The 122,802-nt window shown below is 41.7% G+C and overlaps 3 protein-coding genes across 9 annotated transcripts in view; 1 reads left to right on the top strand and 2 right to left on the bottom strand.

The window, feature by feature from the left end:
* TRDMT1 (tRNA aspartic acid methyltransferase 1) overlaps positions 1 to 38,127 on the bottom strand; it is a 45,598-nt gene extending 7,471 nt beyond the window's left edge. The window contains exons 1-8 of one of the 4 annotated variants that reach the window (XM_035316228.1): positions 24,870 to 25,154; positions 16,533 to 16,642; positions 14,050 to 14,126; positions 12,413 to 12,484; positions 8,632 to 8,697; positions 5,355 to 5,424; positions 4,354 to 4,437; positions 3,468 to 3,850 (exon numbers count right to left, since the gene is read on the bottom strand). In XM_035316228.1, coding sequence (XP_035172119.1) covers positions 3,468 to 3,850; positions 4,354 to 4,437; positions 5,355 to 5,424; positions 8,632 to 8,697; positions 12,413 to 12,484; positions 14,050 to 14,126; positions 16,533 to 16,642; positions 24,870 to 24,933 — 926 coding nt within the window. In that variant the 5' untranslated portion in view covers positions 24,934 to 25,154. Of the gene's footprint in view, positions 1 to 3,467; positions 3,851 to 4,353; positions 4,438 to 5,354; positions 5,425 to 8,631; positions 8,698 to 12,412; positions 12,485 to 14,049; positions 14,127 to 16,532; positions 16,643 to 19,452; positions 19,541 to 24,869; positions 25,156 to 37,744 lie in introns of those variants that run through there. The other 3 variants (XM_035316231.1, XM_035316229.1, XM_035316230.1) reach the window with 3 other exon arrangements.
* On the top strand, positions 16,008 to 47,141 carry VIM (vimentin). 3 transcript variants are annotated; one of them, XM_035316226.1, is made up of 11 exons: positions 16,008 to 16,013; positions 33,521 to 33,524; positions 39,134 to 39,689; positions 39,780 to 39,840; positions 43,763 to 43,858; positions 43,999 to 44,160; positions 44,600 to 44,725; positions 45,445 to 45,665; positions 45,752 to 45,795; positions 46,197 to 46,282; positions 46,776 to 47,141. In XM_035316226.1, exons 3-11 carry the CDS (start codon positions 39,145 to 39,147, stop codon positions 46,815 to 46,817), a joined length of 1,383 nt encoding a protein of 460 aa, XP_035172117.1. In that variant the 5' UTR covers positions 16,008 to 16,013; positions 33,521 to 33,524; positions 39,134 to 39,144; the 3' UTR covers positions 46,818 to 47,141. The 3 variants fall into 3 exon arrangements, with proteins under 3 accessions (XP_035172117.1, XP_035172115.1, XP_035172118.1); XM_035316224.1 differs by lacking the exon at positions 33,521 to 33,524 and adding an exon at positions 26,147 to 26,150; XM_035316227.1 differs by lacking the exons at positions 16,008 to 16,013; positions 33,521 to 33,524 and having other exon boundaries at positions 39,045 to 39,689.
* Positions 47,142 to 68,615: 21,474 nt separating this feature from the next.
* ST8SIA6 (ST8 alpha-N-acetyl-neuraminide alpha-2,8-sialyltransferase 6) lies at positions 68,616 to 109,457 on the bottom strand. Of its 2 annotated transcripts, XM_035318377.1 has the most exons (10): positions 109,204 to 109,457; positions 108,916 to 109,011; positions 98,678 to 98,776; positions 93,023 to 93,109; positions 81,464 to 81,608; positions 79,507 to 79,619; positions 78,137 to 78,229; positions 74,625 to 75,097; positions 71,973 to 72,016; positions 68,616 to 70,111 (listed from the first exon to the last, which is right to left on the bottom strand). In XM_035318377.1, the coding sequence occupies exons 1-8, from the start codon at positions 109,428 to 109,430 to the stop codon at positions 74,629 to 74,631; spliced, it is 1,329 nt and encodes a 442-aa protein (XP_035174268.1). In that variant the 5' UTR covers positions 109,431 to 109,457; the 3' UTR covers positions 68,616 to 70,111; positions 71,973 to 72,016; positions 74,625 to 74,628. The 2 variants fall into 2 exon arrangements, with proteins under 2 accessions (XP_035174268.1, XP_035174267.1); XM_035318376.1 differs by lacking the exon at positions 71,973 to 72,016 and having other exon boundaries at positions 109,204 to 109,453.
* Between the last annotated feature and the right edge of the window lie 13,345 nt (positions 109,458 to 122,802).

Raw genomic sequence — 122,802 nt, 5'->3', positions numbered from 1 at the left:
AAAAAAAAAAAAAAAAAAAAAAAAAAAAAAGAAAAGAAAAAAAATCCAACTAACTAGTAAGTAAATTTACATGATAAAACCATAATACAGCTGTTTTGGATGCTTTGTGGTTGATTGCATAACAACATGTTTACTCTGTGCTCTCTTCCAGGCTATCACTTACATATAATTCTGGGCTTTCGTAAACATGCTCCGATGGTCTAACTATGATAACATATGAATGTTCTGGACAAAAAACAGAGACTGAGTTTAGTCGATCACTGGCTTTTGCAAATTGGAAGAACTTCAGAAGATCCCATGCATCAGACGGAAGTGGTCTTCTGCATCAAGAATTAACGGACACTATCCTTTAGTTTTCTCTGTGTAACTGTAAAGACCATGGTCTTCACAGATGAAACAAATTTGTTTCAAGCCGAACTCCACAACAAATAAAGCAATATATGGCCTTCAGCAAAGACACAATGACCCAGGAAGGCTCAAATCTTTAGAATTTCTTCTTTGGCTGGAAAAGCTTACAAGTAGCTCTGCCAATATCAGTGAGACCAACACAGATTTTTAAAATTAAGTACACAGAAAACATATTTCAGATCAGGACAAAACGACGTGAACACTAATACAGATTAAAAACACGTGAAATTGAACCACGTTGTAAATATATAACATTTAACTGGATAGCAGCACTCTGAAAATTCCCTAATGCCATGTTTAACAAGGTAACACATGAAGTAATGAGGAATCCTCATCTTCTTATACGGCATCTGATCTTATTTCAGATGAGCATATCTGAGCCATAATAAATAGATGAGGATAAATTTCAAAGTGGTAATTAGAGTTTTATTGGGGAAAAACAATTTTAACAGGATTAATGTTATATAAAATATTCCAGTCAAAGTTACTGTCACTGCAGTAACAAATGCACAAAAAAATAATCCAGTTGGTGTAGCAAGATAACGTAACGTATTTAAGAATGAAGATCACCATACTCTTTTTTTATAAATGAATGGTACGGGGGGGTGGTTTTGTTCTGAGGTGGTGCCTTTAAAAAAAAAAAAAAAAATGTGGCCAGATGGCCAATGTCAGCTGGATTGTTATTAATTGTTATTGCAGCTGCTGACTACAGAAAAATTCGTATTCCTACCTTAGACTCAGAACATAATTAAAGATGGGAAGTTTTGCCACAGTAAAAAAAATGATGCATTGATTTTTGGATGTTTCATTACCACTTAAAATGATTGAAGCAGACGACTTAAGAAATTGAAGTCTTAATTTTCACCTGACTCAAGACTGTTTGCCCATCCCCCAGCTTTATTTCTGTAAGCTTTTAAAAAAGCTTCATTTTACACACTTAATATATTATTTCTAGCTGACTGTGCCCTATATTTTGACTAATAAAAAGGTGAATTCCACAATGCTGGAGAGAGTTTCTGTAACTAATATTACTCTATTTTAGAAGGTATCTCTTGTCAGTAGAGCAAGAACTTACAAGTAGGTCCAGGGTAATCATAACCAAAGAAATAGTTTTCATCTACTCTGTCCTTCAGAATGGCCAATTTCCTCTCTCAGAACTTCAGTCACTACAAACACGCTCCCTAGAGAAACCACGGCATTCGTACTCTCTCAAGGAACTCGGCAATTGTTTTCAAATTAGCTAGGAGTCTAAGGTCAGAAGGTTCTGTTCTATCTCTCACACATCAGTTACACTTTGCCCCATACTCCACCAAAGCCTTTTGATCCTCAGAAGACAAAGTGGTATGACATAGGGAGAATGGCAAAAACACTTATCAGTGTTTGAGGTCCCTGAAATAGCAGTGACTGAAGGAGGCATATCTGAATTATCCTCAGCACATGAACCTTGCTGGTGAAAACTAAAGACTGATCATAACTGGGGGATTTCTTTTTTTCCCAGCCTCAAATTTGGTGATCAGTATGACTGGTAAGAAAGACACCAGACAGGTACCACAGAAAAGCAATTCTCTGAACTGCACAGCACTGTTCTGCTCCATTCAGGGTCCCTTCTAAATCTGATGCTTCAGAGAATTCCTGGATTGCCTACAGCAGCAACTTACTCTTGGCCTCAGAAAGTGACCCGGATGAAGCCTGAAATGTAATTACAATCTTCTTCTTAGTGCTGAGCTGTAAATGATATGACCGCATGGAGACCCATACTGGAGATTTTCCTTCTCCAATTCTTTGTTCCAAAAAGAACAAAGACAGACAGTAAATCAGATTCTTACATTCTGAGCCAAGAACTACCACAACTATCCGGCATGACTCCTTCCAAATTAGCAGAAGAGCAATAGTCACATTCAATGTCAGATTTTCTGCCACTATATATAGACTTCATATTAACTATTCAGAAGCCTCCTTTGGTGTGACATTGATAAACATGACCACAAACTGCCATAACGTATTCTAGTGAAGCCACAAATGACCAATTTATTTTTTATGATATTTAGCACGAATATAAGAGAGACATAAAAGATCATTCTGGACGTAGGTTTTTGATTGAATACTCCAGTCAGACTACTGGCTGAAACAGATCCCACAAGGTGCTGACTCCCCCACAACTCAACCACAGAAGGCAGAAAGTGCATCTAGCAATGAGGGATGGAAGAAGGAATGTCGCACATTTTTTAAAAAAAGCTGCGAAGGGAGAATTTCACTTCAAAAAGTTGAAATCACAAAATCTGTAGGAATTACGTCAATCTGACATTCTAATTTCTATTACTAATAAAAAGTCACTGTTACAATTAGCTTTAATTCATTAACCAAAAGTCATTTTGTTGAAACATCTTGAGAATTCAAAGACACACTTCCAGGCTCTAACTGTCCCTTTCCAATAAAAATGCACTCACTGGAAAACCTCCTGACAGGTTGCCTGTGGGATTTCAGAACATTCAACAACCTCTGATAGTCAAACTTAAAATTCCAAAGCACAAATCAGAAAACCGCTAGACAGAAAAGCACTGATGTTCTGTTCCATCAAATATGATTTGTAATGCAGTAAGCTAACTGGTTACATGACATATGGCCAATCCACAGCTATTCTGACTACACAGCTGAAAAATCCAAGAAATCAATAAAATGTACAGTGGAGGCAGTTTTAATGAAGAATGGATCTGTCATGCATGACACTTTGTAACTTCAGTGAGCAATATAAAGAAATTCATTAATGAATCAGTACTGCACCAGTCTACTGGAACCATATTTCCGCAGGGGTAATTAAGCTTCTGTGAAGGTCAACAACAAATGGCAGTGTCTGTTGTGAATGCCTTTTTGAGTGGGCACATGGTGTTCTGCCAGACAGATTCTCATGCTGGCATTCCACTGGATCAGGAAGCATTCTATGTAAGGAGATTTTTACTTTTTTTCCAGGGTTTTTGATGAAATAACTCCTTTCTTTTAAAGTACACAAGCAAAAACACATTTTCATGACATGACTCAGTATTATCTTCTCTGCAACTTACCCTTTTGTAAAGCAGGTGGATCTCCGGCAAGTGGGTTTAACAATGTCTAACAAGAAAGCATAGCGCACCAAGAATTTGGGTGCTAAGAAATACCGACTCATTTCTTCATTTTCCTCTTCCAGGAAATCTGTTAGCATTTGAATAGAGGAATCATTGTCCTGTTTATGTTTCCTTTCAATTTCTTCTGCTGTTTCAAGTTTAAAAAGAAAGGCCCCTTCCGGTAAACTCTTCTTGCTGCTGCAACGAGGACCAACATTTGGATCCAGACTCTTCTCTCCAGAAGGCAAAGAACTAGAATCACACTCTTTATCAACTACTTTGTCCTTGCATAACTCTTCTTGAACCTGAATCTTGTCTTCTAGATCTGGGAATCTGGTCAATATCTAAGAAATAAATTGTGAGAAAGATTAAGGAACTGCATTTGATAAACAACTTGACAGCAGAAACTACGGTAAGAATTCCTTCAGAGATGCTCAGATGCAAGTAACCACTTGGCGTTATTTTTATTAAGATTTAAAAAAATATATGTTAGCATCAAGACTGGCTGACCTAACAGCATCGATGACAGGAACGACTGCAGTAATTGCCCTTACAAAAGACATTTCCTAGGATATGAAAAAAGTAGCAGAACACTTTTTTTTTTTTTTTTTCCTAGCCCACCATCAGCCACTGCCCCTCAACTGCTTAAAGCCATCTAAGCCACTGGCATACATCTTAGTCCTTAGAAGACACAGCATCCAGGCTGAAAAAGAAGAGACAGAAATTAACTTTTCTGTTGATATCCCTTCTCTTTCTATCCCTTCATCCCCACATACCACTAAACTGAAAATTTAAACCTCAATCTTCACTAAGCAAGGCAAATTTAAATAACAGAAATTACACTCACCTGACCAGGAGCATGAAAGAAAAATGGCTCTTGGTGAAGCTTTGCAATTAGAAAATACCGCAGCCTAGAATTGGGAATGCCAAGCTGTAAGCAAAATGTAGCAACATGTTATAAAAGTTATGTACTAGCATTTACAGTAATATAACTATGCCACACTGATACATTTTGTCACTTTGGAGATAGCAGCTTTAGCTGATACTACCAAAACACTTATGATGAACCATGAATGTAATTTCCACGCTTAAGTACTCTCAGGGAAACAAGCAGGCAATTATTTTTTTTTCTTATGATTTTGAGATATTTTTTTTCCCTGTAAATGAATAGGAATATAAACATTTTTTTTTTTTTTTGTGAGGTGAGAAGAAAAATGACTTGCACCATTTATTGGCATAGGTACTGCCTATATATTTTTTATACATATATAAAAAAGCAAATATATTTATCCTTGCTTTTTTGAATAAGCAATTAAAAGACATCTAACAACAAAACAAATGTACTGCTACTGGTTTTCAAGCTACTCTCTACCATCTTCTGTCAAATATATACAGTACTTTATTGATTCCATTTAGTCTTGCACTATCTGAAATCTCTCTCAACTCTTTTTCAGTTGCCAGGGAAACATGCAAACAGAGGCCCTCCCCCCACAAATGACTCAGTCACATTTTCTGTGCTGGGAAAATCACATGCATCAGCACTTCTGAAGAAATGAGGCTCCTGCAGGGAAAACTACCTTCTTAGTCATGGTTTAAATTCATAGCTACTTAAAAAAAAACCACCAACTGTTAGCAAAGAAATACAGGACTAGGATCTCAACAATAATAGCAGTATGATCATGCCAGTGTATGGATGAGAAATCAGAAGTCACATGAGTTGGCTCTCATTCAGAAGAGTATCCTCAGTTCTGGGCATGACTGTCCTTTCTAATAAAATAGATAATTTCCAAATGTCATTGGACTCAGTATAGTTTGAACAGTTATTCTTAGAATAAAATTACTACTCACACAGGTTGGAGACAAGAGAAATTCCTGATACTTAAATCCACATGTTTCTAGTGTTCGCAAAAGTTCATTTCTAAAGCGAGAAGAATTGAAAAGCAATTATGCCCTTCGCAGGCTCTTATACACCCTTTAAGACCTTTTTTATCCTACATAAAAACACATTACATGCAATACCTTAGGTACCAAGACTTTCATCACATTCAGTGAAAAAATCAGACAAAGTATTACAGATTTGAATCACAGAATCACCTAGGTTGGAAGAGACCTTCAAGATCACCCAGTCCAACCTCTGACCTAACACAAGTCCTCCACTAAACCATATCCCTAAGCTCTACATCTAAACGTCTTTTCAAGACCTCCAGGGATGGTGACTCAGCGACTTCCCTGGGCAGTCCATTCCAATGCCTAACAACCCTTTCAGTAAAGAATTCTACCTAATATCCAACCTAAACCTCCCCTGGCACAACTTTAGCCCATTCCCCCCCAAAAGAAGCACTCACACAACCCCTGAGAATTGGCAAGAGCTGTTTATTGCTGGGACATCTTGCAGGTAAGCCTGCAGGATGTCCGTGGTGTTTGGTGGCTCCAAGCTAATGCTTGCGATGGAGCCTGAGCAACAAGTAGGGGGCTTGCCGGGCACTCCTGCAATGCTGTTGGTGTGCTCTAATGGCAGAGAGCAAAGATATGCCGCAGTAGTCCTGGGTCTCTTCTGGCCAAGGTGGATCCACTTCCATCTTTTCCTCCACATCTGTTGGATCCAGCTCCATAGGATCCACGGTGTTTGGCAGAAGGATAAGCCAGTCCTTGCCCGGGACTGCCCAAACGGGATGCTTTCCATCCAGAATGTTTTCTGGCCAGGGTGCCATACCAGGTCGTCCAGTCCCATGCCTTGGTCCCATGTCACTGTCGGTTTGATTTTCATGCACAGATCCGACAGTGCCGTCTGGTTTACGGCCATTACTGGGTCCCACACTGTGGTCTGGACTATGGGCACCCCTCTGCTCCCTGCGGCTGTCTGCCCGATGTTCCCACCTTCACCCCACGCTACCATTGCTCCTATGGTAAGACCCAGGCCCCCTGTCACTGGGTGTTTGAGGGACCAGCCCGTTCCCCACATCACTGCAGTGCCAATGATACCACCTGTATCTGTCTGTGGGCTGGGCACCAGAGGTCCCTTGGGCACTGGTGTCTCTTTTGCCACCATCACTATCCTTCCACCCACGACACCTCTCCTTCTGCTTAGATGCATTCCTTCTTGGTGCTTCATTGGACTGCATCGCTGTCCTCGCACACCAAGGGGGCTTGCTGCTCGCCTTGCTCTTCTAGTCTCCTTCCTGCCACACTAGCTGGCTGTCAGAGGGCCGAGATGCTCAACAAGTGGTGGGCCAGCTGCAGGGGTCCTGTTTTATACGGCCCGCAGCAAAGGCGGGGCAGTGGTGGCCACTGTGACCTCAGCAAGCCTCTGTGATGGAGTGGTCCATGTGTGGCCAAAGGCAGCTGTGATGGGAGCGACCTGAAAGATGCCCTCACGTGGACAAGGAGGAGGGATGGGGGGGCTGAGGGCCTCTTTTCTGAGGCTGGCTCCCCCAGGGCCATTTGGCTTGCCAGAGAGAAAGGCTGCCCCTCGGCCTCAGGGACTGCCCTGCACCTCCCATCCTGTGCCCTGGGTTTATTTTTAACACTGGTTTTTAGGTATTTTTTCCACTGAAGTGAGAGTACCAGGCAACTACTAGAATACTAAAGAGACTTAAGGGAGAGCAAAACAGTCTCACGTTGGAAAGGAACTACTGGCAGTATTAGTGCTCTCCATTAGTTTTTTTTTTTTTTTTTTTTTTTTTTTTCTCTTTTAAACCAGTTCAGGTTATTTCCATTAATGTGTGCATCATTACAATTCAGCATGTTTAAATCAGTGTTGCTGAGGGTTCAAAATTTCATCAATGCTTTGTAAGAGAAGACTTCAAAGTAACCTATTGCTCCAGTGACCATATTTTCTTTATGGAATGAAGCAATTTCAAGACATGAAATAACGTACAATATTATAAAACAACCCACTTTGCCTTTCAATTTTTATGCAGTGTTTCTCCTCAAAATAATTTCAGACTGGTATAAATGGATGTCAGCAGTGTTACAGTTAAAACATTACACTGCTACAAAAAGTAATGAAAATGGAGACTGTGGCAGAATGGTATCCCTGCCAGTCTGAGGAGACAACTTGACACCAGTCACCGGCCTTCAGAATTTTAACTGTAACTCTTGGAGACATATCAGTCTTGCTTTAAACTAAACAAATCATTTCTTTAAAGTCCAATCTATTTCTGAACTTCAGGTGACATCATTTAAAGTTCAGTGTTACTGTAACCGAAAATAGCTACTATACATTCACAGGTATCTCACACCTACTTCGGTGCAAATACCCCTTCAAAAAATAACCTGTTTCAAGAACTACATCTACATCTCTAGATGAGTGTGCCATCAAGCAAAGCAATTAGAGGGCAAGACATTTTCTTTTTTTGTGAATTATTAAACAGGAGATTAAACCCACTACAAATAGCTCACTGTTTCTGTCACGCATATGGCATCTCCTTGTCTCCTGCTTTGTCCACAAGCAAGCATGGTCCTGCTGTCATGAAGTAACCTTATCACCAACTTTCTTCTTCCTCATTTCAGACAAAAGTTATACACGGCCTTCACCCTTGCTTTCTGAACCGTTTGATGGCAACTGTGAACCAGTGACAATCTACTACCAACAAAGGTACCAAAGAAAGCTACTACATTCTGTTGTGACCTCAACACAAGATACAACAATCTCCTGTCATGGATAAAAACCCAAAACCTCTGAGTGCTACCCATATTGTTATTTTTCTTTGCAAATTAGTATCAACGTTTTCTGAAGGATGCAGGATCATCAAAGAAAAATGAAACAATGAATCATAGAATAACTTAGGTTGAAAGGGACCTTAAATATCACCTAGTCCCCACCCCCCCCACACCTATGGGCAGGGATGCCACACACTAGATCAGGTTGCCTAGGACCCCATCCAACATAGAGTGAACTTGTTCAAGTTCTAACATACTTTATTTGCTTAGAGAAATAAATAGTTATTTAGCAATTTCTTTCACATCCTAAGACTTTAATTCCTAGATTAAAACTATTTTTAACCTATAGCTGCTAACTGCTCCTTCTCACTTTTCACTTAAATTCTAGGAAATAAAAATCCTTCCTTCTCCTTCTAAAGACAACCTTTATTAAAAACTAAACTACATATATATTCGACTTTACCTTGCAGAAGAGGATTCAAATCCTTTAACATTTTCTAAAAGTAGGTATTTTGGAAGCTTCTGGAGCCTACAAGAAAAAAGACCAACAGTTCAGAGATACAAGAAGTAAACTACATTATATTTATCTATTTATCTACAGATTTGGTCAGCTACAAGAAAGATCAAAACATTCCCATGCCATGTTAATTATGAAAGCTTAAATTCAAAAAAAAAAAAAAAAAAAAAAAGTACCTCGACTTTCAAGGTTGCCTAGATCAAATAATGCCCATTTGAATCAGAAATGTAGACTGTTGGTAATGTAAAATCAACAACAAAATAAACAAACAACTGCTTTTGTTCAGATGCAATGCTGTACCCAGCTGTACCCCATGCATGCACTTGTGAAAATGTTTACCAATGTTAATTTCCTAAATCATATTATTATTATTCAAAGATTAAGTTTGTAACAGAATAGACAATTGTCAGGAGGAAAAATACCGCCACATAGCTATGGAACAGAAAACTTTATTTATTTAAAGTACTTAAACCTGAAATCAATGTTAAAATATCACACCAACTTTGGTGATAACACATCAAAGTCAGCATGCATTTAACTGCTTTAAGAAATGCTAAATATTTAGAGTTCAAACTACGTATATTCTCAATCTTCTACACTTAACTTGTTCATTTTGATATGGGGGGAAGGGGAAGGAGCTGCCTGACGTTTAGCAAGATCAGTGCAGATGTCTGGAAATAGGCTCATTCCAAAAACAGCATATGAAATCTCTGGAGAAAGGAACATAAAACTGTGCCAGGGACCATTCTAGCAATTTAAAACCATAGAAGATTCAGATTCAAGTGTCTGGGAACATCTCCTGCCACTGATTAATACTCTAGTAATGCTAGTGCAGATACAGTATGGCTGCTGCTCTGAGACCCTGTGTGTGCATGCAGGAACAGAACACTTATGCCAGCAGGCAGCCACTCCATGCTTATTTAACAAGTGATTTTGGACTTGCACTGATGTAAATCACAACAGAATTTGTTTTTGCTAGTTCTTAACTAACATCAGTTACAGAAATTCAAGGAAGAATTAAAGTGTTTCACAAGAAATTTGAAAATGAACATCAAATATGAAAATACTAAAAATAGTATTGAACTGAAAAAGAAGCAGCAGCCAACCCACCCCTAAAAGAATGGAGAATATCTGTTGGTACGTTTACCCATGCTCAACATCGCCATCACCTACTCTGAAACTTATTTTTGAAGTAATAAATCCAGAGCAGTGCTTGAAAAGCAAGAGCTCATACAGGATCAACGTGTCACAAGGCAAATAATCACTATACAAAGAGTATGTGTTAAGTACTTGGCACATTTTAACATTAGTAACGTGTCAGTAAAATCAGCAAACTTTGAAGTCTTAGCATTAGATTTTCCTGGGTTATGACTTGAACATAATAAACAGACAGTATCTGGACCACTTGGGCCAAATTCATGTTCACTGGCTGGGGCTTAAAGGATTCCCAGGTCTTTCCAAATCTTGGACTTGTCCTTTCCATGTCTTTAACATTTGCCTTTCCAGGCTATCTATTAGCCTCATTTTAGCTACATTTCATTCTAAAAGGAGGAACATAAGGTAGGAACAGCCAAGTGATGAGAAATTATTCTATAATTTTCACAATTTCAATGCATGCTGTGCCAATTTAGAATGCAAAGTGGTAATTCCTATATTAAGAACTTCCCTTTTTTGGGCTGAAATACTCCCTACTCAATGTCTGGCAAATATGTCATTTCCAAAACATACACAAACACTATCTCATTAAAACATAAATCTACTGGAACCAAGAAACTCTGCAGAAGCCACCATCTTGAACATATTACAGACAGCTCACAGTAACTATTGCCTCAAGAAGCAACCTGCCCAGGGGAGATAAGGGACGTCTCATGGGATGTCGAGATAAAGTGTCACAGCCAAGCCCAGCTCCTTTGCATCGTCATGACGAAAAACATATGTCCTGTAGTGACTAAAGCTTTGCTTTTGAGAAGGAAAAGCCTTTGCCCTTTATCCAGCTAAACCCACAGCAACCAGGAAAAAACATTTCCATGTTAATGCACAACAGTGCCCCCAGAGCAGCCCTCCTCTTAATGGTGTCTCAGTTTACGGGAAAGGAATATTGAGATCAGGACTCTCTTATGGATAAGGAATTATTCTGACAAATGATTAACTTAGTCCACTATCTGCAGTTTTTAATTCATCATTTTGAAAAGTCAGTCATGAGGACTGAGCTGTGTTTCTTATTCGGAAAAAAAAAATCAACAAAAAAAACACATTTTCCACAATTTTTTAAACCCACGTACTCCCCCCCCCCCCCCTTTTTTTTTTTTTGTCTGTGCTAGAAATGGGAGAGTAATAATAACCTAGCTTTTTACCTATTATTTGTCTGACTTACTGGGATACAGAATCAAGTCAAATGGTTGTGGTGTGTTCTCTGTCAGTTTTCTTTGGCAACCCCAGTCAAGCCTCTCAGCCCTTCTGTGTCTACGTTCTCTATCTGCTGGTGACAAGGGCAAAGAGGTGGCCCCACTAACATTGCCAGCTGCAAAGCTCTTCTCCCAGTGCTAACAGCAGGTTGAAAGAAAGGAATACAGGGCAGGGGAAGAGGAAGAGACAGACAGACAGACCTCTCTCCCTCCTCCTCCACTTCTGAAAGTAAGAGTAACCCACAAAGGAATGAACATAGAGAGAACAGTTGTCCTGTTCTCCAGCAGAAGCAGGACTACCAGGAACAGTAAGTGGACTGGTGGACTGTAATTGATGCAAATTTTCAAGCCGATGCCCAATGGGCATCACAGTCCAAAAGCAGAGATTTATGCAAAATAAATCTCCCTGAGCAACTTCTTGCTTCATACCCCCATGAAGGTTTCTTACAATGCTATGCATCTCTTTGCAAAAAGAACTACAAGCATCACTCAGAGCTGATTTTAACACTCTTGGTAATAACAGTTTCGGTCAGCAATAAACACTTTTCTTGGATTTACTGTTTCGAAACGTACAGCCATAATTATTTGCATTATTCACGCATTTTTATTAGGAACCAGTCTGACCAGACAAAAATGGCACAGATGCACACAAAAAAGAAGGGCACTGTTCAGACAGTTCAGTGCTATTTGAAATTTTTAGGATTACAACTCAAAAGAAGTGATTTACGGCAAACCAAACAAATACACAATCTGCCCCAAGATATCTCGAGGCAGCACCAAGAAGACAAAATAGACATCTTAAGAAAGAATGGAAGGGAAAGGAAGATGTATTGTATTGTGCACCCAAAAACATTTTTAAACAAACTCTTTCAAATGCTACCTATTCATAAGGTGACTAAATGTTGAATCAAAGCTTTTTAATGTGGTATTTCAAACAAATTTCGTGTTTCCATGATGTATATGAGCAAACCATTCTATTACCTGTTCCTGTTTTTAAACAAAGTCAGTGCAAGTTTGATGCTGAACTGAAAATAAACAGTACCCAACTTCTTTCATTTATGATACAGCCACAGTTTAAACAGATACACAACCAAAAAGAAAACCAGACAATGAAGGCCTCTGCAATAACTATGAGATGATAATGACATTAATACAAAACAATAATTTTATAAGTTACATATGATCACGTGAAAACAAATGAGCACTACAATGAAATAGTTGTAGTACCCCTGCAAAACATTATGGATTACTTGTCTGGCTACAATACAAAAAACCTAGTTGGTAACAAAGGCTGAAGAGTCAAGGTGGAAGTTAACTTGTACCTTGGGAGAATATCAAGAATGTAGAGAAAGCTCTTTGTCCGCGGATCAGATACATCACCTTGCAGGCCAATTCTACAAAAGAATAAAGACACACCCATGGATTACTTGCAGAAGACCATCATCTGACTTACGTTTTTCTACAGAAGGCTTAGAGTTTTGGCTTTGAGCTCTGAAAAGAGATTCTGCAAAATCATCAGGTCCAGACATGAGGACCTGCTCACAGAGGCAATGTCCTATGAAATGCTCTAAGGAATGAAAGTCTGACCTGGAATCCATGAGCTCAAGAGATTAAAATCAAAGCATTCAGCATTGAAACTGACTCCTCAGTCTGCAAAACATTTAGCTTTGTGGTCTTAGCTAGCAAAAACCTTCTGAAAAAAAAAAAAAAAAAAGGCAAAACTAAACAAAACAAAACCAAAAAACATACACACACCCTGAAGCTCTTGGGAATAGCCAGCTATTTTATATTGAATATATCAAATTATTCATACAAATGAAGGCCTCAGTGCTCACTATTTTGCAGGATCAATCCCCATGTGAATAACTTTGTAGCCAATTTTGTAACACCAAACTGGACAGCTCAAGCAGGTTACAATAATGATAATAATATAATAATACTTCCAGGCCAGGGTTCCCCTAACTTATGCTTGTATTAGCTCTTAAAAAGACTTAAACCTTGGTAGAAGAGCTTTAGCAAGTCTCTAAGATAGTCAGTCATACACAGACTACTCTTTTTATTACATTTTAAAAGAAAAATATTATAAAATTGAAGGAATTATCCCACCACGCATCACGTGTTGGCACAAATACATTTGCATAGGTCAGCACTGCTTTAGAAAGAATTCTTTTTAATCTTAGGGTACTCGTTTGAGTTAAACTTTCTTACACAAGTAATTTCATCACCATCAACAGAGTTTTTCATGAAGTTACTACTTTGCATAAGTATAGTTAAGATCTTTCCTCCAACAATCACTGCTGTCAACCTGTAAGAATTTGAAACCAAACAGATAAACAACCTCCCAGTAGGTTCAGTTCTTAAATGCTGAGATATTTCTCAGTCATACACAAATCTTTTCAAAGCCTTTATGATATGTTTTCAAAATGTTGTGCGTGTATGTAACTTACATGTATATTCAGACACTGATACTTCTAATGTTGGCTAAAATAGAAATATTCCTCAGAATAAACTGTTTGTGTGCATGTGCAACTTTCAAAGTACAAATAAGAACAGATTCCACTCTTAGTCACAGGCAGAAGTGAGAAATTCCAATTCTCCTTCTGGAGTTACCCCAGTAAAATATTAGACTGATGATTAAGGGAAAGCACCCCAAAACACAGAATCCTTTAATTTCACTGTTACACAAACCATATTGTGTGCAAAATAGGTGCTTTAAAAAGCTTAATTAATTTTAACTGAATTAAAATATACATTAAAAGAAGTGTGATCAATAATTAAAATTCAAATTGCTGCATTTCTTTCACTTCAGTAAACCTCATGGTGAATAGAGCCACAAAACAGCTGCTTAGGAAGATTAAGCTACACAGATGAACCAAATATCGTAACACTCGAAAACATTTCTCCTTTAACAGTACAAATTATAAAAACCGCACTTTTCTCCAAAATGCGCTGTATCTACCTTGTAAATGGCTGACAAGGAGGGCTCATCAAAATCATATCAAAAGACAATCTGTCAAATTCTTTCAATGTTATGCCCTGAATAAGAAAAAAAAAAAAAAAAGGAAAGAAAAGAAAAAAAAAGATTGAGTATTGTAAAATGTATGGAACTCCAAAGTCATTCTTTTTTACCTTAGCAAACCATAAAAAGAAAATATGTATTAACTTCTTTGAAAATGAACCAAAACCACTAATAATGTCAGGATTTATATATCACCTTGATTTTTTTTTTTTATCTAATAATTCTTTCGGAAGAGATGTAGCAGTTCACGGTTCTTTCAGTTGGTCACATCAAAATACTGACAAGTTATTTCTCCTCGTCCCTCCTCCAAATAAAGTATCATCGTTGGGACATTACATCTTTGTACGTGAAAAAAAGCGTTGACGTATCCAAAACAGATACAATAAATAGGAGAATTTCTTAGAAGATGAAATACCTACTTGATGTAAACACAGATGAGCCTAGAAGTAACATGGTAGACCCTAGGTTACCATAAGAAATGATGCAATGGCACTCTTTGCCTGAGTGCTTTCAGACAGATGTTTGCCAGCACGGACTCAAGAACCAAGCAGTTATCCTCAGAATTGTAGACTATTTCTACCTTATGTACAGCAAATCAGTTCAGAGATTAAGCACTTACACACCCAAGAAGTACTTTACAAAAAAAATATGTAAATAGGTCATAATGAAAGTTGTGGATTATTTTTCTTTTTCTTATAAGAGAACACCCTAGAAGAACACTGACTTGAACTAATTATTTTTCAGCATAAAGGAAGATGATACTGTTTTTATTGTATTGCAGTCTTGGTGTGAAGCTGTTGGTGAATTGCCTTTACAGAGCAGAACTGTGAAAAATTTACCATGGGCTTTGGCTGTGCATGAGGAAACAGGACTTCTCACAACAGTGAGAGGTTACATATACTGAGTATACTCAGTATACGGATGTTATAATCAATTTTTTACAAAAATGCAATACATACGTAGTAAATGCAGGGGATTTATCTGAATTTACAGTAAGGCTTGCTTTCTGCTGGAAAGAAAAAAAATATATACACATACATATTTATGTATTTTAAAGGAAAAAATACATATTTCATACAACAATTCAACATTGTCTGCTTAGTGGTAGTATCTGAGATATGATAAACATTAAGATCATAATCCATGATTTCTAATTTACCATGCACACAATCAATAATAAACAGAAAATGCTGTACATGGCACATGTCATAGCTTATCTACCAGTTAACCTTAGACAGATGTGTTTTAACTCTTAGGAAGTCATGACCAATGCATCCTGTGAAGTTTACTTCATTCTAGTTTTTTTTCTAAGTAAAAATCCCACAAAGCCATTATATGATTGGAAAACAATAGTCTGCAAAAACATTTCTGTTCAGAGAAGAAAAAATTAGGCTTGTGGCACAAATTAGTTACACAGGAAGAACTTCCTCTACACTAATATCTAACACTAGAAGATCAACATATTAAGGGGCCAAGAGGAGAGGGGAAGGCTAAAGATCAAGTAACTCTGAGTGAGACAAAGAAATCACTGCTTCCATATTTTGAAGGATATCTATACAGCAAAGTGTAACATAACTGTCCACAGACTAAATCTGCTAATTTTTCCAATAAATTTAAGGAAGGCCTTACGGACTGTAATCTGTTCTTCTCTACTATAGGGAGATGTAGGCATTTTTTTCCTCTTTTGTTCCCATATAAAACTGTACACTGTCACTACTCTGTTATTACTGAGTGCTGAATAAGCAGCTAACCTTTAGCCACCTATTTAAGTCTTACTTAAGCTGATGTCTTAAAACAAATCCAGTATCTGAATATTTACTGTCATGTTGTAAAGCTGTAAAAGAAAAATAAGTATGCAGTACTAAATGAACACAGGTAAAACCACATATCTAGTCTGCTCCTCTGTTATTAAAGAATGAGCCAACTGTACCTATTTCTTCTTCAAATAATTTGGAAAAGGGCCAGAAATCCTAAAATAAATGATCTCTTGAGCCCACACAAATAAAAGCAAGACTGTCCTATCCAGTATATTTTCCCATTTTTTACTTAGATCAACTGTAATTACAAAACAAAGGCATGAATCCAACAGATTTAATTAAATTCTTTCAAAAAATGAAAATATTTTTTAATCTAAAAATGTGATTTTTGTCATTCCTTTCGAGCTGCTAAGCATTCCTCTTGACATTCGCATAACCTTTTCCTTGATGCAGCAATCAAGACTTTCAGGAAAAGATCGCACTATGAGTATTCTTATACTTCAATGAGCAAACACAGAAAAAGAAAATAAAGTTATTGTAAAACTGCTACAGTCAGAACACCGTAAATTAAGTCTGTTTGCTTCTCCTTCTTACTACTACAGATAGGGAAGGCAATCTAATTCTAGAAATGCCAGACTAGAAGCAAAAAAGATACTCATTACTCACCTCAATTGTCTTTGCCCATAGTGGTGTGCTGGGAAAGTTGTGCTTATAAACTTCATTGGCAAGAGTGTTCACATCAACAGCAGCAACAACTTCTGCAGATGTGCAGCTTTCTAAAATTTAAAAGAAAGAACAGCAAAGAAAAATGTAGCTTCTCTTCGTTATACTTGGAAAATGAGTTTGTTCTGTTGCATTACAGCTGTGCTCAAAAATAAAAGGGAAATGACAAAAATCAAACTCTGCTGTGCTGCCTTTTAAAGTTTATATGAAATACGTACTGTGTTACTAATCATATGTGCAATACTTCCCTCCCTTATACATCCAAAAAGGGAAGCTAACCGTGCCCTTCTTAATTTGTAGATACAACCTCTGTATCTACAGAAGGACCAAGTTCCTTCGCTGGAGGAACGCAGCCCAAGGCAATGGGCTGAGCCCTGCGGCCACTGCCTGCAACTCTCTGGCCACTGACAACTTACAAGAACCATGTGTGTTATTTTTTTATTATTTTTATTTTTTGGTTGTCTGCTCACCATGAGAAGCAGCACACTTCTAAAATATGGCTGAGGTATGTATGCTGTTGGACTAAAACTTTAAGAAGGTATCTGAAAAGTCTTTGTGCTTATATTCCCCACAAAGCCTTGGGCCTTGAACCCAGCTGCTGCCCCTGTTGGATTCAAGGTCCCCAAAACAGCAAACGCTTTGAAGGACAACATTAAGCAGCTCCTAATCTCTTGTTATCAAAGGAAGTATTTCTGGGTGCTTAGAGCCATTAATGGAAAAGAGGAAAGGACAATAACAAACCTACTGACAGCTAAGAATAATATAAATAATCAATAGCCTGTTTACAGAGTAACAGAATAATAGGTCTACAGAAACTTCACACAGAAAAAGAACAGTGTTTAAGCCGCTGCTCGTCATGCCACACTGTTTATTATGAACTTCAATACCTTCCCCGAGGCTTTTTGTCAGAAAGACAGGCTGTGGTCACTGGGAAAACTGCCGGCAGAGAACAGTGAGTGTTCTTCCTGCACCAGAGCAGACCTCTCCAACCACCAGGAAAGCCACATTATGGTCACCATCACAAAGCCCCCATTGAAACACAGGCAATTTTAATAAGGGTTCTGTAAGCCCACAGGAACAGGGCAAATAGCCATATATATGCCTGCAGGTACTCTCACAACGGGCACGAGTGACATATTAACAAGTGACATTATGAGACATCCTACAAATTAGTGCTAGTCAGCTAATTACTTAGTTTGAGAGGATGAAAAACCAACTATGATGCCTCCGGCCAATATAAATGTAAGTGATGCAGTTATCACCCAGCTACTATCTTTTACCATTCACGTTTTCAAAGCCATCTCATTCAAAACGAAGATGAAAGGGAAATCTGAGTATTGCAAACGTTGTAGCAGATAGCTTAAGAAAGATCGACCGAGTTGTCCAGCGTTTACTTGGTGCAATAAATGGCAAGATGAATAAGAGTTTGCACGTGAAAAATAATTACCAGTGGCCACCCACTAAGGGGCTATGTACGAATCATTATTTGCAGTTACTGAGTTGACATTTTGAGCACAAATTCTAACCGAAGTTGTTAAACACAGGTGTATCCACAAGGCCAACAGAATGACTACACCTGAGCGTACAGAACAGGTATGTTAACACTGACATCTAGTGAGTAAAGAGCATCGCCTTTGCAGGTTGACTGTCTAAACTGAAAGGCGTATTCAAGAAGCACTACTACTAGCATCTTCCTAAAACAAGTTGGAACACCTAAGTAATAGAAACAAATTGAAACTACTGTTCTAGAAACTGCTTTTCTCATGTATTCTTTCAGTTCTTAAAGAATGTTGTCCTGATGAACAGATCCTTACTGTGAGGATGTGCAGGCAATCCAGAAGAAAAACACAAAAATCAGTAACTACAAATTATTAGCTAAATGAACACCCAGTGTAAAAATGACAATTGGAAAGGCAGGCAGCATGCTTTCCCCTGCAACTCATGATTCAGACATTCATCATTTTTACAGGATGAACATCAGTCCAGTCTCTTCATACATACAAGAAAAAAGAAATACCGGGGATTTGTAGGGGACTTCATCAGCCCAAATGCCTAGAAATCCTCAGAGAGAGCACACAACTAATAATTTATTGACACTTACACACCCCACAATAAAATGTTCAACCTAAACAAGAGATGTTAACCCACATGGGAGGAGACAGCATCTTTTCCTGAACTATCCCATCTGACATCCTCTCTTCCTTATTCAAGGACCTAATAATTTTTTCAAAGCTTCTCCTCCTTCTCACTCAATAGCTGTGGTTCACTTGGGAGTTCCTGTTACAGAGCAGACTCCCTCTAGAAGCTGATTAAGTGTATTTTTGTGGAAATACGCTGGAAACACATGAAGGAGCTCGAGCAGGCGAGCAGATCTCACGCATCAAACCTAACAAAGAGAAGCCTATGTAAATTTCACATGATGTGAAAATGAAACATTTGTAAACAACCCTCCTGAAATGTACATAACTTTGATGTTCAAGTGTGACATTTTGCTATGACAACTATATTTGTTACTTGAAAATAACTGTAAGAACATATCATTAAAAAAGACCAAAAGCTGTCTACAAACGCAGAATCAAGGTTGTGTTTAACTAGATATCCCCACTGACAAAAGGCACAAAATCAACTTATTTTACGGCTCAGTAGGAAGCCACAGACAATGGGGAAGTTGCTGAGGGAGGCATTACAGCTTATTTTTAGGCAGACTAGAGCATAAAGCTCTCTCTAGGCTGAAATCAGGTGAAATCAAATGTGTATCATCCTATTAGAAACATACTGATTTTTCATGTGAGACTTAAAACCTCTTGAATACACAAACAGAAGCCCTGAAGCTTAATACAATTGCTAATCAAACTTTGGGCACCAGTTCTCTATTTTGCTGCACACACAAAGTTTACGAGCTGTGTTGGCCCTCTAACATCCACGTGTTCACACTGTGATGGAAGGTGTGGTACTTGAAACGAAGGCAGGATGTGTGTTAGCTTCCGACTTGGAAAAATAAAAATTAAAAAAAAAAAAAAAAAAAAAAAAACAAGGGCGGCATCTACAAAGTCTGGAAATAAAATTTCTGACTTTATTTGCCCTTTTCCATGCCAGAATCATTAATTCCTTTGTGATGCATTTCTAGCAGACCTTAAAATTAGCATAGATCTGTTTATAGCCACCCCTCTACTTCTGCACCAGAATCATTAATGGCAGCAGAGCACATGAAACGCACGGAGCTACACCAAGGGCAGCGCCCAGCAGATCCCCCTGTGCTGGGAAATCAGGGCCAAACCAATTATCTATGCTAACAGGTATATGGAAACAGATGGAAAAGGGAAGATTAGTCACACATTGTGTCAGTTGTGTTTCCCTTTAGAACGGACAGCAAAGATTTCACTTCTGAGCTGTCAGCTCGTGGCTTAAATGATTAGGCTGAACTGTCCATGACTACAGGCAGCGCGATTATCAGGAAACTTGATACTTGCTTCCTGCAGGATACTTAGCAACTTTTTTCCACTGCTGTATTCGTCAGGCTTTGTTCATGTTCAACCATATAAACCATGTAAATTTACGTTATAGCCCCACCAGCACCATCCTGCGCTACAATGGCTGCATTTTAGACAGCTAGTAACATTAAAATGAATTTAGGTGGAAAAACTTCTTCAGATAAGCAAGGTTTTTGTTTAACGTTGTGCTCAGCCTTATAGCCGCTTGCCAGCTCTGTCTGCTTTTCCTCTCCGCCTGAGATGGCTATGCTATGCAGTTACGCACGTCGGTTCATTACGCTGTGCAATTCATGGAGATTATCAAATAAAATGAATAACAATAAGTGCGGAAGACAGCCTACAAAAGACTAATTCTTACTCTAAAACTTAAAATATAACAGCTGCAGTGGAAAACTGTCATTAACTTTAGGGCTGCAAAATTATGGTATTTTTTAAAGTGGTCCTTTCACATTTTATGCACAGAGATTTTTATTTTTTTTCAGTGACCTGGCAGATTACAAACGCTTGTGGCAGAGACCTGGAATCTGTTTTTCATGGGAAAACTGCCTAAATTAATATGCCATTTTGAGTTTGCTTTGGTTGGGAATGAGTTAGAGCAGGCTGTTTGTTTGATGGAAAGTTGCTAAGGAAATGAATTAGAGCCACAGATTTTCTAAAAATAAAGGTTGTATTTTTCATTGTAGAACTCTGTACTTTATATACAGCCAAAACATTCACGCATGCATTACGTATATATAAAATATCATAGGCTTAGACATACATGATCCAAACACCAACCTTTGCAAATCTTGCAATGTTTGGAGCACAGGATGGGAAAAAGGGAAGAAACACATTCCTATCTTTTAGCTGCTTCAATCCTTCACGATCGTGAATATCAACAGGCTCAACAACTTCCAACCTTAATCAAGCTCAACTTCCAAATTATATATTTTTCCACGCCTTTGCTGTTAAAGACATGACTATGAAGCATTCAACATCTGAACACAGCAACTCTGCATATGCTGGATTACCTACAGCTGAAGTATCAGCACTGAGCTAGACAACCCCAAGATATTTTCTTCTTTAGTTTTGGACTGAAACCTAAATTCATGAGCAGACCTCCTTACACTGCCCAAAAGAACCTGAGTCAACTACACATCAATAATTTCTACATACAGTAGTATGTAGACATAGAAGAAGACTTGGATACAAACTCATGTGGATCTATTAAAATTCATTTATTTCTTAGTGAATGCGAGGACGATCTAAAAAACAATTGTACATTACTTGTTGCCAAATGCATTCTACTTTAATGACAACTGCCGAAACAATGAACATCCTCATCCTGCAAACCCAATTATATGCTGTCGTAGAATCAAGTTTATAAAAAAATTGCTGCCAAAAAGGACATCAAGGTAAAAAAGAAAGCCACAGATTTCCTGGAAAATACCTATTTGCCATTGAAACCGCTGACAATTACACAGAAAAAATACAATGTTGGATCGGTGCTGCTGAACATAACTGGCCAAAAAACTGCCTGTGTAACAGAGCCAGGAACCAACACGGAGCGAGAAGTTGCCAGAACTACAGAATCCATGTTGCAGAACAAGTAGCTCTCCCACAGTGGCTGCACTAAAGAATTTTATGTTTTCTCTCTTTTCTAAATGATTCTGTTGTTGTTCTTGGCTGTATAGATTCAACAGAAACCATACCAAGAAAATACAGTATTGTACATAACCTTCAGCTCTCATGCATCTGGCTTATAAAAGCACTGGTGAAAGAAATGCTTTCTTTCAAGCTTCATATTTATATGAAAAAAAAAAAAAGCCTTCTAAATGACATCCAAAAAGTTGTACCAGAGACATCTTCAAATAGCATGGTTTCAGATACACATATAGGCCTAAAACATATAAGAAATCCTATTATTATAATACAAAAAGTACTTTTAAAGGAACATTCACTTTTCTGTTTGATTTCCACATAAAAGCAAACACTTAAATCCTCTTGACTTTACTTTCTTCCTCTATAAACTAAGAAAATTGAATCCAGATGTCTGAAAGACTTGAAAAGAAAAAACAGCAGAAGAGATCAAAACGCCTGACTGTATCAGTATTCCTGCATGCAATTCAACTCATCAAAACCAGTTTTATATAATGGCCTGCCATTCAATATATAATTCAGTGCAAATTATATATACCCTTTTATTCAGTTGCCTGTTAGTTTTCACTAGACTTGAAATAAGATTCTCATCCTATTGGAAATAAATTTACCCTTCTGGGAAGCTATACAAAGGCTTTGGTTAATTCTTTTACTCTCCAAACTACACAAGATATAAATGATACATACATTTCCAAGCCTGGGTATGTGCAGTCCCCTGTGGCATCATTCAATCAGTGTATCTTTTGGATACAAGTTTACAAGTATTCTGATAATCTTCTAAGGCTGCATTTCCAGTATCCCCATTCCCTAAGTATTTTGTTGTGTTGCAAACGGTGTTTTCCTAGTTGGAGATGGATGGCTACAGGATATCACATCTGGCATTACAATGCGTTAATTACTGCAGAACACAGCTGAACATTCGCAAGCGCCTATTATTGTGTTAAGAACAGAGCCAGGTGGCATTCAGTAAATATTTTTACATACATACAACAACCAACACATGACAAGTTTCAGGTATCTGTCCACTTTCTACGGAAATATGGAAACTGTCTAGAGTCGCAGAATGGTTTGGGTGGGAAGGGACCTTAAAGTCATTTAATTCCACCCCCCTGCAAACCCTCCCTACGTGTCTTTAACACACATAGTTCCCCACCACTTTAAGGAACAAGACTACAAGAAAAGTGTTATCGTTACCACCATACTCTCCCTTGATTCCACAAAGCCTCCAAAATCTACAGCTCCGTACCCAGATATATTTTGCTCTTAACACATGTGTTTGGAAATAAGGAACATGCATTACTTCAACAGGTGGTTAGGATTATTTACAATAACAAGGAGGGTACCTATGTTGGTATACAATGTATTTTTACATATTATACATATACAAAACATACATAAACATTCAAGCAAAAATTATACATTAGAAAAATGCCTCACTGACAATGGTTTAAGTGAATGAATGATGCTAAGTGACTCCACACTAAGCATAATCTTTTAGTATTACACAGTTCACAGGAAGAACAAGATAAAGTGAGTTTTCACCTGATGTTTTTAGGAAAATGCTCTCTGCTGTACAGAGTAACAGAAGGGCTGTTAATAATTATGAAAGGTTTAGTATTTGTAGGATTGCAGTTGTAATTAAAATTATTATCATGATTATTGTAAATGATATAGATTTGTGTTGACACCTGGACTGAGCACAGTAACAAAGCCCAGGGTTTTTTACAAAGGAGCTCAATAATCCTAGCTCAATTTTTTTATTTGGGGAAGCCAAGTCACAAAGAGTCTATGGGACTTGGTGAAAGTCACCCAGGCGGTGGCTTTTACAATTTAAAATAAATAAAATTCTTCTACAGTGTTCCCGACACCAGATCAAAAACTCACCCAGGCACATGATCTAGCATGAACTCACAATATCAGCTCACGTTCTATACTTGGTTTCATGTTTAGAAAATATCAGCTATTCATCAAACTACGTGAGACAGTGATATGGTTTAGTGGAGGACTTGTTAGTGTTAGGTCAGAGGTTGGACTAGGTGATCTTGGAAGTCTCTTCCAACCTAGATGATTCTGTGATTCTGTACTGAAAGATGAAAACGCTGAGTCTACCTGCATGCCTATGGGATAATCTGGCTAGTCTGCCTGTGCGCCTGTGTGACCCTGATCCCATTTGCAGCAGGGGAATGCCAGCAGGTGACAGAGCACATATTAATGTGTGCAAAGTCAGGGCTTTCCTGAGAGCAGCTACCTGGGCTGAGGCAGGACCACAGATCCCTCACCTCCACCCCGGGTGCATGGTGCTACCCAGCGGGCCACAACCACTTTGAGGCACTGCCCAGTTTAGATTCATAAAGGTTGGCGAAGGCCTTCAGGATCATCTGGTCCAACCATCCCCTACCACCACTATCACCCACTAAACCATGCCCCTAAGCACCACGTCCAAAACTCCTTGAACACCCCCAGGGATGGTGACTCCACCACCTTCCTGGGCAACCCGACCCAAGGCCTGACTGCTCTTTCTGAGAAGAAATGTCTCCTCATTTCCAACCTGAACCTCCCCTGGCACAACTTGAGGCCATTCCCTCTAGTCCTGTCGCTAGTTGTCTGTGAGAAGAGGCTGACCCCCAGCTCCCCACACATTCCCTTCAGGTAGTTGTAGAGAGCAGTATGGTCTCCCCTGAGCCTCCTCTTCAGACTAAACAACCCCAGTTCCCTCAGCCGCTCCTCACAGGACTTGTGCTCCACGCCCTTCACCAGCTTCATTGCCGTGGACCACTGACACCAACACCTCACTAGCCAAAACCCAGCTGCCACCGCCCCTTACAACTCGCCCCCACGGCCACCTCACGGGCACAGCCCCCTCCCCGGCTCCCCACCACTTTCCTGCCAGTCTGGAGGCTGGGGGGTGAGGGGACAGGCCATGCCTCCACTTAGAGCTTTCTCCATCCCCTCCTTCCCCACGGTGCTTGTGCAAGACGGCAGGGCAGGGGCACCCCCATCGGCTGGGGCAGAGGGGCCATCTTAGCCCGCCCCGTCGAGAAGATGGCGCCCTCCGCGGTCCCCCGGGGGCCGGGGGCGCAGGGAGAAGATGGCGCCCTCGCGGGGGAAAGGGAAGGGGGGCCCCGAGGAAGGCGCTGGCGGCGGCGGGTACCTCTCAGGGCCTGGTGCATGCCCCCGATGCCGCTGTACAGCTCCAGCACCCGCAGCGCCGCCATCCCGCAGCGCACGGCCCGGCCCCGCCGGCCGCCTCCCCGAGCGCCGCCCGCCCGTTCCGCCGCTCTTTCGTTCCCACTCCGCTCGCTGAGGGGCTGCCGGCTTCGTGCGGCGCTGCTAATTGCTCGTTAAACCCCCAAACGGGCTGGAGCCCCGTGGGGGAAGCCACCTGCCAGCATGGCCAGTCCCTCGCCTGTGTGGGGAGGCCGGTCGTGTGGGTGAAATCAGCAAAAGGCAGGCTGGGGGCAGAAATTGATGAGGGTGGCTTGTGCCTCGCGAAGGAGGCAGGGCTCTCACCGTCTCCCCAAAACCCAGCCTGTCAGCAGGAACCCAGGAGGCCGCTTCCCAAACTGTGCGGGCCGGGCATGGGGAGAGAAGGGAAAAAGGCCCCCCGAAAGGGCTGTGTCTGCCCGCTGGGCATGGTGCTGGTGTGCTGTCCGGCTGGGCAGCTGATGCTAATGGCATGTGGCAATTCTGCTGGCCTAAGCGTTTGTCTTATTTTTGCAGGAGTGATTTTAGTCTGCAGGGATGGTTTGAAAAGCCGTTTCAAAGCCTGTGCTGCTGGTGGAACAGGAAGGAAGGAAATAGCTGATGAAACTCTCCTGATTTGTCTTAACGCTATGAAATTGCTTTCTCTAAATTAAAAAGGAAGAGATGACTCAAAGACATAGTTGCCCCTGAAAAGCAGTTAGTTTGTAACAAGAAATGTCAGACAGACGCATTTACAGATACCTACAAAACCCAAAGAGTAAATATACTGCACAGTACAATGTGGGTTACCTACTTCACACAAATAAAGATATTTGCCTATGCCAAAGTTTGAAGATTTAGATTCTAAAGTGAAGATGAAACATGAAAAAAAAAAAAATCTGAAAATGTTTCTCTAATAATTTCTTAAGTTAATTATATTTTTGTGGAGCCTTCTAGAAACCTGCCAAAAATAAGGTGGATTTCAGGAGTGTTTATTTTTCCTTAGCAGCTGTCTCATGCAGCCTGTCATAGTAACTCCTATCTCTTGTCTTCTGCTGAAAGTGGAGGGTGAACCAGAAAGAGATCTGCTGTCTTTCAACATACTTATCCAGAGTATGGGACTCATTGGCTGTGGAAAACAATAGAAACACAATTCAAAGTAAGAATATTAATCCTCCCAGCATTATTATTATTATTATTATTATTATTATTATTATTATTATTATTATTATTATTTTGAAACAGTTCTGTCATTCCCTGTGGATTTTCATCATCAGAGCCTGGGGCTGTTGATTTATTTGCTAGCCATGGAAGTAAGCATGTGACTAAGAAAAGAAGCCTGAGGTCTATTTTGACAATTTCTGAAAGGAAGTGTAGCAGCTGAGGCACCAAAGAGGAGAGCAGCGCACGTTACAAGAAGTGGCAAGACAGGTAGCTTGCACAGACAGTGGGTGAAGAACTGAGAAAGGCGGCTGAATCACGTGGCTTAACAGAACAGGGAATATTCTGGCTGGAGAAAACCGTTGTCAGACAAAGGAGATGAGGAAGACTGAAGAAAAGGATTCGGGATGATGATGATGGCTGTGATGAACAAGATTGTTCTCAGCTAAGAAGATAAAATTCAGTAGGAGCCTGTCAAAATACAAGATACAAGGTAAAGGTAAAGAAAAATGAGACTTTTAGACTACTGAAATTAGTAAAGCCCATTAATGAATTTTAGCTCCTTGTGTTACTAGTTCAACAATCTATATACATCACAGCAAAGCTAAATATTGTAATGAGGGCTTTAGGCAGTCACAAGCAGTTCATTTATTTGGAGCTGCCCAGTATCTGGAGCAATTAAAGCTACAGAGGAACAATATTTCCTTATATCAGAAGGGAAGACATTGTTGAGCCCCATTTTTCCCTCTTCTTTCCCTGTTTCCAAAGTATTCTTGCCATTCACATGGCAAAGGTAGAGTCAAGTGGAGAAAGTAGCAGATGCATTTTTCCCATACTGGTGACAGTAGAACATTCCGTGCTCAGGGGAAGTTCTCCACCTACCTCCTCTACCAGGCATCCTCTGTGTAGTAAACCATAGAATCTGATAACAAGCCTCCACTCTGGCAACAAAGAAATTAATAAACTAGGCTGAATTTCATTACCTTAACTTTGCAAAGAATAGGAAACACCAAAATTTCCCTTGTGCTCATTTTTAAACAACTGCCAGTAATCAGTTTTAGAATTCTGTATAATGTCATCTGCCCTAACCTGGTTCTCCTTATTAATTGACAGCTATGAAAAGGACCAAAACCAAACCAGAGACTCTGGAAACAGTTACTTCTAGCAAACTTCCTTTATAAATGTAAAGACAGCATAAAAATAACTATAAGTTTTTTTGTTCATGGTTAAGTTAGAAAAATCTTGGTAACACATGTTGCCACTGCTACCAGGCAGGCTAAATGGTTGCTCTCTCTTGGTCTTGTGGCCTGGCAGCAGCCACAGTCTGCGCTAAATTTCCGAGCTGAATCTCTCTGACTTACTGAAATTTGGGTATTGTGACAACTCTTTCTTCGCTTTGTGCATATAGGATGGTTAGGATTCCTGTAAATCTCAAACAACATTTGATTTGATTAACAGAGGAGATTAATAACAAGAGCTCGAGTCCAATATCTGCCTTCAGGCCCTGTTCCACTCTCAGTAAAGGTATTTGTACAGCTCCTTAAGACTTCAAGGGAAGCAGTTTGTTCTATGACCCTTCTGATTTTGACTTTCTGATAAGGGATTTCAGATTCTGCAGCTTTGAACTCTTAATGTTATTTGGACACAGGTTTTTACTGTTTCGTATATCAGTTATGCCTCAACAATATACCTGGCTTAAAATAAGAAATGCTAGCCTTTTATAAAGAAAAACTAGTTTATTCTAAATGAACACATCCATAGAACTATGATAATGCATTGACAAAGCATCTATTTTCTTGACTGACATATATTTATAGTAAAATATAAGTTTAGCAAACTGATCATTTAATGGCATTTTTGAAGCCAAGACATCAGCATATGATACCAGCATTTTCATTGAGACAGCTTTGGAAAACTCCTGCCTCCTAGCAACTGGCAGCATTTCCTCAGTTCAGAAGTTTCCGAAGTTTGCCCACATCTCTGATGACTGGTATGATATAGGTAATCGTGCTAGATCTGAAACTGTTGTCCTGGTAACCAGTAAACACATCCAGTGAAATAGATGCATGTGGTAAGAGGAACATGCAAGGGAAACCACTGCAATATTTTCTCCTCTTGCAATGCTTTCAGAGTGTTAAAACTGTTACAATTACCAATGCTGCAAAATAACATCACAGAAACATGCAAAAAACACCGCTTTAGGATTCTGTGTTTCACTGTATCAACAACTGGAAGTTAAAATGACAAACTGTGACAGGGCCATGCATGCTCTTGTGCTCAAAGAAAAAAGCAAGGATTTCCACTGTTGTATTTTTATGGTTCACACCAGCAACAAATACATGAAACAACCCCCCACACAACATTTCATAGGCACCTTAGGCCTTCTGCAGTTTTCAAGTCTTCTCCTGCAGTTTCTCCCTGCCATCCCATCTGCAGGGAGCAGTGACTAACAGGCCACCAAGGCGTCCATCTGCACCCATCTGTGAGCAGAAGGTCACCAGTCTGCAGTGCATGTCACAGGGTTTTATTGATGCCACAGTGCCGTAGCAGTATCAATTGCTTCAAGTTTCCTTTGAATGTAATCCCTCACTGTAAAGCCACATAGTGGAAGCTAGTAGATCTGTACTTTGAAGTGTTTGTGAGCATTTCCTCTATATGCAAAAAAGGAAAGAGAACAAGAAAAATCTCTCTCTGCTGACATGCCAAGTGTTTAAAAGTGCACTAAGGCTGCAGTAAAAGCAAATATTGTTGGTGATTGAATGACAAACAAGATCTCTTGTGTCCAAAAGTCTAGTATAACCTACTAAATACCTAAATGAAGATCAGAAAAATTATACAGACATCTCAGCTGTCTAGAAGAGAAGCTCAAGTTCTGGGTCAGAAATCACAGTGGCTAGGAAGGAATGCTAGGCATGTCATACTCTTGCGATGCCATCACTGATTGAAAAAGTTCACTGAGAATGTCTAGCATAAATTATTGTTTCCATAACCATTGGCCCAGTATGTTACTAATACTGAAAACCTTTTGCAGTTTATCAAAATTGAGCTGTACTAGATGTAATGTTTCATGAGGGACTTTATCAGACTTGGTTTCTGATGAAGCGTTGCTCAGTAAAGTTAGCTTTCAGCCACCAACATGGCATTTCCAGGAACCGTGCTGGGCTGTGCCAGTATGTCCACTGAAGCCTACGATTTTCATCTATAATCCTACACATCTGCAAGACTAGAAGTGAAACCCACATCAGGCTAGGTTTGTTAGCCTCTCCCAACCCGTTTCTAAGCACTCTATACAGGGAAAATGTATATAACTGAAATTATCTGAAGAGCCATCAAACACAAGTATTTATAGCCTTTCTATTTTCAGACATATTAATCTCATTTCAACATTTTATTTTCAGGTTCTGGAGTTATGCATGTACTCTGTAGGGAATAAGGAATAAAAAAGACATTGCTTCTCTAATTAATTCATTACCTTCCTGGTTGAAATAAATATAAACAAATCTGGCCTGTTTGTTATGTTTGGCCTGCAGTGGTAACCCTGGCTGGATGAGAGGCATTATGTCAACATAGTGTTGTTGACTTTCTTGTTGTACTTACACGTTCCAACACCTGGCCAAAAATAAAGGATTAAAAAAAAAACAAAAACAAAAACAAAAGAAGTCTTGTAAGCAATATATATCTCTGTATAAAATCTTTGCTGGACTGAACAAAACAGAATCTGAGCTCTACAAGTCCTGCTGCAGTCAGCCAAAAGATTTCTGTTGCAGTGAATTTGCTTTGAGTCAGATCTTGAAGGGTCACAGGAAACTGGTGGCAGCAGATGCAGGGCAGATCCGTTCAAGCTACTCCCTCAGGACATGCTGATGGCGTGGGAGATCCCAGCTCCCTTGCAGAGCAGGAGGAGATGGTAACACGTTCTAGCTCTCTCAGAGGAGGGGGGATAAGGAGAAGAGACAGATGAGTGCAGATGGCAAGCCTGGATGTGCTTCTTACCTTTTTGCTTAAGGCAGGAGTTTTAATCTCCAGCATCCCCATATGGTGTGCATAGTATACAGAATGACAAACTGAGAAGAACTTGTAGCTATCTATACACTGGCATTGATCGTGCCTTTGGTCACAAACCCATCTAGTATCACCTAAAGCTTTTGTATACCACAGGCTTGTCTTTTTTAAAAAAGTTCTTCCCCTGCCCAAACTTTGTTTTTTCATTCAGCCCCACGTGATGATTTTAATCTTTGAGTACGCCTATAGCTGGCACAGGAAATGAGATGCCTTACGCTGGTCACCATGGTGGTAGGATTTCAGTAGTAGGGTGTTTCCTCCAGAGAGGAAGCAAATCTTAAATGCAGCCACAGCAGAGCTGTAACTGCAGACTTACTGAGCTATCTTGAAACCACAAATGCACGCACTGAGGACTACCAAACCTGCCCAAGAAGTTGAGCACATGATGCCTCTGCAGCACTGAAGTCTTTTCCACCTTGGTTACATTACTGGCACTTCGCAAATGAGTTACTTCAAAACTAGTTTAAGGCCATTTGGTATATCACTTAAAGTTGCAATTATAGGAGTGACTGCAGTGTAAATATTCTCTCTCTCTTTTTTTTTTTTTTTTTTTTTTTTTTTTTTTACTACGTTTGTTTCTACAGGTGTCTGTCAAGCATACCAATACACTTAACCTTAGCAGCTGGGACAGAAAGTCTCTTAGAAAATGGTCTATAGAAAAGCACAGGTTTGAAGAAGTTGTGAGATTGTGTAAAGGTAAAATGGAATTGAGGATTAATTTAAAATCCTGTAAAACCTTGTAAATTTTTCCAACTAAAACAGAAAGGTGTCACTTTTGGCTGCTAGGTTTGTTTGGATCCTTTTTCCCAATTAAGTATTGCCTGAGGTAAGAATGGGTCTTCCTAAAGTTGAAACAAACCTTTTTTAGAAAAAGTGCTATGAATTTAAAACATTAATTTTGCTGAGACAGCCTAGAGACAGCAGCACAAATAAACCTAACCTAAATGGGTTAAGAAAGTCTAAAATAGTTCTTTCTGAAGAAGGGAAGTCTTCTTGCACAAGACATATGCCAGTACAGACTGGCAGTGTCAATATTCATCTGTAGGGATTTGGCTGACTCCAGCAAATGTTTCACATAATTCATAAGAGAAATACAATGGGATATTGTTGGAATTGTCTATCAGGGACCCTGCACAGCAGCCAAAGTCCCTGAGGATGACTTCATTGCAGAAACAGTGCCAAGTCACATATAGCACTCATCTCCTATGCTATAGAGCATAGTTGTGCAAAAATCAGAAAATGGAGTTAAACACAAGTCATTAATTAACCTCCATTATGCATACATCCCATTGTCAGTACCAGTCCAGGCACCACAAATATTATAGTACAATAGTACTATGTCCTTGAGATAATTCATTTACAGAATATATCTCTAGACTTCTCTTGATACTATAGAAGTTGATGATTTTAGGAATACATCTGTTGGACTACAGCGTTATTACCATATTCACAGTAATCCAGTCCTCTGTCTTTGAACGATCTGGCCTGCATGTTGTTTCATTACCTAGAAGGCTCCTTCATTATGCAGGAAGTTATTTCATCCTGCTGTGCTTTGGCCTTAGGTTGTGGGCTTGGTAACCTCCATGTTGTGGAGCTTATGGGAAATGCATATTTCACGTCAGATAAGGAGCCACAAACACTGGAAAAGTTTGAGAGTCAACACCAATAAAGCATCTACAAAGCTCCTAAACAGTTTCTATGTCCTTCCTCCAGTCATTCCACACAGGCATTAACTCTTTCCTACACAATGACCATAAGCAAGAGCCAAATTATCAAGGAAAATTTCAGGTATATTGTGAGTCCATGTTTGTAATGGAAAGCAGGACACCTTTCCACCTGAAAAATAAGGACTCTCCACTCTTCTAGATACTTTCCCTTTTCCTTCTCCAACCATATACACCATCTGCTTTATATGTATTTAATACTTTTTCTACTCCAGTCCCTGTAGTTAAATTTTTATTTTTTTATTTTTGCATACTACCATCTTAAATCTGGATCATCTTCCCTCGTCAACCCCATCTGGACAGAGCATATTCATGCTTGGAGATTAAGCATAGAGCAGGCATGTAGAAAGTCGGTCTTCTCAGCTTTGGGGTGTGCAAGCCACGTCCTCTTCCCTTTGTAAGAAGCTAACTAATCCCAGAGTGGCTAACACAATGTACAGTCAGTTTATGAGACTCATTGGAACCAAGGATTTGGCACAAGAGCTTGAACTGAGGAATCCAGTAAAAACTTGGCCCTCAGCTAGTACTTTTCTGCTTGTCCTGGGCATCTCAGAGGAAGAATTGAACAATTGCAGCACGTAATTAATAATTCCATTGCTGTGTCCTGCCCCTTCCTCAAAAAGAACATCATCATTTCCTGGTATATCATGGCAAGAAAACATTAGGCTATTTATGCTTTGTGTAAGTGATGGAACTGGGGGAGAGAAAAGAATGAAATCACTCCCCAGATTTAATTGTTTTTTGGCTAGAGGAGCCCTTTAAGCAGTTTGCTTTGAAAAACCTTGGCCAAAAAGAAGTAGTAAATGTGTAACTGACAGGGTTCATTAATGGCCTACTAGAATCACTTCTTTTAGCTTTTTCCAACAGAGAGAATGGATGGATGAATGGATGGATGACTCGAGTTTGAAAAGGATTGCAATCTCAAATTTTAAAACAGCAATCCCAGACAAATTTGTATTTATGTTTTCCTATTGTAATGTGACGAATGAATGTTCATCCATGCTGTTGACTTCTACCTGTGCCAACAGCTGAATGCAGGGATAACAACTGAGTACTGTTCTTGATAGCAAAGACAAGGCAGCGAAGTCAACAGAGTGGCAAAGGACAGAAAGAAAAAGCATTTTACAAATGCTCTACTGAAAGCTTGAACTGACTATAAAGTAAAATCCTTTACTTAAGTTAAAAAGGCTTTATAAAGTGTCCATTGTGATCCTTGAGTAGTTCCATAGGAAAAAAAAAAAAAAAAAAAAAAAAAAAAAAAAAGAGGACTATTTAGTCATCAAAAGGCACCGTGAAATTGTTTGCTTTGATATTGAAAGAAGGTATTCCAGAAAAATCATATTCAAACAAATATTTACAAGTCTTTTATCCCATTTGTGAGACTCACTGAAAACAAGAAGCACAGCTATAACTAAAGCTACGTGAACAAGTTCCAATATCAGGGTGAGATGTGAACAGTGCTGAAAAAATTTCTCCCCATTCCTTCCTCCGTTCATTTGTGATGAGCTAGGCAAGCTTTGCACCATAGGATGGTAGTTCCACTGGATCAAAGAATCTGAGTCCAGAAGACACATTAGTAAGCATGGAGAGGGGTCAGGGGGAACACGACACTGACAGAGTCGGCCTTCAGCAAAACACTGTTTTTCTTGTCAGCAGTCGCTAGCTCCTCCAGTTTTGTATCAGTCTGCAAGAGTGAACCATAAAGAAGAAGCAACAATAATTAATCTCTGTCTTTCCTGTACTTTCTCCTGGATGATTTAATGTTTCTTCAAGCTCTGGAAGCATAAGGTGAAATTCATTTTTTCTCCTCAAGCCTTTCTTTTCTATGTTCCTGTACATCATCTGTTTAAGTATTCAACACATGCCCAAGTATTTATTTAATTTTTTTTTGTTTGTTGGTTTGGTTGGTTGGTTGTTGTTGTTTTTTTTTTTTCTTTTTCAGTGTAGGATTATGGGGTAATCCCTTTCAGCTAAAAAACACTTCATGTCCTACATCTTCTCTTGCCTCCATTTTCCCCATCTTGCTATGCTGTAATTTAACTCAGTGCAGCATTCATCTGCTCCTTCTTTTTCCACTCAGTCCCTGTGATTTGAGTATTGACATCTTTCTACTACTGAATGTGGTACCTTTTCCTCTCTCAAAAATGTGAAGACGTGGACTCTGATTATACCATGTTCATTAAATCTGATGTCTTCCTCAATCTGTGGTTTCTGTCGCCCTTTTCACTGCCATCATTTCTCCGTTGTGTGCCTTGTTTTCTTCTGTATGCACATCTACATGAGCATCCAAACACCCATTTTCTTATTCCTACCACAATAAATCTCTTACAAAAAAACAGTTTCTCTAAGTAAAAAGACTTTCAAGAATTTAAAAGATGATTGGGTCAAATTAAGAGCATTAACACTCTCATTTATATTCAAGATCCTCATGCACTTCTCTTGTTCTTTTGCCCTCTGAATGAGTTTTGCCTGGTTTGTCTTTGGCAAAATGCAAGCTTCATGAAATAAGGAACTCAAACAGCTGAAATTTCAAATTACCTAGGTTTGAACACCCAAATTAAGACTGAGGCACTTGGCATGGTCTGGAAATTAGTTCTGCCTAAAGAGTTTCAGGCTGAGCATCAAACCTCAAAGCATGCCATGCCTCTTGTCAGTTTGGAAATTCTTGGCCTTTACATCCCAGTCATTGCTAAAGATACTGTTGAGAGTCATCAGCTAGTGCTGTTGCTGTTAAATGCAGTGATTCAGAGTATACAGGTTGTCTTTTTTTTTTTTTTTTTTCTTATTTTTTAAGGGACGGATTACAGTAATCGCTAGACCTATGGAAGAGCTGAAAAACTTCAATTTCTCTCCACTACGTTGCTGGAATTGTGCATGCTGTTTGAGACAACACGGGCCTCAGGCAGAGGGCCATACTGGCTTTGAAAATGCCTACCTGATTTGGTAAAAGAGGGACAAAAGGATACAGAAAATACCCTGTTCTGGCAACTAGAAACCATAGTAGAGGGAACTTTATGCACAGCAATAATAACATCATACAACTGGGTGGCATGAGTCATGCTCAGAACACTTCCCTAGTGATGAAAGACTTACCAGTTTCATATAGTTCATTTTACATTAAAATATAATATTGCAGAGAGACGTGGTTAGTTTTGAGTATATAACCTAGTCATTTTCTTGAAAAAATCAGTAGCTACTCACAGACATTTGGTATGTTTTGTAACAATGGCAACTACCATAGGCAATACAACTTTAAAAATAAATTTCATTAAAAAAAAATCGATGTATTTTTTCAGACCTTAATTTGTCAAGGAGGTCACTCAGAAAGGGAGACTTAAATGCCCCAACACTTATGTGTTAGCCTCATGGTGTTCCAAAAAACAAAATCAGCTGCTCTCTGGCAGTGTGTAGGGAGAAGCAATCTCTGGGTTCAGAAACAGACGACTTCTCTCTGGGCTCAGAGGGGTTGCCTTCAGCTAGCTTGTCCAAATGCTGAACCAAGGCTACAGTGAGTACTGGCCTTTCTTGGGGGACCCCTGTCACACTCAGCCTCCAGTCAGAGTGAGGGACAGCCTCAGCTGATTTACCACCAGCATTTACTTTTTTTTTTTTTTTAATGGGAACCTAAGACTTTTCTGCTCTCAAAACCAAAGAAGCCTGAGTCTTCTCAAACCACAGCTGAAGGATGAAGTGCTCTTTTTCACGAGAAGTTGCAGCATTCACTCACTTGCTGTGTCTGAATATTATGGAGATTCCCTATTCAGTTGCTGCAGGACATTAACACTCTTTCATGTCCTCCTGTTGTAGTGAGCCCCTCTTCCATGGAGCATGTTCAATATTCATAGGACCAGGGGAAGAGGGAAGGAATGCCTCTGTAGCCCAGTTGCTCCCAAAAGGATTTAAGGATGCTTTATGGAACTGAGAGACAAAGTGATTGCATTTGCATAGCAGGATATTTTTGGTGGATATTTTACATTTAAGGGTCATTATATACTTCCTGGAAAAAAAAAAAAAAAAAAGAGAGCATTTCATATTGTAAAGCAGAATCTTCACTAAAAGTGCAGAAATCTAATTAATGAAATGAGTCAAATCTGTTTAGTCCAGGTTTATAATAATAGGAAAGCACATTCAATATTTGGACAATATTTCTCTAGTTTCTTGCTGTTTAAATCAAATAACAAATTAAAATAATGTGAATTTCATTATTTTCAGTGATGTTTTCAGACCAACACCTACTTGTCAGAGAAGTTCTGACTGTTACAAAGGATTTTTCATTCTTAGTGTAACAGATTTTCAGTGAAAAGTAGTGTAGGCATCTGCACTCTCTCCCTATGCATACCCTTTTTCCCTGTTAATGAAAGTTAAGCAACAATCAAATATTTTTTTGCTACACTTATAGGCACTGATTCTGTATTCCATTCTTGGCTGAGAACCAATCAATTCTCTGGCCAAAAATAAATAAAAATAAAAAAGGCCAAAAACAAATGGAGCAGCATGAACCAAAAGGCTCACAAGAAAAACATGAATTTCCTTTTCAGAGTGCCATTGGCTTTCTTCTGATCTACCTCTGTAGAGGTAAGTGGCAGCAGGCTGAACAGCAGCTGGCCTGAGTACTGAATTGCAAAGGAAGGCAACGCAGTGAACAAGGCGGCTGATCCTTCTTCACTAATAGACCAGTCTATGAATAATCCCTGACGTGGTGTTTAGTGATGCTGTTAGCTGTGTATCCTTCGTGTAAATGGTCAAGATCCTGACCAGCCAGGGTCTCTGAGAGTCCCATGGCATTTTCCTTAAAATTAGGCTGATTACTGTGGTTTGACTTCAGTTAAAACAAGTACACTCTACACGATTTTTTTCAGCTATGCTGAGATACATTTGATGCCAAGTACTCTGGATATCTTTCTGCATCTCAAGAGTCCAGTTTTTGTTCCCCTTTGGGTTTGGGTTGCAAGTATAGGTTATGTTTATCACAGCCTTACCAGAAACTTGGAGCTTCCTCCATTTCTGCACCTGTGTTAAATGCCAACCAGCAAAAGGCACTTTTGAGTTTATTGTAAGTCTGAAAACTGACAATATCCTAACATTTTTAGGAAAATTTCACAGTGAGAAACAGCAATGAGGCAGGTAGCCAAGAGTACATATGGTAGCATTGGCATAAACATACGGAGATTACATTTGAAACAAGGGGGAAGGAGGTCGTATTTATTTACCAGAACAAACACTTCCCTGAATTTTAGGGGCAAAGCATTTTCTGAATGAAGGATGACAGTTGCATGTGTGTGCCATAAAAGGTTTTGTGGAGTAGAAACAAGTTGTGGTGTATTAAGAGAAGCAGATTGAGCATGGCGCACCTTTCAAAAACTAACAATCTGTTACAACTATTGGTGCTGCTGAGTAAAGCATCTTTACTCTGCGAGGCTGTATGCTATGTGCCGCTTTACTTTTTGCCTGCTCATATAAGAAGTGTGTACTTTTGTGCCAGGACTCACAGAGCCTTATAGCTCAAACTTGATGGCTTGAACAAAGCACTGTCAGAGGACCGAAGAGCCAGCCAGCCTCAGGAAGGCTGAGAGGCCCCTGCCTCCTATTCAGGGCATGAATGAAGCAGGCTGTAGGCTAGGACTCATGCTGCAAGCACTTCAGTAGCTCAACCTTGTCAGCTTCATTGTTGCTACTAAGCTTCCGTGCACGACGAAGGGAATTACTGACATTTAGACACAAACTGCATTCCTATTCTTCTTGTTGCCATCAAACTAAAGCACGCACACACACACAAAACAAAACAAAACAAAACAAATTAATAAAATATATGGGCTTCAATTCTTCCTCGTAAGGTACAATACCTGAAGCAGAATATCTATCTTCACTGTGAATTGGGGTATGAAAATGACCTTACCATCTGCCCACTGCTCGTGTTCAGGTTTATCAGAATTTCCAGTGCAGATACTTGCTTCTGCAGGACTGCGAGTTGAAAGGAATTAAAAATCACTGGTAGTTTTGCATCCCATAAGTGCTGAAGGAATACATTACAGATAGTATCTCTACACTGTATCAGTCACTTCCTATAGCAAAGAGGAAAAATGTGTCACTTATGAGATGTGTCACTGCAGGATTGCTCCCTAGAGAACATGCCTCATGCTTTGGCCAGTCAAGTTTTATACTCTCTAAATGATAGGGTCTTCCATCATCTCCCTTAAATTACTTCTGCATTCATGCTGAAAATGATCTTGGGGAGTGTTCTTACTGCTACTCGGTCTAGTTTTTCTCTGCCACATGCTATGCCCCGTACTACCAACATCACTCTTCTCTACGGCTGGGCAGCCCCACTTTGGTAGCACCGCTGCTCTGGAAACACCGGGATTTTTGCCTGGCCTGTGAGGCTATTTGGGGATCACGCCTAGTGAATAGTTACCATTCAGAGAGGTGCCTTCTGAGGACTCTGATGGTTTGCCTACTGAAATTAAAAGCAAGAGCCTATTAAAAAGCCTTGGCTAAAACCAAGCCTGCTGCTATGCTAGTTATTACAGGGATTGTGTCCAAAAGCACAGCGAGATCCCGCTTGCAGCTATCTCAGTATCGTACTGGCATCCACACTAAAACCAGCCCCGGCCTGGGGCCACAGAAGGCCAGACCCGAGTGGATGGGGGACACCATGACGTGCTGTGAAGAGGACACCATGAAGCGCCGTGTGCGCTGAGGGGGCTGCTCGTGACAAAGGAAGACGGAAACATTTCATTTTTTCAGCCTGTGTTGGACGTCTGGCAGCCCTCTGTGCGGAGTTAGCATCACTCTCCCCTAACCTTACTACCGTCTTCCAGAAAGCTAAGAAAGAGAAAAAAAAAAAAAAAAAAAAAAAAAAAAAAAAAAGCAGTTTCTCAGAAAGACTCAGCGCTACGTGTACAGCCCCAGCCCCAGCCCCAGCCTCAGCCCCAGCGCGGGCTTCGGGCTTTCCCTGCCCGCCCTCCAAATCACTGCGCCGGCTCCAGAGGGGGCGTGGAGGGTCGGGGCGGCCACAGGCCCCACCTCGGCAGCCACAGGGCCCCCGGTGCCGCCCCCCGCCCCGCTTTGTGCCGCCCGGAGCCCCGCGCCCCGTCGCCCCCCCCCCCGGGCCGTGCCGTCCCCTCCCCGCCGGCCGGGCGCGGCCATTGGCGGCGGGCGGCTCGGGGCGGGCCCGGCGCCGCCTCAAAAGATGGGGCCCGGCCGGGGGCCGCCGCCCTTCTCCTCAGAGCCTCGCCTCGCATCAGCTCCCCGCCGGATTACAAAGCCCGCTTCTTCGCCGCCGCAGCCGCTACCACCATGAGCATCAGCAGCAAGAACTCCTCGTACCGCCGCATGTTCGGCGGGGGCAGCCGGCCCAGCACGTCGAGCCGCTACGTGACGAGCAGCAGCAGCCGGTACTCGCTGAGCAGCTCGCTGCGACCCAGCAGCGCCCGCTTCGTGTCCGCCTCGCCCGGCGGCATGTACGCCACCAAGGCCACCTCGGTGCGGCTGCGGAGCAGCATGCCCCCCATGCGGCTCCACGACGCCGTGGACTTCACGCTGGCCGACGCCATCAACACGGAGTTCAAGGCGAACCGCACCAACGAGAAGGTGGAGCTGCAGGAGCTCAACGACCGCTTCGCCAACTACATCGACAAGGTGCGCTTCTTGGAGCAGCAGAACAAGATCCTGCTGGCCGAGCTGGAGCAGCTCAAGGGCAAGGGCACGTCCCGCCTGGGCGACCTGTACGAGGAGGAGATGCGGGAGCTGCGCCGGCAGGTGGACCAGCTCACCAACGACAAGGCGCGGGTGGAGGTGGAGCGGGACAACCTGGCCGACGACATCATGAGGCTGAGGGAGAAGTGAGTGGGGCCTGAGGGGGACGCGGGAGGGGTGGGGAGGGCAGGGCAGGGCCCGCCGGGCAGCCCCTCACCGTGTCTCGCCGCTTGCAGGTTGCAGGAGGAGATGCTGCAGCGGGAGGAGGCGGAGAACACCCTGCAGTCCTTCAGGCAGGTCGGTGCGGGGAGCCCCGGGCTGTGGGAGGGGGGCAGGGGCCGGGGGGCCGCGGCCACACACAAAGGAGCCGCCGCGGTTCTCACGCGGAGCCGCCCCGTTGGCTTTAGGGGACCCCAAAAGGGAGGGGGGAGGCCATTGTCTGGCTTGATCCGAGTCTAGCCGGTGTTACAAAAGCGCTCCGATGTGGAATCGCTTTCCGAGCCAATAAAAGCGAAAGGGAGCAGCCATCTGCTCGCTTGGCTGAAGGGTATTAATGGTTTCTATGGGATTCACCGAGGAATGCAGATAGAGGCATTACGGCGAGCGTGGCGGCAGCAGACTGGGATAATAGACCCCTTTGTGTCGGAGGGGAGGGCGCAGGGGGCCGCATTCTTACCCAGTGTGTAATGTTGTGGGCACATTTCGAGGGAAAAGTGTCCGACGGGTGTGTGGCTGAGGTTTTGCACAAGGTAGAGCTCCCTTTTGGTGAATCGCATCACTTAGTGCCCTACCAGAAAACTGTTTCAAATTTAGCCTCTCATATCGGTGGTGTTTGCTGATCGGAAACAGGCAATTCGTTCCTGGGGTAAGTTCACAGCAGTCAAGTCCATGTTCTTTTGATGTCTGTTAGGGATGTGGTGTTGCATCCCATGTAAACTAAGATCTTAATGTAAGAAACAAGCTGCACAAGAGTTTAGTTCCTGTTAGGAAGCTACAATGTTGGCCAGATGATCTAAAACCCAAGTGGCAGAGAGAACCAGCTGTGTAGTGTTCAAAAAGTTCTGAGCGGAGGCTTTGATTGTGCAAAAACAGCTTTTGGCTTGGATTAAGCCTTATTTGGACTAGAAGATATTTAGGAAAGTGCCTTAAAACAAGATATCTTCCCTAAAACTGCTGCATTGCTAGCACTCCTCCTAGCTGGAACTGGCTGCCCAGTATCTCCAGCACTGACTGACTTAGTCTCAGAGCTCTTTGTAGGCGTTGGTAGATCTCACCATTCAGGAAGTCACCATCTGATTTTCAGTATTTCCCTGAGCAAAGCTTTTGACTACACTATAACTGTAGTCTGAGACCAGGAGTCTTAATGAGATAGTGTGGAGATTGAGACACCTATTCTCATTTGGCCTGGGAATTCAGTGTCTGCCACCTTTCTGGGCACTGAAGTTTGAAACAATTCAGAAATGAGGCTCTGCCTTAACTACAGTTGCTCAATTACTAGTGCTAAGCCAATTTAGTGTGAAGTTCAGTGCAAAACCACTTCTCTTTTTTGTTCTAGAGAATCTAATCTAATCAGATTGATTCAGTCAAAAGATTCTTTGACTTAAGGCTAACTTAATCTTGCATACTTATTTGGTGCACTTCAAGGCACTTCTACCTCTGTCTCAAACCGATTAAGCTTTGTGAAGGCTCCAGGCTTTTAAGCGAGCTTGGCTTTGTGCATATCCCACATTCATTATCCACTTCTCTGCGCTGCAGTGAGGGCTCATTCAGAAGCTCAGCCTCCAGCTGGTCTGTGGCAGCAGTGCAGCTTGAACTGTTGAGCTGTGCCAGTTCAACTTTTAAGGTGTAGCTTATGTGTAAGAACTACAGATCAGTCTGTTGAAGCACTAATCCACTCATGATATAAATAGTATACGCCAGTGAGTATGACTTGAACCAGAGCAACACCTAACTTTTACTTGCCACAAAACAGTAGTATTAACATGAAGATTTGGAAGACTAAGTATGTTTCAGTATAAGTGGTTCCAACGTGTGAAATGCAGTTCATACAATGCTGAACCTGAAACATCCTCTTGTGCTTTTATTGGGGAGGGGGAAAAAGTGATTAGTAAACCATTATGCTCTGGCACTCAAAGGGTGTATATGCTTAGATTTGGAATGCTTTGGGAGATGCTTTGCTGTTCTGGTATGTCATCAAACTTACCTTGCTGAAGCAGTTATACGCTATATTTTGTACACTATTTTAAAAGGAAGTGAACAACTATTTGAACTTTAACTTCTATGTGCAAAAGCTGCATACTTTAGACTGTTTAAGGGAGAGGTACTGAATTAAAATTTAAGTTTTTTAAAGAAAAGACAAGTGAGTTTTCACATATGCTGTGGGGTGTTCTACATAAAATAAACCTAGAGGTTCAGTGATTCTTTTCAGAACAAGAGAGGCATTGTAATTAGTGAGAAAGTTACTGCAGCTTTGTCAACTACTCCAGCAGCAAGGAAAAGAACCTGACCCTATGGCAAGACTAATGGGTCCGCTCCTGGCTAATGAGAGCTCTTTCTGAAATCAGCAAGCATATTCAACCCTCCTATGTGGCTGGCATTAAAGAATCTCTTAGGATAAAATCAATGCACAGTTCAATTACTTGTGTGCACTACTTAAACCTTGCTTGCTCAGGCTATAAATAGCTTAGTCATTTACATGGTGCCTTATCCATCTAGGAAATAGGGAGTGCAGAAGTGCATCCAACTGAATGAAAATGAATGTAGTAAAGCACATCGCATATTGAATGAGCCTTCAACTTAAGACGCTTTCTATTATAAGCTGCTAAAAATTCTGTAGTTTTTCAGGTCCAGGAAAAAATCAGTCTTCAGTATTCAGATTTTAAGATCCTCTGGAAAGTCTTTAGAAGTCTGTCTAATCATGTAAACATATTAGGTCATAGTCACTTAGCTTCCTTCCGGAATGATCAAGTTTTTTGGGAGGAGAACAAATGAATTAAGAATTTTTCTCTGGACTGGAAAACAGAGCCAAGATGCACTGTGGGTGTACAACTGGAGTTGGTAGGGAATTTGCTTCATAACACATCAAGGGGCGTTCTGCTGGGGAAGAACACCAGAGAACTCTTCTGGTGCAAGAACTTAAACCCTGAATAGCAATAATACAAGGAATGGCTTTCTAGTAGTCTAAAGAAAACAGTTCAATTTTCAAAGGTGCCATAACAGTGAGCACTGCTGATAAAGAATGCTTATGCTCTGGACAAATCCAGAAAGGCTTTAAAACAGGCTGTGAAAACCTGATACTTAGGCTAATACCATAGGAGCACAAGCATGCAGCCAGTATGAAAGGATCAGTCTTCCCCGTTACAAATAAATTGTTTTACTTCCATGTTTAAAATGTAAGAAGTTACCAATCAATGGTTAGGCTTCAGTTATGTTTTGAACAAATTAAAGCTGCTCCCACGTAACATTTATAACCTATTTTCTGTTGTGCCTTAAATGAATTTTTGCCGTTGATTAAGACTATCTCCGTCCAGCAAAAGGTGGAGTCTCTGCCAGTTAACTTGAGGGTGTAGGCAATGATGACTAACTCAGTTTGTGTTTGTACTCATACCTTCTTTTTCTCCAGGGGGATCTGGTGAACTACTTGCAGTAGTACTGGCCTGCAGTTCCTATATATATTTTTCTAGCTTTAGCAGTGTTTTCAAGCTGTGGTCTGTGGACCCAAGGGCCAATACAGTTGGTCACTGAGGAGTCCATAGGAGATGAACAAGAAGTTAAGCTCCCTGCTAGGTATGTGGGCACATAGGTATGAGCACACTTTTAAGCCCCACTGGAAAGGTGGAAGCCTAAAAATTGAAAGGCTAACTTGCTTTCAGTGTTGTCAAGCTAAAAGAGCTTAGCACTCACTTGTGACCTAGGTATGTGATATCTTTGAGCAGTGTTTACATCCACCATGATCCGTGTGCTCTTGGTTGTGGTTAGCAATACCATAGCAAAGGGGACATCTTCATATACTGTCTAGCTACCAAAATTGTGGTAAAGGTGCATATAATTGTCTCTGAGGCTGGGGTAGGAGTTGGCAAAAAGACGGAAATTTTCCACAGGTCTTGATTTCATGTTGTCTTGCCAAGAAACTTGGATGTAGGAAGAGTCTGTGCTACTGAACTTGCCATAGAAAATTCCACGACAGAAGATTGCTAATTGGTCTTCTCTCTCTCATCAGGATGTTGACAATGCCTCGCTGGCACGCCTTGATCTTGAGCGCAAAGTTGAGTCCCTGCAAGAAGAGATTGTCTTCTTGAAGAAGCTTCATGATGAGGTAAGATGAATAATGAGGTCTGTGATTGTGAGCTGTTGGTCAAGTGAGTGAGTAAATGCTTCCCTGGTTCTGGCCCAGGGTCCTAACCTGTGCATGTTGTGTGTATTGTTAGATATTAACTGTGTCCACCTCTCTCTAAGGAAATCCGAGAACTGCAGGCCCAACTCCAGGAACAGCACATCCAGATTGATATGGATGTTTCCAAGCCTGATCTTACTGCTGCCCTGCGTGATGTTCGCCAACAGTATGAAAGCGTTGCTGCTAAGAATCTTCAGGAAGCTGAAGAGTGGTACAAGTCCAAAGTAAGTAGAATCTATTGCTGGATTGTTCAGATCCAGCAGGCACTCAAATTAACTTTAGCTAACAGCTTTGCTATTTGTTTTGGACACTAGCACAGCTTATGGAACAGGGTAGTCTTTAAACTCCTGATCTGTGAAGAGCTGGAAAAATCAATGTTTGCCATAAACACAGCATTAAACTAAAGGGCTTATATTTCTATTCTGGTAGCTGGAGGCAGATGATGATGATATACTGGAGAAAGAAATAATGAATGGGTAAAAAGATGGGAGACATAATAATCCTATAGGAATAGGAAGATGTTTTATGTGTAATGTTAATGTTGAAGTGTTTCAGGTATTAGGGCTTTAAATAGATTCAGCTGCCTCCAAATTGTGTCCAAAAATAGTCTGTTAAACCCTTTCTGTTGAAGTATTTTGCTAACCAAACTGGGGATTTCCACAGTTTGCAGATCTCTCTGAAGCTGCTAACAGGAACAACGATGCGCTGCGTCAAGCCAAACAAGAAGCTAATGAATACCGCAGACAGATTCAGTCTCTCACCTGCGAAGTTGATGCCCTTAAAGGAAGTGTAAGTAGAAGACAGCAATTGTCGGGATGTTCTTCCCACTGCAGCTTTAAGCGCTGTGCTGTAGCTCAATGGATAGATGTGACTGCAGCTGATCTCCCATGCAAGACAACAGCACACGGGTACTTCTTGAAAAAGATGCTGTGGGTTCCATTTTTCTGCATGGGCTACAGTTCACTAGTCAGATTGTTTACACCTGAAGACAGACTAGTTCAGTGTATCAATACAAAATGAGTTCATACTCTTGCCATAATATTTACTGTTTATGTAATGCTTGCTGAGAGTGTTTATCGCTTGTCTGTCAGGTACAGCTGAAGCTATACGAAAAGCGTGAGGCAGTAGTAGGGAAGAGGTGCAGATCTTGCTGTTGCTGGAAGCTGATTGCCTGAAATGCTGGCTTGAAATAGATTTAACTATACTTGTAAATCCCCGCACTGACTACTGTCTGCATGCTGACTTGTAGTGCAGGTGTTAGACTTACTGTAAGGGTTTGCTTTGCTACCTGGTAGAGCAAATGTGGCACACCTTTGATCAAGCAGTAGAATGACACCCTGACTTTTCAAGGGGAGGATAAGGAGACACATTTAGGACATGCCTGGGCATTTTCAGAAAGGACATTAATGTAATTCAACTGCCCTTTTTTTCTTGAAATCTTCCAGGCCTTGAGGGTAGGGAGGAGTGGATGAACTGCAGCAGTGCCTTATCTTGTTATTCTCTTCCAGAATGAATCCCTGGAGCGCCAGATGCGTGAAATGGAGGAGAATTTTGCTCTTGAAGCTGCTAACTACCAAGACACTATTGGCCGTCTGCAGGATGAGATTCAGAACATGAAGGAAGAAATGGCTCGCCATCTTCGTGAGTACCAGGACCTGCTGAATGTAAAGATGGCTCTTGATATTGAGATTGCCACCTACAGAAAACTTCTGGAGGGAGAAGAGAGCAGGTAAGAATCCCATGCAGATGCTTCTCTAAACAGTAATTTCTAGATGATACTCTGTACCCATGTCTGACTTCATTTTTTTTCTTCAGGATTAACATGCCTATTCCAACCTTTGCCTCTTTGAACCTGAGAGGTAAGCTGCGTTACTATGTTTATTGCTGGCAGCCTTTTCTTTAGCAAAAGTCCTGGATAGTTCTTTCAGCTCCAGTGTTTGAACTGATATAAATGGAGTTGTGTATGAATATTATTACATACAACTACAATGTTTGTGCTTAGCCTTGGATGGGAGGAGGTACTTTGTTCCTGGATGCAGGCATTATAAATACCAGTACATAGCAAGTGATTGCTTGGGATTTCTGCTGAGATTCTTTAGGAATAAGAAGAAAATAGGGAAGATTAGCTTTTCATTCAAAGAGCAGAAGACTTCCCACTATACTAGACTGGGATTCTGAAAGCACATCCTAAACTGTTATTCCTCATTTCTTTGAGGAGGCATTTCATCTAGACTATTGGTAATATATTTTTCTTCTGCAGAAACCAACATTGAGTCTCAGCCAATGGTTGACACTCACTCAAAGAGGACACTTCTAATTAAGACCGTGGAAACTAGAGATGGACAGGTTGGTATCAGCTTCTGGCTTTATTCCTAGCACAGCTGGCTACTTTGTGCAATGGTGTAACTTGGGCTGGTGGTCAGTGCAGCATGTATGTCGTAGGAAGTATCAAGGAGAACAGCATCTGGGGCAGTCCAAGCTGCAGGGTTTTACATGCAGATGTAGCAAATGGGCTTCCATCACAAAATTCATCCGAGAATAAAAACTTATGTAGCTGCCGGTTTACTGTTTAGAGAGGATTTTAAGTTCAGATGAATTAGCAATTCTCAGAAAAGACTTCTTCCACCACCAGAGAAAAAGTGGCACTAAACCAGAAATACTAACTAGAGGCAAGATACTGTTTTCAGATTAAGTCAAAGTTTAAATGATTTCTTCACCCCATTAACCAACTAGAACTCATAAGTGACAGCTGATACCTGGTCACTTCTGTGCTACTAATTCCAAGTCTAACTCTTAAACTGTTTTGATACTTAACACAAGTATCTCTCCTTTTCAACAGGTTATTAATGAAACTTCCCAGCACCATGATGACTTGGAGTAAAGCTGAAGTGAAGATGCAAACTTAATGCAGGAGAAATTCTTACCAGCAAGGTTTTAAAAAGTCCATGTCTTAAAGGAAGAAACAGCTTTCAAGTGCCTTTCTGCAGTTTTTCCATGAGCGCAAGATTATTATGCTAGGAAATAGGTCTTAGATCTTGCAAACTGACTCTCCCTGAAGGATTAGAGTTTACAATGGAGTCTAGTTTACAAATAGCAATATCTTGTGCTGCAATACTGTTTTTAAGTATCTGAATTCAATAAAACTGCTTTTTCCAGCACAGTATGAGCAACCTGTCGCTACTTCAATAAATCTTTGGAAAATGGCTCTTGATGTGTTCTAATTCAACTTCATGACTTTCTGCAAAGCCATAACTTAATGCTGGAATTACTATACGGTTGACAGCTCCAGTACTGGTTGTGTGAAATGTTGTTTTTCAGATTAACTAGATAAACTGTCTTCCCATTTACTGCTTAGGTTTTGGAACCAACTAAAATGGACTATAACTGGCAGATGCATAATGTATTATGATATTTCTTATCAGTTGAATAAAATGATACTTCAAGCTAATAAAAAAATCTTGCTTTTATATACTATTTACCTAGTTAAGAGGAGCGAAGAATATTTGAAGTACTCTGAACTAGTTTTATAGGGCCTAGTTCTAATAACTGTGAAATGTTGTTCATGCGAGTCCTTATCTGAGACAGCACCTTTGCAAAGTTAACAGCTGACTTGATGCATTGACTTCATTTTCCAGGAAAGATTAGTTCCCAAAGGCTTGTCAGTATTACAGAAGTTAAAATGAAGCCTTCAGCTGGAGTGGTGGTTTGCAGTGGTATTTTAGGGGAAAGTGTAGGGAAAAACTTTCCCAGCTGTAACTTGATACCTGCACTTATACCCCTTTTTTTTTTAAAAAAAAAAAGGAGCCATAATGCTCAGTGTTTTCTGTTGAGTATCAGCCCCAAGGCAGCAGACTCAGAACAGGCTACAAAAGTAACTTCTCTGTTCTGCATTGCTCTCCCTGTAAAGCTTGCTCTCAGTAAACTTCTAGTCAGATTTAATTTTCATGGGATGAGTAAATGACAACTGGAGCTGGTCAGTAAGCATGAATAGCATTAATTGCTAGTTTAAGGTATTAGTGGTAGTTTGAGTACTTGTGGGAGTGTCTATACAACATGAACTGATCTGCATTAAACATTATCAATCCCCCCTGCACACACATACAGAAGCTTTTTTTTTTTCAGGCAGTTCTTCTGTTTGTTTCAGTGCATGACCAAACAAATATAGTGTGGTGGCTGGTGTGAGGGGACAGTAAGAGTCTGCTTTCTTCATGCCTTTGTCTGCAGCACCTGCTTAGATCTGCAGTAGCTGAGTTGCTAAAGAGGAGGATAGCCAGTGACTGGGGCATGTTGAAATGCTGTACAGCCTGGGGATGGAGGTGTCCTGCAGTCTGGGGGTAGGTGCCTGGGTATGACTGGAGTTTATAACTTTGCATTGCCTGGAGAGAAGTGCTGAAGCTGTACTTCACAGCAGAACAGTGCCTAATTTTTAAAAGAGGTGTGGTGGTGCTATCCCAAGCTGCTTTTTTTTCTAGGAATGTTCAAGATACCTGCCTCCTGGAAGATGATGGCAGGCCAAGTAGTTTTCCCTATTCTGCTGCACTTGTGCTGATGCTCAGCAAAGAATACAAATGCAGCAGGCTGGGATATGTGGCTGACTTCCTTGGTGCCTCAGGTGCTCACCAGACAGAAGAGTTCTGCAGCTGGTCCTGTGTTCGTTCTGGTGACTTCCATGCAAAAGGGCCAGAGGTGACTCTCAGGAGAATGCCTGGAGCCATGCCTCAGCCACTGCTTGCTGTGAGCAGAACAGTGTGGTGAATGGTATATTCTCATTAAAAAGCGAGTGAACCCAGCCTCCTTATGCCACGGAGGTTACAGACACCAGGTTTTCTGCTACATACAAGCATCCAGAACAATAAAAAAGCAAAAATGAGCTCTCATGTGAGATGCCTTCTGTGGCAGTAGCAGCACTGAGGATGTGCAATAACTGATGTTGAACACTTACTAGACACAGGTGCCTGCAACCTTTAAGGATAAGAGTGCAGCACGGTGCTTACCTCCTGTCTATGACAACTTTGGGCACAGAAAAGTCCCCACTTCTGCTCGAGCACTGAGCAGTGGCATCCAGGAAGAGCTGGCACAGAGGGGACAGTGAGGACTACTGGTGGCATTGGGCAGGGACCTGCAACACGGAGTGAGTTCTGAAATGCTCTCATTGCTGGAGGTTACCTGGATTGTGGTGGTCTCTCAGATGTTGCTTCTCCCCCTGCCACCAGCTACCCGGCTCATTGCTGTCTGTTGCCTTTGATTTCCACACCACCTAGATAAAAGAAGTGACTGTTTCAAGCCCTGACAGGGAAGCAAAGGAGTTATTCCTGGCTCTTTTGTGCTCAGGGTTACTCATAGCACAGAGAAATATGTGGTAGAGCTTTCAATCCTGGGAATAAATAGAAAAATAAATAAAAATAAAACCTAGTTGCCAAGGGGATAGGAAGGCTGCGGGAAACTATTTCAAAGCCTGTACTGTGTGCAAGTGTGAGGGCATTCTCACGGCAGAAAGGAGCGCTGATGATGGCTGTGTGAACTTCTGGTTGATCTGGGCATGCCAGGCTTGTGCTCCCATATAAGCGCCTTAGTGCTGAGCCAGCAGCTAACCTCAGACCTGTATTTCACATCCTAATAACCTCAGCTGACAGCAGTATGGGCTGGCTCGCCACCACTGGAGGCTGTGCACTTGTCCTACCCTCTAACAAGCATCAGGAAGCGGCTCCCGCGAGCCGAGCAGCAGCACTGAACGGATGATTTTCCTCCCTCGCTGAGAAGCTGTTGCAAATGAAAGTCCCGGGGTCAGTGTATGATAAGTAACAGAAGTTACTGCTAAAGGCAACACCATTTTTTTGGGTAAATGTTGATTTCTAACAAGAATCTCCGACACAGTGTCCTTTCCAGTTAACCCAGGCAGAACCTATTTTACCTGTCACTTCTGTTGCATTGTGAAACCTTGCACAGTGCCTACCTCCAAATGTGTGAGCTGTACGCGGAGTAAATAACAGTAAACCTCCAGTAAATCTTGATAATCTTCAGAGTCCTCATATTTAGTTTATTTTGCTTCACGTGGCCAGAAGGAACAGAGATCTTCAAAAAGCTATTTATTGGAGCCTGCTGAACCTCACCTGGTGTGAAAGCTCCCGAGTGGGGGTCTCCACACTAGGCAGGGTGCCCAGTTCTGCCTGTGACTTGAGCACTTACAGGGCTCTTGCTCAAAACCCTATTTGCAGTTGTAAAATCCCACATGTAAAAGGCACCTGGTGTGGGTTACAGGGCACTTTGGGACAGCTATGTTCTCCCATGAGAGAATTAAAACATATCCCCTATACTCAGTTGCCCTTAGGCACCTGTGGAGAGAGCTGTGTGAGAAAGCTGACGTCCCTGTCATCGGGGTGTTGGTGGTTGTCACCCAGGGCCTGTACCACGTGGAGATCACGTCCTGCTGGAGCACACCTGGCACGGGGAGGCCCCTGCTCCTGGCCAGGGCTTGCAGAGCTTGGTTTGCTTGTGCTGGTGGGTAGAAAGGGAGGTGCCCAGGGGGTGTGAATGCCCACATCTAGAGAAGATGAGTGGCTGAATGTCTGGATAGAGAATCTCACTGATGACAGGTATATATCAGAAATTTTAATTGCAAATCCTTTTACTAGGGAAGGGAATGAAAGCCTGGACACTATTGAAATTTTTGAAGTCATTTGCATATAATGAACTGCTTTAGCAGACATTTGCTTGAGTGCAGTCATGCATGCAGAACTAGGAAGTGCCAAAAATAAAATTACATTTTCAATCTTCATTTGGTCTCTTTGTGCTCATGCAGAGCGCTACAGATTTCAGCTGCAAATTCATGGACCTTGTCCCTTTCAGTGCACATACCAGACAGAAGTGAGCACTCACAACAGCCCTGCGAGGTGGGTCACTGTCGACCTGTTTTACACATGGGACCATGAAGAAGAGCCGTCAAGCTCAGAAGTGTAAGCTAACCCCTGGGATCTGGTGTGAGGTCAGGCAGCATTGTATACTTCTAAAACACTTACTGGTTTCAGGTCCGGGTACTTTCACAGTCTGGATCTCAGCTCAAGTTCACAAATTGAAGATCATCCATTCAGGGGATACCAGTGAAAAGCATGGTTCAGGTGAAATTGCCTGCCTCCAACAGTAAAGCTGTAGCACAAGCAGGAGCAAAATCCAGTTCTACAGCACAGCATAGAGCTCCCTTACCCGAGGGGGCCTTCTCTCTTTATAGCACATCACATTGCTCACCCCACATTTCCCTTCAGTGGTGATAACAGAAGCGATGCTCTAGCGACCTGTCCCCTCACAACACAGCCCAAGGCCATTCCTTGGGCCTTGGCTACTCTGTGAAGGGCCCACAGGTGAAAATTGCTTTTGGCCTTCAGTCCGCAGCAACCAAACTCACTGCTTCACAAAAAGGGAAGTCCATAGCAGCCAAATCTCTGCACAATGGTGTACACACCATTGTTTCCATATAGTTTCCAATAGTTTCCATATGAACTCCTCAGCCTGACATTTTCTGCCCATTTCTTTTTCAGAGACGTATTGCAGCTGTCTCCCTGTGGTGGATTACACAAACTGCAAGGGGAAGGCAGCCTGCCCAAGCATTTCCATTGTCTGATGGATCCCCTGCTGCAGTGTACTCTGCAGGGTGGTATGGCCACTAGTGGGAGAGAGGTGATTCTGAAGATGTCTCAGATTTGGCAGACACAAAATGAAATCACTTTCAAGATGTAGAACTGTGGGAAATTGTCCGAAGTCAGCAGCCAAGCAGCCACAGAGCTGCTTTCTCCCTCACTCTCTGGGACAGGGGGAGAAAATAGGAAGAATAAAAGTAAGAAACATTATGGGTTGGAATAAAGATGGTTTAATAGGTGAAAGAGAGAGGAGAAAAAAAATAGGAGCAAAGCAAAGGAAATCATACAGCACCCCCCACAGGCAGGCTGACACCCATTCAGTCTCCATGCAACAGCAACCTTGGAAGCAAAAACCCCTTCTTCTTCTATCTCAATTTTTATCTTTTTTATCTCAAATTTTTATTGCTGGGCATGATGATATACAGAATGGAATATTCCTTTGGCCCATTTGGTCAGCTGTCCCAGATGTGTCCCCTCACATCATCTCCCCCCTGAGCTTTCTTCTCTCCAGGCTGAATTTGTCCTCATCTTGTATGTCTGGTGCTTGAAGCCCTTCCCTGTCTTTGTGGCCCCTGGCTGGACTTCTTCCAGCTGTAAATATCTCTCTTGTACTGTGGAGTACACAACATTAATCATTGAATTACACTGACTGGTCATGAAAAGGATCCATATACAGCGGTGACCTGGCAGATGGGAGTGCAAGTAAAGGCCAGAACTCTAAAGTAACTTACGAACAGCCAAAACAGGTCAGACCAACTATCCACCTCACCTGTTATAGTATTTGCTAAAGAAAAGGGCACAAGAAACAGGGTTCCCATCCCTGAAATATCCTTCATTTTCCTGAACACAAAATCAGGAAAATGTTGAGCCAGACCATTGATGAACTTGTCTCATCTATTTTGAATCCCTTAATATTTTTGGCTTCTATCATCCTGTATTTCATTATTTGACAGCATACCAGGGAAAAACATCTTCTTTGGATGATTTTTATTCTCACTGTCTGATCTTTTTTGTTAAAAAAAAAAAAAAATTATTTTTTAATTCCAGAATTTTATGTGCTAGGAAACAGTAAATATTCACTCTGCATTCAGTCCCTGCATGCCACCCCTCATTTGACAGACTTCTCTAGCAGCTCCTGCATGTTTCTAACATCTAAGTGTCTCCTCATCTAAGAGCCCTCATCTAGGGACCCTAATAATCCTCATCTTCATTTGTATTTTAGTTCTACTATAACCTATTTAAAACAAGGTGACAAAGACAACAAGTAATATTCAAGACATGTGCAGTGGAGCAACAGAGTGACATAATTGGAGCTCCTGCTTTATGCTCAGTTGCTTTCAAGGTAAGTAAAAATATCCTGTTTGGAGTTTTGATCATTGCTCAGTACTGGGCTGACATTTTCAGAAAGTTATCCACACTGACTTGAAGATCTATTTCCTAAGGACTAATAGCTAATTCAGAACTCCAGCTACACGGAGCTATTTTTTCCCCATTCTTTGCAGTCTTTGGCATTAAATTTTCATTCACTGTTTGATCACCCAGTCAGCCAGGACTGTGATATCTTTCTGCAACTTTGAGCTTGGCATTAACACTGACTGCTCTTAATTTTGTAGCAGCTGAAAATTTTGTCAACTTGCTGTTCATTCTTTGCTAGGTCATTGAGGAAAATATTGAATGGCAAAGTCCAATGTACAAATGCTTGTGGGAGTGCAGTGACAATTTCCTTCCATAGTGAAGGCTGTCCATTATTTCTGTCATGTTTCCTACTTTCTAACTTAAAATAGGGAGGATCTTCCCTCTCAATCCCTTAGCAATATGCAGTGATCATTTTTCAAAAGCTTCTGACAAAATTTTCCATCTGCCTCACCCTTACCCACAAAGCTTTTAAAATCCTATAGACATTTCCACTAGATTCATGAGGCATGACTTCCTCAGGAAAAAATGCGTGTGGAATCCTACCCAGTATAGCTGCTTTTACAATCTCTTCTGAATTTGCAATGTAAAAATGTTAGATTTATTGCTCTATAGATTTCAGCATTGCCATGGAGAGTCTGAAACTTTACTAGCCATTGATGGTTCCTCTGACTCTGGATGCATTGCAACTAGCAATTAGCACTTTCGCATCGAGGCACTTCAGACCTATTTAGTGGTTGCCATTCTGTATTTTTCTTACCATTGATTTGTTCCAAAACCTCTTCAGTTTGAGATTGTCCTTCATCTGTCACATGGGGCTCCCTGACCTTATTCTTAATGAACTGTAGTCAGGCCATATTTTTCCTATGGCTTATCTTCGCTGAGTAGTCCTTCTAACTCTTCACTGTCTCACTTGAAGCTGCACTGAATTTCTGATAGGCATTATGTATTGGATGTGTACAAAAGTGTTTTTTCTTAGCAATTTACCTCTTGAGCTGGTATTTGATCCAGCTCACTGGAGATTTACTTCTCATTTGACAGAAATTTCTGGTTTGCTCATTTGAACATGACTCCTGTCAAATTTTAGTAGTTCCCCTCACTGGTTTTTATTTATTTATTTATTTATTTATTGAGCTGTGGGGGTTTTTGTGTTTTTGTTTGCTTGTTTATTTGTTTTAAGAGGGTTTTCAGCAAGATAGTAGGCAGCTTTTAGTGTTTCATACGGTATCTCAAAAAGTGTCTTTGTGGCTTTTCAATTTTCAATTTATTTTATTTATTTATTTATTTTGGTGTCTACTTTTGAGGAACACTCCCTGTTGAAACTCAGTTTAATTGAAGTGGACTTCCAGGGCCTTTTTCCTTCCTTCCTGGCTGGATATTAAATTTCAGTACTTGCAACTGCTATATTCTTTTCACCACTAACCTCTTCAATTTCCACACAGGGTATAAATTACCAGTCTCTCTCTTTCCTTTGTGAGACATGTTCGTAACATTTCTCTCCTTTAATTCCTCAATATTTAGCCACCTTTTCCTTCATGTACTGCGGCTCCTATATATTTAACTGAACATTCAGCAATTGCTTTGAACTTCATGGCATCTACTTCAAACATGAAAAAAGGGGTTTCAGATGAAAGCTTGTTAGTTATTTCCCCAAAATTTATTAGATTGGACTACTAAAGCACAGGGCCTCTATCCAAAAACCTTGTATTGTACTGTTATTGAAGGGATGTTGGGGCACTGCAGGCCTCTCTGGGGCCAGCATGGCAGGGCCTCAGCTGCCAGAAGCCATCCCGCCTCCCCAGGCCCCCTGGTGCTCAGCTCACCAAGGGGAACGTGGGAGCTCTGGCTTTGCTCGAGTGCAGACCCTGAAACAGATCCTTGTTTATGCCGTCACTCGTTGGTACCTCCAATGCCTAGAGAGCAGCACGGGCTGTAATGCAGATGGGTATCCTGATGCCACCAGTCACTGTGTCATACTAGCTCCAAGCCATAGGTCTGCCTCTGTGCTTGACAATCCCCACAAAGTCTGGGCAGCAATACCTCTTCTGACTGTAGTTATGGGCCCTCCATACACCACATGAAAATCTAATTTGTAGTCCCCTCACAGGTGGCTCTCTACAACAGGTTGCCTTGCTTTGGGGGTACTGGTGAAGTGTACCATGTGGAGATGATAAGTTTGGAGCATAGCCTGTCACATCTTCCACGGGTATGATCAGGGGACTGGAGTACCTCTCCTGTGGAGACAGGCTGAGGGAGTTGGGGTTGTTCAACCTGGAGAAGTGAAGGCTCCGGGAAGACCTTGTAACAGCCTTCCAGTACCGAAAGGGGCCTACAGGGAAGCTGGGGATGGACTCTTTGTCACAGTGTAAGTGATAGGACAAGGGGGAATGGCTTTAAACTAAAAAATGGTAGGTTTAGATTAGATAATAGGATGAAATTCCTCACTCTGAGGGTGGTGAGGCACAGGAACAGGTTGCCCAGAGAAGCTGTGGGTGCTCTATCCCTTGAGGTGTTCAAGGCATGCTGGATGGGGCTTTGAGTAACCCGGTGTAGTGAGAGATGTCCCAGCCTTTGGCAGGGGGTTGGAATTAGATGATCTTTAAGGTCCCTTCCAACACAAACCATTTATGATTCTACGGTTCTACGGTTCTACCATTCTATGATCTCAGCTCCATGTGCTGCTGCCTTTGTGCACAGTGGCAGTGAGGTGACTTGTGCTTGGTAGAGCACTGAGGCATCATGTCTGTAACTCAGCCTGCAACACTTAGCCCAGGAACTGCAAGGCTCTCCTTAGCTCCTCCAAAATCATCACAGACTTCTGCAGAAAGAACAGTAGTCAACAGTAATATGGTAGCTTCAGAATATGCACAAATGTAAATTGAGAACATAAGGCTACATCTGGAGACAAAAAGAGGCATAAAACTGGAAGAAAAACATTTACAATCTACTGGTAGAAAGCATCTGACTTTAATTCCTTACCTGAGCACAAAGAACCATGTATATTAGATATTTTGCTCTTGCAGGATATTGAAGTCTGAGGCATGAATTTATTCTTCAAAGGGAGGTAACACCTCCACCTGATATCCCACATCATCAACCTCCAGTCAGAGAGATGCACTTTGAACTTTGAGATATGTTGACATTAATGTGGGTAAAAGCCTACATGAATAAATTCTGCAGGGTTTATTTGCCTGCAGTCTGAACTGAGCTCCCTGGAGCTGTTGAGGGGGTGAGAAGGAGACAGCAGCAATCTGATTAGAGGAGGAAGTTCTACAGGACCTAGATAAGACAGATTGGTATAGGCCTGGATATAAGAGGCTTGGAAAACCACTATTTTATCTTAAGGTTATGCATGAGACAAAGCAAAATACTTGGCTGGCCTTCTACCTTTGTTCAATTTCCTTTCCATGTACACAAAGCAATTTCAAATAGAGGATTTGCTTTTCAACTCTCAAATATTATTTCTGTTCATCCAAGAAGACCTTCCCCAAATGCACCATATATCACCAGGGACCTGCTCCACACTCCAAATGTTTTTTTCATGTAATAAATACTTGACATTTAGAAAAATTGCTTCTAAATTTACAGAGTGCAGTGCTCACAGTTTGAGATTACCCTCTAAACACCCTGAAGTGCCAGCCGCATAAATAAATATCCTTGCAAATAGATTCTCATTTATTAGTTTTGCAAGTGTATTTTCACTTCTTGGAGATGGATGATTACTATAGGAGAAAAGAAACAGCTCTGGTTTAAATAGTAAGAAAGTGAAGGAGAAAGGCTGATCAAAAAAATTAAATCCTCTTCTTGTTCTTTTTGATTTGTTTTCTCTCTTTGTAATTCAAGTTTCATAAGAATGGCACTATACATCCAAACTGTTCAGCTGTGCTTTATGTCATGGTCCAACCAAACATAGATCAAGCTGTGAAACAGCAGCAAGAGAAAAACTGCAGTTTTAAGAGAGAGGGAAAGCTGTCTATCTGCAGTTCATGCATTGTCTCCATCATACAGAGCATAAATAGATCTCAAGATGTGGTGTATATACCCCAGTGACACTACTGGGAGAGGACCAAGCATCACTTTTCTCATTTTGAAGAGGACTAAGTACTCTTACAGGACTAAATGCTTGGCCATAGAGAAAACAAGAGACTGCTTACTAATATCACTACATAGAGATTAAAAATTGAAGATCCCTACAAAGGCACCCTTCCCTCTGAACTGCAAAGGCATGCCTCATTTCCACGGGGGTTTGTGGGAAGGAAAGAGAGAAAAGGTTTGATGGCCACAAATAGGTTAGCATCCCTTCTCACTATCACAAAAGGCCTGTGGAAGGTGCCTATGTTGCAGAGGCTGCAGTATCGATGCAGTTAATAGTGTCATGCAAGGATACAACCTTAATCAACACACAAGGTGATCCTTTTGTCTGCTTTATCTGTCAAAAAGTTAAACCTCTTGTTCAAGTTGGCTTTCTGTTGTCAGTGGAGGCACGCTGGCACCATGGTGAATGGGTCAAAGGGCCTGTTTCCAATAGTGACTACTGTTTTCTATCAGTGACTACTGATGAAGGCTAGGTCAACCCCGAGTTCTAGCTTTCATGAGGGCAAACTTCATTGGCCAGTTTTCTCTTCAGTACAGCCTGAGCCTTAGCAGCCAAAAATACAGGTGGCCAGAGATCCTTGAGCATGAGCTCCGAGCCCATGAGCTGAGGGCCTCCAGGTCTGGAACAGCCTGTGTTTTGCCCCGTAGAGTCTGAGCCAGTAACCATGATGGTCATGGTGATTACAAACTTTTATTTTCTTTTGGTCCAGATGTGTCAAAATGTTGTTTCTTGGCCAAATCACCACAATGCTTCAGTCAAACTAGTTTGTCGCTTTTTCTGGCAAATGATAGACAAAGCTATGTGGAGTGAATAGAGGATGGAGGCCCTTGTTTACACAGAATCATGCTTTTGTTGCAGCTTACCTCTTTCTCTGAGCATAGATAACCAGATTCAAGGAATATGCTGCCCAATCAAGCTTCATGACACCCTCTTCCTTAATTAATTACACTGACAACTGGCTCCTACCTACCTCTGGTTTTGGTTCTCTTGGGAAGGTCTAGCCCATGGCTCACAAAGCCCCTCAGACAGTCAGTTTATGTCTTGCTAATGAATTCATTCAAGTGAAGCTGTGACAATCCCTAAGTAAGAGCAGTTTTACTTGTACTGCTAGATTGCTGAACTAAGCTAAAGCCAATGTACAATGGGATTAAACTACTTTTAATATATCTGCTGAGGGCTGCTCAACAGTTTAACTGCACAAATCCAACACTGATTTCAACAATGAACATTTAATAAAGAGCTTTTACATTCTTACTAACTTCTCATGACTGTGAAAATTGCTTTAAAGATCAAGGAAATTAAGTTCACTATGTTTGTTATCGAAAAAGGTACATCTTTCAGAGAATCCTTATCAACTTGATCTCATTGTATGCTATCTTTAAGTAATGTTATACAGTCTGCTACTTAGCTACTGTTTCCATGGTCATGAAGCCTGATGCCACAGGTGTAATGATTGGGCCACAGATAAGCCCATGACTTTGTAGAGATAAGGCAGATGGTAGCTCAGTCTGGGCTTGTACCTGCACTTCACCAACGCTGTGGGCCCTGAGAGTAGAGCACCTCACTGCAGAAAATATGCCCAAGCTTTACAAACTGGGGAGTCTAGGGCATAATTTATCACACCCTAATGTAGATATCTAAAATAAACCAGAGGAATTATGCTCCACTTCTCTCCACAGAGCTTGACCACAGTCACACGAAGACCACGTTTGGTGTCAAAATGCATATGCTGCTAGACTATAGGCACCAAACTCCCACTCTGGGACTCATTCTCCTCTCCTCTTTTTCTTTTCCCCTGGTCTGAGGTCACTTTGCAGTGATCTTTCATCTCAGCTGATCTCTTGCTGTTTGGCTTTTGAAATTAATATCCTCAGCAAATCATTCAGCTCCTGCAGAGCACATACAACACAATCAGTATAATTACTTCACGTCACACCTCAGTTGTCACTTCACTTTAATGGACTGCAAGTATGATGAACTTGAAAAGTGCTCTAAGTTAATGTTCTTATAGTTTCTATTTTAGACTCTTATGAAAGATGTTAAATATATTCAGAAAAAGAGATTTCATCCCAGAAATTATTATCCATGTTATAGCACAGTGAACAGGGCCAACAGAGTTCAGGGCTCGGTAATTAAGAGACTGTTAAAAAACATTCAGTGTAGACAGGAAAAGGGTAGGACAGGAATGATGGGACTCATCTGGTAAGTGTGTTTCTGATGTAGAAATTTATATATATCAAGTATATACTCTGTCTGTGAAGTAGCATCCAGTCATTATGGACCACAGAGCTTAGCAGACAAGTCAGCCTACTTTGAATTGGAGACTCAAATTGGTGAGATGAATCTCAGCCTTTTTGCTTCTACTGCCTCACTCAGCTTTACAGAGAAGTGAGGTGCCCACAGACAGCCAGCAGACCTGTGTCACAGCTGCTAGATCCGCCTCCCCCTCTCACCACCCAGGACTTCATCATGTTTGGCTCTTTCAAATGAAGTAATTCTACATTAACATTTGAAGAACAGCATATTTAGTATCAGAGTACCATAATCTCTCATTTTAGGTCATTGCTTGTGTCACTTAATAACCACACACCCTTCATCCTTCCTTCGTCACATTTCTCCCCATTGTGTTGTGCACGAGCATATCCAGAGGATATTAAATCTCATTTCTTGTACTTCTATTCCAATGCCTCAGAGAATATTTTTGTCTTTTCTGCAACTAGCTTTGAAGGCATTCCTGAGAATGTAACAACGTATTTTTGAAGACTAGAACTGGCTCATTTAAAATCCAGCTAGGCTAAGACTCCTTTGTTCCTTTTATACCATAGTCCAGTTTTAGGACATTTACCAAGACAGCATGTCATCCAGCCCAACTCCTTCCTCTCCTACAGGTGACTACAGAAATTTGCAATTTCTGCCTTTCTGGAAGGAGTCTTAGGCACCTAGCTACTGACCAGGCTGGGCAGGAGCAGGCAAGAACCCTGAGGCAGAAGCTGGGCCCATGCAACGAGAGGTGGCACAGAAAGCACCGGGCTGCAGCCCACCCCTGGGCTCACAGCAAGCTTTTGCATGATGTATATCGTTTGTGGTGAAGTATCAGTTACAGAGAGGCAGCTCGAGTTGACAGACCATTACTGAGTGTTTTTACTTTGCTAAAGCTCATACATAGTACAAGAGCAATTTTCTTTCGCATAAAGGGGATTAAAAGCTAAACAAAAAGAACTAATGCCCCTGCAGGTTTGGATTTACACAAGCAGCACTGCTTTTAGAATTCAGCCAAATTATTTTTGCCCTTAAAGTCTCTCAAAATGCCTAATAAAGTAATTTGGAAGATGAAAGTTTTTCCATTTCTAATACTTTTATCTTTTTCCCAGCACATCCAGCATTTCCTCCTCCAATGACAGTGGCGGGATGTGAGCTTCTGAACTAATTCAGCTTTGCTTCCCTGTGCTGCAGAAAAGAGGCAACAACTTAAATGCACTCCTTGTTGGTCTCTCTCCTTGTTCACTTATATGATAAAAGGGTTTCATCCGCATTTATACCCTTAAGAGCTAATGCTTTCATTACAGCCTCTCCGCTGACCAGATGGTTCCTCCTCTCGGTCTGCACAGGCTGTGGGACACCCCCACTCCTATTCACTATTAGCTGGCTCTGGCCACAGAGTGAGGATGGCACAGATGCTTCATACAGGATGGAGGAAGGAAGCTAAAACTTGTATGTATCTCAAAACCCAGGCACATTCAGATACCCAAAGAAGAGAATACTAGGACCCTTCAGGAGGAGGTGATCTCCCCTCTCTTTTTAAAATGCTGATGGTCTTCCTCAGCCGTATGCATATTTTTCCAGCTGCTGGCTGAGGTGTGGCCATGATCCCAGGACTGCTAGTCCACTGCCATGGCTTTCATCTTGTGGCCTAGATTTTAGCCATTCTCCTCTCCTAAACCAACCCAATGAACATAAGTGCTTTTATGTTGCAACATCTTTAGGTGACACTTTTTGCCTAACAGTATTTTGAGAGAGGAGAAAAACCTAACCCGGTCTTGGCCAGTCTTGCTGCTCAGAGAAAAATTCCTTCCTAAGTCCTTCTACCACCAGTGACCACGTGTTTCCTGTAGCAGAAGAGCCATCTTCATGTGAGAGGTTCTCTCCATAGGAGGAAGCTTTCTGCTTGCCATGATCCAGAGGCACTACAGCTGTTTGACAAGGAAATTCCAGTGCCCAGCCACATCCCTCCCACCCTCACCTTCCCCAGCCAGCCTTTTCCAGACTGCTCCCTCCTAAGCAGGGGTTGAGGAAGAGGCAATGCTTTGTTTGGGGCACTGCTCACTTACTCTGTACCTGGACAAGCAATCCTAATCAGCAGACAGTGCTGCTCTTTCACCAATTAGCTGCTCATCAGCTAAATGTTTGAAATGGCTACGTTCATTTTAAGACACCTTCCTTCCACAGCAGAAGTTGCACTTCTGCTTCAGCAACAGCTCAGTTGATGAGGACACATTTGCATCTGTATTACCCACATGCAATTCCAGCTGTTAGCATAGCAAACAAAAGAAACCCTTTGTTTCTGAAAGACTGACACTCTATGGGAAAGGGAGAGGTGACAACCGCCCTGGTCTTCATCACTGGGCAGAAGCCACTTCGTGGTCTGTGAGGTCCAACAAAGCCTTTCAGTTCTCATCCTCTCTTCTGGCTTCAATACAAATTGGCAATTGCAGTTCAGTCCCTAGAGGGCCCTAAAGGATAATAGTCCACGTCACAAAACAGCTGCACGGACACATTTGCCCTGATTTGATGAGACAGCCAGCTTCTATTTGGAGAAGTCACAGCAAGCAGCACAGAAGCTATACGGCCTTCTTTTGCCCCAAAGGGAGAAGTAAATGTAATGAGAGGAAATTCTTCCTCTGAAATTCATCTGTTTGGAGCGCACTTACTACAAGTATCTGTGTATGTGTCCTATGTCCTGTGTCCTTGAGGTCCACCAGGTGTGTGTCTACTAGACATGTACTCACAGTCAGTATTTTCTATGAAAAACTTTCACATGATTGGTTTTAAAGTTTTCAGTTAATTGTGTTTCAAATTGCTTGGTTCTTTATAGAGATATTTTTCAAAATGTATAGCTACTTTTTAGAGAAAAAATGCAACATGTTTTGTTTCTTGTTTGCTTCCTTTTCTTGTTTGTTTTTTCTTCAATTCATTTGCTGAAATAAAAAATGAAATTATTTCAAGTCAAGTTAACACAAGCAGATGGAGAACTGCGTTGCTATACAGGAATGGGAAAGATTGAAATGACATGAAATAATTATTTAAGGTATGTATCTTTATAGATGCACCAATGCACAGCCCATAGCTGCTTTCAAGCACAGCTTGCTTTCTTCCCTGTTCATTTTTAATGAACTGTTCATATTTGTACTGACAGTGGCTAACACTGCTGTGGAGAAATCAGACTAATGCATTGTCTACACTGCTGTGCTTCAGAAGATGTCTTTTTAATTGCTAAGGCTCAGGAATTAAACAAGAAAATAAATCACAATTATGGCTAGTAAGTCTTTATTTCCAAACAGAAACTGCAAAAAAATGTTCTATTACAGAACAGGTAACAAGTGCAGAATTCTAAGTATGCATTGTAACAGAGAAACCATTGCCTCCTCGACAAAAAATCATTAGGCACTTAAAACATGAAAACAAAGTATAAATTAGATCAGCTAACAGATGACTCAACAGTACAACTTCATCTTGGTTTTCTGTAATAAAAGCACACACATGTTTGAGGGGCTTTCCCTGCCTCCTCCTAAATCCTGCGCAGACGCGTCTATGGTAGGCTGCACACGTGCTACTCATGTGCGGACAGACAACATCGAGTTCACATCTGAAGACATAAATAGTTCAGCACTGAGACAAGTTGAGAGAACTTTTCTGGAAAGAGCAGCTGCAGAGCAGCTTCACGCAGAGGTTGGCGCTCATGGAACACAACTACACCAGCTCCAGGGACGGGAAAGCTCTGCTTGGAGCACTGCATTGCGAACACTGGTGGCAGTGAGCACAACGCCCATTTGCAGAGACAATGAAACCTCTGAGCACAAGCTATTGGGGAAACTTTGTGAAATTACATCTTGACGCACGGAACAGTTTCTGAAAAGAAGAAAACATGCATTTGGCATCCCTCAGCAGAAGTCCCAAGCAGAACCTCTCAATTCACCTATTTTATTGTATTTCTTGACCTAAACCAGAAGCAGAGGTGGCCTCTTAGCCCTGCCTTGGAAAAGTAAATCCAACAAACAGCTGTCCCAAAAAATCCCGTCTAGAAATCAGTCAGATACCCTCAAAAATGACTTTGGGTTGTATCACTGTTATTTTAGGTGGCATTATGTAACTTTCCCTGCAGCTTACTCTGGTAGAATAGAACACAATGAGTATTTTAAAATAATTTTAATTCAATACCTGAAGAACAGAACATTAAGAATATTAACATAAAGGACACGTCTGAAGCTACTATATAAAATGTGCATATAAAACAAGCAGAAATTTCAGCTACTACACTTCAGTTTCACAACAACTGAAGAATGATTCTGTACCATAAGCACTAAAAATAAATGCACTAAGAAGCAGAAAGAGGATTTTTAGGGAATCACCTCACTGCTAAGCCAAGAGCTGAAAAACCTAGCAGGCTGCTGAATCACGGGCTTGCTGTGAAGGATCTCCTCTTGTCAGGGACTGAAGTGAATAGTGAGGAATTAGAAACCCGTAATCTTGTCTTACACTAGAATATCCCATCCCAACCATTAGCATTATTCATTCTTATAGCCTCTTGCCGCAGTACTGTGAATTAATGGTGGGATCATGAAAATACTTCCATTACTCAGCTTTCTGAGTTGTCTCCCGCTGTGGAGAAAAGCAGGATGAAAGAAATAAAAGACCAAACAGCACTAGGTGCAGCGATTTATGTGGCACACTGTATGGCTGATGCTGCCTCAGAATTTACCAAAGGACAGGTTTGAGTAGTTACTGGAAGGCAATGCGAGGATGCCATCCCTTCTTGGATTTAACAAGGAATAAAAGAACTTCCAGAAGTTCTGGTATTTGAATTAAGAAACACATTAGGAGTGTTTTCATCCTTAAATCGGTATTTGCCAACACTGGCCACTGAAAGGCAGTTATTTCTCACCCATAAAAGGTTGTTAATTCAGTAAATTCTCATACATCACAGAAATTTTAGTTCATTTCCCTCGTGATGGGGTCCACGGGACAGGAAGGTGCTCTGAAAGGTGACGTTACAGAGACAACTCAATAACCACACCAGTTCCTCCGCTTAGTGGTGTGCTGCAGATCTTCTCATGCTCTACTTGACACATTGTTATAATTTAGAGCCAATTAAGAAATACTTAATATGAGCCTCATGAAGATCCAACACAAAGCTTAGCAGTAATACATTTGCCCACTCATTCTGCCCTGTAGCTGAAAGCCTCAAATGATTCCTTCAGAGATTCCTCCAAGAGCTCAGCAGCCTGTGAAACTCTGGCTATCCAGAAATTCAGCGAAGGAGGATTTTCCTGCCTAAAATGAGAGAATCTGAAACCAAGAGAGCCAGGCTCTACGTGGTAATAACATGCCCCTTTGCCACTACTCTGGGCGAGCAGGCCCAGGGAGGAGAGAGAGACCGGCTACTGGTATATTGCAAGATAAAGGATTACCTGGCTGTGAATAGTTCCAGCTAAGATATATTTAACCAGCAAGCTCATGTGTAAGAAGTTTACTGCTTCAAAGTACCACAGCACCCTGGTCTCTGCAGATGTTGTATAAGATGCTGGGCTGAGCAGAGGCGGAAAGCCCAGGTGTGCTGAATTGCATGCGAGTTTATGCAAGCTTACCAGTGAACTGAGAAATACTATTTCCAGTCAAAGTCTTCATTTATGGTTATCATTTCTGAACCTGCTGATGGTGGGCAGCTTGTTAAAATGACTGAATTGGGAAAGGGAGAAATGGGCAGCAACAATCCCAGAATCACCTAGGTTGGAAGAGACCTCCAAGATCACCTCGTCCAATCTATGACCTAACACTAACGAGTCCTCCACTAAACCGTATCACTAAATCAGCAAGTGCAGGTACCCAGAGCCCTTGAGCACCCTCTGTCCCTGGGGGGAAAGATGGGCTCCAGCCCTGCAGCAGCCCAGCAGCCTCCCTGCTGCTCCTGCCCCCGAGGTCCCCAGCGGTGTCACCTCCCCGGCTTGCCTGAGGCTCTGGGGGACCGCTGAACCTATCCAAGAGCCGTCAGATACCAAAAGGGCATCGATGTGTCCCTACATTGCCACCTGCTGGGTCTCACCTCCTCCTTTGCTCTGACTGAAATTCCCCTGGCTATGTTCCCAAGAGCCAATTTTCTCCTTCTGGCGCCAGGTTAGCTTTGTGCCGGCTCGGTGTGCCACATGGGTCAGTGTGGGAGCACACAGACACCACAGACAGCACGAAGGAAGGGCTGGGGCACAAGAAGGGGGGCTGGACCCCATTGCCAGCCATTGCAACTGGAGTCACCGTGGAGCTACAGCCCAAATTTAGCACCTCGGTGTGAACATTGCTGCCTGCCCCGAGACTGTAAACCAAGCCATCTTAAGTGTGTTTTACTATGCTGCAAGCACAGCAGCATTGGATTCATAGCCATAGAGGCTCAGTGACAGACACCAAACAGAACCACGTTAACGCCCCCCGAGGGAAAAGAAATAACTAACTCCAGGCAGCGCCGGATCCTACAGGAAAATGCAACACTAAAGATTCAGAGGAGAAAAAGGAACAAAAGCAGACGAGCGGGCTTTAATCTAAGGATGCCGTGAACCAGTCATGTGCAAGGACACTGTCAGCCCTGCAAAGGTACAGTGGAACTATTAGCACATTGTCAGGGCTTCTATCTTTAGAAAACTATTTAATCTCTGTATTCACTCCGCAGCGTGTGACAGCACTGGACGCCCACAAACGCGAGGAATGATTATTCCTCGTACGAAGCCGAGGGAGCTGAGAGGCCCTTCCTAACCTCTGGTCAAGAGTCCTTAATCAAAACCAGACTTGGCTTGGTCTTGCAAAAGCATCATAAACATTCCCAGCCAGGTACCAAATCCATTTACTCATCGTTAACCTGGCACAGATGTACCCTAAACAAGAAATAATTTATTCAGCTGTCGGAGAAAGCATCCTTTACCACAGTGACTGTAATTCAGCAAGCCTTGATTAATCTGACTGCACTCTGCCACCCAGAAATGCTGCTATTAGCTCGCCTGGCCTGTGCACAAATGAAGCAGGACCAGCCACGAAGCACACGGCAGCAGCAGCGACAACAAAACCCAGAGCGAGAGCTGCGCCCCAGTGATGTGGAGTGCATGCGACCAACATCACATAATGGCTTCGTGTCTGGAGCACGGCCTGAGAAAGCCACATTAAAGATAATTTCTTAATCTAAAGTCTAACAGACTGCATTTTTACACTGAGGAGGAGTTAAGAGTATTTGCAGGAAAGGGTAGGAAAGGTTAACAATCCCTCTACACATTTCTTGTCAGCCTTGTGCTCCACATAAATGGCTGAGCGCTCTGAGAGCATAAAGGAGAAGGTCTTCAGGTCAATGCCAAGTTCAGACTTCCCTGAAGGCACTGAAAAGTCAGAGTGTCTGTCTGTGTTACAGAACTTTGCTCCCATTTGTGCTGATCCATTAAACCCTTCAGCTTAGACCTGTTTTGTCAAGGAAACTAGAACAGTTTTCTTCTTTTCAGCTACATCTCTTAAAATGTATTCCAATAAACTTTCTAGTTTCTAATGTACGTGTGTTATAAATAGCATAGCTGCACAGAAATAGCCCAGACACACAGTAACTTCAGCTCTGCGGTGTGCTATAGCACACAGCACACATTTATTCACTGACATAAGGTAATACAGTGCTATCCAACACTGGAAGTTGCTTCTCCACTTCTCTACTTCCACAAAACCAGGCTTTGCCCTTTACTCACGCTGAGTAGTCCATCAAGTTTAATCTGAGCACTGAATGATATAACCTATGCATCACCTCTAAGTACATACAAACACTTGCGATTGTTGTAGATACCATGTGAGACTCTCTCAGTCTCTGAAAGATGTATGAATTTTTTGGAAGTCAGACCATGTGGCTCACCCAACGGCAGCAGTCTGCATGACCTGTGGCTGTGCAGTGTGTGGGAGGTGCCTACAGGGCTGAGTGGTCTCGCAGCCCCTCTCCGGCCACGTTGGGCACTTCTTCGACTCCCATGCAAAGCACAGGAAGAGTCTAGGGCTATAAAGACTGGTCTGGGGTCTACTGCAACTGCCTAGCTGCAGCCACAACTGCCACACAACTAACTGAGGCTCTGACAGGTGCTTCTTACAGCTTGCATTAAAATTTCATGCCATGCAGCTACAGGTGTCCACCAGCAAATCTCAAAGGAAATGGAGCTCTTACCTGCACACAAGTCTGCACTGGTAAATGTGGCAAGAAAGAGTCTCGAGGACTGAAGCCAGCTGTACGTCTGTGTTAGCAAACCCTCCTTGCTTCGAAACAGAACTGTAGTTTCAACCCCAGAACTCTTTAAAGAGAATGGGGATAGGGACAGTCCAATCCCAAACCCTGCTGCGTATGTGGTGCTGATCCCTCCCTGCACTGAGCTCAGAGGTGGAGCCAGCCAGGATGGAGAAAATAAGGGGAAGGAATAAAAATTACCTGTGGAGGCTTCTGAGATAATGATCCATAGGCTGAACAGAACTCAGCAAGAAGGAGGAAAAACTACACAGCCAGGATCATCTCATTGCTCTGCACTAGGTGGGGTAAGTTACAGTCCTGGCCTGAACACAGGTACGTCTTTGACTCCTGGAGGAAATATGAGGTGGCTCTCAACCAAGGCTATTTGCATCACACAAAGTACAAGTACATCACTTTGCACAGCTTCCAGTTACCAGCACTCAGGTACAGTCCACATGAGTGATTTATGGCAAAGAGGAGTTCTTGGAGAAAATTTGTCTTTTATTTGTCTTGTCCAGATTTTGTCTTGGAGCAAATTTGGATGGAGCAAATTTGTCTTTTATCTCTTAACTGGGGTCTTGCAGTAGGCAATCATCCACCCCACTTGTAACGTGGATGCGAGGTCTTACAGCAGCCAGCTCTCTGCACAAGTGACAGATGCCTGCGGCCAGAAACTGGCACAAATTTCACTCCTAGTGAGGACAAAATGTGGACGCGTGGTGCTGGAACCGTAACAGATCACAGTGAATCAAACCCTTGTGCTCGCCTTTTTCAGTCACCAGCTGGTAACACAGCTGTACCAGCGACTCAATTATGACATCTTTGTTTCTGTTAAAAGCCCTACTGATATTCAGAGGTCCACTTGTGTATTAGCGGTGTACTATTAGATCCCGATATCATTATCTTGGAAATGGATCAAAATGCTGAATATTTCTCAGCTAACAGAACTGGAACGTTAATGGTTGATTCTAACACTTTTAGGATTATTTCTGTGATTATAAAACTGCTGCAAGGTAAGCTTTCAATACATTTAGGTAGTTGTGGATTTTTTTTTTTTTGGGGGGGGGTCAGAAATAATCCTCAGTGAGTGGAAAATTGAATGCTCTGTAAACTACCAGTTGATTGGGGATTTAGTGCTACTAAATCCCCAATGAGCTTTAGTAAAGAAAAATGAGCTTTAGTAAAGAAAATACCTGACCGTATCCGACTGTGAAAGGATAGGAAACACACTTTATCTTTGAACTGATCACTGCGTCTCAAAAAAACCACTGAAACTCTTCTTTTAACAGAAACAGGCTACCACTTTTTTTTTTTTTTCACTGCAGTAAAAAATATAAGCAGAAATATACAAGCCGCTACAGCTAGGGGAACAACTGCTTGTGGTAGTGCCCATAAATGTTAATGTGATTCTTTATTTCGCTTTTGCTTTTTGCAGAATGTTGCTCCACTGGACCATATGGAAGCTTTAAGCACCAGAACTGCACAGGGTTTGAATTAAGTAACTGTAATTTTCTTTCTCATATGCCCTGGTATAGGAGTTGACTCCAAAGGGAACATTCTTCTAATAATGCTCAATGCAGTTTCTTTATCTGTGGTCACATCGAGAAAGGTGTTACGCTAGGTGGAAAAAGGCAGAAAAACAGCTAGGGCTGGTACAGATCATTTTTCTAGTGAATGGTCCATCTCGTGTGTCAGCAGAGATATAGATCTGGGATTGCAGGAATGTGTGCAAAGTCATGCCCTACCAGGACTCTGGGGACTGCAGCATGAAAACTGGTTTATTGTCCTCATTTGGAGCTGAGCTGGACCTTAGACAGGAACAGGAGCAGGAAGAGGGGTTTGAAAATAATTACACGTCTCTGGTCCTTCACACAGTTGCTCATAAAATTAACATCATTCACATGAGCAATCCCATTAAATCCACAGCATTATCTATTGGCCACAAAATTAAAGCACATCAACTATTTGACTATCTCTAACCTGAGGAAATTTTTTTCATTTGTGCACCCAGGGACAAACTAAGAATGACTTAGCTCTGAAGTAAGTACTCCACCATTACTCTTCTCATCACGTTCATCATGTAGACAAATGCTAGACTTTACAGGATCAGGTTCTTAATTGGAAGTGTTCACTGCCAACTCATGGAGCTACCATACAGACTGTTGCCTGTATTACGGGACAGTAACAAAATCGGAGATCTTACACCAAAATATTTTGCTTTATATATGCTTTAAGAAGCAAAACGTGATGAATGTCACATATTGCCACCATCCTGAGATTGTGCTTTGCTACAATTAAAACAATAGTAAGGAGTTTCATAATTTACCAGATAAATGCTGTTTTGTATTAAAAAAAAAGGTTACTCAAGATTCAGAAATGTAGCAGTCAATGTGTGAAAAATCACTTTCTTTTCTCCCCAAGTGTAAAATATTTCTCTATTGTAATAATGCAGTTTAATGCTCACGAAATCACATCGGATCAAATCCAACACCAAGCTGCTGAGATACACAAATTGTCTCCTTAGCATCATCACCCTGGAATTAAAACAATAAAACATGTTACTGATATTACTGGTACAGTAGGAAAACCGCTTGTTATATTCCAAATCAACCGATAGTTTGGTCCTCTGCGTATGCATTTCACCTTCTGCATGTGCTTTTTCAGCCTCATTTCCAACTGGAAGCCGGTGACATTTATTATACAGTCCTCCAGGCTCACAGAATTCTCCTGGGGAAGGTGGACTCTTCATGCCTGATCTATCCTGAGCATCTGCTCTTTGAGAAGGAGGACTGCTTCACTTTAATACTCCCAGAACTGCTCCCACTTACCCCACCTGCACCACCCTCTTCAGCCTTCCTGAGCCGAACAAGGCTGGGCACGAACACATCCACTGCAAATCTGAATATGGGTGAATTAAATTATCTTAATCATATTTTGAAATAGCTAGAGAATTAAATTACTCTGTTTCTTCAACAGGCTAGTCCTGCTGTGGAAAAACAAAACAAAACCCTCATAAATCTGTAAAGATTTTTTTTTCATTTGATTTAAAACCTAATTTAAATTCTAATCTGATTTAATCTAAATTTTTCTATTCTGGTGGGTTTTAACTAAATAGAAGCAACTTATCTCCACTGGTTTCATTGCTGACATTATTCTTAACACTTAAACTTAGCTCAGTGGCTGAACACATGAGCAAAGTGTGTACTTAAAAGCTATACCGCATGGCTACCAAAGCAGAAGATCTTTCTTTCAACATTGCACACATCTAATAATTTCATGGTGGATAACATTTTCCCAAGTCAAGGATAGGCTGCAATTTGGCTGCCTGACAGGCATCCAGAGAGGTCCTTATTTGCAAAATGTGCTATCATTTTTCTCAAGGTAATTCAGAGTAAATTGTGATGTAGCTCATATTGCTCCAGCTACACTGAGACACCACAAGGATAAAAGAATTCCAGTAGAATTTAAGCTCATGTTGGCATCCTACTATTGTAAATAGGTTATTTATAACAATTAGATTTATAAATATCAGTATTTATAACTTATTTGGACTTCCAGCAGCTTTCAGTATTAAAAAAACATCACATGCTGGCAGTTTGGAACAACATGACTCTCTGATGAGAAGAGAATTACAAGAAAGTGAAGAAGCAGCAGCCCCCTGCTCTACTTGATGCTGCCCAGGCAGCTCCACCAGGACTGGAAGGCTGCACTGCTTCTCCCTCTGTCAGAAATAGTTGGCTTTTAATCATCTGCTTGGAATGGAAAAGCCTAGAGCCAATTTTTACTTTCCAGGTAACATGCACTCACTCATCAGTTCTTACTCTAACCTCCAGCTCCTCTCTGCTCAACCTCTCCTCCTTCACTGCCTTCTGCTTGGACGACTGAGTGCTGTTCTCCTCCCCAGGCTCAGGGAGTCTCAGTTTCTTTCTTACTTGCTGTGTTTTTTTTTTTTTCCGTTGATTGACTCCTCTGAGCAACTGCTTAATGCTGCTGTGCTGTATGTCAAAGCAACACATACTCTTCTTCCCTGCTGTCTCTTTCAAGCATGCAGAAAAATGGATGGTTCCTTGGTCAGAGATTATTTGCATTTTAACCAGGCTTCTGAGCAATCAGGTTTTTGCCAGTCTGATTAATTTATCATCTCACAATTTTTCTAATCAGATTTTTCTCTCTAATTTTAAATAGGAATCAGATCAATTCCCCTCCTTGAGCCTATGTTTACTTGAAGCTAGTAACACACCCTTTAGGCTTATCAGGTTAAAGCAGTGAACAAACAAGACTTCCTTCAGCTGCAGGGCCATAGCAAAAATGATTTTATAATTCAATACAAAATAATCAAGTTCATTATTTTAATTACATTTCAAGATTTTGCTGATGTCTCCTTTCCCATCTTACCATGTGGGATAGGTAGGCATCTGCTTTACTGAAGATGGGCATATCTGTTGAGCATAATCATAATGGTGCAGGAGTGGATAATGTAAGGCTGATGGAGTTTCCACAATGTTCAGAACCAGTTCTACAGGACTCGTGCCTGACAGTCCCCTCTACCCAATAAGCAAAGTTCACCTCTGCAATGGCAAGGATGGCGTTTCGGAGCGACAGGGCTGAAATGGTTCATTGGGATGCAGGTATGCTCTGCTCTCCCGGTAGTGTTCCGGCACCTGCTCCCTGCTTGGGACAAAGCAGCTTCACTCACTTCGTGTTTAGAGCAGCAGACCTGTGCTCCAGGAATGTGAGAGGGAAATCCTGCCTGAGACTTTGGGGGACACCCAGTGATATAGGGAACCTTCAGCTACCCACTAACAGGGAAGAGTGGGGAGCAGGGAGAAGAACGTTAAAGGGAAACTGAAAAGAGAAATGAGATTGTTCAATTTTTAGAAAAGGTCATCTCTGGCAAAATATACTCAGTATAGAATTTCAATTATCTCTAATAGTTGATAATAGCAGCAGAATGGTAGCTCATACTGAAAGCATTTAATTGCTATTTTTTTTAGGGACTAACTTTTCTCTTTGTAAATAGAAATGATTAACGTAGTGGAGAAAAAAAATAGGGCATTACAACCTATCCTTCTGGTTGCTTTCTCCTTTACAGTTTATTTCATAAATTTGGCCACAGAAATCATTTTCAGCCTGCAAAGTGTGGACAGCATTTAATTAACCTATAGAGACGCTTAAACATTTTTGTGGCTGCTATCTGCTTCTCTCTAGATGAAAAATTCATAAGGAGCTGCCTTCCATTTTCTTAGCTGGTGTAGTTCCTACAATTAAAATTACATGGTATGTCTCCAGCGATTTGTACTGTAGGAAGAATAAATACAATGCAGGAATGTAAACAGCTTGGCCACTACAAAAAAATACATTATGTATTTCTTAAACTACATAATGCTGCAACTTTTGAGAAGTGAAGAAGCTTACCTTAGCAGCATGCAACTGCATACACACACACCTCCTTTTAGGTAACCTCCTGCCATGGACTACAAATGAGAACGGATTCACTAGACAGCTTCTAGGTCCCTTCTAGCCTGCTTTATATTATGCTAATAATACATGAAAGCGGTTTATTTTTCTATTTCTTTGAAGAAACTGAAACTGAATAAGATTGTGTCTTCTTGGTGTTAGCTATCTGTTAGCTTAAAACTTAGCAGCCTCTGACTATGAGCCAATTGTGAATGCATCTTTGACAGCATGTTTTCTAAAGAGCACCAAGGGGTACCTTAAAATACAATTCATAAGCTAGTCAGAAGAAAGCCCTTAGCTTTTGAACTTAAAATTTCTGGCTTAAGCAATCTGATGCTATTCTAATTTATTTAATTAGAAATACAGTCGTAAGTTTATATCACTCCAAATAAAACATATTGCATACAGCAGTAGTTTACTTACTGCTATATTAACTTGGGTTCAAGTTAAAAAAAAAATGAAGTTAAAAAAACCCTTGGTTGTATGGAAGGCAAATCTGACAACATTATTCTGAGCTGGGGAACTTCTCAGTTAGCTAAGAAGATGAAGAAGTACGGGCACTGGTTGCCCAGGGAAGTGGTCACAGCCCCACACCTGCCAGAGTTCAAGAAGTGTGTGGACAATGCTCTCAGACATATGGTCCGGTTTTTGGGTGGTCCTTCCTGTGTGGAGCCAGGAGTAGGACTCAGTGATCCTTTTGGGTCCCTTCCATATTGAGAGATTCTATGTTCTATTCTAAGTATCTGTACAAATGGGTCTTATTTTGTCAACAGGGAAAATTAAGGTTGAAAACGTAGACGGATCTTTTCAAAGTCATCTGTAATCTGTAGGCAGTAAATTGGCTCAAGGTCAGGGGCCAGACTGTGTGCGGCATTTCTTTAAGGCAATACACAGAAGGTAGAGGTCCAAGGGGGATGGGACAGTTAGAAAGAACAGTGAGGGAATGACACTTCATCCTATATTTGTAACTCCCAGATTTGGAGCTGCCTCAAGGTAAAATGCTCAGCAAGATCTGCTACAGTGCATGGCAGCTTCTTCGCTGCTGTCCACAAGCTGTTCTGCAACCCAGGGCTGACAGCATACTGCTCTGAACATCTCCTTCCCTAACAAGGGGGAACCAGAGTGCATATGCATGCTACTCCATCGTAATCCTTACTTTGGCCTCAGTATAGACCAGGGAAGGCTGTGTCTGAATTAGACATCTTCTCTTGTAGAGTATTGTATGTGACTGCCTTAAATAAAGCAATTCGCAACGGAGGCTGGTTCACTGATACCAAACCACACACAGGTTGGTAGAGACATATTATATATATGTGACATGAGGAGACACTACTGATTGACTGTGAATTGTGGTGATAATGTGTATTTAGTTATGCCCACCATCTAAAGTTCCCTATTAGGAAGCATTTCTCAACTCTACGTTATATTTATTCAGAAAACTCCAATCTTCCTCTTCTTTATGAACACAGCATCCATTGATGACTGTAAGGTGTCTTTAACGAAGAATAGACCCAAACTGTTTGCACAACAAGTTTTCCTTTGACACAGTACTTAAATAAAGACATTTTATGTGGTAAGAATGTGACCTACCTTTTTAGTCTGATTCACATTTACCAAACTGCAACTTCAAAATGCCTTTGCCATGAAGCTGAAGGATCTGGTTGTATTCTTTGGGCATTGCATGGAAACCTGGTTTAGGCAGCTGGTTGTCATAATAGTGGTGGCTGATTGGCATCTTCTCTGTGGATTTTGAGAAAGGCCAGAAGCCATAAAGCTTCACATTCTCACACAGCTCAACAGCAGCACTAGTGATCATAAAACCAGATGACAAACGATAGGCTTTCACACCCTTAGTTCTCCAGAACTGGGCAAGACTTTTCAGATAGGTGGGGTGAAAAAATATTGCCCTTTGGGTTGCTTTGAACTCTTGCAGAGTGTGATAGACTTTAAAAGAAGTGGCTGTGTTGCTTCTGAAGGAAAATGCTGGTAATAAAAGGAATGCATCTCCATAGACTGCGATGTTCTCCACAAATTCTGTCTTCTTCTCATTTAGTTTGTTGTATCTGCCAAGTACAACATTTTAGGAAAAGGGTGAATGGAATGTACTACTGCCATAAATACATTACAGACCAAGACTGTAGAACTGTACTTGCATATACGAGCTGTGAACTCTGCTGCACCAGTTCAGCCTGTCTACACTGCAGATTTATACCAACCTGTTAGATGTCGTCATACGTGCTGTTATGAAAATCTGGCTTTATTGTATAGTAAGAGCGCATTTCATAGGATTGATTTCGCAACACGGGAGTTACTGGAGAATATCAAATTTACTGTTAATGTGACCAGGACCTGCTAACAGAAATGATTTATTCAAGAAATTTCAAAGGAGAATGGAAAAAAAGAAATCGTATTTATACTTTCTCTGTGTAAGAATACAGGAACTATGGTGTCTACTGCATGTATTTGTGAAAAACGTTTCTGCCATCCACATGCATAAAATAACCCCTCTTCAAATCCTGGATGTCTGCCCTTTGTTGAAATACAATTATGCGCGTAGGCAGTCTTGGAGCATTAAAGGTTAGTCTGTGCTCAAGTTTTGCAGGGTCTTAGCTGCTTTTGATATGCTTTGAAAATAGCTGGAAATATAGGCACGTCTATTTATCTCCTTTGACAACAAAGGGAACACGCATGGGGTCCTGTAAAGACTTAAGAGGTCTAACTTCGTAAATGAAGAGGATTTATACTCAGTTGCTTCAGTTCACCAACAGCCAGCAAAGAAACTTATTTCTCACCATTGGATAATGCAGTGTTCCCACATATCGAATAGGGAACTTTACAGAGTGATACAACCCATAACGGTGTCACTCAATACATTTCCTTTGTAGATCTCAGTTGTCTCAATGCCCTGAACATATGGCATTTGCACCCTCTTTGGGATTCAAAGCACTGAGAGCTCTTTTGTTGGTAGTTGATCACCTGAGCAGTGTGCTTTCACCTTTTTTGGCTACCAGAACCCGCTGTTCACAAATGGCTCCAGCAGAAAATGGAAAACCTGGTTTCATTTCTCTTTGCAACTTGAGCAGGTTCAAACCCTCTTCTCATGCAGCACTTCAAGACAGCATACAGCAGCCACTGCCATTTCCACTTAAAACTCTCCCTGCTGGAGTAGTTATCAGGTGCCTCTCGCACAACTGAACTCATACAAGGAGTGACACAGCCCCTCTCAGTCTGAAGGGATTTAAACTTACAGCTTCTGCTTCCCAGAAAAGTGCCATTACCACCAGACTCTGAAACAGAACGAATGAGAGACTCTCAGCCCCTCCTGTTGAACCTGTGGCCCTGGGCATCCAAGAGTTGCAGAGAGAAAGCCAGCAAGCAAGTCCTGAGCTATGGCTAGGAAGTCCTATGGCTAGGAAAAGTGGCCAAAAGGTAAACTTCTGCCGTTTACTACCAGAATCATCTTTGCTTCTACTCAGTGTAAAATGCATGAAAGGCCTTCAGGACAGAATCTAGATGTCTGTTTTCTCCTGCTTAGCTAGAAGCCTGAACAACTTAGTCTTGTCTTGCTTTCCCTTCAAGCTCTGCTATGGTAAGGTGCAGCATAGCCCAGCTCCGTTAGGAAACATAAGAATTGTGCTCTTTCCTCCAAGAGAGTCTGTCTACATCATATACCCTGGCAGACACAATTCATAAGGTGATTAACCTTAACAGTAGTAACATCAGATTGATCCAGTACCCAAACACAGCATTAGAAATTAAAGTGAATAAAGTGAGAATAGGTCTTCTAAATGAGCAAACAAACTTAGCTCTGCTGAATGGTACCAGGTTACTTCCCTTTCCTCTTCTCCTTCAAGAGCATCTACAGTCTTCTCTGAATATTTAAATAATTATTTTTTACAAATCCTAAAATCTTCCTATAATCTCATTTCATCCTCAAACAGGTTTAATTCCTATTACTTTCAGTGTAAGTGCTATCAGTTCTGGTGTGGTTTAATTTGGCTAAAAATGAGTGTAGCTGTGGCAGGGCACTATGATCAAGCCCAGAGAAATCACGCAGTCACCAGTGAAGCTAAGTCACTGGACTAAGTTTTCCTTGCTCATACTCTTGTGCATGCCCAGTAACATCAATGAGCTATACCTGTTATAGGGGAAGCAGTAATTCGTCTTCATTTAAATTTAAATTCTGCTTTGGGTAAGCATCAAAGCAGTTAGTACTCATTACAAAAAATCAAGTTCTGTCCTGAATCAATGACAAATGCCTCTTAGTCATTTCTATGCTTACTATGCTTACTGTACCTTTCCTTCTGGCTTTTAATGAAAAAAAAAAAAAAAAAAAAAAAAAAAAAAAAGCTTTGCCTGATGTTGTCTATTTGACAAATACAGATATGACAGACAATAAGATAAAGTAAGATCAGTAAAGAGTAAGTAACATGCCACAGCAGTCCTTTTCATAGATAAGCTGCAGCTCCAGACTGCTGAAGATGCCAGATTAGTCAGCCTGGTCTTATTAGATGTTCTTTTCATCAAGGAAGTAAAAAAAATATTTTCTGAGAAAAAAAGGTGTGACCAGCTTTTGTACAAAGAAAAAAAAAAGAGAGAGAGAAAACAGATTAGAGAAATTGGGCCTCTGTTTAGGAAATATCCTTAAGCAGAACAGCCCCTTAGAACATTAACTAGTAATGTGTTTACAGTACAACTGATAGAGTTGGACACACATTTCCAAGCAATCCTGATTTATGATTTCAGTTTCTTTCTTATGCTGGGGTCATGAGGGCCTTGGTGGGGAGGTGGGACCTTGGTGGTGAAAGGAAGAGGCTCAGGCTTGCAATCATCAGTTTTACTCTGTCATAAAGTATTGATTGATACCAATCAAAAACCTTGCTAAACTGGGTATTGCTGGCTCCCTTCTGCTACAAAAGGCCAGGTTTAACAGATTTCCATTTAGAATGGTGTATATTTTACATGAGAACTAAAGCTCATTAATGAGGTAATCTGTATGCACTGCTCTCTGTGATGGTATCCCAATGGATTTTTAACAAAAACTAAACCATGTCAAACAATTACGCAATATTGCACAGAATCAGAATTACAGTATTACTTACTTCTGAGCTATGATACTTGGATTAACAGTCACAAGGTTTGTTTTATTGCCAACATCTTTGCTAATGCTTCCTGTAGTTGGAGGGAGGTTACACCTGAAATTGAGAAACACTTATTTAAACAGATGCTCACCAGAAATGCTCTGCAGTGGTTACTTGCAAATTCCTCTCTTGTGCAATGACACTTTCATGTCAGCTCTCAGGGATCTCTAAGCACTTTACAAATATTAAATAAGGCTTAGAGCACTTCTGGTAAAAATATTTAATCTACTGTACAGATGGTTAAAATAGGGCACAGAGAGCTCATTTTCATAAATCATCTCACAAATCGGAGGTGAAGTCAAAATCCCATAAGGAGCCAGTCTGTGAATGCCCCATGTTAGCTGCTAGAAAATATTGCACTTCTTGCCTAAACAATGCATTTCATCTGAAAAGTCTTCTATTATTTCCTGTTTAAAAAGATTGATTGATACCAATCCCTCAGTCATCACCAGTGATGGTTGTTTCATGAGACGACAATAGCATAACTCACCCAACCGCAGAAATGGTGGGGTAAAGAGGGAATTTCTTTTAAGCCAGGTATTTAGGTTTAGCATCTTAGTATGCAGAACTCCCATTTGTATTAAAATCAGTTATCTAATTAGAAATACTTTTTTATTATCTGAAAAGCCTGTACATTACTCAAAGACAGGAAGATAAACAATATCCAGAAGACCACGTGATCAGACATCACTGAGTGATGAAACTTCATTTGGTTAATCTCCTTACTTTCAGAAACAACAATCCATGACTTGCACTAAAAGAGTGGGTCAAATTATGCTCTGAGTGTGCCTATTTTTCACCACATTCTACAGAGGGACTGAAAAAAAATACTTAGATTAGATGCCTAATTTTTTAGATTGATAACAGAAGGTGAGACAATACTGGGGCAGTTAAATAACTGCATTAGTAAGACAACCTAAGACTAAGTAAACCTATTGAAAACCCAAGGGCAAAAGTGAACATGATATTTAACACCAGTCTTTCTTGTTTCAATTTCAGATTTTTCATTCTCTGCTCCTGATTAAAAAAAAAAAAAAAAAAAAAAAAGAGTTCTCTGTCCCAAAGGGTGCTAAATGAAAAGAAATTTCAGATTCTCAGATAATGAAATTTCACATCACTGGCAAGATATCTTTATAATCATGGATTATACATCTATCCACACAGTACTCTCTTTCCTTAGGAAGCAGAGTCCTGAAAACTACAAAGCAGAAAGAGTATCCTTTGAGAGGCAGATCTTTCCTCCTTGATACAAACTGGCATTGGCATGCTCCCAAGCTTGCCAAGCTTGTAGAAATGTTCAACACTTTTCAGTGAGATGAAGAGGCTCTTACCTAAACACAAAGTCGGAACGATCGATTTCAGCTCCACAGCTGGAATTTTTCAGAATTCCTCCATTCCCAACCACTGCACAGTTCTTGAAGGGATAAACCGAGAGAGGAGGGGACTGCAAACAAATAAAAAGACAGCGTATGCTTTATAAATCTTTTGTTTCTTTGCATCTTCAGTCATTTGTCCTTGCAGGTTTAATCCCGTAAATCCCAGTGAAAACGTTCACCATTTAGCAGACGTTGCTGCCCGGCACGGACAGCCAAGAGCCAAAAATAGGCCCCAGCAGACTGAGAACTGTTACTTCTGTCTTCAGCGCTTTGAGAGAATAATATTGGATGAATACATTTTAAATTTGCATAACGAAAAAATACCTAGTAGTGGACTGAATTCTTGACAAGTTAAAGAACTAACTCTTGCTGAAGATAGCTTAAACTCAGACATTTTCCTTTGGACTGTAACAGGCTGAGTTGTCACATAGTCACTGACTGTGTCAGTTTACAGAAAATAACTTTGAAAATATTCATTACTTTTTCATCACTCGATTATATTTGAGGTAAAATAATGAAGATAAGGGACCTGAAGATGCTGCAAGGGATAAGCATGGCTTAGCTCATGGTGAATCTGACTGGTAGCTGAAGTAGTTACTGCCTCTGGGTGTTCACCTTCTCTCTTCCTCTACTTTTTGAGGTTGCTGTCTTGCGGTGGGGAAGCTGAATGGGAGCGAAACACATCTTCTTGTGAACCAGCACAGATCACAACCTAGTAAATTAATGAAACTTGTTGGCTGTTTCAGTTGACAATAGAGTTGGCTGTTATCCCAGGGTCTCAGAAACATCTCATACATCTCATTCAGTCTCTCCTGCTGTGGGAGCACTGACATTCAACAGAGAGGCCAACAGCTGGGCTACTTCAGCTGCAGAAACTGAACTACCTTGTAAAACTGAGCCAAAACTTGCTTACAGAAATCATTATCCTTCCTCATTTTCTCATCAGCGTGCTCAAAGAAAAGCAGGACGGAGCACCATTATGAACAAGGAAAGAAGAGTGGGGAAAGTGGTAGATGTCATGCTACCAATGAATCACAAAACAACATGTTCAAATACTTTGGTCAGTTCTGAAAAGACACCAGGAGAACACACAGGCCAGATGCCTCTGGCTGGCCTAGCATATATATATATATGCACAAACACAAAAAACAACCAACCAAAAACAAACAAACAAACAAAAAAAAAACACTATGTTTTTCTTTCCTTCAGTGTAAGTTTGGAACCACTGCAACTTTCTCCTTTGCAATGAAGATTTTAGTGATTCAGAGTAGCATAAGAAAGGACTAGGCTCATCTCACAAATCAAGAATCCCAAAGAGAGGTAAGAGGGCTCCCATGCACTGGTACTGAGAAATTAAGTACATCTTTGTGCCCCTCTTTGTCTTGTCTCCAGAGCTTGTATGTCTGTTAAAAAGTCCCCAGCTACAAAATCTGATTCCTTTGCTCAACATGTGTTTCTGTCTGCAAAGGCCCCACACCACTATCAGGTTTACCCCCAAAACAGCTTTCATAAATTAAATGCCTAAGCCCTTAGTGGAAATGGCGTGGAAACACAAGGAATATGAAATTTTGTTCAAAACTGAAACATTTTTGAAAAGGGAATGAGGAAAGTACAGCAAACTATCTCAGAGGATTCCGTTCTGAAACCAGCTGGCTGCCAAGACAGGCTGCAACATGGGTTATGTTGCATCTCTACCTACAATCAGATCTATCATGCACTGTCCGTGCCTCCACCACTGCAGAAGAAGGCTAAAAAAAAAAAACAACAACAAAAGGTCTTGCAAGGTTAATGAAGAAGCACGTCCAGGGGCTGAAGGGGCTCTTCCATATGAATGAAACAAAGCAGCTCTATTACTAAACCACAATATATGTGATACCGCAAGTATAAAAACAGGCAAAGATACAGTTCTTACCACAGGCAGCATCTTATAAATGTCCTCTGTAATAAGGATGGTCTTTTTACTGTCCACTTCATAACTCATGTTACTTCCCAGTGGGGTGTTGTTCTGAGAAGCAATAAAATTGTGAGCTGCATCACAGCAGGAAGCCAACTCTGACCTGCAAAAACAAACAAACGAACAAAACCTGCTCAAAGACAGGCAAACAAGTAGAAGAGAGGTGGAACTAGCTGAATGAAAACCAGTTCTAATTAACTAAGCACCAAAAGTCTGTATGAACCCTCTACAATAATGTTATTTCCCTTGATATGCCTTGTGGAGAAAGCCCAGCTTCACAGCAAATGTTCATGCGCTGATCAGTTCAAGGAGTCCTTCCCTTAGCCTGTTTTGCTCTCTTGGTCTCCCTTTCCCATGCAGAAAAAGTCAAAATCAGGCTTCTCCTTATTACTAACTGTTAAGATTGTTGCAGAAACACTGAGAGACTTCATTCCCCGAAGAGTTAACAGCTGGATTTCCATCAGCCTAGAAGAAGTGATTGTTAGAAAATAGAAAGCTGAAGAAAGAACCACACAGATGAAAAGAATGGTGATGAGAAGTACTGGGGATAGTACTTAGGGAACAAAAAGATGGTTGCAAGTCAATTAATTAATCATCAATTTCTGCAACTGTTCAGCACAGTTTTCTTGTGCACAGTATATCAAAAATGTTAAATAAATTATATTACACCTTGTAAATAAGAGGACAGATGCCTTCTCTATAGAGACAGTCTAGTTGTGCCCCAGAATACCTAGCAGAAGTCCTTAAATATATCAGTGCACAAAGGACTCACTCAAACTTCATGCTGGAGTGAAGTCCCTATCACTCATCGTACAAACCCTGCTACCTCCAAATTTATAACAACATATACGTATGTAAACAGCCTATTTTGTTAACTGTGAAATGCAACGGCAAGCCCCATCAGAAGTCTGAGATCAGACCTGAAACTGATGCATTTGGTTCGGGGAATGATGATCTCTCTGCAGCACTGGATCCAATTTTCAGATTGTAAAGCTGAACCATTCGTGGCCAGCTGTTACGTATCAATTGACAGGGCAGAGCTATCCCATGAGGTGTGATACAAAGAGAACCGCTAACCACTTAGAGGGGGAACTTCACTGATAACAGAGTTGCTTGGAATTTTGAAAAAGATAACACAGCAGGGAAAAGATAATAATTCCTGTCCAAACATGGAAGGTTAATTGTGAAGACAAAGAACAAATACACTTACAGGAAGAGCCAGAGAAACAGAAAAGTTTTATTTCAAACTTTTTCAGTGTCTAAGGTAAAACAAACTTTGAAGAAATTAAACAATACAGGCCAAATTCTGTCTGAAAGTACGCTGATTTTAACAGGGTAAGACAGGTAAGAGAAGTTGCTGCTACATTTGACTTCACCAACATTGTACACAGAGCACATATTCTAATAGTAATATAATTTTATTTCTGATGGAGATGAGGGATGCTTTAGCACATGGATGAACTCAAGAACTATGTTTCCTGGAAGACAAGGGAAGTGAATGATCAGGTCTGTGATACTTCCCAACCTACACTTCTCTTGAAGTCATGGTCAAAATGGTGGGTGCAGAGGTAGAGAGGAGGAGTTTGGTAAGTAATCGGTTTGATTCATCCATGAAAGACCAAATGAAAGAGTATCATTTCAATTGCCACACTCCTCACTGCCATTTTAAATACTAATGTCTGAAATTCCTCAAAGACAAAGTTTCCAGATGTGTGAGGAATACTGGGAATGATTGTCTTCTGGGACGGAACAGATCTGAAATAATCATACTGGGAGAGTTAGCAGGAAATGTTACTTGGAAATAATTACTCCTGAGAGAGTAAACAGTAGGGTTTGGATGTGCACAAGCCATACTCCACTCCTGTCCCTAACACAGTGATTCCCACTGCCTTGCTTGAACCCTTAAGGTGGGGTTTGCAGTCATCCAAAAACAGTTTAGTACAGAGGTGGGGAGGGAACTAAGGGGTGCATACATGGTGAAAATAATTACTCTGTGCATATAGTGTCCTATTCTAAACATATGGAAAAACACAAATCGAGCCATGAGGCGGGCAAGTTAAATGACTACGTCCAGGAACATTGGATGTTATTCAAACAGTGGTGACCGACTGGTCATATCTGCCCCATTTCAGCCCCCACGTCCAGCTCCCCACAGCCCTGCCCTGCTGGCCAGGTTACTGCGCTCAAACCCCACTCCCTGTCCCCTAGAGAGCAGCCAGCCCTCGTTGCTCCCTGGTAATCACATGGAAATGAGGAATAACAAAAGTGATAATTTTTATATTCTTGAATGTTTTTCTTAAAGGTAAACCAAGCAGGCCTAGCTATTTTCTGTGCCAACCGCAGGACACTCAGAGTAGAAGGAGTAACACCAGAATATTCTTGCTCAGCTTTCGTAAAGCAGGAGTGTGTGATGGCTAGCAGAATCTGAGAAAGCAAACTGATGATAGATAACATTCATTAATAAAGATGATGCATTTTTGCTTTTTATTACTCATCCACGGGAATGAATGCCTCAATAAAAGCAGAAACAGTCGGGAAGAAAAACAGATATTGGAATTAATAAGAAAGTAATCGCTTAAATTAATATTATGGATTCACTGAGGAAGTAAAACAGAGCCAGACTAGTTCAGAAATGCAGCGAGAATACATATTGACATATTGGTCTATATTCTTATATTACCTAACAGCATACATGCTAAAGACATAACAATAAAAACCTATTACCTAGATCAAATCAGGACAGACTTCCACAGTGTCCACGCATCCACGTACAAAGCTCTAGCAGGAAAGTGTGTAGCTGCAGACAGCAATACCCAGTGGCAACATTCTCAGCAGTCTGTTCATGTAAGACTTTTACAAGCTGGGACATGGGGCATCTCTCCAATGCAAACAATGAAAGGGGTACAGACTGGGCAGTTCAGGTAATCTATTAGCACCACTGTCATCCTAATATTAATGTCATGGTCTCTGTCATGAGCTAATGACACCCTGAAGTGCTTGTATTTCATGAGACTGTGACATGTATTGTACAAATTGTTTCTTTAACAGGTATGATATGTGAGGTGGTGCAAAGACAAGACAAAACTTTAACGTGTATCATGACACCTGAGGAGAGAGAAATTGGTAAAATCTAAAATACAATTCCTCACTAGATGGTTGGAGACAAAGGTCAGAATCATAACAGCACCAAATTATACTACCTGAAAGCCAAACTCTAAATTTCCCTTGGAAGGACGGAAAGAAATCCATGTTGTCTGTTCAGACTAAGAGAAAATGCTGATATGGGGACTGCTCTTGGAAGTTGGGATGTTGCTATATGGGTTGTGCATCCACCCCATTTATGTGTAAGAACATGGGCACATCTTACACTGAGGTTTAAGTGCCAATTGTTATCAGAGCTGCTACACCATTTGAACTGATAATATGTATCTCATAAACCTGAGGAAGTACAGTCATGATAGCCTTAATCAATAACCTCACCAGAGCGGTGCGGTGCATTTGTCTCTGTAGATTGGTTTGTATTAGAAAACACAGAGTCATTGTTGAACTGAAGAATGCTTTTTATTGATTGTCAGATGCTTTTGCTGAATTTCTTCCTTCGTGGACCAGCAACACTGGAACCGGTTCTCTATCGAGGTCAACTGAGATGGGATTCTGAGCCCACACAGCATCTAGATAGTTTATTCTGCTTTGCAGGCACTGAGAACTTAAGAAAATCCTGTTTTCTGAAGCAAGACTTCAAAGTATTGAGACAAGACAAAGGAATGAAATTTTCCAACTCCTGTGCAGTTAGTCCATATTGAACCGTGGGCAGTAATACAGGACTGCTGCGTGGATATCACCTGTGTCAAAAATCCTCTGCGCAACCCAAACCCACCACACAAATGCTATACTTTATTTCGTTAACTGAAGTCAGATGTCTAAGTATCTGCAGGATCTAAACATGCTGGTGCAGTTTCTTTACAGCTTCTGTAGTAGCTGTGTAGCCGGGAAGCTCAGAACTACTGTACTATCCCTCCCAGCTGCAAAATTAATTAGCTCAGCCTGGTTCTGCACAAATATATGTCTCTGAGCTGGTTCAGTGCTTGGGCACAGCCCGCACATGCCTGCTGACAAGACACAGTATGTGCATATCCTGAAGAGACTGCAAATGTCTCAACACTTTCCTTCCAAAAGCTCGTTTTGAACCCGCCATAAAGGCTAATGCAGTTGGTTAACCAAGGGCTAGCAGAGTCTCTCAGCAGATCCAAAAGCCAGCTTTGTCCTTATCCTGAGTGGAATGGGAAGAATGTAACAGTTAATAACAGTGAAATCTGTCTTTATGCAAACAGATTTTGCAGAGTTTAAAAGACCCTGAACACTCCTCCCCATTACTAATATAAGCAGCAAGAGGACCCTTGCTTCATCTTCCCGCAGAAAGCATGATGGTTTTTATTCAGAATACTTTCTTTCATCAGAGACGCTTAGCTAAAGTCATTTTGTTCTGTATTTTTCAAAAACGTATATTCAGATAAATACCTGCAGGCGTTTGCTTCTGCACAAAAATCTTACTCACCCTAATAATTTGTGGCACAAAAAAAAAAAAAAAAAAAAAAAAAAAAAAAAAAAAAGAATATACCACTGGCACAGTCTGCTCCAATCTAGAGCCAGACCACTGGCCAACACAGTTAACTGTGATCCTCAGGGGGTTACTGTCCCCCCAATGGCACGTGAGTTGGCAGAATCTGACACAACTCTCTGATCTTCACAAGACTTATTTTCTGTACATTACACTTCAGTGTGACACCAGTGCCTGGAGACATGAGGCCAGAAGGCATTCTTCATTGCTGAGGACAGCAGTGTGAAATTTATCACAGTGATTATACATTGGACTAAATTGCAGTGGGAGAAGGGAAAAATGGATGTAGGGTAAAACATTGCTCTAAAAAGTAGATGCTCAAATGTCCACTAAGGCCACTGGGGGAAGGGTGAGAAGAAATCATCTTAATTTGCACAAAAGAAAGCTTAAATTCTCTGTTAGGAAGCACACTGAAACAGGTTGCTTGGGTAAGCCGCAGAATCTCATCAACTGGAGATTTTTAATACATATATGGCCAAATGTCTTTCAGTAATGTTCTGAATAAGTTTGATTCTGTCTAAGTCAAGATGGACTACAAAGATAGTTCAGAAACCAGATAGTCTTAGGATCCCTTCAAGCTCTGTATTTGTACAAACCGTAATCTCTTCAATTCACCTTTCATAAATATCTGTGTAAGTGAATGCTGGTTTGCAAAAAGCATGTCATGTCACTCTTATTATACAGCATTTGCACACTATCCACACCAGCAATGCTTACTGTCATACCTCTTTGTGGCTCTTCAGTTACTCAGTCAGGAACTGAAACACCACATAAAATAGATAACCAAACACAAAGTAAGAATGGCAATTATTTAAAGCTGTAACTCCTCGGAGCCTGGTGCTACGTGTATTTCACAACATGGCTTTTAATATCATTTGAATAAAAGACAAAGTATTCAAAGTAACAAATGTCTGTGGAGTACTAACAACCAGAGAAAATCCTTTTTTTTCCAAGAGCTTATTTTAGTTTTTCACTTAGCTTGGGTATTTGCAACCGTCGGTTCATGCAAGCTATTGTACTGTACATGTGAAGATGACAAAGACTTGAGGGTTCACACTGAAGAGAAAATACAAAGAACCCGTAACAAATTCCTCAGTGTAGCAGCAGAATGTAAAAGGTGCAATCACAGACAGTGAGAGGACCTCTTATCTATGGCCACTCCTGTAATCTTTTACAATGAGCAAACAATTATCTTACCGTACTGCACTGAGGACACTAGACCACGTTACTGATTTCTCCAGGCTTTTGTCAATCCAAGTCAATAGCATCAAAGTGCAATGAGGCATATTATGACATATTCCAATCTTTTAAAAAAGCGTGGTTAAATATATCTGGAACAGAATATGCTGAAGGGATATGCTACACTGACAGCCCTTGAACTGTTTATAAACGAAGTAACATCATTTATGTCTAAGACAATGAAATCCAACAAAGTTGAACTTGAAACCAAGGCTGAATACATAACACATGCAATAAAATTTTCAAACCAAAGAATATGTAAAGAGTCAACCATAAAAATGTAACTAAATCTGTTTCAAAATCAGCCTTTCTTTACAGGAATCTTCCAACATTTAGGAAAGTATAAACTCTGCAAAGCAATTAAAAGATTAATCCATTTCTCCAACCTGTCGCCAATCCCTCTGTCTCGACCCAGCCTTTTTCTCTTCTGAAATGGAAAAATGTCTCTGAATATATACTTCTGATTTTACATATGGTCTATTAAACACGCAGCAAATGCGTTCTTAAGTCACACCGTAATCTCCGAGTTCTTTCTTGTATACTGGAATGGAAGATTTCAGAGAGTACAGTGGAATTATTGATCTGTTTAGTGTTAGGAAAGCTATTGATTATGTGGTGGTGTGATCTTATGTAAGCATAAATTGACCTTGCAGGGTATTTTATTTGTGTTTCAACTGTTTCACTGCAGTACACAGCTGTGTTAAGCAATAGTGTTATATATGCTAGAGTGCAACGTCCTACAAATTAATCCTTCCAAGAAGCAGAGAGATTCTATAATCTGCAGTAATGTTTATCACACTTTTCAGATGAGATATTAAAGTGGAAAAAGAGTAATAGAAATGGACTGGAATAAAAAGCAGAAGAGTAAATAACAGGGCTAGGAAAACGGGTTGATCTCAACTATTTCTTTTCAAGATCTAGGGTTCTTTTTTAAAGTAGTAATGTTCCCTAAAAAGGAAAAGGTTACAAATATTTTGGTAGCTGTGAAGCGGTCTGCTGGCTAAACTGGTGTAATATCAGGATTTTTAGAACTGTATTTTACACGTAGAAGTCTCCTTTCCTTTTCATTATCAAATGCAAATAAGATTTTCAGGAATGGTATTTGCACAGGGAGGGGAGCCAGAGTCTACAGCTCACACGGGGCTATCACAGAACAAAACTGCTCCTGAAGAACTGCTGTATCACTCACTACGCCAGGCTCCAAGCTCAGCAAGGTAGCCCAGAAATACAGTGCCCAGAGGCTTCTTTGAAACACAGCATCTGCTCAGCCCTTCTCCATATCCCCCCTCTCCTCCTCCCCAGCCATTTTGAGGGCTTTTTTTTTTAGTTATTTCCTAGCTTCCAGCAAAAACAGGAGTTGCAACAATTTGAAGGAACTGCAGATTATTTGCCACCATGGGAGCATAGCCCAAATGAGAATACATCAAGCTTAAAAGTCTGTAAAGCAAAGGGATGTGGAGGTGTAAAAACCAATTACAGCTTCCACCCAATTGGGTTCTGTAATTTGTTGCACTAATGAAACATTTCTTTTAAGTGGAAAACCTTTGAAGAATACTAATATAATAATTAATATTCAGGTTACCTAGGGAACCTAAGACTCTACTGACTGTAGCTAGAAGAGTCTTTGCAGAGGAAGCTACCCCACACAGCTTTTTTTCTAGAGCTTTAAGAAGGATGCTTCCAGGCAGCAGTGAGATTATTTCACCTCCCTTTCCCAGTTTGCATCAATCCTCTCTAATAAGCAAGAAATCCGAGGACTTGCTTTGTCTAAAACAAGTTAGAGCTGATGTAAATCTGAAAAAGGAGGAAGAATTTAGGTGAGCATAGTAGCAAAAGGATAATGTGAAGAAGCTAGATGATTGTAGAGCCATGAAGAACAAGAGAAATAATAAAAAAGGGTAAGAGAAGCACAGCTGAATTGTATAAAAGAAAGGTCTGAATAAAAACTTTAATATTTCCCCATTTGTCAGTAGCATATACATAAATGGTGGTGAAGAGTTTCCCTAAATTGCTTTTAGTAGGATGCCATTTGTACCAGTAAATTAACAGCACGGCTATATGTACACCACCTTTGCGAGCATCAAGTGTTAAGGAACTCCTTAGCAGGGGCTAACAAACAATTACATGGGGCACTCCAAATCTTAACTAGATTGCTGGAGCAATGAACAAAGTGCTTGCACAAGCTTCTCCAAGGTTAGCCTCAATCTAGCAGTGCTGATGTCAGCATTTCAGATACTGAATTAAATGAAGCTCTGAGAACCTGACAGAGGCTGGACAAAAATCCGCCACAGAAGAGAGACTGTGGGTATGAGAGATATTAAAGAGGACATCATGGCTTGTACTGCCTCATGATTCTTTTTGACTTTGAGAAATGCATGGGTAAATACCACACGATTGTCAAGAACCACAGACCACTGCCAGACAGATATGTAGTCTAGCAGATGTGAGCACACAAGCTGGAGCAGCTTTAGAAGATAACATTTGGAAAGGGAAAAGGGCAGCTCTCTGACAATGAATGGACTCAGTTCACACAGCTGCATGGCAAAGCTGAGCTAGGTAGAGGAGGGTCAACCTGGAATCCTGCTCTGCTTTTTGTACAATGTCTTGGCACAAGCACTGTGGTTTGTGCAAAGCAGGGCTGTCAGCTGTAGCCCTTTTGCCAATACACAAGACAAGTCTTTCTTTCCTGTATTGCAGTTCTAATTCTTACTTTTTTTTTTTTTTTTTTTTTTTTTTGGCTTTGATCTGCTGGGAGTTTGGCTTACAAGGAGAAATGATGTGTACTCATTGGCACACAGTGCTGTCTTCTAGGAACACAAGAGTTATTGGATTGGATCACATATTCATTCACCCCACTACCAGTATGATAGTAGCCAACAGCAAAAGCTGCAAATGAAAACATAAGAAAGCTTCTTTGAGAAATTCACTACCCCTGGGGAAGCTTCTGTTGAACCTTATTAATTAGAGGTTAGTTTATGCCCTGGAGCATAAGACATTAAATCCCTTATAAATATGCATGCTAGTTCTTCAGAACTTCAGAATAATACAGAGATGTTATACAATTGACACCATGCCTGAGAAGCATGTAAGTGTTCACTCCATTTAACAGATGGGCAAACAGGGAAAGAAGTCAAGCAGCTTCTCTGCAGTCTAGTCAGCGGGCAGACTTCTGGTGGCACTGGCAGGTGAATAATGTGACAGGCAGTTTCAGGCTCCCCTCCTGAAGGTGGCTAGCTGCATTACCTAATTCCTGCTGCACGGCCCCTCCGAGATTAATTTCCTCTCCTGCAAAATGGGTGTGTTTATCTACCCACTTAATGAGATTTTTAGAACTGAATAATATTTATATTACACAATTATTATGCATTACTGATACTACACAATGTTAGAAGAAGGAAGAGATGCACTGCCAAGGGATTATTAAATCATTAATTTTGCCACATTTCTAGAAGCTCTGTTCCCCATAGAGCTCTGTCAATGCATTTCTTCTCAGCTAGAGCATCCTTTCAAGGATATTTCCAGGCTCTCATGCTTAAGTCTAATAAACAAGGCTGGGGGTGCAATAAGCACGGAGTGTATATTGATTTATACAGTACATCTTATACTGAATTTGTTTTTCTCTCTTTTTTCTTTCTTTAAAAGTTTGTTTTGACCAACTACTAAGAAACTGGGAGCCTTGAAAATCTCCAATATGGTCTGGGAGCAAGGATAGCTGTAAAATTTTAATATCCTGTTTCCAGAAAATAACAGAGAAAATTACTCTGAGAGAGAAAAAAAAAATGAGAGAAAGAAATAAAAGATTTAAGCAAAAGCACAAAGCTTTTGTATGATAATCATCAGCAATGCCTCAAACCAAAGAACCAGTTCTTGGTCATATCAATAGAACTTTTGGACGATATCAATGCAGGTCAAATTTCATACAGAGAGAAGAATACAGAATGTTGTCTTCAGAACTGCAATTACACCACGGGTTGTTATATGTGAACTAGCCAGTATCCCAGCCAGTCTGGATGTTAAAAAGCATTGAAACCCTAACAGCAGAGTTCTTGAATGTCAAAGGAGCTTATCCAGCCTGTGCTGAATTATGGGTTGAAAAAGATTTTTTTCACCTGGTGTTAGGGCTAAGTTAAAGCTGGCAAGCTCACCTCAGTGTAAATACAATCCACATGTTCTAGATGGCTTTGTGCACCCCACAGTTTGCTCTTTTGTATATTTCCAGTCTGATCACTGGTTTTATAACCCACTTTGACCACTTATGACTCACTATCCTTGCCAGCAGGCAAAAAGATAGCATATGGAAGAGTGAGTGTCTCGTCCTCAAAGTCCAACAGCCGTATGTGAGGGTTTAGATAGAAGGTGTCATTTGCAGTCTCACAGGCCTGGAAGATGTAGATGTTGGCTCAGTGGAAGGTAGATTGTGGAAGCAATAAAAAGGAAAGAAGCAAAGCTGGAACAGGGAGCAGTTACTCTGACTTGTGCATCTAGCACAGCAGAAATGGCAAATTGCTGTGAAGTGGTGGCTGAAGGAAGGAAGGAAGAGAGGTTCAGAAGGAAGAGAAGTTAAAAAAAAAAAAAAGGAAAGCAAAAACTCTAACTGAACTCTAGCAGTGTGAACAGCAAATGAGAGTAGTTTTACCTCTTGTCAGCTCTGTACAAAACACCCACCTGTTCTGAACCAGAAAGGACTGCTTCAACAGTGCCTTATCATGCTCTGATATCTCTGTGCATAGCTAAAGCCTGCCTGAGTTAATTGAAAGTTTCTTAGACCTTAACTCTCTGTAATATAGTACCTTGGCTTCAGGAAACACTATTAATCAGTTACGATACACACCAAACCCAGCAATTTATGTTGCACAAAAAGCTTTCCTTCCTCCCCTCCTCCACCAACAATTTCTTCCAGTAGCATCAAGCTGAGCATGTGGATGTTAAGTTTTCAGTGCTAGTCAGTTCCAAAGAGTTGGAAGGTAGGACAGTTTAATTATTTTTAATGATCTTGATAGAATCTTTAATTCTGATCTGTGTAATTATGTAATTCAAGAGAGTATCTGCCCCTGAGAAAAATAGAATTGGCACAGGGAAGCTGTTCTGTAAACACAGCATGATGCATTTCCAAATGAATGTGGAAGCTTTTCAGGGATCTCTGTCCCTACTGAGCACATACTTATGTGCCAACCTGAACAATGACAGGTGTAGTCATCTGTTTATATGCATAGAGGCCATGACGGAGTCAAACCTAACAAGTGCCTAGGGCACTGCTGCAATAGAAGCAATGGTCTTGGGTTAAGACATAAAGTGCTTCATTACAGTCTCTGCCAGGGTGCCAGTTCAGATGGATAACATCACATTACTTGTTTTCTTTAATACTGTAGGTTTTGTGTCAGGAATCGTTTTAATCCGTTCTAGATCAGTTAGTTAACTATTTATTATAGAGGAGATTTGTGAAATTACTTCATTTGTGTAGTTCTTTTATCTTACTCAGTTTGCACAGTTCAATTCAAATAAACAAGAAGAGTCCCAGCATCAAAAGCATAATACAAATGTATTACTACAAATGAAGTCTGAAAATAATACAAAATTATCTTTTCAAAACGGAAGATCTGAATTTATGGCTTGTTAGACAAGTCTAGAGTAAACAGTTTTTCTAAATGAGACAAAATTACCTGAATTTTGCAGATTCTTCTGGTCTCCTTATCCACGTGCAGTTCTGTAGCTTTTTGACTATGTGAAGATAATAATCTTCTGAATATCTAAAAAAGGCAACAACATCAAACACTTGAATATATATATTTAGAAACAGTCTCTAAAACATTCAAATGATGCATGTATTAATAATAATGCGCATGGTGCATATATAAGTTTGCTTTTAGAACTCCATGACCTATTTTATTTCCATAATTTGTAACAGTACTGTCCTCATTTAATTAGCATGACCTATTAAACATTGGTTCTTAATAATGACGTCCTAATGAACTTTTCTTTTCAGAAACTTTCAAATTACTTTGGTTTCAAATGTAAGTATTCAACCATAAATATCTTGAAGTTATTAGTTGCCTCAAAAATTCTCTTGTACAAAAGTCCAAAATAATACAAATCCCCTGTTCCTTGTATTTGGTGTTTTAAACTTCAAAATGGTTTTGACATGTGCCTCTTGGAAGCAAAGACTAAAATTACACTTTTTATGCCTTTTCCTTCGTTCATCTTATCCAGTCCCCAAAGCTCAATTCGGTCATCTAAGACCATAAACCAGTATTTACAGATATAATGTTTCCTTCAGACTATCTTTTAAATTAAAAAAGTGTTTTACATCAGCCAGCACTAAGCACCAGAGGGGTACATGTACCCAAAGAGTTTTCTGCTCCTTTTATGGGTTGTTTCAAGTGATGTAAATTTGTCCCTATGTGAAATACAGCAGACCGTGTAACCAAAAAGAACTGAGACATTCCTTCCCCGGTTCAATGTTAACTCTCCCGTTTGTGCTTGTTTCCTTCTAGAAGGTTTTTAAAAACAATGACTCTGACTTAAAAGGAGGACTGGGCAGATGGAATAAGAGATGACGTGGATGTCAAGGCTACAAATTCTATGTGACTCATGTCTCCAGCAAATATCTACCTTGTACCATTTTAGCAAAAATGGCTTGGTGTTGGCCCAAACCCAAACGATCATGAGTTTATTTAACCTGGAACTTAGAAGTGTGTATTTCAAACAACCTTAAAACAAACGTGGGAAGGCATGAAACCTCACTTTGTTTTTAAATGGAGCATGAGAACTGATAAAAAGGAAAACAAAATGGCAATGATGGCTTGCAACAGAAGAGCACTCAACAACCCGAAAGCTTCCTTCTCTCTCCATGTTCAACATGCTTTAATTAGTACCACAGCTTTATGGTAAACATTTGAAAAAACAGAACTCTTTTCTTTTTGTTTGTTTACTTCATAGAAGTACTGCTACTGTTAAGAGTTAACCGGTTTGTCTACCCCAGAGTAAAATCACTTTCCATTTCCACATGGCAAAAGAAATGAAACTTTCACAGAGGAATTCTGCACTGGAATTGGTGTTTGCCTCAAGTTTGCACCTGTGACAACATGCATGACTTCACTCTCTACGCAAACACAAGAAGCATTACCAGACACAGAAAACACCTAAGGAACCAAATCATTGTGACCAAACTGATTTTACTGAGTCCTCACACTATAAGAGAGCAGGAAGAAATGGGCAGAAGTAGGAGCAGAGTGCCACTGGTTCCATTGCAGCTGTGGCCAATCTGAACTGGTGCAGTTCCTTCCTCCTCCTTCCAGTCCAACTCCATGTCTGTTTTCCTCCTGGTACCATGGCTGGTACTTACTTGACCCCCCCCGTTTTGTTTTTACCAGCTTTTGCCCTGGGCAAATGTCTCCCTAGGTCACTACCATAGAAAAAAAAAAAGTAATCCAGAATTAAAAAAGTAAAATAAAATAATAAGCATATATATTTTCTTCTGCTTTAATGTGTTAAACTGCATCAGGAAAGACCCCATCAAACACCACTGCCAGTATAAGAAGTGACAGGAGTGGAGAAACTGGGAACAAAGCCTTCCTACTTTGGCAGCTGCCTGTTGGTACGTTGTGTTAGCAGCTTCACAACTGCAGCCACAGCTTCACAACTGCAGCCACAGAACGTGGAACTAGTTTCTTGCTGAAGCAGCCACCCAAACTGGCTCGTCTGTAGGGTCAGAGGAGCATCAGCAGGAGCAGGAGCACAGGGCAGGACAGGCAGCGTGTGCATCAGGGGAGGGTGGGATAGAAGCAGAGGATCAGAACAGCCAATGCTAACTTTGAATCTCTCATCTAGTTTTGTTCCTTAAGGCTAAATAATAAATAAATCTTAGATGTTGGGACCTAAGGTAAAAAAATAAAAAAATTAATAGGATAACAGAGTGTGAAAATGTACTTAGGCTATCATTATCTAGAAGAAAAAATATAGGGAAAGGAAAGCAAATTCTAGCCTAAAGACATCCATAAGATGAAATAAGAGTCAGAAACAAATAGGAAAATTACCAGGAAGAAATGGCATGGACCGACAAGTTATTAGCAAGTTACAGGGAAACATTTGGTAAGGATTAAAATTAAAGCATCATGCACAGTGCTAGTATTAAGGCCTCATGAGAAGCACAGGCCTGTCAGAAACTGTGAGGGCCTTCTGCTAGGTATAACAGAAGCTGTATAGCTGCACCTAAGGTAAAAACACCTATCAATGCAAGGACTTTGCTGCCTTTCCACTGCTCTGTGCTGGATGGAAATCACTTGCTCAGAGGTGTCCAAGGGCTCACCAAGAAGCCACTGCTCCCAGGCCCTTACGGGACGGAGCAACGCCTCTGTTCACGCTGTGCACCCAGTTCTGCTCCTCCTGTGACTTACAGAGACACCACAGCCTGTCAGACCTCATCTTTGCCAGTGCTGGCACAGCACCACAAGCATCAGAGATATCTCAGCAGCAAATCCTGGGGGACAGGAGCTCTGCAAGGCAGCTGCCACATCTGCCCGCAGCAACGTAAGGCGTCTGTTCCGTTCAGTTCCGTGAAATGAACTCTACTTGAACACAGACAATATTCCCATAGATTATTTTTTTTTAAAGACTCAAAACGAAGCCCTGGGATTTGCTGCAGCTGGGTTTACAGCCCAGAAAGCTTTGTTTTCCTCTCAGAAAGCCTATTTTAGCATTTCCTGCTCTAAAGGAGCCTCAGGGACACGCTCCAGTGGAATCAGTCCAGGAAGGCCATCAAGATATTATTTCATAGCTCTGCTGTAACCTAGACAGTCCTTTTCTCCACTGTTTCATTTTAAAGAGCTGGAACAATACCTATATTTCCACTGGCACCTGGAAACTTAGAGTACATGTTTGATGATGCTAAAATATCTATATTATTAAGATAAAAAATCTCAGTTAAACTGAACTCTAACAATATGTGGATGAGACAGTAATTACAGTGCTGAGAACAGCAAAAGAAACATGTTCGGTCCAAGTTTTGTCTGCCACCTGCATCCTAGCCATTATAGAAATTTGCTGTTGTAGGAAGCTCACTTACACTGTATGAGTCTTGCTGGCAAAAAACACCTGGAAGAGGTTGGCCTTCTATATTAAACGCCGTGGTTAATGTGGAATTATTACACATAGTTGAGGCACTGACAAAGTGCCTTCTAATTCTTGGCAGCTATCTAAAAGAAAACAGCAGGGACAGCATTGCTGAGATAGTAGGGACACAACAGGTAAGATGTCAGAGCAGACAGACAGATGCAGCCCCATGGTTACTCGCTAGAACTAACATCTACTTGAAAAAAAAAAAAAAAAAGCTATTTGAATTAGCAGGAAAATTGAGCAGCAGACGTGAAAAAGGGAGAACTTCCTATTTGGCATCTTACATTCAAGAAAGAAACTAAACCAAAAACATCAGAAGGAAAAGCAAGAGAAATGGAGGATCTCTTATGCCTTTGGAGACTTTAATACTATAAAAACAACTACTGGTTTTTAAAGCCCTCGGGAGACTGTGCACAGAGTTTGCTCTAGAATGAAAATGGAAAGCTGCCAGCAGAACACAGCATTTCAAGCTCTTTATCACCACCAGCATATACCTGTTATAATAATACTTCTCACTTGCATAGCATTTTTTACTATCAAATCATCTGACAAGCTCTAAACTAGGAAATTTTTCCAGTCTCTGCCAGCTCGCGAGGCCAGAGAGTCCAGAACATCCCTGAAAGTCTCAAGCTGCAATGTAAAGCATTTCTACACCATGCCCATGGGTCACACACTGAAAAAGCAGCCAACATCCAGCAGCTCCTCCCAGCAAAGGCCAATGAGTTGCAATATTCATGGCACAAAAGAACGCTTTGCTCTTTTGTTCCAAGTATCAGTTGCTCTTCCCACCTGCCCATTAGATGGCTCACCTCCTTTTTCTTTAGCCACAAAATAAAGGTCTGGTTCTTCCTCAAGTTTCTCCTATAAACTCAGATTCAAAATGTTCCAGATGTAAAAAGCAAGTCTGCATTCCTGCAGCCTCTACAATTTTGTTATACACAGGATAAATAACAGTATATATACCGCCAGAGCTGGATTTGGGAGCCAATATAATGACTGCTTCTGCTTCTCTTGGCATTGAACAGGCACTTCAGCTATATTCTTTGCCCTCTGTTTGCCCACATCTGTTTCAGCTCTCACTAGCAGTGGAATGGTAGCATAGTACCATAGTACCACCTTTCAAGAGTAAAACTTCAATGATAGTGTCGCTGATGAGATGGAACAGTGGTGGGAGAAGAGGTTATAGAGGAGAAAAAAGAAAAGAACTGGAATAGTAAAGGCAAAATGCTGGTAATATGGGGACTTAAAAATGGGTGGAAGACCTTAAAATGCAACGATAAATTGAAGAGGGGGCAGAAAGCACAGGAGAATATTTAAAATTATGATTCAATGGTTCTTTTTTTTTATCTTAAGGAAAATTTTGACTTCCCCAGTCCTTTGAATAGGGAAAAGCACATAATTATTTTTAGCAAAGTTTTTGTTTCTCATTCCATTCCATTTCTCTTCACAAATGAAGAAAAAAAAAAAAGCTTCCAATTTTAAAGACATCATAGCACATAATTAATTTTTAGCTAGCACTTGGTCCTATTAGAATGCTCTTCTTACTTTCAATGTTTTATTTATTGCTGTATCCTTATTGGCACCATGTTACACGTCAAAAGTAATGGGCTGCTTCTCCCACCTCCACTTTAGCAAGTGGGAAGGAATTTGAGCAGGGCTGATAGCAAGGATTTTTTTCCATGTCAGAGAAAGGTAGAACAGCAAGTGGAAACCAGAAATGGAATTTTGTTTGTTTTGATGTACCTAAAATTGAATAATTAGTTTCCTGTGCACTAGTTATTATGATAATGAGAGCAATTAATTAAGAAGTTTTTATACTAGTACATTTCTGTACTTAATCTAGTGAATATGCTGAAAAGAACTATTAACTAAGGTTGCTCATAGCGGGAGTGTTCACCAATCAGGAAGAAGACATTCAAGAATGAAATTATTCCTCACAGATTCTGGTCTACCTTTTTGTAAATATCTTGTAAAAAATGAGAATGAGAAATCTTGTTGACTTACAATGTGAATTAAAAAGAAAATCCAACCTAGAATAAATATAACATGTCAAAGAAAAAATGCAAGCAAACATTGGTTGAACAATTTCAGTTTCCTGTTGTGCTGTTCCACATTAATATCATCAAGAATTATGCAAGAGAGGAGGACAATCTTTTAGCCTTTTATTTAAAACAAACAAAGCAGAAAGCACAGCAAACACCTACCTTTTCTTTTTGATTGATGATGATAAAATATTGTCCTGAATCGCCTTACACTTTGAGACCTGTTCAAACTGGTAAATTCCATTTTTATTAGCAGTTGTTCTGTTAAAAAAAGTGGGGTGGGAGAAAAAGCAACATACTTTAAAAGAAAGAACATATTCTGACAGACCCGTTGCATTTACTTTGCTGTGACAATAAGATTAATAACTGTTAATTTAGCTTAAAACATTACCAAAGCAATCTTATTCACCTCTATTGTGAGGTTCTTGTATAAAAGGAGAGTTTACTGCTAGTGACTTTAACATATTAGATACCTTAAAGAAACTCTATTTCATAGTCTGAATTATGTTTTCTGCTTTACACTGTAATCAGAAAAATGTAATTAAAAAATAAATGAAACAGGAAGCCTCTTGAACATTATGAGATATTTAAAATATTCGTCATTAAAATATTCCCGCAGATGTGATTTCCTAAAGCTGTTGATGAAATGCAATTTCAGAGCCAACATAATACGTATAGGAAACACCACAGGTGAAATGGATCATTCTGCTTGGACATTAACTTATTGACTCAAGCTTAATACTTCCTTCCGTGTTTATTCTTTATTTACACAGTGAGAATAAATATTTGTAAAAGGAACCAATGCAAGTGCCAGACAGTGATCTTTAACTCCTCTTGCCTTATTTTCACCAAAATCTTGTGTGGTCCTCTTGCTTTGGCAGTCCTGCCAGACTGAGCTGTAAATTAGTAAATGCCTGAAATAACACGGTCTTATTTCATTCACCTCAGTTCACCATGTACCTGGGTTTCATCTCATGCAATCACTCTCCTCCTTCATCAACCTTCTGCTGTCTGTATTATCCCTTATCACGATGTTCATGATGTTCCTTCCTCCATCATTTTTATTTTCCCCGTCCCTCACCATCTTTCCACCTGCCTCATTCCTCTTGGTTTCCTTCCACTGACTCACTACTTACAGAGCACTTGGACACTGCAGCCTATTTATCCAAACCAAAATTAGAAATACGGGAGACACAGATGTTGTGTCACTCATTCCTGGCTGGGATTTGCAGCAGTGAACAGACCCCACACCATTCCTAGAAGCACAAGGGTCTTCCTGCTTCGTATACATCACAGTCTGCTTCTGCATCATCATTCTTTTACTAACAAGGATCAAAACTATTTTGGCTTCACCTGGTGAAACACTCAGACCAGAGCTGGTTGTCCTATACCATGTCCAGGTAGTTTCTGAAGATCTCCAAGCAGGGAAACTCCACAACTCTCTGGGCAACTGGTGTCAGTGGTTTGTCACCCACACAGCACAGGAGTGCTTCCTGATGCTAAGAGAGAACCTCCTGTGAAAGAGCCTGCCTCCACCTTCTGTACACCCTCCTTACAGATACCTGTACACATTGAGATCTCTCTGAGCCTTCCCTTCTTAAACATAATTATTAAACAAAGGCCGACAGTGTGCTCAGGTGGCCAAGAAGGCCACAACAGCATCCTGGCTTGTACCAGGAGTAGTGCAGCCAGCAGGAGCAGGGAGGTGATCGTCCCCCTGTACTCAGCTCTGGTGAAGCCACACCTCGAGTGCTGTGTTCAGCTTTGGGCCCCTCACTACAATAAGGACATGGAGGCCCTGGAGCATGTCCAGAGAAGGGCTACAAAGCTGGTGAAGGGCCTGGAACACAAGCCCTGTGAGGAGCAGCTGAGGGAGCTGAGGTTGTTTCGTCTGCAGAAACGGAGGCTCGGGGAGACCTTACTGCTCTCTGCAACTGCCTGAAAGGAAGCTGTGGGGAGCTGGGGGTCGGCCTCTTCTCACAGGTAACTAGAGATAGGACACAAGGGAATGGCCTTGCACCAAAGGGAGGTTCAGGCTGGAAATGAGGAGACATTTCTTCTCAGAAAGAGCAGTCAGGCGCTGGGTCGGGTTGCCCAGGGAGGTGGTGGAGTCACCGTCCCAGGGGGTGTTCAAGGAATTTTGGACGTGGTGCTTAGGGGCATGGTTTAGCGGGTGACATTGGTGGTAGGGGATGGTTGGACCAGATGATTCTGAAGGTCTTTTCCAACCTTAATGATTCTATGAAATGAGAAGTTGTCTGACTGAAGAAGAACAGAATAAATGCTTGTTTATTTTGCTACTAAACTGACTGGCATTTTCATAGCTACAGCACTGAAGGAATAAAGCACCTTTTTCTCCCTCTTCCCATTGCCCATAAATGGGGAGAAATTCACCCAGGCAGTAGGCTGCAAAGGAGAGAGATCAGCTCTCCCCCTTTAATTCCACCATCAGGAGGTTCTTCCCAGTACATGCCCAGTGCCCCCAGAGAAGCGTGCCCCTTGTTGCGGGCAATGGTAAGACAACACAATGTAAACCTCTGTCCTTTCTGTTCTGCAGTGACTTTAATATGTAGTAACAGCTGGCACTACCCGCTGAGAGCTCCACGGCTGAATTTGCACACAGCTTTTTATCTAATTCTTTTTCAACAAGTGACATGCAAGGGTGAGGGCAGAAGGCTCTCAAAGCACGCAGTTCAGAGGGTCAAGCACACAACTCTACAGATCATACATGGTAAGTGACAGCAAATATTCTGCTTACAATGTTTGGGTATACAGGTTTATTGCAGCTTGGTCTGAGTGGTTCTGTGTACACAGAAGAACCAGGTGGGCTGCCCCTTCCTTTCGCAGAAGAAGCCAATGCCTGTTCCCAAGCAACTTTAGTTAGCACCAATTCATATTTCCTCTCCCTTGCTTCTTTTAACTCAGTATGCTGAAAACGATCCTTCTAAAGCTGCAGCTTCAAGAAAGAGAAATGGCTACAGGCAAAGCTTAGCTGTATAAACAATACCTAAAAAAAAAAGAACTGTTGTTATCATAAACCACGCGCATATTACTGCTGCCAATTGTCTCTAATTACAGCCGAAAATCAAGATACTAGACCCTGCCTTGAGAAGTGGCCCTAGCCCTTCTGAGCCACAGCTGGCCAGAGGAGATCACCTTCACCATGAAGCCTGCCAGGAAGACCACGTCAGGAGCTGGCTTGCAGGTTTGATCAGGTCGCTGCTAGGTGCATTTGCAGGCATCGCTGGAGAACTAACATCCTTTCACAAGCAGGATTCAACCGTGCCCAGAGAAGGGCCTTACAGCTTCCTGCTATTTTATGTCCTGAGGTCAGTGGAGGCAATGAATGACATTCTCTCAACCAAATAAAAGCTTTATTCAACAGACTTTTAGCATTTTAGAATTCATAGCACTAAGATCAACTGAAGCGAGTTGCCTTGTGTTTTTTATATACAATGTTTTTTATGCACACATTTACAAGACTTGAAAAAAATCAAGAAGGAAGGATTCAGATAAAAAAGAATGAGCAAATAAATTGCTGTTCCATTTTGTCATTAAACCCTGACAATCACTTCTATAGCCATCAGTGGAGGGAAAAGGAATAAAGAATATTTCCTTCCCTTTCCATGACCCATATAAAGACTGGTAAAAATGGCACAGCTGTGGGGAAAACCAAACATAGCTTTTAATCCACACTCTTTATCCATACAATGCAGACACAAGACAGATCACCAAAATATTTCTGCTGTTTCTTTTTTTCCATACAAATTTTACTAAATGCAAAAAGACACACAAATAAACCAACTTCTTTGCAAGACATGCAAAACAATTACTTATTCCAGTAAAGGTTAAACTTTTGAGTTCCTCTTTCACCATTAGAGTGGCCTCTGCTTCACATGAGCAGAAGATTTTTGCATTCAAATAAAAAGGGGTGTGCAAGGGGCATTCCGGACTTCTACTGCATTATTCATCGCAGAGCTGTGCAGACATCGGACTCAGATTAGATTTCTGATCACTTAGGACAGTCATGCTAGGCAATATTTATCACTGAATGAATTTATATGGGTAGCGGATGACAGTCTTTGTTCAGTGCTTGGAACTGCACGAAAACTTTTTCAATGAGATCAGATAACGTATCTAAGAACGCAGACACCAGGCTACATGCAACTGACTTCACAAACTCTTAAGCTAGATGAGAACTTGAAGAGGAAACCATGCCAACCATTCTGTTGGCTCAGACACGTAAAACAGATGAAAGGTCCATTTCTGATAAAATTCCCTTAAAGTTTTAGATGTTCTCAAAGCCAATCTTAGTCGCCCAAATCTGATTTTTTTTTTTTTTTTTAAATTGTGTATGAACAGCTTGAGGGCTAAATCCTTCCTATGGTAATTCTAGAAACTCAGAAAGTACACCATCTGTACTTTAATAAAGCCACAGTACATTAAGATCATGTACCATATTTATCAGTATGTTGTTATTCTATATGTTTCTCACAGGAAGACAGAATACAACATTTCCTCAAACTGTAAGAGCCTTTAAGGCAGGGATTGCACCCACTTCCATGCAGTACTACAGACTTCCCATGGGGTCTAGGTCCTGAGAGAGTCAATGGACACAAATAAAATGTAAATTCTAAAAAAAAAAAATCAGTGGGAAATTAATTGACCACGGCAAATACATTGTAAGTCTGTATGTCCAGCTCAATAAGTACATCTTCCCTCAGGAGGATGATGATAACAAATGAAAGGTCATGAGGAATAGGGAGAAAAAAAGAGTGTCATCCTGTTTGTAATTATGTTCCAGCATCTGGGCTGGAGAGGCAGGTTGCTCCAGAATACCCTTTTACATTGAGAAACAATATAGGAAATGCATGGCCCCCTTTTGTTGTACCTATAGCATTCAGTCCTGGGACTATAACAGGCCTTAGTGCAGAAGTCACCAGACAGACAGGAACCTGTCCATTCCATTCTGTTAGCGTGAAATTCTAGGGAAGCGGTGGTATGGCAATGGAAAGAAAAGGGAAGCCCCTTAAAAAACAAACAGACACGATCCCCCTAAAAATGATGAAAGTAGGGAAGTGGAATGGATATAAGACTGATAAAAAAGGATGGATGGCAGGGAAAAAATATATGGAAAAAAAATGGAAATATAGTGGTGACCTATACCATAACAAAGAGATATGCTCAGTGCTGAAAGACCAGTCCTCCAGAATTCCCACAAAAACAGCTGGAAACTATTAAAGAATTTGGGATGAGATCTTTGAAAGATCTTGGGACTCGACTGCCTCGCAGCACCAAAAGAAACAATAACTTCACTCCTAATTTCCAAAGGAGTTAAGTCCACACTGAACATCAGAGAAAAATCCCACTCATTGGCTTCATTTACTCGCTGCCCAGCAAAACTAATTGTTGCATTTTTTCTGTCTTCCTGTTCTTGTCTCCCTGATGCAGCACAAAACCTGTGAACTCTGTTCTGGCTGAGCATCTCCAGCTAGGCAGGCTAAATTCTGCATGCAAAACTATACATTCACATTCTTCTGGCACTATACAGATCGTGGATACCTTCTAGCTTAATCTCTCCCTTGAAGTGATTCAGTTATATTTGAATCCCATACTCTACTAATTGAATACTAGTTGTTAAAAACCTGTAATCCTTACTTCCCTGGGAAGTGTGCTCTTCATAGCTGTCTTTGACACCACTTCAAAATGAATCGGATGAGAAGAATATAGCGATGTTTTTAAGGTCCACAACACCTTGATTAATAAGGCAATACACAATTTAAATGCTTGGTGAAATGGACTATGAAAATGGCTTTATCAAGCCATTTTTGTAAGGAATAAGAATTTGTCTTGTAACATTAATCACAGTAACTGTGAAAGAGACTGATCCTACTATCCTTGTTCAAGTTCCCATGGAGCTTTTGCTTATCTAAGGAATGCTAAATCAGGTCTTTAAGGCAAGCTGCATTTTGAAATTCTTTGGTAGACCTTCCAGTGCATTCACAAGCATTACACATGACATCAGATACTTTTTATTTTTAAATCCATTAACCGCACGGCATACAACATGGAAAGCAATATTCAGAGTCTCACGGTGGGTAAAGTGAAAAAATAAGATACTACTTACATTAAAATGATGTTACAATCGTACATGATAGACAGAATGACAGAGCAGTTTCACTTGGACCAAGTAAACAGAAAGGGGAACAGAAAGAGGCTGGGAAACCTTTCACCACTGTCAGAACGTAAATGTGTCCAGGCAGCAGCTTTCAGCTGAACACCTATTCATTTACACAGAACTAATACATGAGGCATGCCTTAGAAATGTGCTTTTAAAATATGTCTGCCTGCATCACTTGGGAACGAAGGGAAAGAATACTAGAACAGCAGTAAAATTAGTGAAGTGGTCACCAATGCTGACTAATCTAAACTGTAGCAAACTATTTGTGCAATATACTAAGCTACTATTTATAATCTTGGTAATAGCCCATCTCTTCTTCCCTTTCTGTCTGCCAGGATGCAATATTTTGACAGGAGACTGAATGTACAGGTCTCTGTAGCATAGTTAATTAAGTATAGTTGTTTATTCCCTAGGCCTGCATAAAGATCTGCTGCTGAGGGAGGAATTGGGGAAAGGAGAACTATGAAACCCTGTATCAATACTAACTTGTTTACTCTTAGCTCCTCAATCACTTCCTCCCACTGTTCAATTACCCCAACAGCCTCTACGCTGTGCTTGCCTTCAACCTGCAAAGACAGAGAGTAAATTAGGAAAATAGTAAGAGAGTGCCCTAAAATAGGCAACGCACACAGAATAAAAGAACAGCGGTGGTCAGTTCTTCAGGGTGCTGCTGCCTTGTTAGTGCTCGTATGTAAAATGTACATACACAGCGCTTGAAAAGGCTATTTTCACCTTCCTGGTAGGAGCTGGGATTATTTATCTGCTCTATATTCCACAGTGCAAAAGGAGCTGGAATTTTTGCTCAGGCTTAACGTAGCACACTCATGGCAGCTTCACGACAAGGGAAAGACTACCTCGATCCTCTCAATATAGACATCCTCCCGTGATGACCTCTGGCACAAACACATATGCTGGCACAAACACAAGCAGGGAGGGAGAACCAACAGTCTAAAGGTGGGACAAGTGCAGGATTACTTTTTTGGTTGCACTGCCGGCTTATGCAAGTTTAAGCTGTACCTGCAGTTACAGCTTAAAACATAAGGGGATGGTATGAGGCACAAACATGAGGATTTGCCAGAGAACAATCACATTGCAGTATAAATGATACCAATTACAAGAAAAAAAAAAATGGGGAACTACTAGAGAAGACTTGCTAACAATGGTTGTGTTTTCACTAAGAAACCCTTCTAACAGATAGAGGCTGTGAAATAAACCCAAGACACAAACTGGAAATCACACTGCAGAGGCAGTCACATCATTTGAGATTTCTAACATTTAACAAGGAAAATCGGTATGAAATGTCTTGTAAGAGACAAAACTACATCTTCAAGGTTACCAAGATCTTCAGAGAGCTTCAGGTGCCCAGTCACTGTCTAATTAAACACTGCTGCACATAGTAGCTGCCTAGATGTCTGAGACAGTCTGAACCAATCTCCTGCTTTCCATCCTTTCATCTTTCAGTTTCATCCTTTTAAAAGAATTACTCAAAGTGAAAGAGCAGATTAGCTTCCATTATTGCAAGGCAACAGAATAATAGGGTCTTAGAGATTCTTCAAGAGATGTTTGATTACAAATATGCATCCAACAGCAAAGGAAATCACGATAAGACCAAAGGTTAGCTGGCGAATCTAAAGATCACCTAGGCTACTAATTCTGAGCAGAGTTCAAAACGGAAAGTGGCCTTTTTTCTTTTTTTTTTTTTCTTCCCACTGAAGTTGGTGACAACAATATTAGCTTGCCAGAGGAACGTGTCAAACTGATGAGAGATCAGAGTCTAACCTAACACCTGTGCACACCCTCTTACTCTTACACAGGGAAGGACATTGCTGTCAGCAGCACAGCACGGCTATTCAAACCTTCAAGGTACTTTAGGAAGTCTGCACCAAAAGATTGTTCCTACTTTTATACATCAACATACTAAATGTGCCTCATCCGATCCAAAAATCCACTAAACCCTACACAAACTTTTTCAGCTGTGGACTCTTCTGCCCTTTTGCCATACTCATGGATATTGCAACAAAATCCCACCGAAAACTGGAGTCTAATTCCTACTGCCCACATCATCCATCTCCATCACTGAGAGATTGGTCCGAATCTCCTGAACAAGTCCAGATGCTCTCTGGATCACATCTCTCCAGCCTGGCCCTCAGCCAGGCCCCGTCCAGCTGCTCTCTGGATGAAATCCCTACAGCATGGCTCCCTGCCCACTCCAGCTGCTCTCTGGATTAAGTCGCAGCTCCTGGTCGGTCCCACAGCTCACTCTTTCCTTCCTCAGATGCCAAACGTGCCACAAACTCCTGTATGGACAGCCTACTGAGCACAGTCACTCAGGTGAGTAAGAACATCCTCTTTTGGACTCGGCCAGCAAGTCATCCCTCCACTCTTTGGCTACTGGAGCTAGAGTGAAGTAAAGTTTTTTGGAAGCATAATTCACTTGTTGTACTTTTGCAGTCATTTAGTCACTAAAAGATACAATTTCAGTTTGAGGAAAACTGGCTCCACTTTGGTGTCAGAATCCTTCAAGCAGTTTAATGAAAAACATGTATTTAAAATCTCACGCTCGCTTGCCTTGTTACAGAGATTAACAACTGACCCATGCACACGGTGAATTTTCAACCCTCTTTGGTATGTGTTGCTTCCACCTTCTTTGCTCCAGTTGTGTGTGTACTAATAGCAGATGGGAAGCGGCTAGATTCTGCTCTCTGAAGTGCTCTCTGCCAGCATTTCTAGTCAATTTGACTCCATGGTTTAGCACACAGAGCTGAGTGGCAGGAGACTGCAGCTCAGAAGCAAGCAGGGAAAGGCAGAGTATGAGAAGATGGTTGCAGGGGGGAACCACAGACATAACACAAAACAGAGTGAAAATGAGAACGGAGTGACAGCTACAAAAAAAAAAGCAAAAAAAAAAAAAAGCAGAACAAGCAGAACAGAGCATGTACTGCAAAGCCAATAAATTGGAAGTAGTGGAAAAGAAGGAAAAAAAATCAGAAAGGGAAAAATGAACAAGGAAAGAGAAGCAGGCAAAGAACATAACAGCAGTTAGAAGTCTGCAAATGCTCCTGTTCTTTCGTTTCACCCTGATTTTGAACGACGTTACAAACTTAAGGAAGTTCAAAATGTTGAGGTGTGGAGCCCAAGGGTCTCTCACTGGAAACGTGTAACAGACCTACAGTTGGGTATGTTAAAATGGTTATTAAGACTACTGTCACTTGCAATCACTTAAGGAGAGCATTTGCTGTTTCAACCTCAAATTTCAGTTAGAATAGATGAAATGTTGGCTGTCAGATTGCCTGCAGTGTCACCATTGACTTCAGTATAGCCAGGACATCGCAGCTTCAGTTAAAGACCCAGTTCCCACATTCTTTCTGTGTGTTTTTTTGTTGTTGTTTTTTGTTCCCCCCTCCCCCCTCCCCCCCCCCCCCATTGGAACTGTGATGCTAATGTGGCCATATACTGTAAAAGACAATATTTGCAAAAATATTTGCAAACTACTTCTTACACAGCAGCATCTCACGTGTGGATTGCACCATCCCCTTCTGCGCTATTAGTTTTCCCACAGTGCGCAAAGACTCGAGAACAAAACCACTGGTGTTACTGCTGATACCTGCACGTCAGACACAACTTGTCTCACGGCTGATTTAACCAGTTATTTTCTTAGCAAACTTCCAGGGTAAATTAGCAGGCTGTAAAGCAAAGATTTTAAGTTGATGCAAAAGACCAAGGCATGGGATCAGACTAAAGGACTCCTGAGAAGATGCTCCACGAAATGGGAACGGCTTTGCACATCTGGCTTTCAGCCCGTTTAGGATTTTAGAGGAGAAATGTGTATTTTTAACGGGATACACGTTACAAACGCAGTCACAGCACTACCCAGCTCCAGCTCCACCTTCGTGGAAACGCGGATGAAGATACCTGGAAGGTGTCTGTCAGGACTTTTTGCACCGGCTGCTAACCAAGCTGCCGTACGTAACATTTCACTGGGCTCAAAAGCAGTGTCCGAGTGACAGCTGTCACTACGAGGCCCTACCAGGGGGCCATATACCACAGTCAAAGTGAATCTGCACGTTCTCGGCCCCATAAACTCACCCCGATTAGGATGCTAAGATGCCCACCCCCGACAAAAAGGCTGAACGAGTCGGAGCAAGGGCAGACTAGTGCTCCTGTAGACCTTCACAAACGCAACCACCTCCGCCGGCAGCAGCCGCCGGGCAGTCCGTACCTGTTCCCGGTGCGAGGAAGGGGCGGCGGGGGGGCTCTGAGGGCTCGCACCACTTTCGGCGTGCCGGGCGCTCCTTCTGCCTCCTCCTCCCAGCCCCTGACGGGAAAACAAAGTTGACAAAACCGGTGCCGAGCCCCCACCGGCCGTGAGCCGCGCCGCTCCCTGCCCCACGAAGCTCCGGGGCCGCCGAGCCGAGCCCGCGGAAGGCGCCGGGGCCGGGGCCGGGGCCGGGGGTCTCGCTCCGTCCCGCTCCTTCTCCCCCGGCCGCCCCCGGGCCCCCCGCCCTACCTGGCGCGGAGCGGCCGCTCGCCGCCCAGGCGCAGGAGGCAGGCGGCCAGCAGCAGGCTGCCCAGCGCCGTGGCCAAGGCGATGACAGCCCGCATGGTGCGCTCGGCGACGGCTCCCGCCGCAGCTGCGGCCGCCCCATAGTATTTAAGGCGGGCGGCGGGCAGGGGGAGGCGGCCATGGCAGTACAGGGGCGCTGCGCCCCGCCCCTCGCCCTGCGCCGCCGCCATCAGCCCCCCTCCTGCCTCAGCGCTGTGCCGCCGCCCTCCCGCCCAACTTTCCCCTCAGGAGGCCGCCGTGTGGGGCTGCAGCCCTATGGGGGCTGCCTCCTCGGCTTCACCGCTGTGGGGCGAGGGGGCTCCCGTGTGGGGAGCGGGTCCTCCACCGCGGCGGTGGCAGGGAGAGGGTCCTGGAGGGGAGAAGTACGCTCAGGTCGCCGCGCTGTAGTGTCTGTATCTTACTGTAGTTACAACACTCAGCCTGCTTTTCTTACATAAAACGTGTTGTCATTGCTCTCGGTGAATAAATCTGTGGTAAAGCTTGCAGTTTCTGGTGTTTTTTTTTTTTGTTTGTTTTTTAATTCTGTCGTTAGTGGTGTTTGCGCGGAGCCAAGCACTGCTATGAGAAATCAAGTCAAATGACAAGGCACCCTTTATTAAGAGAATGGATAATAGAGATGCTACCTCTTAAAACAGCCAGTCAGTCAGAGCGAGCAGAATGACAACTCTTATTTGCAGATTTTTCTTAATCCTTCCTGTTCTCTGTATGTGTTACCATCTGAGCTTCCCTTCTTGCTCTGCTGTAAATCAGTGGCTCAGAAGTCTCAAAAATGAGAGCCCTGTTGTAGTTACATAAATGAAATAACGAGGGACTCAGTAATGTGACTGGTAAGTGGTTAGATATTGCAATAAGCCGCAGCATGCCTATGGTCCATCAAAGGAACTGCACAGCACCAGCTGTGAGGCTCTACACCAGGAAATATCTCATTATTTGTTCCAGGGCACTTGGTAAGGCACCAGAGAGCAGCGCCGTGGGTGCTGGCAGCAGCTGTGGGCTGGTGTGGCGAGGGGCAGCAGGTATTGCCTGGGCTCACCGAGCACCTCAGAGGCTGCTCAGCCTCCCTCCTGGCTGTGAAGTACTTACTCATAACACAGAAACAGAAGTCAGCATTAAGGCTTCTGAAGTCCTGGAAAGGTTTGCTGGTTTGAGTCTGTCATAAATCGTAAACATCTTGGGGAAAAAATAAAAAATAAAAAAAAAAATCACCTTTTCTGGGAAATTAACTTCCTTTTCAGGCCTGTGGTATAAAGCCAGTTGGCACTGTATGTGAACATGGGCAAACTGTCATGCTTTTCAAGGTAAATATGTGTTTGTTGGTTAGTGGATGTTAGAAACTTCAGTTCCACTGTTACCTCAGAAAAATGCAAGATTTCTGCTTATCTTAGTAGATACTAGCAAACTAATTTGCAATTTCCATTAAATACTACATAAACCAATACATCTTCCATTTTAGAAAGTCTAACGATATTCTATATCAGATGTGAAGGAAGGACAGCTAAGAATTACAGTCCAGAAAACATTTTTTTTTCATTCCGTGTTACTTCTCTCTGAAGTAGTTTTCCCATGAGTTCTGAAGTATCTTTATCAGCTAATTCATGGGAAAATTAATGATGTAAGGACATTGTATTTCAAGCTACAGGTCTGCTGCCAACACCAGTCTAATACCAGCAGGTTTTTTTTCCCCCAGATCAAAAGGTTAATCTTTGCATCATATTGAAGTTCTTACAAAGAAAAGGGGAAGATAATAAACAATATCTGTTTAAATTAGGCTTAGCAATTGTTTACAAACAACTTTACAAATGCCTATTGATTGATTGTCACAGTATCTGTAGGTGTTAACAGCCTTAATTCTCTGACAGAGCAGCTTAGTAGAGAGGTTTAATGACCTAACTAAAGGATGAGTCAAGAATCGATGGTAAATCAGAATTTGAATTTAGGAATGCTGGATTCAACTATTGTATGTGTCTCTTCCATTGCATTGTCACATCAAGAGCAACAGCTTCCCATAACCTAGCATAAAGGTCAAAAAGATAAAGGCACAGGTGCCCAAGAAGCCATGCAGAAGAGGACTGTGTCCCACCCCATCCCCTTCCTGACAGCTGGAAGCTGCTGCATCTTGGCAGTGGCCCCCAGCTTCTGATTCCCATTAGCTTCTGGAGTCGGTGAGAACTGCTAATTGCTGGCTCGCACAGAAGGAAGAGATCACTAATCAGCCAGGTGGTGTCACGATGACTTTGCCACCAAGTTCCTACATCGCTACTTAGCTGCTAATTTGGAAAAATAAAATACGGCCTTGGGTATCATCTGTGAAGGGCTGCTCCCCCCAGGTTGACAGGATTGCATCTCAAAAGGAGCCTGGTGGTGGCTGTAGGGCTGCCTGGTCACATGGTGCTGGTACAGCCGCCTTATTTCCAGCGGCTAAATCATATTAAGAAGCAATTAATGTTCATTAAACGCTTTCCTAATGCTGCCTTCTCATCTAAGCAGTGGCTGTCACAGGGATATTAGCTGTTCCAAACAGGAGGGGAGGGGAGTTGGTACAATTAGGAAGAGGACCAATGTATCAAAGGCATTCGGGGAAACTGGAGTCCCACATTGTGGTAAATCATGGAAGTCTCCAGAGTGAGGCGTAGGTGTGAGACTACTATTCTTAGTTTAGGCATCACTGGAAGTAGATGCTGTTAGCAATAAAATAAAAATGCATTTCAAACTGTGAAGAAGTGACTTGTTCATTGAATTTCACAACTTTTTATTTCTTTCTACCTGTAGTTCGAGGCAGCATGGTTTAAACAGTCGTAAGCAGCAAAAACTGAGTTGCTGTCTGCCAAAGACCAAGATCAAAATATCCAGGCAAAAGACAAGCACCCCTATTTAAAGCAAACAAACAAACATAAAAGCTAAATTCAAATCCAAAACTAGTGAGTACTTTGTGTGGTTGTTGGTGCTATGCTTTTGTTCAGTCATTCCTTAATATTTTCCAGTATTATTTTCAGATCTTACACGTTTGGCTTTATGAAAATAATAACCTAAAAACAAAATTCAGACAGCATACAGTGTGTTGAGGTCTAGACAAAACACGCTGAAGTACCGGGTGTTTCAAAGCAGCCACACGTACCCCAGTTTTGAGATAGTCATCAAGAACACCAGTGACAGCTCATCCTGTAAGGCACTGTTCACCCTCCACAGTCAAGATGAAAAGAGGGCACGTGGAGAACTCTTCAAGATGCTGAGTGTCTCATAAGATGTCACACTGATGGTAGGACTGGCCTCCTGTGCAGAAAACGAATATGGTATTCACTGCTGGAAACGGAATATAATTTTTATGTCAGAGGAATGCACTGCTCGTGCTCCTCCAGATTCCTCTCTTTAGTTTACGCAGGTAACCAGCTTCCACTGTTCAATAACTGTGATCCCGCCTGACAGCAGACAAATGTTCATTGTCTAAAATACACCTCGTAGCATGAGCAAACTGGAGGCCAGTAACTGTACTGAGAATCAGTGCTCTATTGCCAGCAACCATGCAAGACTTCATCCAATTAAGGGCACGGCTGGTGTTGATATGCCCATGATTGTAGCGCAATCCAATGTGTATGTTCTTCCGAAGGAAGCTAATGGGAAGAAGAGGATCTGAATACTAATTAGATACAAAGGAGGATTTTAATGCAGAATTCCTGACAACTTGCAAGCTGTTAACCTGAAGGTAAAGACTTCTTTTTCTGTTCTCTCTTCTTCCTAAATGCACTCAGCCTGACTTCTTAACGTGATACCATAAGAAAAGCCGCACTGGGTCAGGTGAGAACAGCATGTTCTTCAGGCAGCGCTCAGCAGCAGACTCCTGGGGAAGAGGCATGCAACGATCCATCCCTAGATCCTTTCTCAGCTTCCAGCAATCAATAGATCAGCTATCTGTGGGTTTGGTTGCCTTCCATAGATTTTTCTTCCATAATTGTGTCTAATTGCTTTTGAAACCATGTAAACTTTTGTCATCGACAGCAGCTTGTGTCAATGATTTCCATCCAATTTGAAATCCTTCCCATTACAGTTACCCCAGGAACAATTTTCTGAGAAAAAATTATATTGTTATTTGGAAATGCTGGTTTCCTATGCTAAAGGACATGAAGTGCTAAGTATTCTTTTGTAAAGAATTTTGCTACACATTGCACAAATTAGCACTGTTGTTAATACAAATGCACAGCATCCATTGCTAGAATCAAGGGTGAGTTATTACAGAGCATACTGTGAATGCAAATTAAAAATAATGCACGGCACTCAAACAAATCCTAATGGACCAACGGCACAATGTCAAATACATCAGGAGCAAAGACTTTTAATACTATTATTAAAGCCCCAAACAAACAAACAAAGCAAGTAAATCAACGCTAACAAAAACTGTTTGAGCAACATTTACTCGTCATAGATCAGCACGCAGGCGGATGGTGCAGCTCCCAGCTGTTCTGAAAATGCCTGAGCAGCAGAAGGAGGGATGTCACGTAGCACAAGGCTTCTCATCAGGCAGGATGGTCAACAGTTGAGGTAATTATCTTCAGCTAAGTATTTCTTTCCATCGGTGAGTAGGGACAATGTGTCCACCTACTTATCTGTAGAAAATCTAATTTGGGATCACGTTTGTTCAAGTGTGCAAAGAAAATACTCAGCAATAAGAGTGAGAGACCATGGTGGAGTCAGAGTCATCCTTAATACAAGTGATGGGCTGCAGTGGTCAGTCAGCATCACTTACGCTTATGGGAAATTAGAACCACAGTTTACAAAAATAAATAAATGGATGATGTAAGTATGCAGAGAGCAGGGATTACTGGGAAGGAGAAAAGAGGGATGGCTGTGTGAGGGCCTAATCTTGGGATGGTAAGATTACCTCTTGAGTTTCATCCAAGACTGTGGCCTGATGGCCCAAGCTGTTTTGGGGCGGTGATAATACACTGAAAAAAGCTGGAGCCCCTCCCACCCTTTTCTTCCCCATTCTTACATTTCTTTTGTAGAAATTCACAGAGTACAGTAAATAAAAAAATAAGGACACATTATATGCTACTACTAGATAGATAGATTGCTTTGTTGGTACTGAAGAAAGCAGCAGATGTGATACAGAGCACCATAAACTCATGGGTGTAAAGGAACCTGGAACCAGGATGACAGGACGTCTGTCTTTAAACTGAGCAAAAGCCATTAACCTCATTAAACGGAGTTAAAAATATAACTGCCCAGATTGCAAGCTAAACCTATTTTCACATAAGACTGATTCTCCCATTCTATTCTGCAGTAAAAAAATGTTGAATGCTCCATAGAAACATCGCTGCTGTGAATCCTGGATTCTCCATTTTCCATTACCTTTTGAAGCTGTTTGCAGAGCTGCAAAGTGAAGGCTGACAAAGCTGTGGTGCAGGCAAGGCGAGGAAGGTGCCAAATGGGTGTGGGTGTGCCTCAGTCCCTCGCCCCACAGAGGGATGTGGGGATCCATGGTGGGGGCTTGTGGCTGGGAAGTGCCCATCTGGGAGTGGACCTGGGGCTGAGCCCACATCCCAGAGGTCATGTCAGAGGTGAGGGCACCGTCCTGAGGGGGGCTGTAGGGCCTGGCAATGTCCTTTAGACTTGGCTTTAAACACATGAATATCTCTGTTAAATTGGGGCCAGTCTCCTGCTTCTAGTTAAGCACAAATCGTCTGAAAGGTCAGTATGTCTCCACAACGAAACATCAGCACAAGACATCCGGGTGGGGGCATACCCATGCAGCGACAGGGAAAAACAAGACGGTAACAACTGTCAGAGCACACCCTGGGAAGAGAAGAGACATAGGAAAATAAGCCATGCGATAAAATACCTCTTGGCACTGGGGCTGCCTTCCTCTTTTGGGAACCTCGGGAAAACAAAACCTAGGAAAGAAAAAAGCCCAGACAATTCTGTATTTCTGTTTGTCAAGTAACACCCTGAGACATTTCTGAACTGGCACTGAAAGCCTTTACCTCCAAACAGCTGGCAAGACGTGCGGGCATTTGGGAAGGATACCTGTGTTTTGCAGCCTGCAGTCCTGAACGCGTCACCACGGGAGCAGTGGGATTTGTGCTGGAGCCGGAGCATGGCCGGGGCAGCGTTGTGATGCTGGGGCTGGGAAGGCAGTGGGGGAACCAGGGCTAGGGGCAGCTGGGAGCAGTGCTGCCCCAGTCAGGGCTGGGAGTGAGAAACCATGATCTGTGCCTTGGCCAGGGCAGGTGAGGCTACAGGAAGGAGTTGGGGCTTGTTCCTTCGTCCAGCAAACCATCGTCTGCGCTGAGCTGTCTCTGTCTGTCCTCTCAGTTCATGGTGCTATGTACAGCGCTGCATACCCACGGCCAGATCCATCCGTATGTAAATACCATCTCCTCTGTGATTCACGCAATAATAATAGAAAAAATCCAAATAATTTAAATGTTACCTTCCCCGCTTCAGTAAATACACTGGTGTGCTGTGCCTCAGAGACAGACCCTGCTGATCGTGTTACGCTCCTGACTCGCTTTCATTAGGCTCTGCACATATATTGCAGTTCTCACTAAATCCATGTGCTGGGTAAGCCAGAATCTCTCTTATGGCTCTCAGATAGCCAATTACATATTTGTCTCCCTCTCAATTACAGTGCTTCCAGAGAAAGTACATTTTTGTTTATTATTATCCAGTGCTTTCAGTGTCCTGACAGGATTAAGGTCTGGCGAAAGGGAAAACCAAATGCAGCTCAGAAAAAAAACAAGTGCCATCTCAACAGAGGGATCAATAAATACTCAGATTTAGCATTATTTTCTGAAACAGGCATTCAGTACCTGGCTCCCAGGTGAGACTTGTGTAGTACATGCTCATTTTCTCTATGGGTACTTACAGATTGATCCACCTTCCTTTTAACCTTGAGGGCTGTGACACCCACGGTACTTGTTTGGAGACGCACTATGTTAGGTGCCATTAGGACTGTCCACGAGTTAACAAGTCTGCCTAATGGACTAAGTTCATTAGGTGTATGGTTTACATACAACATTTCTGAGTCATTTTTATTCAATAATATTGGCATAACCATCAGCTAGGAGAGACTAAAAGCAAAGCAGTGTTTGGGAGGAGGACCCGAAGGGGAGAGTGGGAGCGAGTGGGGAACGGGAAGCTGGCCAGGGGATGCTGGGGGAGCTGTGGGGGCTTGGTGCGGGGGGTACACCTTGGTGGCACCCCAGGGTCTGTGGGGCCCCAAGGGTGGAGGGGGGCAGCGGGGAGGGGGAGGAAGGCATTTCCATCAGAGAGAGTGCTGATGCTTGAAGTCCTATTATCATGCTGCTGGGGAGATGTGCATTTTAAATAACCACGTTTAAAATCCTTTGCTTTTAATTTTGTGTTTGCATATTGCATGAGTGTGCATTTGACCGAATAGCTGACTGTGTGTAAAAGGCGATTCTAAAAGCAAGGAATCATCACTTGAAACCTACAGCTGGAGAAAATTTATTCAGGCTTCCCAGATGTGCTCGTGGCTGTGGCTAAGAGCAAACTGAGAATTTAACAAGCAGGCAATATGTGCTTTTATTGATAGCTGTTGGGTGCGGTCATGAAAACCTGGTCGAGTGCTGCTGGCAGCTGACAGGGCTAGGGCGGGCAGCAGCAAAGCAGCACAGCAGCCCCTCTCCGTACTGCCCCAAATCACTCTGCCTGCATTTTCCTCGGGAACAGGTTCAGCCCCTGCACCACTCCTTCCCTCCTTCTGCAGCCCAGTCTTCAGTAATGCCCACGGTGCAATAGTCCTGTGAAGAATTGATCTTTTCACCAGGAATGAGATTGAGACCACAGATTCAGTCCACATAGGAGGAACTGGAACAAGGTCCCTTTCTCAGATATGAACTAAATTACCTGCACCGAACGGCATGTTTTCAGTTCCGTGGCACGTTGGCTTCTAGCGAAGGATGACTAACATGTAGTGGCAGGTATCCGAATGAGCTGCTGTGAACGTAGCGCGCTGAACCCTGCAAGACAGAAACCGGTGGTCGTCATGGGGCTCGTTGTGTGTCTGCCCGTGATGCATGTCAGGATCCGAAGAAAGATGATCTCTGGAAATTAAAAGGTGCCAAGAAATTCAAAATTGTGACATATTGATTTCTTTGTACAGACACCATAATACCTGTAAAGCTGCAACACGGCACTATAGCTTGATGATTTTCTCTTTAATGATTGCTTAGCAGCCCAGTTATAAATACCATTTTCCTATTTACTGACATTTTACATTTATTGAGCATATATTTTATCTAGACTCATAAAGCTAGTGCAGGAATTTTTTAATAAAGGTAAAAGTATTTCAGGCTAAACAAAAGAAAGAATGTGTGACCATGGGAGTGCACAGCTCCCAGTAGGCAATGAGGAGGTGCTGCCAGAGGTTCTGCAGGGAATAAGGGGCGGTAGACGTGAGCCTGGGAGCATGGAGAATTGCACTCACAAGGCACCAATCTGCATCCATGCTTGGCTGAGACCTTGGGGCTGATGTGAAATGCGTGGTGGTGCTTAAAGGTGTTTGCTCCTTTTGCCCTACAGAAGGCATCATCCTGACCACGTCCTGCAGCACATGTTGGAGGGGACAGCAGGGATGGTAGCCCTGTTTTGCCCAGCCACTGGGTGACGAATGATGGATAGCCACTAAAATGATGGATAGCCACTAAATGATGGATAGCCACTATCCATCATTTATCAGCAGTCCTGGCTATCGGGGGAGGTCCCAGCTGACTGGCGGCTAGCGAATGTGACGCCCATCTACAAGAAGGGCCAGAGGGCTGACCCGGGGAACTACAGGCCTGTCAGTTTGACCTCAGTACCAGGGAAGCTCATGGAGCAGATCCTCTTGGGAGTCATCATGTGGCACTTGAAGGGCAAGCAGGCGATCAGGCCCAGTCAGCATGGGTTTATGGAAGGCAGGTCCTGCTTGACGAACCTGATCTCCTTCTATGACAAAGTGTCGCGCTGGGTGGACGAGGGAAAGGCTGTGGATGTGGTCTACCTTGACTTCAGCAAGGCTTTTGACACCGTCTCCCACAGCATTCTCCTCAAGAAACTGGCTGCTCTTGGCTTGGACTGGCGCACGCTTCGTTGGGTTAGAAACTGGCTGGATAGCCGGGCCCAGAGAGTTGTGGTAAATGGAGTCAAATCCAGTTGGAGGCCAGTCACTAGTGGCGTCCCCCAGGGCTCGGTGCTGGGGCCGGTCCTCTTCAATAGCTTCATTGATGATCTGGATGAGGGCATTGAGTGCACCCTCAGTAAGTTTGCAGATGACACCAAGTTAGGTGCGTGTGTCGATCTGCTCGAGGGTAGGAAGGCTCTGCAGGAGGATCTGGATAGGCTGCACCGATGGGCCGAGGTCAACTGCATGAAGTTTAACAAGGCCAAGTGCCGGGTCCTGCACCTGGGGCGTAATAACCCCAAGCAGAGCTACAGGCTGGGAGATGAGTGGTTGGAGAGCTGCCAGGCGGAGAAGGACCTGGGAGTGATAGTGGACAGTCAGCTGAATATGAGCCAGCAGTGTGCTCAGGTGGCCAAGAAGGCCAACGGCATCCTGGCTTGTATCAGAAATAGTGTGACCAGCAGGGCTAGGGAGGTGATCATCCCCCTGTACTCGGCTCTGGTGAGGCCGCACCTCGAGTACTGTGTTCAGTTTTGGGCCCCTCGCTACAAGAAGGACATGGAGGTGCTTGAGCGGGTCCAAAGAAGGGCGACGAAGCTGGTGAGGGGCCTGGAGAACAAGTCCTACGAGGAGCGGCTGAAGGAGCTGGGCTTATTCGGCCTGGAGAAGAGGAGGCTCAGGGGCGACCTTATCGCTCTCTACAGATACCTTAAAGGAGGCTGTAGAGAGGTGGGGGTTGGCCTGTTCTCCCACGTGCCTGGTGACAGGACGAGGGGGAATGGGCTAAAGTTGCGCCAGGGGAGTTTTAGGTCAGATGTTAGGAAGAGCTTCTTTACTGAAAGGGTTGTGAGGCATTGGAACAGGCTGCCCAGGGAGGTGGTGGAGTCACCATCCCTGGAAGTCTTCAAAAGACGTTTAGATGTAGAGCTTAGGGATATGGTTTAGTGGGGACTGTTAGTGTTAGGTTAGAGGTTGGACTCGATGATCTTGAGGTCTCTTCCAACCTAGAAATTCTGTGATTCTGTGATTCTGTGATTCTGTGACGAAGACCTGGGAAGTCAGAATGCTCTGTGGGGAGGGCACACTGGAATCAAATCACTCGTGGTCTTTTCCAGGTGTAGCAAGAAGGCATTACTTTTTTCCAACTACCGGATCTGCACTCATGGGTCAAGGCAGTGTGACAAAAAAGTGACAGAACTCCCACTTTGACTGTACTGATCTATTCTAGAATCATTAAGACTGTATATTATTTGGAAATCTATGTTAGATTCCTGATTCCACATTTAGTCACCTCTCTGATATTTACACATACAGTGTTTTGGGGAATTAAGTTATTAAATATAGGCTTAGAAAACTAACCTCCCATCCACATTTTATTTCTAAACAGCCTACAGATACTGTTTTCTCCTAGGCAGGATAAAATGTAAGATGAATTAATGATGTACAAACAAGCTGGTTTTGCCAATTATAGGTACAAAAACTTGTAAGGACCTCTGCTTTGAAAGGGAGGCTCAAGTAATGCATTTTTCAGGCAAGCATCAGCCTCATTAGATCTAGTTATATAAAAGATCTTGAAAAAAAAGAGATATGAATGACAACCTTTATGGGCACAGCTGAGATGCATGGCTGGGTTTCATATGATCAGATAACCGTCATTTAAAATATACACATCCACACATGAATCTTTCTCCCTGGTTCCACTTATATTTAATGTAAAGACATTCATTTCTGGGGGGAAATTTACCTCATCCAAATGTGAACATCTTTAAGCTCAGGTTTCTTACCATGCATACAAAAAAAAAAAACAAAAAAACAAAAAAAAAACAAAAAAAAACACCATACAGAGAGACCTGTTCGGCTATAAGTGAGATAAAGCCCTCCTGCCTGACAGTGAGAGAGGTTCAGGGGAATTAAAAGCATTTCTGTCCTCATCTGAAAATGCAGATTGTTTCCTTTATTCAAATGTTTTGTGCCATGAAGACAGGTGCAAGCTTTTAAGCATTTCTCACAAAGCTTGGTACGTAAGTTCTACTGAAGATGTGATTGAATCCCATCTTGAAGGCCTTTTCCAGCCTCAATGATTCTATGATTTAACATGGACTAGGCTCATCAATTCTGGGTTTTAATAGCACTTGCTTATTTAATTACTTGGGAAAAATAATTCACAGAGACTTGGTACAGTACATGAACTTCATGGATATGTTTCTAGAAGTTAATTTTCCAGACCAAGCACTGTGCACCCCTGCAAAACCCTAACCCAGAGATCCCTTCTTCATCCCATTTCAACTTCTAACTTAAGGCCATTTAATCTACATGGTTGGCCTGATAAAAAAAGTGCTTTGGAAACTTGAAGGAAATGGGATTACAGTTTGAAATAGTGTTGTTGGTAATGAAGGGGCTATTGCTGCACTTCAGGGCCACTGCTGCACTAATGCCCCAGAAAGGAGCTATGGCTCCCTTTGCTTTCTCAGCAACTGTGGGTCAGGTTTGGTTGGGCTGTGGAGTTTGGGCTTTCAATTTACATATTTCATGTAAGACTAAAGGGTGCAACATGAGAGCACAAAGTAGCAAGAGTTTTACTAGAAGCAGGATTTCAGGCATTGCCATCTGTTTGGTAACAGCAGCATGCCCCCTCTTTTTATATTATTTACTCTCATAAATATTCTTATTGACATATGTTATCCTGTCAATAAGTGCATTTGGTGCATTTGCTTGGCCTACTTCAGTTTCCTCTGAAATTAGTGCAGAAATGCGCCTTTATCTTTCCTTTCCTTTTCATGTAGAAAATGTCCGCCATCATCCTCTGCGCTACAGCAGGGTGGGAGTTTATCAGCACTTGCCACTGAAATCAAAGGGGATTTGGCTGCTAAATTTCATAGAGAGCAGAATTAGTTGGCAGGGAGCACTCAGGAAAATCCTACCCCCACCAGAGGAGCTCATCCTTTGGCAGGGAAGGGCTCTGGTCCTCTGAGTTTGGGAGGTGTTGGGGTGCATGCGGAGCTCTACCAGGCTGGCTGGTGGCAGTGGTCATGTTAACGTCATGCAGAACATGCTCGCTGTGATGCTGGGGTTACAAAAAGCCCCTTCTCCTCTAAGTTATTTTTTCCCTGGTTATCAGAGGCTTGGAAAGAATACTGGGCTTAAATTTTATTTTACATGAGAAAGAAAATATTTAATGAGTGGCTATGTGCTGTGATGTGCCAGAAAGCTGAGAGAGGAGCAAAGCAGTGAAATCCCCTATTCTGTCAAGCTGAGCATGCCCCTTCAAGAAAATAAGCTGCCAGCGGTTTCATTGTGCTGAGCCACAAACGTGCAAGGTGATTACAGCAGATAAAGCCCCCGAACACAGCTCGAGGAGCCAGGCACGCAGCGCGCAGAAACCTCGGCGGCGCGACCCGCAGGCCCGCGGCCTGGCCGCGCGTGAGGCCTTCGGCAGGGCGCTGCAGCCGGCCGAACAAATTGGAGCCAAACTCCTTAAAACAAACGTTGGCAGCATTGTAACACCACCACCAACCCTTAAGCTGCAATAAAAAAAGGAGAGACTTCTGGAAACTGGCAGTCGAATTGAAGCCCTGCATGAAAGCTGTGTCTAAAACCCTCCTGTCAATTTGCTTCAAGAACTTAGCTATGCTGCATTTGAGTCATTGTATTCAGCTAAAGAAGCAGAAGTGCTAAAAGAATTTCCACCATGGAAAACATTCAAAACTGTTTTAATTTATTAAGTTCCTCTTTATTAAGCAACTTTTCTATGGAAAGGGAACTATCAATTAGTGTGGATGGTTCTATCTCAGAAAACAGGGAGCTTGGCTCTGAGAAGAGTTCACGCTTCTTCAGCCACTCCAGCCACGCTTCTCCACCTTTTCTCAAAAAATATCTGCTGAGGAGCCATGACAGTTTGATATAATAGTTATTGTAGGATTTCTTCAACACATGTGCTATTCTTAGTTTGAACAAAATAGATGCTCTTTGATAAGCCGTCTGATACTTGTTAGTGTATGCTTTATGTGAATACACCTTATACCTGAGCTGGAATCAGTAATTAGCCCATGATGTAGCAATAGATTGTAGTGCCACAGAATTAGAGATGCAAATGGTTTGGTCATGAGTTGGCTTCACTGCACACCCTAAACTAAATAGGATTAGGGGTGATTGCCTTTCTCTGGCCAGGATTAAAACGATAGCTGTTTTTGAGATCAAAAAAATACTCCCAGGACAAAATCTCAAGAAACTGAAGGATGCCTAGGATTTAATTATTCATCTTGTGATATTTAGTGTTTTTCCCACTGCTCAGTCACTGGAGTCATGAGAATCTGAGAAGCTGAGCTTTTTCTTTAAAAACTAAATTCTCAGCTCTTAAAATTGCAAAAGAGAAAAAAAAAAGAAAGAAAGAAAGAAAGAAAGAAAGAAAGAAAGAAAGAAAGAAA

Source organism: Oxyura jamaicensis, chromosome 2, assembly GCF_011077185.1.
Source record: "Oxyura jamaicensis isolate SHBP4307 breed ruddy duck chromosome 2, BPBGC_Ojam_1.0, whole genome shotgun sequence".
NCBI lineage: Eukaryota > Metazoa > Chordata > Aves > Anseriformes > Anatidae > Oxyura > Oxyura jamaicensis.
Note: the sequence above shows the minus strand (reverse complement) of the source record. Positions and strands in the feature narration are given on the sequence as shown.

Excerpts from the sequence above, each read along its gene's own strand:
- VIM (XM_035316226.1), top strand. The coding sequence starts at position 39,145 with ATGAGCATCAGCAGCAAGAACTCCTCGTACCGCCGCATGTTCGGCGGG. Across the intron at positions 45,796-46,196 it reads TGCCTCTTTGAACCTGAGAG|AAACCAACATTGAGTCTCAG; the intron begins GTAAGCTGCGTT and ends TTTCTTCTGCAG. Across the intron at positions 46,283-46,775 it reads TGGAAACTAGAGATGGACAG|GTTATTAATGAAACTTCCCA; the intron begins GTTGGTATCAGC and ends CCTTTTCAACAG.
- ST8SIA6 (XM_035318377.1), bottom strand. The coding sequence starts at position 109,430 with ATGGCGGCGGCGCAGGGCGAGGGGCGGGGCGCAGCGCCCCTGTACTGC. Across the intron at positions 98,777-108,915 it reads CTTCCTCGCACCGGGAACAG|AACAACTGCTAATAAAAATG; the intron begins GTACGGACTGCC and ends TTTTTTTAACAG. Across the intron at positions 75,098-78,136 it reads CCAAGTATCATAGCTCAGAA|ATACAACAAACTAAATGAGA; the intron begins GTAAGTAATACT and ends TGTACTTGGCAG.